The sequence below is a fragment of the Ovis canadensis genome, chromosome 8 (assembly GCF_042477335.2).
Source record: "Ovis canadensis isolate MfBH-ARS-UI-01 breed Bighorn chromosome 8, ARS-UI_OviCan_v2, whole genome shotgun sequence".
NCBI lineage: Eukaryota > Metazoa > Chordata > Mammalia > Artiodactyla > Bovidae > Ovis > Ovis canadensis.
This window is the reverse complement of record NC_091252.1, coordinates 32191651-32316220: the sequence shown is the minus strand read 5'-3', so window position 1 is coordinate 32316220 and position 124570 is coordinate 32191651. Positions and strand designations below refer to the sequence as shown.

Here is a 124570-nt window from a genome sequence, read left to right as displayed (position 1 = left end):
AGATGTTGAAAAATACCATTGGATCACATCAGTTCAGTTCAGTCGCTCATTCGTATCCAACTCTTTGCAACCCCATGAACTGTGGCACACCAGGCCTCCCTGTCCATCACCAACTCCTGGAGTTCACTCAAACTCACGTCCATCAAGTCGGTAATGCCATCCAGCCATCTCATCCTCTGCCGTCCCCTTCTCCTCCTGCCCCCAATCCCTCCCAGCATCAGAGTCTTTTCCAATGAGTCAACTCTTTGTATGAGGTGGCCAAAGTACTGTAGTTTCAGCTTCAGCATCATTCCTTCCAAAGAACACCCAGGGCTGGTCTCCTTTAGAATGGATCGCATACTTAGCTTTAATATCAGTAAACTGTTAATTATTCCTCATCTAAAAGATGCGATACATGAAAAGCAGACAAGAATTTCATTGCTTCATACAGTTAATCTCACCAGCAGAAGAAAAAGCCTGAATAGCCTGGCTATTGGAATTCAGTATTTATAATACTTGGGCAGCAGAAATGTGAAATGAACATTGCAATCTGAAAGCAACTTCACTAGTTCAACCAGTATTGAAATCAAGTATCACTTCCCCAAACTGCATATCCGACAAATGTGTTTAGAAATAAACATATTAGTGAACTGATATAAATGAAACAGATCTTCACAATATTTTATATAATTATTAAACCAGGAGAAGCATGACAAACAAACTTATATTTTAAATCTAATGCTTCATTTGATTCAACTGCCCATTACCCCTGTAGAACAGTGGTTCTCAAGCTTTCTCTACACTGGAGTCATAGGGCCTTAAACACTGAGTTATTATGCTTTGATTGGTACAGGCTACAGTCTGGGCATCACAACTTCTAAAAGCGCTCCCCACCAGGTAGTTCTAAAGTACAGCCGAGGTGGGGAACCATTGTTGCAGAGTATTGGTTCTAACTTTGGCAGCATACTGGAACCATCTGGCATCTTAGAAAGAATATGGGATGCCTGGACTTCATCCTAGAAAGAATTAAATCAGAATTCTGAGAGTAAGTCTGAGCATTGGTGTGTTTTAGGTCCTCCTCTAAAACAACTAGTAGGTGATGTTAATATTCAGCCTTAGGGTGAGTTACTACTACAGAACACTGCCTGAGTATTCCTCATGGCCTCCCAAATATGTGAGCATGAAGTCCCATAAGGTTTGTCTTCCACATTAGTGGAAACCTGGCATAAACTCAACTACTTTCAGCAGGGCTGTGAGGGGGTGGGTGCATGAAGAAAGAAGTAAGGCTATTTCTTGAACCAACAGACCGTAACAATACACGGACATTGGGCAATCAAATTCCTGGGCCATGAACCTGTCCTCAGAACTTTCTTAACTAATTGTACTTCTCTAGAAAAAGCCAGAGTTTGGTAAAAAGAGGAGAATTAAGTACCACCTGAGCACCTGAATCGCCCAAATTAAAACGTCTCAGTAAATATTTATTTTCTAATCTTCTCAGTGATACCCACATTGCTTTACATTCTCAAAAGCCATGTTCAACAGCATGCTAATGCAGAGTCAGCAGTGGCAGGCATCTGAGAATGAGAACTTGAATGTTGACATGGCATACAGACTAAATCTGCAGAACGCAGGAAGGTGGGAGGTAGAATTATTCAATTACCTCGATGATACCTAACATGTCAAGCTAAAGGGGCCTAACTTAACATGTGATTCTATTAAATTTTCTTGTGCAAAGTGCTGAAAAAACTATAATGGGAATAGGCTGGGAAGAAGTGCTTTGGAGAAGACATGAAAAATCTTCTGCTTCAGAGTTTTAGTAGGTTACAGCATAGGAGTCAATAGGGTGACATTGCTCCCATAATAGTTCCTAGGATTTACTTGGGAAAATATGGTAATTAGAACAAAGCCATTAAACATTTGTGTTATTTGAATGAAACCTTGAATTTCATTTTTGGGGGCCAGATTTTGAAATGAGCAATGGCAAAGTAAACCACCTTCCAAGGGCTTTCAGAAAAGAGGAGGAAAAGCTGATGGAGCTGGTAGATATCCAAGCAAACTGAAGCACTCTCCCATGGAATTAAGGCTACAAGCATCCTGGAAGACTCCAGAGGGCAGGATTACAGATCTTTTGAGTCCTACTATATTGGGGGGGGGAGGGGTTTGCAAGAGGTAGATGTTACTCAGAAGCAGATTTCCAGGTCAATTTACAGCCAAACTGTAAATTTACAGCCCCCAGTTTGGGGAGCAAAGGGGAATAAATGACAGTGGGTACTGTCTCCTTTGAAGATTTCTTAATCCTGGTTGCACATTCTGATCACTAGGGAAGAGATTTTAAAATGCTGATACTTACATAGTTAGCCTTAGAGATTCTGACTTATTGGTCTGGTGTGGGGTCCCCATTAAAAACTATTTTATCACATCTCCCCCGCTGATTTAACGTTTTGGGTTGGAGAATCACTGAGTTAGATGACTACTTATGGGGAGGTTAAATAAATCAAACCACATGCTTTTTCTAAGGTCTCTTCCAAATTTGGGAAGGTAAGTAGAAACAACACTTATGGGTTACATACTACAGCTAGACACTTTCACAATTAATCTTTTCTAATAGCTGAATCAATACATGTAATTCGCTTAGCACAGCATCTGGCAAGTAGCAACTCTCAAATATTTGATATTCTTCAATGGAAGTATTATGCCTCTATGTTACAGTTAAGAAAACCAAGGCTCCGGGGTTAGCTTTCCAAGGACCCTTGTAGTAAATTGCAAATGAGGATTATCATTATTATTTATTTTTTGCTTCGCTGAGTCTTTGCTGCTGCACCTGGGCTTTCTCTAGTTGCTGTGAACAGGAGGCTACTCTTCTTTGCAGTGTGCAGGCTTCTCACTGGGTTGGTTTCTCTTGTTGCGCAGCATGGGCTTTAGAGCACCGGCTCAATAGTCAGTTGCACTCGGTAGTTGTGGAGTTTAGTTGCCATGGGGCATCAAGGATCTTCCTGGACCAGGGATCGAACCTGTGTCCCCTGCATTGGCAGGCATACTCTTAACGACTAGACCACCAGGGAAGCCGCTCAAATGAGGATTTAAACCAGATTAAACTAGTTTTAAGTTCTAGAGCCCCTTATCTCCTCCACCATCCGCCCCTAAAACATCTGGAAGTTTATGCAAATCAGTGGTGTACTTGAGTGAACATTTAATATATTTACCAAAACCACTCCCTCTTGACCATTTTGTAAGGAATCTCTCTTCAAATGCAATTTCTGGGAAAAAAACAGCAGAAAAGTCGACATCCACATTTTTCTTTCTTTTTTTTCTAATGTGGCCTGAGGAAAACTGTAGGTCTTGAGAGCCTCTAAGGACCGGGAAAATGGATAGAAGCGGTCCTTTAGAAGTCATAACAGCGGAGAGGCAAGGGAGTAAAGCACTCCTCTCAGGTAAAACCTCTCTAGGGCTAACGAATGGATGAAGACCTGTCACTTCTGTACCTTGTAGCTTCGGTAGTTTAATTACAGAGGGTAAAGCGTCTGCCTCCAATGCCGGAGACCCGGGTTCGATCCCTGGGTCGGGAAGATCCCCTGGAGAAGGAAATGGTAACCCACTCCAGTAATCTTGCCTGGAGGATCCCATGGACGGAGAAGCCTGGTAGGCTACAGTCCATGGGATCGCACAGAGTCGGACACGACTGAGCGGCTTCACTTCACTTCACTCAATACTGAGGGAGGCGAAGTTATTAGTCCTGGGGTGATGGCTCTGGTCTTATCTGACACCTTTCTGAGGTCAGGTTGAACCAGACTGTGTGCAATGGCTGCTTCAAGAAAATGCAGGAAACTTCTCTAAAGACTGTGACTACTAAGGTTGCAGATCGTCCACCTGAAAAACTCGGATGACAGTCTCTCTCTCTCTCTTTCTCGTCCACCCAGGCTAGGAGATAGGGTAAATTAAATTTCTTCCTGTCAGCTGTATATTTCGAATGTTCTGTTCCTGACCCTTGACCTTTGATTACAATCTGCTTCGTTTGTAGAGTCCAGTGCTTTTGATTTACTGTATTTTGTTCGAACGGTTAAAGCGAGAACTGCTTCTAAATAGATGATTTCCTCCCTTCTCTCTGAAGAGAGTAAAAACCGAATCGGGGAGAAACGGAGGAGTAACAATTTTGGAAAAGGCGCGGGGAGGGGGGAAGGGTCTCCGGTGGTAAAGTTCTCTCCACGTTTTCCTCTCCCGGAGCTGTTTAGAAGCATCCATCAGCTCCTCCCCTCAGGCCTCCTAAAGTACCCTGCGGTTGGGGCGATTCTGGAGTCGAACCCAAAGCGTGTGGGGTCATTAGAAACTAGAGCAAGTTGAAGCCAAAGAGGCCTGGCAGGGTAGGGGTGCGTGGATTCGGGCCCGAGTGGAGGCGAAGGCCGACAGCCGCGAGTCCTCGGAGAGGAGGAGGGCGAGAAAGCTGGGCGGGCTGGAGGTCGGGGTCCCGCAGCGGGAAGGGGTCCCCGTTCCCCCCTCCCATCCTCGCCGCCCGGGGCTCTGGTGACGTTGCGGTTTCCTCCTCCCTCCAGCGAGCCTCAGCGCCCGCCGCGTCCCGCCCTCCTCCCCTTTCGCCCACACCCACCCGCCCGCGCCGGCCCGGCTAGCAGTAGCGCCGCCCGAGGCTGCAGCGGCGCATCCTGTGGCGCGGCGCCCACCCGCACCCATGGCGCGGCTGGCGCGCTGAGGGTTCGGCTCCGAGGGCGCCGGGGGCCCGGGCGCCTTGCAGAGAAGGGGGCCGGGAAGGGGTTCCGGAGCCTGGGCCCAAGCTGGAGAGGCGACGCCCGAGAGGACGAAACCGCGGCGGGGAGCGGTAAGCGGAGGGGCGCGCGAGTGGTGGGCAGCGGCGCGCGGCGGACGTCGCTCTGGACCCCGCGCCGCACGTCGCTCTGGACCCCGCGCCGCGCAGCTTTCTTCCGGAGTCTCGGGCGGGTCGTTGGCCGGGAGCCGGCGGGAGGCAAGCGGACAGCCACGTCCCCCGCCGGGCGCCGAGCGCCGCGACCTGCGCGCCCGAGCCCAGCTCTGCTGGGGGGCGCGCGAGGCGTGAAGCTGGAGCCATGAGTTTCCCCGGCGGCGGGGCAGCTTTGAGTCCCTTTCCAACCCTTGGGCACCCAGCGCAGAGCTGGGCGCACGGTAAGAACTCGGAGATCACTTTTCGGTGCGTCGGGTTCGGCCGGCCCAGCTGCGATTTCCCGGACTGCCGGAGGCTCCGGCTTCCCTCTGCCTGGTAGGTTGGCACAGTTTCGCGCCCTCCTTTCCCTCCGTCTCCCTGTTAATTGGGGGGGTGGTGGTCGGGTGTGCCGGTCCTGGTGCTGGCAGCCCGCCTCTGCGACTGTGGGAGCCAGGCAAGCACGTCCCGAGCCTCCCTAGACGCCGGATTCCGAAGCCGCCCGGCTCCACCGACACTTGGGGAAATTGTTGGTAAACCTCACTCCCAGGCAGTCCCTGGTGGTGGGGAGGGGGGTGGGGCGTGCTTGACTCACAGGCTGGGAAGCTCTGTGAGCAACGCCACATGGGCTCTGGATCTGTCGCGGATGGAATCTAAGCTAAGTTTGTGACCTCAGAATTTTCTCATTTTCATCGCTTGTCTGAGGCATCAACCTCTGCTCAGGCTGGCGGGCACTGAAGGCTGAAACCGAATCCATTGCTTAGAAGTAGGAGGTGAACCTCACTTACTTGGAATTCCTTAGATCAGGAAATGACACTTTTAGTTTCTAGGGATCTCCATGTTATAAGGTTCTTTTAAACATTTTTTCATTAGTCATGCTTTAGAGAGTCATGGTTTAGTTGACATTAAATTTGAGAACGGACGTTCTCACTGAGAAATAGTTTCAAAACAGTTTTCCCCCCAGTATTTTATTTTTCACATAATAGACCTTAACCTTTCAGGAATTTCCTTTTCTTCAGGTTTTTTTTTTTTTTAATTTTGCAATAAATGATAATCTGTATGAAATGAAATAGGATATGCAATATTTTATCAAATTTTCTGACTACTTCTAAAATGAGATCCCCAAATTGTTTGCAGGATTCATGGAAGAAATAAAATATAGGATTATCTGAGTATTTGTGTATCATGTACTACAAGGTTACCATACAGATATGTGTCCTTTTGTAAAGTGTTCAGGTAAGATGTGTTCTATAAAAATAGAGAAAAGAAAATGTGGACAGAAGGGAAATTTGCAACAGAAAACAGTATAGACCCCTTGTCACTGAAGGAATTATCAGCACCTTCCTGGGCCTGCTGGGTGGAATGATTTTAAAGTTCCTCTCTCTGAGGTTTGGGGCCTGGTTATGGGAAAGACTGTGTAAGAAGTTAGCTAGGTTTGCCACATGAAGTCAGGACCATCATAATACCTAACATTTGTGTGTCTGTCTACTTTAGGATTTATAAAGTTAGTCCACAAATTAGCTAATAACATGTTTTCAGTGAGCTTTGTTGATCTGTCCAATATCCCACAGTGCTCCCTTGAGGGGATCTGATGGTCATCCAGAAGGAAAGGTTCTTCACTGAGGTTGTACTGCCCTTCCCAAGACCTCATTATAAAGGTTTCTTTTAATCTCTGAAAAAGTATTTTAAGATCATAGATGAAAATACATTCTGCAATTAAGCAGTAAGATATTTGTTTATACATTTCTTAACATTTGTAGTTGAATATTTTGATATTTATTTCTACTTGCCTTGGATGACACTCTGTCCCATGAAAGAAATTACATGATTTCCACTCAATATTACAGTTTCAACAAATGATTGGAAAGGAATAAAGGAAGATACAGCATTTAGATTGGGGTTTTACTGTATCAATAATGTTTGTTTCCCGAAGGGGTAAAGAAACTAGTAAAAGATTAGCATTTTGTAGTTGCAGTGTGTATTAAATATTACTTGCATGCATGCTAAATCGCTTCAGTCATACCCAACTCTTTGCAACCACATGGACTGTATTCCTCCAGGCTCCTCTGTCCATGGAGTTCTCTAGGCAAGAATCCTGGAGTAGATGGCCATGCCCTCCTCCAGGGATCTTCCCCACCCAGGGACTGAACCCGTGTCTCTCATGATTTCTGCATTGGTGGGGGTTCTTTACCATTAGCGCCATGTGAAAAGGCCCAATATCATTAGCATGTTTGAGTCCTAAATATAGTACATGTTCTTATCCTTTTTTCACCTTCTTCCCCCATAAATTAAAAAAAAAGAAATAACTTTTTTTTATGCTAGAATATGTTTGTGGTAGGCCTTTGAGGAGATCAAGACCCTCTTGTAGAGGGAAGGTCATCATTGTAGTGGATACTTTTATTCCGTTTGCTGAGAAGCGCTGGATCTTTACTATTATGAAGGAGTGGGTAAGGTGGAGATGCCATGTCCAGCAATCCTTCTGAAAGAATGGCTCCAAGTAGAGGACAGGACAGTTCTTTTGACTATATTATAAAACGCCTTAGGATTTTCTCATCTTGGAATTACATTATCTTCACGCATGGTAATCAGGTGGCCCTAGTGGTAAAGAACCTGCCTGCCATTGCAGGAGACGTGAGAGACACGCGTTCAGTCCCTAGGTAGGGAAGATTCCCTGGAAGAGGGCCTGTCAGTCTACTCCAGTGTTCTTGCCTGGAGAATCCCATGGACAGAGGAGCCTGGTGGGCTACAGTCCATGGGATCACAGAGTCAGATGTGACTGAAGTGACTTAGCACGTATGCTTGTTGATTTGTAGAAAAAAAACTTGTTGGGGGTCACCAAATTAGCAGTGGATATTTGGATGACACAGTGTAATCTAAACCAAGAGTCAGTGCCTGACATGGGAATTAGGCAAGTGTATAAGTTCAGAGTACCAAAATGAAATTACTTCCCAGTGAAATTCATCTGATGAATTAAGGGCAGATTGGAAGTAGAGTTTAAAGTCCTAGATTTCAGTGGCACTGATCCATGCTTCTATTTGATGATGGCAGTAATTAGAAATGGATGAATTTCAAAAAGTCTGACTGATCCTAATGCCCAACTCTCGCAGGAAATTATATATTTTAAAAGTGAAACCTTGCATTAAGTGGATAATATTTTTAATTGAAGTAATTTTTCTTTAAAGAAAATCTTTCTATATATTTTAGTAAATCAATGTAGTCCCAGGTTCTTACCCGTCTAACTTTAGTGTTTCACAGCTCCTACTTGGACGTAGAAGAGTGGTTTGATTAGGGGGTGGTGGAGAGATATTACAGGTAAGAATCATACTAGAAAAAAAGGTAGTGTTGTGGACAGGATAAAAAGGAGACATTAGGGTTAATAAATTCTTGCTTATGAATTCCTGTGCATTAGACAATGGAAGGAAAACAAGAGTCCCTGGTAGATCATACAGCTATGTGAATGCTTCTATTTAAAACTGCCTAGGGCTTCCCCATGGCTCAGCAGTAAAAAACCTTCCTGCAATGCAAGAGACACAGGAAGGGTGGGTTTGATCCCTGGGTGGGGAAGATCCCTTGGAGGGAGAAATGGCTACCCATCCAGTATTCTTGCCTGGAGAATCCCATGGACAGAGGAGCCTGGTAGGCTACAGTCCATGGCGGGGCAGAGTCAGAAGTGACTGAGCGTGAGCATGAGAAAGTAATTCAATATTTTTTCAAATAATTCTAATATTTTCATTTTTTAGCCTTGTGGAAATGAAGAGTGAGATAGAGTAGATGTCTTATCCTTAGTTTAGGGCTGTAGAAATGGAAATACCATGAAAAGAAGAGACTTGTCTGTCATTTACAAGTAATTAGTGGCCTATTTTACATATGAGATTAACCTAAATGGCGTATTTTATTCTACTTTTCTCCTTTATGATTCCATATCCATGTTATTAAAGACTCTTACATTTCATTTTCTTACAGATCTAATTTATTATCCCATTTACTACTCATTACTGTCCATGAAATGTCAGCTCCCTGGAATGCTCGCTTATGTGTTTTCCAGGCTTCTGTAAACTGGCTGTTTTGGGGCCCTCTTCCCACAGCACCCTCCTCACTCTGCTTATCTCTTACCATCCTCATCAGGGTTCCATCCTGGGGCCTCTTCTGATTCCCACAGAGCCCTGTGCTCATTGCTCAGCTCTCATTTGCTGGCTTCAAGTTTTTGGGTGTTTTACCAGTTGTGTTGCTGCCGTCTGCATGTCTCAGCAAGCTCCAGCCTATCAAGGGTATGGATTTCAGATCCTCTGTCAGATGCCCAGAAGAGTATAAACCTGCAGGAGGCAGAGTGTTTAGAGAGTCTGTTAAATACCACAGAAAAGAAAAGGGAATGATTTTACTTTGGGAAAAGAAGAAATGATGGTTGAGACCATCTGTGTTGTTTGTTTTTTTTTTAATTTTTTAAAATTAATTTGTTTGGAGTACAATTGCTTTTTTTAAAAGTAATTTTTATTGGAGAATGATTGCTTTCCCACCCCTACCCCACCCCACCCCACCCCGTCATGCTACACTGCATGTGGGATCTTAGTTCCCAGACCAGGGATGGAACCTGCACCCCTTGGCTTTGGAAGCGTGGTGTCGTAACCACTGGACCACCAGGCAAGTTCCATCTGTTTATTTCTTGAATGGAGTTCTGTCCTTAATTCCAGATAACACTATGAATTTTAATGTGCTTTAACATTACCACTGGATTTCCTTCTATTTGTTCCAACTCCCTTGGGGTAGTCCATAAACATGATCTTGGTAAGTGTTGTCATCAAATGTTAGTAAACAATTTCTGAAAGAACAGAATTTGCCTCTTTAGTAATATGTAGAAGCTGTAAACGTCCTGGTAATAGCATGATTTGTTTGGGCACTTTATATTTGAGAATAGTTATAACCATTAGGTAAGTGTAGTCCTGTTTTTAAAAATATAACAAAACACATGTGTGTAGTTAACTCTCAGTTATGGGCATGTCATGTATCCATTGTAGACTGCACCCATCTGCTTTGCTCTAGACAGAGAGAATTTGCAACTCAGTGTATGTATGTGTCCACATGCGAAAGATATTTTTGGTATTATTTATGGAATTAACAGGGCCTCTCTACTTAATTAGTGGAAAATATTAGGATTATCATAGTAAAATTCCCTGTGTGTTTATTGTACATGATCATTCAGTAGAAATTGAGTAGGTCCACAGTCATTTAAAAAGCTGTCATTTAAATCTTTCCATTTGAAATATTCATTTCATATACAGATGCCATAGGGTTGTAAATTTGTTGATTAAATTAAGGTTTTTGCATTTTTTCTCATGTGTAACAAACTTAGCTACTAAGCAAAAGGGATTTAATGTGTGCAGATGTTATACCACAACAAAGCTGAGTCAGCATTTCATAACTCTTAAAAAGAATTTGTAAAGGAAATGGGCTCACCAAGCTGTGGGTCTATAATATTTTTATTGATAAAAGTACACAGGCAATGTACTGGCTTTACTGTTGGAGTCTAATGACTATTGTGAGAAAAATGGGGATATTTGTTAGCAATTCTTGAAGTGGGAGTTAACAGCATTAGTGTAAAATGTAGTGATCAGCAGATTGCGGTGTGAACCTAGTAGAGATTACTAATTTTAGAAAATAGACTGGGAGCACGGTTGGTGAACCAGGGGTTGCCAGTGATGTCCTCGATGAAGCGACAGTCCTCCCCAGCAGAAAGATCAAATGGAGCATGGTAATTGGCTGAGGGCCATGGGCCTCTTGAACAAGTCTGTTCTGTTCCGGAAACCAAAAGCGCCCTTCCTTATCTTTGCATACATTTTACTGTCAAATCCTCTTCTTCAGACTGTGACAGCACAGTCCCTCTACTTCTTAGGGATTGGAAATCCATGCTGAAGTCACTTTCATTAGAATTTGATCATCTGCATTTGTATGAAATGGATGTAGGGATCTTTGGCAGACTGGGCGGGGGGAATTGTCATCCCTCTAAAATACCCATTATGAAAAAAAAACAGGACAGTATGCAAAGGAAACAGAGGTAGCAGGAAAAAAGGAGCAGAGAAGCGCTGTGAATAATGCTCATTTATTTCGAATAAACATATTTTAAAAAGTGAAGAAAAAGAAATAAAAGGCTACAGATTGACACCTTCATTTAGAGTAGTTCTGTACCTTGGAGTATTGAAAGGGTTATTGCATTTCTAAAGTAAGCTTACATCCAGAAACTCGCGTCAGTGACAAAGGAACTCAAGAATTGCATGATAAAAATCACCAAGTAGTTTAAAAATGTTTCATGCCAGGGTGCACTCAACACCCTGACACCGGGTAGAGTGGTAGTGAAGACTGTCAGGCTGCGGGATAACACTGCTTACCTTCTTTACAGTTCTGACTGTCAGCTTTTCTTCTTGACACAGCGCTATTTTTGTTGTCTTGACTATATCTGAAGACAGACTCTAAGTAAAGGATTTCTGGAATTCCGCAAATTCTGGTAAAGAAGGCCTCTTCTTGGGGCCTTGGCAGTTGGATGACAGCATCCTAGGAGGCTCGCATGGGGCCGGGCTCACCAGCCCCTTGGATAATCAGGTAGGGGCCTGCTGGATTTAGGAATCACCTGCAGTGTTTACACTTCTCCCAAGGGGGAAATGGGCCTGGCAGGAAGGAAAAAGGGGCCTGAAAGGGAATGTTGAACAGCTGTTTTCCATCTTCCCTGAAGAAAAAGAAGAGGAAATCGACTTACAGCAGGCATCAAGAGGGATTTATGCTAAATACAGGGAAGTTTTTCTGAATGTTTTAACCTTTAGAATGGATTTATGAAGGAGGCCTTTGAGTTCTTCTCTGTTTAGAAAGGTTTAAGTGAGGTTGTCCAGGAGGGATGTTAGCATTTGTCTTCTGGGATTCTAATTTTAATCCTGCTGCTCATCTGGATTTGAAAATCTTGGAAATTAAAAGTGACTTAATTATGTGAATGTAAAAGATATGGTGAGTTTTAGTGTTTGAAATAAAGTTGTCTATAGTTTCTACTTAGCATTTTTATTTATTAGAGCAAAGTATTAATATTTGCTAACTGGTTAAATATTGATCATGCATAAGATTGCTTCAGCTTTTCATTCAGATACACATTACAGTGTCTGAAAGCCCTTCTCCCCTATGCTCAATCTATTTTCTCCTCAAACGGATCACTTTCCGCTGCATTTCTTTTTTATTTTAGAAAATCTTTTTTTAAAAAGGGCTTGGCAGCAGATTGTGGTGTTCCATTTGGACTTTCAGTAATATCTTTTACATTTTTCTACCCCATTTTTATAGTAGAACTAGACTGCAACAGTGGTCACATGAATGTATGGGGCATTCATTAGCCATGTGGTCAAAACATAGAGGTTGCCCATGTCAGAAAGAGCTTGGAAACTTCGCTTGTATTCCAGACTTCTTAACAGCAGTATTTTTGGTTAAAAAGAATGGGGTGTATAGAAACAGAACGTGAGCTTTGTTTCACTTTTGTTCAGGAAAATAGACTCTAGTAGAATTAATTTGTGGTTTCAGGCCAGTGGTCGTGTTTTTTCACAGTAATAAAATTAGGCAGGACTTCAGATGTAATCATCTTAAAAGCATGTTCATACTGATGCTGCTAAAGGTGTTAGAAAACAGACTCAGCCAATATTGGGTCAGTGGGTTTGGGGGGTGCCAAGAACAGGAGCCCAACAATGTCAATGTCTTAGGCAGCTGAAATGGAATGTTTCCACTTAGTTTTACAGCCCATAGTTTTAAAGCAATTTTGAAATGTTTTTCACAGTTACCTTTCTCAGAGGAAACTGATTTCTTGGAATCACTGAAAAGCCTGCAGAGTTAACCAGTTAAAGTGTCTTTGGCTGTCTCCCTTAGGTATGAGGTTGATTTCTTCTCTTTTCCTCTATTTTGAAGGTAAGTCTTTCACAAGTTAGAGCATGTTGGTTCTAATGAGAACCCAGGCGAAATAGAGAGCAGAATAATAATTGACCTATTACTTTTATCCAATAGTTCAGTTTATCATTTCTTAAACTTTAGTGCAAAAATTTAAGATCCACTTTTTTTCTCTTAAGGAAACCAGTATTGTTCAGATTGGATTCATCCTGTTAATCACGTGCTCTGTTAGGGTTCCAAGCTCTTCAGCATCAATAGTTTTTAGATTTACTGTGACTTGCATAGAGTTATTCTAAATAAAATTCAAATTAACAAATGGTATTTGAGTATCTGCTGTAGGAACTTGAAAAATTCAGTTTCACCTCAACTTGTTAAATGTAATCTGGCAAGTTTTAGGGTAAGTTGGGCCACTTTCAATATCTCTTTCTTGGGGAAGAAATGTGTTGGCAGTATTTATACTACTAAATTGCCATAAAATGATAAATCCTGTGCCTAAAGAAGTTGAATGGAGCTAACAGTATTCGGGTGGTTATGTAACAGACCCTTCTTTGTGTGCTTACACCGTTTTTTCTTGTTGGTGAAGCCACTGAAGTTTGGTTCAGTGATTGCAAGTTTTAGAAAAGATAAATCTGTGTTACCAGGAATGAATGCTTTGATATATAACTTTTTCCAGTGTACTTTTGAACCTGAGAGTCAGATGAAAGAACGTTCTACTTTAGCGATAGAAATACTGAAAGGATTTAGTCATTCAGCAAGTACTTGCCAGGTACTTCATGTTTGAGGGGACGTCTGGTTGGAGCCGAAGCGGGGCAGCGTGCAAAAAAAGAAAAAGACATGGATTCCAGCCTTCGGGAGCTATAAAGTCTGGTTGGAGAAGGATAACTGAGTATGAAACTTTATGAGAACAATTAAGTGTTAAACAGACAAATCCTTGCAACAGGATTGCAGGAAGAAAGATGTCTGTGAGGGTTACGTGGGCGAAGAACACTCAGCAAGGAGGGGAAAATGAACTGCACCTCAGAGGATTTTATGCCAAAAGGGGGAGGAGAGAAAGCCTTGCAAGCACAGCCACCAGCTAAGCAAAGGCGCAGGAAGAGGAGTGAGCTAAGGAGTGGGGTAGCCGCCAGGTCAAGGAGAACTTCTTAGAAAAATCGTGCAAATTCCCTTATCTTCTTTCATGACAGTCTCTCTCCTATCTTCTGTACCTTCTTCATGAATTCTTTCCTTGTTTTCCACAAATCTTTTTGAAGGCCTGTGTTGCACATAATCATTCGTGCATGACACCATAGGGAAGACAAAGAAGATCTAAGGGGATCTAAGATCCCCACCTCCCAGCAGCTTATACCTGAGCAGGTGAGATCTGTCTCAGAGCCCTTTTGGATTCAGAGAGGACCGAAACAATAAATGTGAGAAAAGGAGAAAACAAGTATCTTCAAGTAACTCAGTGTGCATATTATTAGTACTGAGTGTGTTAATTAGTGGAGATAAAGATAGTTATAGATAGCTAGCTATAGACATTCTTCCTGATCCCTTTTTAAGACCCAGTTCAGATGCCCCTCAGTGCAGCCATCCTTCTTCAACTCAGTTGGAAGTATTGATTTCTAAAAATTTCAATAGTACTTTGTAAGTCTCATACAGTTCTTTTTCTTTTGGCCTCAAGGATCTTAGCTCCCCAACCAGAGATCAGACCCATGCCCCTGCAATGGCAGCTCAGAGTCCTAACTACTGGGCTGTCAGGGAGTTTTCTTACTTCCTTTTTCTTTAGTGGTTTGTGTAGATATTTTCTTTGTTTTACCATTTTATAAAAGGGCAGGTGCACTTTCTTGGTTGGCATCTTCCCTGAATTCTCAGAGTATTGAGCAATGCGTGTATGGGGCCCTAGGGGAGGGTGCTTGTGGATAGAGTTGCTAGGGACTGCTTCATAGACAGCACTGTGCTCTTTGAGAAAGGTATGAGGTTGATGTGGAGCAGGCAGAGGGAACCCTCAGAGAGAGTAACAGTAGAAATCAAGGATAAAATACGAGTCGTGCTCAAGTAAGGATGAGCAGTTAAGCGTGAAGGGAGAGTTTGTGTGGGAAGGAAGTGAATGGTAATGTTGAAGAGACAGGCCAGAACTAGACTGTGGAAGCTCTTGGAGGAGAAAATTGTTATTTCTGCTGTGGGAAATAGAGGCTCTTGAGTAGGAAAGTGGTTATGATGATGGCGATTTATTTAATTTGGAAGGACCTTGATAGTTTACAAAGATAGTTATTTCATGGGTAATACTGTCGGACTGCATGGGTTTATATCTTGGCCCCTTCACTTCCTGTGTGACCTTGACTGGTAAAGAATCTGCCCGCAATGTGGTAGACCTGGGTTCAATCTTTGGGTTGAGAAGATCCCCTGGAGAAGGGAAAGGCTACCCACTCCAGTATTCTGGCCTGGAGAATTCCATGGACTATACAGTCCATGGGGTCGCAAAGAGTCCAACACTTCGAGCGACTTCCACTTTCACTTTTCTCTTCCTTACTATTCTGCTGTGCCTCGGTTTCCTCAGCTATGAAAAGGGGACAATATTAGTATCTGTGTTACGGCATTGTGGTGAAGATTAAATGAGTTAACCCATGTGGACTACCTAGCATAGTTCCTAGTATTTGGTAAGCACTATATATGTTTATTGTTTATAGCAGCCTTTGGTGTAGATATAATAAAAATTACGATCCCTACTTTAGGAATGGAATGAGGCCTGGAGTGCTGCAGTCCATGGGGTTGCAAAGAGTTGGACATGACTTAGCGAACAACAACAATTTTAGGAATGAGAACATTGTAAGACTAGGACTGTGTATAGTTTATTAGGGCTGCTGTAACAAAGTACCTCCGCTTGAGTGGCTCACACAACAGAAATCTACTGTCTCACAGTTCTGTGAGGCTAGAAGTCCAAAATGCAAGCATCAGCAGGATTGGCTCCTTCCACGGCCGAGAGAGCCAGCCCCATTCCTTTCTCCCAGCTTCTGGTGGTTTCTGTCCGTCTTCAGTGTCCTTGGCTTGTGGACACTTCACCCTGATCTCGTGCTGCGTCTCATCCTGGCATTCTCCGTGGTTATGCATTTCTGTCATCAGACTGCCCCTTTTTATAAAGATAACCATTGTATTGGATTAGGAGCCCATCCTACTCCAGTAAGCTCATCTTAACTTAATTATAATTGTTATATCTTAATTATATCTGTGGTTTATTTGGACCCTGTTTCCAAATAAGGTCATATTTTGAGGCCTTGGGTATTAAAACTCCAACACAGGAATTTTTGTAGGACCCAATTCCACCCATTACTGATTTCAAGTTAGACCTTTTGAGTCTACTACACTATGCCATGACATGCCTAAAGGACTGTAGAAAAGAGGAGGCCTCTGTGGTTTTATGGTTTTATGGGAAATAAGTAATGAGCTATCCATGGCTCTTCTGCCTCCTCTTTGTCTGGACTTGCACTGTTTCCTGAACATCAGTGGACACATTGTGCATGGTTGGCCTTGGATATTTGTGTGCTCCCTAAGTCCTGAAAAGATCTTTTTGCCTTTCTTCTATCTTTGCAGGATGGCACTCTCCATGACTTCTTTCCATTTAGAATTAGAGATAAATATATTAAGGTAAGTTTGAAAGTGAAGTCACTCAGTCGTGTCTGACTCTTTGCAACCCGGTAGACTGCAGCCCACCAGGCTCCTGTGTCCATGGGATTCTCCAGGCAAGAATACTGGAGTGGGTTGCCATTTCCTTCTCCAGGGGATCTTCCTGACCCAGGAATCGAACCCAGGTCTCCTACACTGCAGGCAGATGCAGGCAGACGCTTTAACCTCTGAGCCACCTGGATAATTTCAATTTTCTCTGTAAATTTGGATGATATGTTACTGTCCCCAAGTATAGGTGATAAAGGAAGAATTGAATACTTTTGAAAAGAGGCAAAAATCTAATGTTGCAGAATAAGGATTTTGCTGAGGAGTTAATTGAAAATGAGTAAGTGAGTAGATATGCAGCTGTGAGGTAAGGTAGAAATTGATGCCTCTGGGCTTCCCAGGTGGTGCTAATGGTAAAGAATCTGCCTGCCAATGCAGGAGATGTAAGAGATGTGGGTTTGATCCCTGGGTTGGGACGATCCCTTGGAGAAGGGAATGGCAACCCACTCCAGTATTCTTGCCTGGACAGTCCCATGGACAGAGGAGCCTGGGGGACTACAGTCCATTGGGTTGCAAAGAGCCGGACACGACTTCTCATGTGTGCACACAGGTTTTTAGTGCTGAGTTTCCCAAATCACTGAGAGGTTGAGAAATATTCCAAAACAATAGAAATGACCCAGGAAGAGTAAAAAGAGTACAGAGACAAATAATGATTGCAAGAGATGAACGTGCCAGGAGAGTCACCCCTGACGAGTCACTGAGAAAACTAAGGTGGCCCCAGGAACGGAAGAGGCTGGTTCCCATCTTGCTTGTGGGTTGGGGGGAATGGCTTTTCAGCCTCCATGGAGAGCACAATAAAGGATGTATCGCTGAAAGAGTCAAAATTACTTCACATAATCTTTCATTTGGAGCATCTTAAGTGTCATCTCTGCCCATTTAACTCAGGAATTGACTTGGCAAATGGTCATCTAGTCTCCACATTCATGTAGGACAGAACATAAGAAGAAGGTCTAAGAAATAAAATCAGTACAAGAGGAGTTTTCTCCAGCATGGATGAAGAGAATTCCTTCAGGTTTGACCAAAAGAAATAGCTAGGTAGAATCTGGCCATGAGCAGAGATGGGGTGAAATGAGTAGGGTGGATATGAGAGGTGTTATTCCTAGTTTTAGATACAAAGAATGGGGCTACCACTACCAGAATAGAATGCCAAAGTCAGAAAAAAATGCAGCAAATTCACTGATATGAGGATATAGACACCAAGTTAAATGTTCATGACCTAGAACATACAGACACAAACATTAAATATCTGGCAGTTTCAGGCTCTGAGTTGGGCTATTTCTGGCAGGAAAATGTGTTTTGGCCTGTGAATCTGTCACCATCAATTCAGAAATTATTGTCTTATTCTTCATAGCATGCATGGTCTCCACTGTCTAGTAACATATCTCCTCAAAAATTGTTTCTTGACTAGTAATGTTTTATAGACCGAACTATAAAAACTGTCACAAGGAGTTTTTAGCACAAAATAATAGGAATAATGTAGGTGTGAAAGGAAGAATAATTAATTAGAAAGCACCCTTATTCTTTTGACATCTCTGCATAAAAGAAATGTTGGCAGTACAGAGGACTTTTTTTTTTTAAATTTCCAGGAGCATCAACATATATGCACTATCACGTGTGAAATAGATAGCCAGTGGGAAGCTGCTGTATGGCACAGGGAGCTGAACCTGGTGCTCTATGATGGCCTAGAGGGGTGGGGTGGAAGGGAGACTCAAGAGGAAAAGAATATATACTTAATGTTCATTCACATTGTTGTAGGGCAGAAACCAACATACATTACAGAGCAATTATCCTCCAATTTAAAATAAAATATCCAAATAATGGCAATAATAAAACCTTTATAACAAACCATTACATTATGATGATAATCTTTGGGAATGTGGTTAAAACAAGGGACATGAAGGAAATTTAAATTTGAAACTTAAATTTCAGAACAGAAGATCGTCAGTGAAAGTCTCAGCATATGCAGTCATCCTGCATGAAGGAGGCCTGGCTGGTCTGAGCTTGGAGAAAGGGGAGGAGCAGAATGTCTAATCCCATGCAAAAGGGGCTGAAAATTTTGAGGTGACATTTAGGAGAAAACTGTCAGGAAACCCATGAAAACCACTCGTAGAATGTTGGGAAACAGCAGGGAATCCTCAGGGAGTGGACTGTGGTCAGAAGCAGGCCAGGCATGTTGACCAGGACATGGTGGGCTTGGGGGTACAGGAGCCAACCACAGTCAAGGGTATACCTGGGGCTTTGCCTGAGTGAGGGTTGGAAGGGTGCTGGGCAGAGGGCAGCTCTCAGTCAACTCTGTCATTAATAATCACACTCAGCAGTCTAATTTTAAAGTTCAGGCATTGTAATACATTTTACCTCCAAAAGTTATACTCAAAAGATCTTTATTTTTTCTTTTTATGTAGTTGTATTTATATAGTTATCTAACCATATGTTTAGTTATCTCCGAGTATTTAAAGCTTTGCATCTTAAACACGTTCATTAAATTCATCAATTCCATAAATATTCTCTGTTTCTTAAGTGCTGGGCATGCTTAGGTGGTGGGGATATAGCAAAAAGCAAAGTGCCCTCATGGAGCTTACATTCTAGAGGGGGAAGCCAGGCACACAAAAAATAAGTAGGTTGTACAGTAATTAGAGAGTTATAAGTGCCATGAAGGAAAATAAAACCCAGAAGGGAGTTTAGGGAGTGATGGTGGTTAAACGTGGTAAGGATGTAGCTTAGATGAGATGGTCACATCTGGCCTCACTGAGAAAGTGACATTTGAGCAAATACTTGAAGTGAGGGAGCAAGCCGTGCAGATGTCTGGGGGAGGAACAAGCTCATAGGCACTGGGAAGGGAGTGCCCACATGTGTATAAGGATAGAGAGATTGTGTGACTGGGAGGGAAAAGAGTGGGAGAGTTGTAGGATATGGAGACTCCACAACCGGTCCACATAATGACTTGAGAGCTATTGGTGGTACTTTGGGACTTCCCAGGTGAGGCAGTGGTAGGGAATCCTCCTGCCACTGGAGGAGACCCAGGAGATGCAAGTTCAATCCCTGGGTCAGGCAGATCCCCTGTAGGAGGAAATGACAGCCCACTCCAGTATTCTTGCCTGGCAAATCCCACAGCCACAGGAGCCTGGCAGACTACAATCCACGGGTTCTTGAAGAGTCAGACATGACCTGCGCGACTGAGCAAGCACACATGTTGGTACATGAGATGGGAAACCTTTGGAGGGTTTTAACCAGAGTGGTGACATAATCTGAGTTATGGTTGAACAGGTCAGCTCTGGCTCCTGTGTTGAGAATGACCACTGGAGGTGAGGGCGAAGACAGGGAGACTAGTTTGGAAGCTATTGCAGTAATTTGGGCAAGACATGATGTGGCTTAGGCTGTTACGGTGGTGGCGAAAGTGGCTGGATTCTGGATGTATTTTGAGAATGGAACCAACAGAATTTGCTGATGGTTTGAATATGGAGACAAAGCGGGGAAGGGAAGGAAGGGAGTTTGGGCCTGAATTTCTGGCAGGATTGATTGCCAGTAATTGAGACTGAGATGGGGAAGTCTGAGACGGCAGTGCCTGCGTCTTTGGGTTAATTACATCTCTGTATCTTTGTTCTGCAAACCAAGTCTGTGGTATTCTGAGTTTTGATTATGATTCATAGGAGGACATTTGGAAAGTACTCAGGGATTTTAATGCCAAGGAACTATGATCCGTGAGACAAAAAGGAGGATGAGAACAAAACTACACATAAAAAAGTTTGAGAATGTGAAGACAAAAAAAAAAAAAGAAGATTAAAAAATGGAAGAATGCTTAAATATAAGTAAGAGATGAAAAAGAACTGTGTATAGTGTTAAAAGCATCACTCCATACGTACCATCCAATAAGTGACATTTTAATTTTAAACAAATGAACTGGAATGGTATGTTTAGTGCCAGCAAATTACTTCCTAGTGAAAGTCTTCTAAGCTTTTCCAGCTAACATTATGTATTTCATTTTTAGACAATATCTAAAGCTTGTAAGCCGTTTAATACTAAGTCCAGTATTCTGCTGTGTCCTTTGCTTCAACAGCAACATCCTTGGACACAATCATTTTGGGGGGTTTAAAATGGAACAATATCAGAAGTTGAGTAAGGAGAAAGAGTTGGTGAAAAGTATCATGACACTTTCTTATGTAATGGGACAAAGTGCTATAGCAAGACTTTCAGAATTCTAACAGAAATTTAGATCATTGAACTAAAAAGGAGGTCAGGGAGTTCCCCAAGACCACGGTTGGGCTCAGTGATTCACTAGAAGGACTCAAAAAGCTGTTAGAATTGTGGTTATAGTTTAACAGCCGAAGGATAGAGACTGAAATCAGTGAAGAGAAAAGGTGCGCGGGGTGAAGTCTGGGAGGAACCGGGCACAGGCTTCCGTCGTCCTCTGCTAATGAAGTTCCACTCCTGGCAAGAATATGTGACAACACTCACAAAGAGTTGCCAGCCAGGGGAGCTCACTTGAGCCTTGGCATTCAGGGATTTTATTGGGGTTCAGTCGTGGAAGCTTGTAATGCCTGCATGACTGACTTTAGCTATTCAGATTCTGGTCCCCCAGAGCAAAGACAGTTCATTGTGAATCCCATTGTTAGTATAAACTGTCTGATATTAAAAGTACCATATGGCCCAAGGCCTCAGGCACCCAAAAATCCTCTTATCACATAGAATATAATGAGAGCTCAGAACTTGTCTCCCATGAACCAGACATGGACCAGTCCTTTCTTAGAAATGTGTAGGATTTGAGTTAACCCTTTCCTGCATAGCTAGGTAGGGCTTTGAACATGGTATTAGTGCTTCCTAGAATCATTATCATTAGAGGGTAAATTTATAGGACCTAATGCTGAGGGAGATGATATAAGCACATATTCTAAATATGCATAGTTTTAGGTAAATAGGTAAATGAATGAACCAGAGTAGATTATGTATGAGAAGTTAAATGTATTTTGTGGTACTTTGCCTGAAAAATATATAATTGTTGTCATGACTTATCCCACAGAAGTTTGCAGATACTGGGCTAGAAAAATACAGGCACTGACCTCCAAGTATGTGGTATTGACTGGAGTCAGGAAAGAGGTAGAAAGGAGGGAGGGTAGCCTGGAAGTTGATGTTGAGGCAGAAGAATTGACTCATACAACTCATGCAGCTATGGAAGCGATTGTCTGTAAGCTAGAACCCAGGAAAGGTTGACGGTATAAGTTCCAGTCTAAGGGCGGGAGGAGATGATGTCTACGCTCATCAGTAAGGCAGAGAGAAAGGGAGGGAAGAGGGGATTTCTCCCTTCCTCTGCCTTTTTGTTCTATTCAGATCCTTAGTGAATTGAACAAGACTCACCTACATTTGAAACAGCAATCTGCTTTATTCAGTCTGCCACTTCTAATGCTAATCTCTTCAGGAAACCTTTCACAGACACAGCCAGAAATAACGTTTCATCAAATATCTGAGCACTGTATGGCTGCAGTCAGATTGACACATTAAAGTAACCATCACAGGTGCCAAGAAAAGAAGTCATATGTCTCAAAAATCAAAGGAGGAGATTTGGTTACAGAATTAGAGATACTTATGTCCACAAATTCAAAGAATTACATTCTTAACTGAAAATTAATATATAATACCATTTATGACTTCCCTGGTGGCTCAGATAGTAAAAGCATCTGCCTTCAATGTGGGAGACCTGGGTTCAATCCCTGGGTTGGGAAGATCTCCTGGAGAAGGAAACGGCAACTCACTCCAGTACTATTGCTGGAAAATCCCATGGACGGAGGAGCCTGGTAGGCTACAGTCCATGGGGTCGCAAAGAGTCGGACACGACTGAGCGACTTCACTTTCTTTCATTTTCATGCGAAGTAGAAAATGTATTTCAATCAAACGTAAGATTTAAAAATTTTAAGTTCAGAAGTAAGTTTTTCATCTTTAAACTTCAAGACTGTTGTTTCTATGTTTAGGGTATTTCTCTGACTGGGTGAGTACATATACAATCAGAATGGTTTATCAGTAACCTTCATCTCTCTGTATAAAATTTGGTTGCCAAAGAAATAGTATTAAATGTAGAAACTTATTTTCTCCTCACATGTGTTCAGTTACTTGGAATGTGTAGCCTCAAAGTTATAAATGAGCCATTGAGCAGGAAGAAAGACCAACTTCTTGGCATCAGATACTTTATATTTGTCAAAATATTTGGTATTTGTAGGCTTTTGAAGACTCTACAAGGTTATGAATACATGGTGCATTGTACCTATTTTAAAAATAACCCTCTGTGAGTGATGGTTTGTGAGCACTTCCTCCTGGTGTCATGGCGCGCTTTCTCTCCTGTGGACTAACCTTGGTGTTCTTATTGACAAGATGATGACAACTGCTAGCATTTGTTGAACACTTTCTAAATCCCAGTGGCCCCTTTAATGCTTGAAGCTAATTTAAGATCACAGAAATCCTGTGAGGAATGTATCATTTTATCCATTTTACAGAGGAGGAAACAGGAACATCGCAAAGGATGTGGTGGTGCAGGGATTCAAACTCTTAAGTCTGGCTCCTGCTTGTGCCCTCAATCACTGATCGGGTTCTGAGGCGAATGATGAGAACTAGCATTTTGGGGGAACCCTTACCAGAAAGTGTTAATTACTTCCTAGGTGTTATGTCATTTAATCTCCCAACCAGCCTGTGAGACAAATACCATTGTCCTCTTCATTTTAAGTAAGGGAATTGGTTTAGCTTGCCCACAGTCACACAGTGGTGAAAAAAGCCACTCTGACCCCTGGGCCAGCCTTCTTAACTGCCTCACCAGTCTGCCCTTATGAATCTGTGGCAGGAAGAAAATTTTTCCTTTAGTTTTCATGGACATCTCCTGGTTTAAGTTAACTGTTATTTGAAACTGTATGAGGTTATATTTAGCTCTTGGCTTCATTATCTTTATTCATCTTCTTTACATGCTTTATGCTTTTAGTCAGTTATGCCAGAAAATGGTGTTTTCTTGTTTAAAGCTATTGCTGAGAAAGTCAAAGCTAGTTTTTGAGACTCTTCTAGAAAAATCTTTGATTCCAAAAAATTTTGAACACAAAAAGGATTGCTGATTTTCTTTGGGGCCAGGTACAATAAGTTAAATAAATTGCTTTGGACTAAGGGAGAAATTTTACCTTGTAGCCTCATGCCTAATATAGTTTCTAGGTTTATGGCTGCTCAATACATAGCTGAATTAATGAATAAATACAAGAAAGTCAGTATAGGTAGGGAATTGGTATTCCAATTCTGGAAAATAATACAGTGGAAAACTTAAAATACATAAGCTACCACTTTTTAAAAGATTCAGAATGCCGAAAAAGAAATACACTTAATTATACTAAGATCTGCTGAAGAAGGGATAGGCCACCCACTTCGGTATTCTTGGGCTTCCCTGGTGACTCATCTGGTAAAGAATCCACCTGCAATGCAGGAGACCTGGGTTTGATTCCTGAGTTGGGAAGATCCCCTGGAGAAGGGAAAGGCTACCCACTCCAGTATTCTGGCCTGGAGAATTCCATGGACTATATAGTCCATGGTGTCACAAAGAGTTGGACATGACTGAGCGACTTTCATACTCAGCATTAGATTACTCTGAAAATAATGTAAGAATAAAAAATTCTGAAAATAGGATATTGTCGTCCCATGTCATCATTAAGAAAATCCATGAAAACTGTATCAAGTACTGATCAGAAGATATCCAACTGTTACACTGCTAGATAAACTAGAATTTACTTATAGCTTGTCTTAGAGAGTCTAAAACCATTTCATTTTCTCTTTGAGCATTTTTGCAGGTAAAATTCAGTACTCTAGTAGTCTCTTCAGTGGCTTTGTAGATACTTCTCTCCCCCTACTCTCCATCCTGTTCTCTCTTTGCCTCCATGAAAATTTTACTTCCTCTCTGCTTTCTGTAGGACAGCCACTCTCTCAAAAACAGAATCTTAATGGTTTTTAGTTTTGTAGGAATGCGAAGCAGGCAAAACTCTCTGCCTGAATATACCTTCAGTTTGATAGCCACTAAATTACTCAAACAAAAGTCTGCGGTGCATGTGAGATGGAGATTTCAGATTTGACGCCAGAAAATATGTATGACCATTTAAAAATATAATCCAGCTTAATTCTCCTTCTTATATAAAGAAGTTATACAGTTACTGTTGTTGATGTTGCAAAGACGTGAACTTCAGAGAAAATGTAGAATGAGAAAATGTGGAATCTTCTAAACAACTTTCCTAGAGACACGTGGAAATTTTCTTTTACTGTGCAGGGCGGCACTTAACTTACAGACCTAACCTAAAGTTTCTCCAGCATTGAGTATGAAGGGGGTGAACACCATTATTCTACAGAGTGTGGTTTTGCTCTGTGGGTTCAGGGTTATGATTACTCCCTCAGTAGTTTGTGTAAATTCTTGGGGTTCCGTATGTTATAATTTCATATTGTGGACTTTTGTTTGGAAATGACTTTTTGGGGAGATATATTTCATTTCACCCTTAAATAAGGAAACAGTAAGCCGTCAGTAAAAAAAGAACTTTCATTTTGATTAAGAGTGCTTGGTTTTTAAATTTTTCTTTTTTGGCTGAGTCCATAGGCTTTACACATCAGGGAGTATAATTTTAGGGAATGATTGTATGGTACCAAAACCATATGTTTTCTTAGCATTTGATATATTTAAGAATAATGTTAGATTTATTTCACTACAAAAGTCTACGAAGGACCTATAAGGTTTTATTTTTATACTGAGGAAAAATAATTTTTAAAATTATCCTAATGATGCATTTAATAAAATTGAAATAGAAAAGCGAGGAGGACTTTAAATATATATGTATATTCTACTTAAAACATATGGAAATGGTGCAGCAGTATGTGTGAGACCACCGCAAGATGTTTCTCAAATACTTGGAAATAGGTTTCTTTGAGAGTCAAATCCTAAAATAGATCAGAGAAGGAAATATATAGCTCTGCTGGGAGATATTAGTGCTCTCAGACCATTGGTTTGCCTAAAACCTGACTGGAGGCCTAAGCAGGAAGGGAACTTGGGTTCAGTGGAAGCATGAAGAAGGAGCTGAAGCTGCAAACTTCTGCAAAGTCTACGCGTTTACCAGGGCATAGGGTACAATGTCAGGGGCATTCAGTTGTCTGTTTACTAGACTGTTTTAGCCCTTCATCAATAAGGGCACCTCCAGTTCTAGTGTGGGAGGGTCAGCTGTCCTAGACATAGATTTGGTAAGCCAAAAAGTTTGTTCGGCTTATAGGACAACCCAAACAAACTTTTTGGCCAACACAGTATTAACTATTGGGCCTGTCCATTGGGTTGGGCAAATTAGAATGGTTACTGTTGAGCTGAGCTTAGTGGAGGTGGTGCAGGAGCTCTGGGGAGGGGTTGGTGGTGCACGTTTTACTGTTCTTTCCTAAGTAGCATTCAGTTCAGTTCAGTCGCTCAGTCGTGTCCGACTCTTTGCAACCCCATGAACCGTGGCATGCCAGGCCTCCCTGTCCATCACCAACTCCCAGAGTTCACTCAGACTCACGTCCATCGAGTCCGTGATGCCATCCAGCCATCTCTTCCTCTGTCGTCCCCTTCTCCTCCTGCCCCCAATCCCTCCCAGTATCAGGGTTTTTTTCCAATGAGTCAACTCTTCGCATGAGGTGGCCAAAGTACTGGAGTTTCAGCTTTAGCATCATTCCTTCCAAAGAACACCCAGGACTGATCTCCTTTAAAATGGACTGGTTGGATCTCCTTGCAGTCCAAGGGACTCTCAAGAGTCTTCTCCAACACCACAATTCAAAAGCATCAATTCTTTAGTGCTCAGCTTTCTTCACAGTCCAACTCTCACATCCATACATGACCACAGGAAAAACCATAGCCTTGACTAGATGGATCTTTGTTGGCAAAGTAATGTCTCTGCTTTTTAATATGTTATCTAGTGTTCTTGCCTGGAGAATCCCAGGGACAGGGGAGCCTGGTGGGCTGCCGTCTATGGGGTCACAAAGAGTCAGACACGACTGGAGTGACTTAGCAGCAGCAGCAGCAGGTTGGTCATAACTTTCCTTCCAAGGAGTAAGTGTCTTTTAATTTCATGGCTGCAATCACCCTATTACAATTCATTTTTTAGCATTTATTTTTAGTGGTATCCCAGGGGCATTTGTGACAGGGGCTGACAATGCAGACTCCATTCAAGTACAACATGGTGGTATTCTTGACCGTTTGAATTGCTCCAAGCCCAGGGCCCTTCCCACTGCCTTTGTTCTGATTCCTTATACACCAGGCAATTATCTAATACTTCTGCTTCCTGTGTATTTTTCTAATGAAGCCAGAAAATATTTCCCAGTCTTCTTGATCGTTGTATTTCTGAAAAATGAATGCACTGACATTCTGGCTTTATATATGCTGAGGGGGGAGGGATTTAGTTTTATTATCATAACATCAGCTTCCATCTCCAAGGATGATCAGCTGAGATGATAGTCTGAGCTAAGACCAGACCCTGGACTGAGGTGAAATCATCATCTCTGGCAATGGCAGTAGATATCCTCCAAGTACTCTTGTACTCTTTCCATGATATAAACCTGTTACTGGAAATAGCTCCCCAGCCAGAGATTGTTTTTCCCAGCACTTACTGTATTGTTGTGCCTTTCTTTCCAGAGAATACAGTAATAAGTAGTCACTTTTTGTACACTGAGAATAATTAATTGGCCTTGGAAAGCAATCAAAGTCGGTTAATAGTTCCTTTAATGTTTATACTTTTCTTTGGGGGCAAAACCCCCAACAAATTTTTGAAGAATGTCGAGGATCATATGCTTTCCTTTCCAATGAGCGTTGAGCTCACTACGAATGCTGCCTGAAAGAATCGGGAGCCTTGAGTTCTAGTTTCAGCTAAATCTCTTAATGTGTGGCGTGACCTTGCCCTAGTCAATTGGTATCTCTAGTTCTCCTTCTTTTACTTATGATACTAATTTTTTTCAAATAAAATATTTTATGGGTAGGTTAATATTATCCTGCATGTCTGAAATGTCTTCCTTTTTGTTAAAAATAACAAATATTTATGGAGCTCTTATTTCATGTCAGGTTCTATGCTAAGTGCATTATATAATATTTATTTGCCTCAGGAAGTTGGGACCATTTTATGAATGAGAGAATGGAGGTTCTGAGAGCCGAAGTTAGTTGATCAAAACTAGTAGACAACTTATACACATGTCTGCCCAACTCCATGCCCATAATGTTAATTAGTGCTGTGTTCCTTAGACTTGGCACATATTTTAAGGGGTTTTTAAATCCATCTTAATTTGGGACATGGTTTACTTTCTATAGGGTGATTTCTTACTTCCATCTTTATACTTTCTATATTTCTGAAACCAGAGGAACTGAAAGAACTTTTGTACTACTGGGTGTTTCATTTATAAATCACCTCAGACTGTTTGGAAGCCCACTTCATTTTTGAAAACCAATGTGCTGGTATAGTTTTCAATTCTTTTCCTTCTCGGCATACGCTTTCTGTGCTTTCTTTGTGTAAGGACGACAAAAATGGAAACTTTTAATGTTATTGAATGTTAAACATTTGGCTAAAGGAGAGAACTTTGGTTTACGCCTTAGGAGATTCAGGTTTATTTCTGTCTCTAGATATTTATACTGAGATTTGTGAGAGTAACTCTTAGTACTGTTTTGCCATGTTAAGTTATTAAATATGTGAAGAGCATTTCACACAAAATCGCTGTGTGTCAGCAGTCATAGTATCTGCAATGGATTGTTGGAACCAGAATTAAAGCAAAATAACTTTAGGCTTATTGTTGCTCTGTGTGGACCTACTTAAGATAATTGGAATTCGGGCAGTTCGTTAAATCCTTTTTACGTTATTTGACTTGGCCTTAGCATAATGCCGGTTGAACTGCTGCAGATGTATGTGGTGCATACAAGCAGAGAAATGATTATATTTCTGTCTGAATGATCTCAACTGTACTGTATTCATTGATTAGGTCTAAAGTTAGGAATGTTTTGCTCTCTGAGCTGTTCGAGTGAGATAAAAGAATGGGAAGGAAAACTGAATTAGGAAAGAGAACTGGTGGAAGAGAAGAGGAAAGAAAGGCTGTTGGAGGAAATGAGGCTAAAAAGGGTCGTTCAGAACCATTCTGAGAACTGAATTATGAGTACACTGTGCACTACTCATAGGCAGCTTCTGAGCGGAGCTCACGATTTTGCCATTTTGAGGGTGCCTTGCTCCTGAACTGGGCCAAGGGCAGCTTAAAGATTTAAGGAAACTGGTTGTGTTTTGTGTTAGAGAGGGGGGAGGGTCACGGTTGGTCATTTTGGTAAACTCTTTAGCCTTCAGCATCTTCCAAATTTTGGTCATTCAGGCACCACCTTCAACAGCTTTTGCCTTAAACTTACTTTTAAACTTAAATGTATTTTAAACAGGAACTTTATGTATCTGTTGAAATCTGGTTTGATATCATAGTTATAGCTTTTCCTAATATGCACTGAAATAAGTACATGAAGTTAGCATAAAGCCTAGCCACCAGTGTCCACCTAAAATTGCCTTGAGAAATGCTCCTTTCATCTAATTCTAGCTCTTCCCTTGGCAGAGAGGGTACATAGAATGCTGAAGGTAGATGGTTAAAGGGAAACCCCAAACCTGGATATAGGGGCTTTTCAATAAAAACCTAGACAGATTTAAGATGGTAGATGAGAACTAGGTCTCCCTTTGGGTTACCAGCCTAAAGACCTTAGTTAAGTTTCATTTATTTTCTTCTTTCTTTTTTTTGGTAAACTACTGAATGGTTTTTAGGCTACAGTAGTGACTAGGCCCCATGAGTATTTTTCTCTATTTGTTTCCTCGCAGAAACTGTATCTCAAAAATTCTGAACTTGCTTTAGCTTCAAGTAAGGAGTAAGAGTTCTCCTTGCTCATTTTAGTGATAAGATCCCCTCTGTCACTTCCTAAACCCAGAAGTTCAGTGTCTGTGAACTGCCTTGTACATGCCAGGCACATACTGCTAACCCCTGCGATGCAAAAAGGAAGGTGTGGTCCCCTCTTTAGAGAGGTCTGGCATAAACAGCTGAAACAGTCCCATGTAATGCAGCCATCAGCCAGATACAGGAGATGTTAACTCTTTGGGTAGATCAGCAAAGGCCTTCATAGCTGCTTGCATGTATGCCGTAAGGAGAGCAGCACAATTTGTGCCCCTGTGAGTGTCACAGTCTCTTCTCCGTCTTCGTAGATGATCGTTTAGCAGAATTTCTGTGGGTTGTACCCTGGCCCACATGTATTCCAACAGGAATGTTTTCAATGTGTGGTAACTCAAGCCTTGCTGCCCTGACACCTCCACATGAATTTGAAGCAATAACTAGGGAACCTTCAGTAACAGTTGGCATATTGAGATGGCATCATTCCCAAAACAACATCTTAATGAGGTCTGTGCTTCAGGAGCAACGCTTCTAGTTTAAATAGACTCGGGCATGTCCTATGTAACTGGAAGCCATGTGGCAGAAGTGGCTGCGATCACAGCGTGGTTCAGTCCTGCATTGGGAGGGTCTTACTGGAGCAGCTTCTCTAAGCTCAGCGACTCCAGACCTGGGTAGGAGGGTGCTGTACATAAAGCAGGAAAAAGAGAATATAACAAAGCAGGGACTTCTCAGTGATTAAGACTCTGCCTTCCAATGCAGAAGTGTGGGTTTGATCCCTGATTGGGGAACTAAGATCCCACATGCTGCAGGGTGCAGCCAAAAATTTAAAAATAAAACTTTTTTTTTTCCTTAGAAAAAGAGAAAGTAAGAGAATAAAACATATCAGCCTTAGCCCCTTTTAGGGAATGTATGTATAGAAGAACCCTCCTGCAAGTGCAGGAGACATGAGAGACCAGGTCAATCCCTGGATCGAGAATATCCCCTGGAGGAGGGCACAGCAACCCGCTTCAATATTCTTGCCTGTAGAGTCCCATGGACAGAGGAGCCTGGTGGGCTACAGTCCATGGGGTCGCAAAGAGTCAGACATGACTGAAGCAACTTAGCATGTACAAAATCTGAGATACAGATTCTAGTCTTCACATAGCTTCCAACCCATCCCTCCATACCCCACGCCACCTGCTTACCCACCTAGAACCTGAGCCGCACATTTAAAAACCAGTAGCTCAGAGAAGATTCTCAGTTCTATCTATGTAGAGGTCGGTTAAAGGAGAAACCTCCAAGCCATCCTCACCCTGGATGCCTAAGACCCTCACAGTGCTAATTGCATTGATGGCCCCATCCAGTGGGGATTTAATATATGCAGGCTTTTTTTTTTTTTTTTAATTAGCACACTTGTTCTCTTAAGAGCAGAAAATAAACGCCAGGGTGAGGGTGGTGGGGAGGGAGCTTTCAGAGCGAGCCACGTCTCTTGTGTTACCAGAGACCACAGCCCTCCTCAGTCATAACCACCGAAGACTGTTTCTGTTGGCTAGCTCTCTGACCTTGAAGGGTCCAGCCAGCCGCCTTGAAGATTTGGGTGCTAGACATAATACGGGTAGAGTCCAAGAGTTATTTCTATTTTATATATTTTATGTAGCTTGGCTATATTCACTTTTTATTCCTTAAAAGTTCTGTTCTTGAAGTAAGTCTAAAATACTTAACACACACACTGCCACTGACTTTTTAATATATAGGCTAACGCACATTCAGAAGTATAAAGAATACTAGAGTTTATGGCAGCATCCACAAATGATGCTGTGTTGCATCACTTGGACACAGACCAAGTTAAGAGTATGGGTTGTTCTCCAATGTGTGTTAAACCCTTGGTTTTCTTTCTTCTGAATGTGATGAGGCAGATTTTCCTTGGAAAAATGGTTTGCGTTCAGCTGGGGAGATTGATTTTTTCTCCATCAGTTTCTCCCTCTAATAATTGAAAACTACTGTTCATTATTTACATAAAACTGTCTTTTTCTGGTCTGCTTTCCATAACCTTTCCCCTCTGAAGAATTTTAAGAATTCCCTGACTTGCCTCTGGGGGATTTTATGCCTGCTTTATCCCAGATGTGGGACATAGACCAGGCTGAGGGGTTTCTTTTTTTAATGTTCCTACTTTGAAAGACATTCTTTAACTAGTGAGCAAAGCTGCCACTGAAGAAAAGGATTTTCAAGAAAGTTAAGCAGTTTAAGAAAATATGTGAGCTTGGTTTAAATGTCTGACTTAACTGAATGACACCAAAATCCCGAGTGCGAAATGAAAAAAGCAGACAGTAGTTTCAAATAATAATGGGAAAATGCACACGTGTTCTTTCAGCCTTTTAAGTCTGGCATTTTATTTTCTGAATGAAGGCATGTCAGTCTCCAGTCCCAGCAGCCCCATGTCTGATCTTGCCTTGCATGCCTGCTGATGTCATCCCAGGGAACGCATGGGCTTAGCAGATGTTTACCCTACTTCTGTTAGTCCTTGTCCCCACCTTCTGCTGACACAAAGAGGATATTCAGCCTTACTCATAATATTTTGTCTGCTCACATTCATATAGATGTATTGATCCTAATCCCTCATTCAGAATGGAGAATGTTAGAAGGAGGGGAAAACTTAAGAGTGCAGGAGGCTGTATTAAGACAGGATTTTCTGATTTTTTTCCTAACGTCCATTCGGATTCCCAGACATTTCACCACCAGCTTTTGGTTATTGTAGCCTTCATAATAATGTCCAAAAATACCGTAAAATTGAAACACTTTTGTGCAATAAAATGTGAGAAGAATGTCAGCTAGGGTTTTTCTTCTCTACTCGAGCAAATATTACACCATTTTCCCAAGTCCAAAGTTCTGTTTTCCACAATGAAGATATCTGATGTATCATGTGTAATTAATTAAATTATTAGGTTTTAGTTTCTTCCTAGTTCAAATGTTTGTTGCATTTTTGAAATATCTGAAAATTCTTAAGCTTAATTTTCATAGTATGCAAGGTGGCTGCCTACCATATATTTCCTGCTTCAGTGGTCCTCTGGCTGACATAACCTCCTCTCCTTTTTATTCTCCTGTAGGATCTTTCGAAGATGGTTTGGCTGCCTTGGAGATTTGGAGATCTGATGCCACGATGAGGACTCACACACGGGGGGCTCCCAGTGTGTTTTTCATATGTTTGTTTTGCTTTGTGTCAGCCTGCGTCACAGACGAGAATCCAGAAGTCATGATCCCCTTCACCAATGCCAACTACGACAGCCACCCAATGCTGTACTTCTCCAGGGCGGAGGTGGCTGAGCTCCAGCTGAGGGCCGCCAGCTCCCACGAGCACATTGCCGCCCGGCTCACTGAGGCTGTGAACACCATGCTGTCCAGCCCCTTGGAGTACCTCCCTCCTTGGGATCCCAAAGAGTACAGCGCCCGCTGGAATGAGATTTATGGCAACAACTTGGGGGCCTTAGCAATGTTCTGTGTGCTGTATCCTGAGAACATGGAAGCCCGAGATATGGCCAAAGACTACATGGAGAGGATGGCAGCTCAGCCTAGTTGGTAGATTTTTGTCTTTTTCTTCTTACTGTATTAACTCTGTGATTTAAGTAATGAATTCATAGGGAGGTGAAATCTCAGAGGCCAGATTTTCATATACTCTGTGTGTGTGTGTGTGTGATTGAAGGAGAAAGATTGCTTGTTATTTGTGTTGTCAGTGGCTTATGAATGGTCTCTAGTTGCAAAGATCTAGTAACTTCCATGTTTAAAGTTAGAAGAAAAATATTTATAGATACAGTCTAACCAAAGAAAAAATAATTTGCTGCCTTGAGTAAATAGTATCATCTTGATTGTTGAGATTTCTTTCCCCCTTGTTTAACACACTTGTATTACTATCATCAGGTCTTAGGTTCTGACTGACCCCCAAGTAGTTAAAACCTTTTGCCAGCAAGAGATTTCCTCCAATTAAGATTTCTTTCCATTTTAGGACAATTAGGAGCTTGAAGAGCTAAAAGTAAATGTGATAGGATTAACTGGCAATTTATAAACAAGATCTTATCCAATAACCAGCAAATTGCCCAAACCTGTATGAAAACCAAAGTTGTAGTATAATTATGTGAGGAATTCTAATTATGTAATAATTTACTTTTAGAAGTTCAAAATTTGAGTACAAACTTCCTGTCACTTCTTGATTAGCTTAAATTTATTTGTTTATAATTAATGTGCCTCCCTGATTCCAGAAGGTATGGGATGAATTAATTAGAGATTCTGTGTGTATTCTTATTTAAACTGTGTTTTAATACATAGTCATGGACCAATTATATTAAAACAATTGCAAACTATATGAAATATCCTTTTAAAATTATATAGGCTGTTAATTGTCCTAAGGTTAGAAAGAGCTCATTTTTAAATGATTAGAAAAATCAGTGAATGCATTTAATGTTGTGGTGAGTTACATCTCACATATCATAGGGGTGAAGAATGGTAGCTTGCAAGCTTCCTGAATTCCGCCAATACAATAAATAAATGTAATTCTTCCTAAATTTCTGCAATATTATAAAGAATGTTGTTTGCTTATAGAGTTTGAAGGATTTCCTGAAATTTCTTATTGAAAAAGTTATAGAAGCATTGGTATTACATTCATATCAGAGCTTATTTTTAAGGCTTATTGTTAGGTATGTATAATCATTTTGAAGCTTACAATATTTTAGATTAAAAAGAAACTTTTTATGTGGATTGTTTCAAAGCTGAGCCATATATGCCATAGTTTCTGTTCTTGATTAACTCATTCTATTCCTGACTCCAAGAAAGAACATAAAAGATGTATGACTTCAGTTTTTATTTGCCAACCATACAGTAAAGCTTGGAAAAAATTTTTAAATAATAAAAAAATGATGTATGCAAATTGGATATTTGACCTATAAAGTTCTGTTAGCAGATATCACAGTTACTTGACATTGTACAGTTAGTTAAAAATGGCAGCCATATTTATAGTATTTGAGGGAAAAAATCTTTGTTGTCTATAAAGGTAAAGTCCTTTTTGTTTTAGATAGATAAGTGAAATCTGACAGATTAAGATACTGATAAAAATGTTCCAAAGAGCCATTCTGGAACATTAATTTCACCTCATGAAAGAGTAGGTAACTGGGAAGTACCAGTTTAAAATGGAGACTTTATCAGGATAAATACAATCACATTAAGAGGCTTGCACAAGACCTGTGCAATTTTATTATAATAAAAACCATTCAGGCATATAAACACCACCTTAAATGCTGTCATTAGAAAGGATTAAAAGGAGGAAAATAAAACTTAAAAATGATCATTTTCATAGTTTCTGCAGGTTCAGAATTACTGGTTGATGGAGATGTGTAGAAATATAGTAGAGGACTGGTACTTTTTTTGAGGCAGTATTGATATAAAACAGGTATAACTCTATGCCATTATCCAGTAACCCAAAAGCCAGCCTGTGATTTAATAGAGCTGAACAGTTGAGTTGTTTCTCTTGACCTCCTGGTAGATGAAGGTCAGAAATTGAGAATTTACCTTTATATCTGCTGTGTATTTCCTAAGTTATCCTAGCATAAAAAGTCAAGCTACTAGAATATTTTTATCTTGGGAAGAACTGTTACTAGGTGGTTACTTTTAAATGATTTTATGGCAATTACTAGTTTTAAGAGCAATCGCACCCAATCCCTAGACTCTTAAATTTTTAATAAATTGTAGTTGAATATAATCAGTCCCTTTTTGAAACTTAAAATACTGCTGAATGTTTTCGTAGTTCAACTATCCATATTTAAATCAACTAAATTGTACGCTCCTATTATGCCCAGAGAAAGTATTGTAGGTATTGTCACTGTCTTAGGATATAGTTCACCTATATTTGGTTTCAGGGGAAAATAAAAGACTTTTATGTATAAAAGAGATCAATATTTAAACTATTTAATTTTTAAAAATCTTCCTACAATGGCTTCGTTGAGCTTAATACATTTGCCATATTCCATGAAGATCCTTCCTACTCTATAAAAACCAATGAGTAAATTGTGTCCATTCACTTGTTCAATTAATAAACATTAACAAACATTTATTGAGCATCTGTTGCATGTCATGTACCATATAGATGCTGGGGATTCAATGATGAAAAAAAATAGCTCTGTACATTTAAAATTTGCACCGAGCATAAGGGCTGCAAACACTGGGTATCTGAAACCTAAGCTAGGACTATATTCTCTGCTCAGAATTAAGTGTAACGATCACTTAATGGGGTGGGGGGGGCAGTGGTCACTAGTTTTTATTCATGAATTACTTAAAGATTTGAGGAATAAAGTGATAATGTAAAATACTTATTAGCACAGTTCCTATCACATAGTAAGCCTTCTATAAATAAGAATGACAATGATAATTATTGTTACTGGTATTTACTTAGTATTTAGATCTTGTTTAGTTTATAATTTGGTGTATGTAGGCTGTAAGGAAATAGTATTTGTTTGGGATTTATTTGGAGACTTTGCTTATCTTTGTTCAAATTGCTCTCAAAACTAGAACATCTGTTTAACGTATAATATGTTCCTTTTGGCATTATTCCATTAAAACTTTCAGTGTTGCTCCCTTGGGCCCTTTTTGTTAGCAGATAAGAATCTGATGGTAGCACCAATTGTGACGGCTTAGGGGAAAGGAACAATGATGTGTCTTTTGTCTGGTATTAAAAAGAAGTACATCTGCATATATATGCATACAGATTTATTAATGTAGTTCATTTAATTTGAATATTTTTTAAGTAAAGTCACAGGTGTAGATTTACTTATTTAACAGTCTAAGGCCATTGGAAAAGTTAAATGGAAAATATTATCTAACTATATACTGATCTTATTATGTGTTCATCTGATAAAAGTAGGAAAGGGATCTCATAGATTGATAATGATGTTGGTGATTAAAAAATAACCACATGCAGTACTGTCATCTTTTAACATAATTTTGTGTGTCAGTGAGTACGCAAAGATGAGACGTGTCTATGTCCTGTATCTGCTTTTGTGGAGATGTCCATATTCTCTTTCAGAAGCTCTCTCTGCTTTGTTCTTCTCCCTTTTGTTAAGGTCATGCATTCTTCATAACATTCTCCGTAACAGTAAAAGTAACAAGGTAATTGAATTGTTCTTAACGTGGTTGTAAAAATCAAATTTTTAAAGATGTTACTTTAACCTATATATAAAATGGCACATCATTTTCAGCATCACCAATAATGTCTTTGACCTTTAAATTAAGCCTTTTTTCCTCTATAGATCTCCTCTTCCAAATGAGAGCTAGGATTTGGGTTACAGAGTGATTAGAACTTCATTATACAACTACTTTAAGAATAATGTGCTGAGATCATAAATCTAGACCTGGTAACAATAGAAAATGTGTTCTATTACAGTTAAAGTCATTTCTTTTTTTTAATATCATCTAATCACCAGAGCAAGTTCTATATATGTCAGATGGCATATGGGGAAATTCTCTTTTATAAATGGTTGATTTCTGCATTCAATCCTCACCTAATTAAAAAAAGAACACTGTTGGATGGCAAAAAGTGAAGAATTTTCCATCAGTTTTTTTTCCTCAAGAACTTAAGGGTGAGAAAATAATAAAAACAGGTCTTGTCAAGATTTAAGGTATTTCTAAAGAGTCAGTTTTTGAAGTTTTGGAATAAGCACATATTGCTCAGTTTTCCTAAAATTTTCATGTGTATGTATATTTTTATTTACTTATCTTTACTTTTTTTTTACTGTACCTTTCTTCCCAAAGATTAAGGAAACAAAATATAATACTCAAATAAGAGCTAGCTGAGAAACAAAAGAGGAAGGGAAAAGATTAAGAGTATCAGCTGGACTAGCAAGGAAGCAGTTGCTGAAATGCATCTTATGTCCGATGGGTGAATGGGCCACAGGTGGGCCCTAAATTCTTTAAAAAGTAAAGAAAGTAGGTTCAGTTAGTTTTGAAGTATAGTGTCCATGGGATTAAAAACAGATCAGGTACTCCAACTACTACTCTTGACTCAAGGATCAGAAAGAAATTTCTCCTGAAATTTTCATGAAAAACTCTCATGGTAGTTTCATGAACATCCTTCCAGTGCATGTGTGATGAATTGCACAGTGTTGTCTTTTCTATACTATACTAGACTAGACTGAGGTCAGGACTGGATCTGTTTTGCTCATACATACCTCTGTCATCTCCTAACAGAGTATCAGGTCTGTTTTTGCCCAATGAATGAATGCTCTAGTATCCTTGGATGAAGGTTTTTCAAAGTGAAATTGACTAAAACTAGAGTGGAGGTAGAGGGGAATGGACGTATGGTTTAGTCCCAGGCTACTCAACTTTTCTTTCCTAGTCTAGCTTAGTCCTTTAGTAGAATTTTGCTCCTGCAGAAAAGTGAGATGATGTATACATGTCAGGTGGCCTCTCTATACATTGTGTGTCTCAGCTGAGCTTATGATAGATGCGTTCTCTGAGCTTGGTATTTCACTACTCTGCCTGTTCTTACACTAATCTTCTATACCTAAAAACAAACAAAAAACTCACTTAAATGATCATCGGAAATCACGCCACACCTGAGTCACTTAAGAAAGATATAGATAAGTTGACCATATCGCACCTACTGTGAAGAAATGAATGCATTGAATAGAGATTTAAAATAGAATTGTAACAAAAGATTTGTTGTTCAAGCTCTACTGACAGCATATAGTATCCCATGTGCATTTCTGAGCAACGGGCTTTTCAAGGCTTTTGTATAAACATTGTAAAGCCTGGGGAAGGGGTCAAGCATAGCAGTCCTCGGATGCAGAGCTGCACTTGTGTCTTGACTCTATTTTATTAGCCTTTAGCAGGTTTGTGTTTTTTTTTAACGTCTATAAAACCCCAGTGTCTTTGTCTTTAAAATGTGGATTGATTCTTCCCATGCAAGCAATGTTGTTCCAAGGGTTAAATGAGATAATGCATGTAAAGCTCTTAGCATTATGTGCCTGATACATATTTTACTAAAAAGTTTATTTTTACTGTATAGAAATAGATATGATCATGTAGCTTTATTCTTGATACACAGGACTTCATTTTACCTGCTCACTCTGGAGTTGTGTTTTTGAGAAGTACTCATTTGGCATCATTTTCTTCCCTTTTTTATAGTATTTTTGCTTACTTATCATCAGAAAATAAATCACAGAGGAAAGAAATTACTTCATTCTTGCACGGGTGCCAGTTAGCTACAAGAATTCAGAACTGGTGAGGGAAACAAAGGAAGTTGAACTTTTGGACAGAGGAGTAATTATCATTTTATTTGCAACAGACAGTGTATTAAATTCCTTGCTTGTGCAATGCAAACTTCTGGAGAATGACATCTGAGGGCCCGTTTGCAAAATAAAATACAAAAAAATAATAAAGTAAAAAAATGCCCTTGGCATATCATAGTGAACCAATCAGTTTTATTCCTGTATGTTCCACAATGAAGGGTGAGCACGTCAATCAGCATGGTGTGCTGGGCTTCAAATGCAGTTCCCTACAGCTGTCTCTCAGGCTTTTTACTTCTCTAAGTTGCACAGTAAAGCTGGGGCTCAAAGTAGGGGAGGATGTAGAGCCACAGCACCCTAAGTAAAAAGATCGGGTTTTCCTCTCATGACCTTACAGTGGTGAAGACCTGGAGGTGTAGCCCATAGTGCACCTGGAATCCATTCAAGGAAACAAATCCAGTGGACTCAACTGCAGGGTCTCTATTAACCCAGCCCCCAAGTCCCCTCAGAGAAGGCAGTGGCAACCCACTCTGGTATCCTTGCCTGGAAAATCCCATGGATGGAGGAGCCTGGTGGGCTGCAGTCCATGGGGTCACTAGGAGTCGGACACGACTGAGCGACTTCACTTTCACTTTCATGCATTGGAGAAGGAAATGGCAACCCACTCCAGTGTTCTTGCCTGGAGAATCCCAGGGACGGGGGAGCCTGGTGGGCTGCCGTCTCGGGTTGCACAGAGTCGGACACAACTAAAGCAACTTAGCAGCAGCAGCAGCAACCAGGTCCCCTGGCTTTTTCTCCTTCATGCTTTCCCTCCCTTCTGCCCTTCCTCCTCTTTCCCCTTCTGCCTCTCTTTTTCTCTCTGTTCCATTCATTCAGTGATCTAAAGAAAGACACTGCTTTTACCCTGCTATAAATCCTTGCAAACAGAAGTCTAAAACTGATGACAACAAGGCTTTTTATGATGATCAGATTCTTTAATATTTACAGAAACACGTTTTAGGAACCTGGCCATTGGGAATTCCCTTCTGGTATACCATTTAGTAAACAGGTTTTTGCCAGCATCATTCCAGGTGAGGGCAGTGGGCAAGGACTGGCGTTTTGAGACCGGTGGCAGGAGGAAGCAGGTGAGGAATTGCTCAGGGAGAGGCCAAATCAGGTGTTAAGGTTAGCTGAGCATCTCTGCTGGTTTTCATACGCAACAAGGAGACTCTTCTCCATTCAGATGAAGTGAGGTTAAAATAGTTTAATAATGCTTCTTTCTAACAGCAAGTGTGAGACATTTTATATCATCTCTGTTGTTGTTGTTCAACTGCTAAGTCGTGTCTGACTCTTGGGCCCCATGAATGGCAGCATGCCAGGCTTCCCTGTCCTTCACTATCTCCTGGAGTTTGCTCAGACTCATGTCGACTGAGTCGATGATGCCATTCAACCATCTTATCCTTTGTGTCTCTCTTCTCCTCTTGCCCTCAATCTTTCCCAGCATCAGGGTCTTTTCCAGTGAGCCAGCTCTTAGCATCAGGCAGCCAAAGTATTGGAGCTTCAGCTTCAGTATCAGTCCTTCCAATGAATATTCAGGATTGATTTCCTTTAGGATTGACTGGTTTGATCTCCTTGCTGTTGAAGGGACTCTCAAGAGTCTTCTCCAAGCACCACAGTTTGAAAGCATCAATTCTTTGGCACTCAGCCTTCTTATGGTCCAGCTCTCACATCTGTACATGACTACTGAAAAAACCATATTTTTGACTATATGGACCTTTGTCAGTAAAGTGATGTCTCTGCTTTTTAATATGCTGTCTAGGTTGGTCATAGCTTTTCTTGCAAGGAGCAAGCATCTTTTAATTTCATGGCTGCAGTCATAGTCTACAGTGATCTTGGAGCCTGAGAAAAGAAAATCTGTCACTGTTTCCACTTTTTCCCCATCTATTTTCCATGAGGTGATGGGATCAGATGCCATGATCTTAGTTTTTTGAATGTTGAGTTTTAAGCCAGCTTTTTTACTCTCTTCTTTTCATCTTCATTAAGAGGCTCTTTAGTTCCTCTTTGCTTTCTGCTGTTAAGAGTGGTATCATCTGCATATCTGAGGTTGTTATTTCTCCTGGCAATCTTGATTTCAGCTTGTGATTCATGCAGCCCGGCATTTCACATGATGTGCTCTGCATGTAATTTAAATAAGCAGGGTGACAATATACAGCCTTGACGTACGTCTTTCCCAATCTTGAACCAGTCCGTTGTTCCATGTCCCGTTCTAACTTTTGCTTCCTGTCCTGCATGCGTGCGTGCTAAGTCGCTTTAGTTGTGTCCAAATCTTTGCAACCCCATGGGCTGCAGCCTACTCAGCTCCTCTGTCCATGGGATATTCCAGGCAAGAATACTGAAGTGGGTTGCCATGCCCTGCTCCACAGGATCTTCCTGACCCAGGGATCAAACCCAGGTGTCCTGCATTGCAGGCAGATTCTTTACCACTGAGCCACTGGGGGGGTGCCCTTTGTGTCTCGCATACACCTCTACACATAGCCAGTTGGAAAGAAATCCTGAGTTAGTTTTCCTGTGGGATCTGTTTGTTGTTTGAGTGTAACCTTCAGTATTGGTGCAACCCTCAACTGTCTCCATGATGAGTCATGCTCTCTCCTACCTCCTGCTCTTTTAGTGTCACTTGTTGCTTTTTTAATAAAAAAAATTCACCGTGGGCTTTTAGAGTTGTCCTAGGGAGCTGTGCTTAAGGCCAGAGGAATCCTCATCCTTCTTCTGAAGGGGTTCTAAAGCTGTGCTGCTCACCCCATATATACAACAAAGATGCAAATGTGGTAATTTTACATCTTTACAATCTGGCTCTCACATTTATCTAATATTAAAACTTGCCAAGTATGTTGCTTAAATTTTATGCATTCCTTGCCCTGTATCTTGAGAGATTTGAGTTAGCAAGTGCTACATATATACATATATATGTATATGTATATTTATTCTATTTCAGTATAGCTTTATAATCTTTTTATAAAGTTGCCTTTATTAACTGAAATAGTTAGTACTAGTACCACTTAAGATGTAGGGCCTTGCTGACATTAAGCTCTCACTAATAGTGTGTGAAGAGATATTTATAACTACTGGAGAATAGCAGTAACATGTGTATGTCTGTGCAGTCTTTCATAAAGCTGGCTGGTTCTTTTACCATAGTTATCTTCAGAATGGCTCTTTCCTTCTTCATCTTCTGCTGTATCTGTCAAGAGAGCATATTTTAGCTGTGTTTAACACAATCGCTTTCCGCCATCCTTCCTTTTTCATTGCAATATCAACATGCTGGTTTTGGATAGCAGGAGAAACCATAATCAGGAGACAGATCATTACGCTTCTCACGTAAGCCTGCAGTTTAGAAGCTTTGTGTGTGGATGGCTTTGAGGAGAGGAATCAGGCGGAAGGGAACTAGATGGAAGCTTAGGGAGGAAGTGAAGATCACAGCTGAGCCAGAGAGAATAGGAACAAGAAGGAATGAATTTAAGGGACATTTAAGACAGAGAATCTACAAAGAGATTGATTGGATATGGGACACTGTTTCTCAAACTATGGTTCCTTCATCAGAATCATACAGGTGTTCTTAAAAACAGAGCTTCCCGGAACTGGCCCAGACTCAGGGAAACACGATTATTTGGAGTAGGCCAAAAAACTTTTCCTTTTAACAAGTTGCCCCTGTGGTACTAAGGCACCTAAAAATTAAATAGTGAAGGGAAGGGAGGTAGAAAGCTTGGGACTTGGTTTTTGTCTTGGGCAAATGGGTGCACAGTGATGCAGACAGGAGATGGAATGTAGAGTGGGTGTGTGGGAGAGAAAAGATAGTTTGCTTTTAAAAATATATATTTATTAATTTTTTGGCTGCACCGGGTCCTCATTGCCACGTGCATGCTTTTCTCTGGTTGTGGCGAGTGGGGGCTGCTCTCCAGATGCGGTGCTGGGCTGCTCACTGCACTGGCTTCTCTTGTGAAGCACAGGTCCTAAGGGGCGCCGGACTCAGTAGTTGTGGTGCATGGGCTTAGTAGCTGTGGTGCTTAGACTCAGTTGCTCCTTGGCACATGGGATCTTCCCAGACCAAGGATCAAACCCGTGTCCCCTGCATTGGCAGCCAGATTCCCAACCACTGAACTACCAGGGAAGTCCCTAGTTCACTTTTTTGCATGACTTTTCTCTCCACTTTAATGGTCTCACTTTGTTGGTATCACCAACTATGTGGAGAGATGAATTTCAAAGCCCTCTGTCCCTGGAATCATTACAAGTGCTCATAGATTGTCTTGGCAAATACTTTGGTATCTATTTATTAGTATAATTTTAAGGACTTCCTGGCCATATCCGTTCATTTTTACACATTCATCACCTACCACTTTCTCTGTTCTGTGGCTGCCACACTCCTTACCTCTAGCTGTTTTCCTCCTTCCTCCCCTTTATTCAGTGCTTCACTCTCACTGCTCTGAATACATCTTGCTATTGGTGGTGTTGGTGTCACTGTTGGATATGGGTGAGCTCTTCAGGAAGAATTATCTTTAGGCGGTTAAAAAAGATCAGCCTGTCATCATTCCTGTAAAACATGCCCCCATCCAGAGCTTTCGGATTCTTGAAATCGTTTTATTTCCTAGACGGCTGTGATTTTAGTGTTTTAAGCTTTTCACCGGCAGGCATTGATGTGCATCCTCAGGGATTCACTAGGCCATGTGTACTGACAGTTTCAACTCTGCCTCAGTCTGGGTGGTAACAAGTTTACAGACCAGCCCTGAGCTGAGCTTTCTGCCTGCAGGGATCCAGACTCATCCACCCCTTTCCTTCCTCGTTTACCCCAACTCGATGTAGACGTCAGGATCCTATTTAACTTCTCCTTCTTCCGTAACATTTTCTCTAGCCCCTTATCCATCTCAATTCTCATAGGTATTATTTTTCATGTGACTTGTTGGTTTTACAGTAGTAACAGGGTTTCTAACCTCGTTCTCTGATGAGGAGTGTGTGTCTTCAAGATGCAGCTTAAAGAAACTTCTTCATAAAAACCTTTTAAACTCCAGTTTCTACCCTGCCCTGGCCAGTGTGATTCAGGTGTGCGAAGGAACCCCTGCAGAACTCTTACAGGCTGTTTCGCCTACACTGTCATTGTATGGATTCTACCGTTTGTTTGCCTCTGGCACGTAAGCTTATTGAGAGGAGCACCATCATCGTGTTTTACTTCTGTCCCGAGAGTTGAACATGCTGTAGGGGCCACAGGCACACTAATAATAAATGGAATGAATGAATGATCATATTTTGGTGAGTAGTCTGTGCTTGCCATGAGCAGGAGTCCAAGATCTGTTTTCAGTTTCAAATCTGATTTGGTGCCTTGTGTACTGTGGATGGTCATACTTACTTGGCCTCACTCTCACTCTGAGGACCTGCCTGCTGTTCATCTGTAATCAGAGGTGTTGCACCTTTGGCCCACTCAGAGGCTGGTAGTGGGTATGTCAGGATTTGACATCTCTGTGTCTAGTTCCCCAGGGAGTCTCAGATTCCCTGCTCTTTGAAGCACTTCTCCTGCACCTGGTATTCTCTCTTGCCTAATCTCTTGAACTTTGGTGTCCATCATCTTAACTTCCACATAATATTCATGGGTACTCCTGGTCAGGTAACCCCAATAGAATTTTGTTTTTATTTTAAAGCCACCTGCTTCAGTATTTGGAATGAATGGTAGTGATGTTAGGTGGTGGGAGTGATACTTTATTAGAATTAAGATCAAGGACTGTGGAGTCAGACTTCCATGTTCTAATCCCATTTGTGAACCATATGACATGGAACATGTTACTTGATTTCTTAATGACTCAGTTTCCTCATCTATAAATTGGTGATAAACGATAAACATTATATAATACTTACCTCGTAGTGTTTAGAGTGTTAAATGAATTAATGAAACAATAACTGGCATAAGGTGTTAGCTATTATTTTTATCTTTATTGCTTTGCTTTTATTTTGTGTTCTTATACTTTGATGTCAGTAAAGGTAGTTTTCATTTATAAACAAATAGATGCATATAATTCATTTTATGGAAGGTTATTGTGAACTTAACTCTGTTCTAGATGTTGTACCTAAGTATTGGGATATAAAAATTTGACACAAGTTATACATCTTGCCTAGAGTTGTTGATCTAAGGAAAATATGAACTAATACACAATATTAAAGCAGATGATAAGGCTGTGATTGAGAAAGTGCAGTGTGCAGTGGAAGACAGAGAGGTAATTAATACTTCAGCATGCCCAGCATTGGAGCGTTGGGAGGGCTTTCCTCCAGGAGCCTGAAGGACAAATAGGAATCAGCCAGCCACCCTTATGGCAGAAACTGAAGGGGAACTAAAGAGCCTCTTAATGAAAGTGAAAGAGGAGAGTGAAAAAGTTGGCTTAAAGCTCAACATTCAGAAAACAAAGATCATGGCATCTGGTACCATCACTTCATGGGAAATAGATGGGGAAACAGTGAAAACAGTGTCAGACTTTATTTTTTGGGGCTCCAAAATCACTGCAGATGGTGATTGCAGCCATGAAATGAAAAGATAGTTATTCCTTGGAAGGAAAGTTATGACCAACCTAGACAGCATATTCAAAAGCAGAGACATTGCCAAGAAAGGTCCATCTAGTCAAGGCTATGGTTTTTCCTGTGGTCATATATGGATGTGAGAGTTGGACTATAAAGAAAGCTGAGCGCCGAAGAATTGATGCTTTTGAACTGTGGTGTTGGAGAAGACTCTTGAGAGTCCCTTGGACTGCAAGGAGATCCAACCAGTCCATTCTGAAGATCAGTCCTGAATATTCATTGGAACGACTGATGCTGAAACTGAAACTCCAGTACTGTGGCCACCTCATGCGAAGAGTTGACTCATTGGAAAAGACTCTGATGCTGGGAGGGATTGGGGGCAGGAGGAGAAAGGGACAACAGAGGAGGCTGGATAGCATCACCGACTCAATGGACGTGGGTTTGAGTGAACTCTGGGAGTTGGTGATGGACAGGGGGGCCTGGCGTGCTGCGATTCATGGGGTCGCAAAGAGTCGGACCTGACTGAGCGACTCAACTGAACTGAACTGAACTGAAGTGAAAGGGAAAGAGCATGTTTCAAAGTTCTAAGCAGAAGTAACTGATGTTCAGAGACCATGACATAAGGAAGCAGAGTGCTTTTGAGGAACTGAAAATTTAACGTAGGGTGGAGATAAACAAGCATTGAGGCTTAAGTGGACAGCCAGATGCTGCAACACCTTGTCCACCCTGTGAAGAAGTTTGGACTTTTTCTTATAAGAACTGTGAGGCCACTGAAGTGTTTTGACAGGGTAACTACGTGGTCAGATCTGTGTGTGTGTGTGTGTGTGTGGGTGTGTGTGACTTTTTCATTGTAAAATAAAAGTAGAACAGCATAGGAACAAATGTGTGGCTTAGTAAAGTATTTTAAAGCCTACGCCCTGGTAACCACAGCCCAGCTCCAGAAATAGAACTTTGCCAGCCACCCTTGGAAGCCCCTGGTTGGCCCCCTAGTCACAGCTCCCTCTGCCTCCTACAGAGACGCCCGCGACTTCCAGGGTCATCAATCACGTCCTATGTTTCTTTATAGTTCATTCAAGTGTGCATCCCTAGGCATAAGTTTAGTCTTGCTCATTTTAAAAAATGTTTTTTAAGTCTTTATCTGCAGTTTCCCCTCCATCCCTTTATTTTTGTTACAATTTATCTGTGGAAGAACTTGGACCCTTTGACCTGTTCAGCGTCCTGCAGTCTGGATGTTGATTGCAGCCTCAAGGTGCAGTGTAGTGAGTTCCTCCACCCTTGGTGTTTCCTAGAAACTGACAGCTATCACTTTAACGCAAGTGTAGGTGGTGGCTGTTCTCTCATCAGGAGACACAAACAGGCTGCCAGTTTCTCCATGTAAAGGACGTATGTGGTAGGAAGAATCTCTGATCACATGGGAAGAGTAGATTGCAGAGGTCAAACCAGGAAGACCGGTTAGGCCTTTAGTGTTGATCCAGATGACAGCCTGGATTAGGGGTTCTGAGAAGGGAAAGAAATGATGGGTTCCAGAAAGGTCTAAGGCTTCGCATGTATGTGCTGTGTGTGCTAAGTTGCTTCAGTCATGTCTGACTCTTTGTGACCCTATGGATGGTAGCACACCAGGCTCCTCTGTCCAGGGTATTCTCCAGGCAAGAATACTGGAGTGGGTTGCTGTGCCCTCCTCCAGGGGATCTTCCCGACCCAGGGATCAAACCTGTATCTCTTGCGTCTCCTGCATTGGCAGGCAGGTTCTTTACCACTAGTGCCACCTGGGAAGCCCCTTATCATGTATGAGACTTGACAATTATATTTGAGGACAAGAAGGACAAGAAATGTTGTTTGTGGGATGCTGAGAGGATGGTGGGACCTTTCAGTGAGATAGTAACACTTGGAACTCTTGGAGAATACTAATAGAGGGTTTGGTTTGGGATTAGCAAAGTTTGAAGAGCCTATGGGCCCAAGGGGAGATGTTGAGTTCATGTCTCTCCAGCATTATTTTTAGCTGCCTCCTGTTTGCTGGAAGTATACTGTGACTTTAAAAAATGTCATTAGAGAAAGAAAAATGATTTTATCCAATAAAAAATTTGTTTCTAAATACAATGGACTTAGTTTCTGTTGATGATAGGAAAGTTCAGAGCAGGTCAGATTTAATTAAAGTAGGCTTACCACAATAAATAAATGAATAACAACAAGAAGAATGAGAAGTCAAGATAACGTGCTAAAAGAACATTACAGCCACTTGGGTGTCCTCAAATCACTTTCTGGATGTGAAGCCGAGATGAGACATCATGCAGGCGGCGCTCCAGGAGGAAAGTGTCCACTTGAGTGAATCATGCTATTTTTCTGACATTGAGGGGAAAAAAAGAAAAAAAGATTCTTGATGAGGTATGGATGGCAATTTGGGCTTCTAACAATTTAATGTGCAGCTTTTAGTTTGCTTCAGGGAATTCACTCTTCTTAGAAAAAAATCTAGGGAAAGGGAGAGATGAGAATAAATCCACACATATTGCTTAAATTTTATATCAACTTTAATATCTTCCCACCCTAGACTTTGAGCCATTATTTTGAAAAACCATATGAAGTTTACTATTTTACTTTCTTTGGAGAACCTGTTGACATGGGAAAGATTTGACACTATTATTAAAGCCAGTTTGAATCTTCCACTCTTTGCTTTTCTGTCATAGCCTATTGCTTGGTTAAAGCAGATGTGGTTACATTCAGCCTTTGGGGAGGCTAATGGGTTAATGTGCCCAGTTGTTTCTGACCGTGTGGCCCCATGGACTGGAGCTCACCAGGCCACTCGGTCTATGGGATTTTACAAGCAAGAATACTGGAGTGGGTTGCCATTTCACTTTTATTTTCAGTATAACAGATAACTCTGGATAACCCTGGATCTAAACTTGGGGATGTGTTTAGTGCCCATGGCATGTTGAAATGGCTTACAAGTTTGGCTCATTTATTTAATCTAAATTTACTTTACCCATTAATTCTGTTTTATGGCAAATAGCACATCTTCCAAATTTTTTATGATTCACAAAGAAAAATCCTAAACTGGCTTTTTCCACTTTGTTGCCAGATGACTTTTTAAGAAGGACTGTTTAAAATTGTGTCCCCGGGACAAGAATAAGATAAACATTATTCGACAGGGTGCTGTTCATAAGTATTATTTCATTATCTCTCTTAAAAATAAATGACTTCAAATCCAAACAGATTGTTTGAGGGGATGAGAAATGTTTTTTGTTGTTGTTGTTTTTCTACGTGGTCACAAATTATTTTTCGTTCTTGAATTGACTGTGTGGACCCATTTGCTGTTTTACACCTGCCTCCATTGTACCATCTTCGGCCCTCTTTGAACATTCTGAGCTTCTCTGGCGGTCTGGGTTCCTTCCCAGTGAACTCTCAGTGGGCTTTCCCATTTGGCTAGCTCCAGATCCTCTGCTGGAAAGTGCTCGGGGCAACCTGCCCTTGGCAACCTGCCCTGGACCTGGATCCGAGCACAGAAGCCAGCCCTGAACCTGGGTCCTCTCTGCCTACAGGATGCATCTGACGTGGCACATTTATCCTCTAAGACAGTGACTTTCAAACCTTTTTTGACTCTGACCTGCAGTAAGAAGGAAAATTGACATCATAACCCAGTATACACATAACTCTTCATATGTAAATGTGTAAGTAGAACCAGGCTTTGCATTTAAGTTATGCTCTACACTCTATTTTCTATTCCATGCCATTAAATTCCACTAAAAATATGCTGGTCACAGCCCCTTATATTCATTCCACAGTCTATTAATAGCTTGTGATTTATATTTTGAACTCTCCTTCTAACATTCTGATAGACACATTCCCTTTCAGAGAATCCCTTCTTAGTATCCCTCTTCTTGAAGATCTCCAGTGAGGGCACTGCTTCACTCTTTGAGGTGGCTTCTTTATTCCATAATTCTAGTGTTCAGAATATTTGTTCCTAAGATATATTATTAAGCATCTTTTTTTCATTAGGAAACAGTGCAAGTCTGTGATTAATGATTACATTTCAGGTTTCCAGGGCTGAGTGGAATAAATTCTGCAGCACATTACTTCCAATTGGCACCTAGCATAAAATCAACCACAGTTCATTCACTGTTTTAAAAAGGCAACTTCAGCAAAACCTTGAAAAAGCGTATTGTAAAAGAGGAAAATTCTGATAAAGCACAAAAAAGTAGTAATCTTGGGTAAATATTAACCTTATTGAGGAAACCATAATAGAAAGTAAAATATTGTTTCACGTATCCTAGCACCTTAGGGTCGGCCTCATTTTGAGTTTGATATTTTGCTGCCATCGGGGTGGCGAGACTTAGCAATTTGAGTACCATTTTTGCCATTGTTAAAGTGTCCCTCACTTCTTCTAATGTGTTTTTTTAATTAATTTTTATTGGAGTGTAATTGCTTTGCAGTGTTGTGTTAGTTTCTGATGTATAGCAAAGTGAATCGGCTATATGTATACATATATCCCCTCTTTTTTGGATTTCTTTCCCATTTACGTCCCCACAGAGCTTTGAACAGAGTTCCCTGTGCTAAACAGTAGGTTATCATTAGTTACCTATTTTACACATAATATCAATAGTGTATAAATGCCAATCCCAATCTCTCAATTCATCCCACCCTCCCTTTCCCCCTTAAAGTATCTCTCTCAGTTTTTAAACTCAATGTCACAGGTAACTATTTGCCCTTTTGCATGCAGTGATGTCAGAATATAAGAGGATTGCTTTAAAATAAGTAGGAGTCACCACGTGTTCAGACAGCAGTGGGAAGGTGGAAGATGGTGCATGCAGATGGCAGTGATGACAAGTCAGATTCTGTAAGGTCGGTGCCTTATTCTTAGGGTAGCTGCAACAAAGTACCACAGGCTAGGTGGCTGAAAACAAACAGAAGTTGATTTTCTCACGGTTCTGTATACTAGACATCTGCAGTCAAGGTGTCAGCAGGTTGGTTCCTTCGGGAGGCGCTGAGGAAGAACTGTCTTTTTTTTTTTTTACTTTACAATATTGTATTGGTTTTGTCATACATCAACATGAATCTGCCACGGATGTACACGTGTTCCTCATCCTGAACCCCCCTCCCACCTCCCTCCCCGTACCATCCCTCTGGGTCATCCCAGCACACCAGCCCCGAGCATCCTGTATCCTGCATCGAACCTGGACTGGCGATTTGTTTCACATGTGATATTATACATGTTTCAGTGCCAGGAAGAACTGTCTTACGCCACTGTCCTAGCTTCAGGGGGTTGTAGGCAAGCCTTGGCATCCTTTGGCTTGTAGCTGAGTCACTCATCATGTCTCGCACATACCATCTCCCATACACACATACACACTTCTTGTCCCTCCAGCTTTCCAATGTAGATGTGTTGTGATTTTATTAGAATGAATATTGTGTTTGCATATTTTAATGAAGCAAAAGCTATTGACAGCTGAGCCATATCTTATACTGTGATTACTTTCAATTTGTGTACAACTTTTTGTTTTCTCTAGGATTACTTATAGCCTTTTTGCTTTATTTGCTTAGTTTCCTATGCATTTATCACCAGTTGCCAACCAGACTCTCACGCGGTTATGTAAATCTCTTAACCCATTCCAACAAGATATTTTTACTAAGGCGTTCTTAACAGTTCGTCTTCTTGAAGAGGAAACTGCCACAGTGTTTAACTGGTTATAATCTAGATCTGCTGTGTAGCAGTTGACTTACTCTTCTTTCCTCTTGTGTGGTGAATCCCCTGTGCCAAGAATCTTGTGTTGTCTTCTCCTTGGTATATATCCTAATTTGGGTGGAGAAATTAAATTCTCCACTGGTTTCCAGAGGAAGTATTCATGAGAGGTAAATTTTGAAACCTTGGTTGTCTTTTTACATTGTGTAGCTATTTTAAATTATTATTAAAAAATATTTACTCTATGACTGTACCAGGTCTTAGTTGCCGCACACGGAATCCCTTAGTTGCAGGTTACAAACTCTTAGCTGTGGCATGTGGGATCTAGTTCCCTGACCGGGGATAAACCCGGCCCCCTGCATTGGGAGTGCAGAGTCTTAGCCACTAGACCACCAGGGAAGTCCCTAATAATTATTATTATATAGTTACTTTTTTAATGCAGTCTCCTTTTAACTTTTATACTAGAGTTATAAGTGATTTACCCACCACTGTTACACTATTACTCTGCATTTAAGTGTATATTTACTTTTACCATTGAATTTTATACTTTCATGTGTTTTCATGTTACTAATTGGTGTCCTTTGATTTCAGTTGGAAGAACTCCCTTTAACATTTCTTGTAAGGCCAGTTAGTAGTGATAAACTTCTTCAGCATATGTTTATCTGGAAAACTTTTTATCTTTCCTTCAATTCTGAGAGACAGTTTTACTTGGTTATTTTTGATCCACAGTTGTTTTTTTTTTCTTTCAACACTGTGAATATATCATCTCACTTTGTTTCCCTTGTATATAATAAGTTGCTCTTGTCTTTCTGTTTTTTAAATTTAATTATGTGTCTTGCTGTGGGCCCCTTTAGAGGCATCTTTTTTGATACTCTGGGCTACCTCTATCTGAGTGTCTGTTTCTTTCCCCTCAGGCTAGGGAAGTTTTCAATCATTATATCTTTGCATAAACTTCTCTTTCTTCTTCCCTCTTCTTCTTACCCCTATAATATGTATAGTGGTCTTAATGGTGTCCCAAAAGTCCCTTCCCTTGGACTGCAAAGAGATCCAACCAGTCCATCCTAAAGGAAATCAGTCCTGAATATTCATTGGAAGGACTGATGCTGAAGCTGAAACTCCAGTACTTTGGCCACCTGATGCAAAGAGCTGACTCATTTGAAAAGACCCTGATGCTGGGAAAGATTGAAGGCGGGAGGAGAATGGGACGACAGAGGATGAGATGGTTGGATGGCATCACCAACTCGGTGGACATGAGTTTGAGTAAACTCTGGGATTTGGTGATGGACAGGGAGGCCTGGCGTGCTGCAGTCCATGGGGTCTCAAAGAGTCGGACACAACTGAACTGAACTGATAAGTCTCTTATGCTATCTTCCCGGGGGTTTTTTGTTGTTCTTTTCCCTTTTTTCTCCTCTGACTGGATAAATTCCACTGACCTCTCTTTAAGTTCACGGATCCTTTTTTTTCCCAGTTAATGTAGTCTGCAGTTGAATCCTTTTGAATTTAGTTCAGTGCTATGACACTACAATGCTTGGTGCTTTTTAATATTTTCTCTCTCTGTTGAAGCGCTCTCTTTGTTCATGCATTGCTCTCCTAACTTTGAGCACTTTTATGACTGTTGTTTTGACTCTATCAGATAATCACTCATCTCCATTTTGTTAAGATTGATTTTTAGAGATTTATCTTATTCATTTGTTTGGAACATATTTGATTTCTAGAGATTTATCTTGTTGTTTTGTTTGGAACATATTCTCATATTTGTTCTTTTTATATTGAATCAAATCCCAAGTGTATCATTTCATTTCAGTGTTTATTTCTGACTTATGTTTAATTTTAAACATCTGAAATATTTACATGGTTCACAATTTACCATGTTAGGATCATATTACAAATAATGCCATGATAAATAACTTTATGCATATATGGTTTTCTGTTTTTGATATTACTGGGTCAAGATACAAAATCCATATAAAGTTTGTTGCCAAACTCTACCCCATAGGATTTATACTATTCTGCATCCCTGACAGCATTTTTAAGAGTGTTTCTATTTCTCCACAGCTTTTACTGGAGTGTTTATCATACTTGATTTTTTTTCACTGATTAGATTAGTTGTTGCAGATTTAATTTAAATTTCTTTTATAATAAGTGGAGATGAAAATTTTGAATGAGAGATGTTTGCCTTTTTGTTGTTGTTGTTACCTGTCTTGTTTGTCATTTGCTCATTTTTCCAATGAGATTTTTTTTTCTTGCTTTTAGGAGCCTTTTGGTATATAGGATAAGTCTAACTGTATTTAAGATACATGATTAAAATATTTTCCCCAGTTTATTCGTGTTTATTTGTGGTCTTTTTTTTTTTTCTATGCAAAAGTTTTTTGGGTTATTTTTGATTCATTTCATTTATATATGGCCAAAATTTTCACTCTTTTTCTTCTATTGCTCCTTGTTTTTGAATCTTAGTTGGAAAGGCTTTCCCTTCAGGTCACAAGGGAATTCATCTATGTTTTGCTTTAAGATTTATATTTCTAAAAAAAAAAAAAGATTTATATTTCTTACTTTACATTTAGATGCCTGATTGATTTAGAATTTATTTTCTTATGTTCTGTGAGGTTTGAATTCGGTTTTCTTTTTTCTTCAAATGACTATCTAATTGTTCCAATGTAACCTGTTAAAAGGTACTTCATTTCACTGTTGATTTTTGATCACATACCTTTATCATATACCAAGTTTCCATATGTTTTTGCATCTATTTCTGAATTTCCTGTTTGGTTCCATTGGTATGTATGTCTGTTCATATGTTAGTACCACTCTGTTCTGATGAGGGAAGTTTTGAAGTGTGTTTTCTTCTCTGGCAGAGCTAGTCACCCTCCATCACTATTATTCTCGATGACTTCCCAGGCTCTTCTTGCATGTTTAATTTTTTCTTAAAATGAAATTGTCTACTTCTAGGCATTTTTTCTCACATAATCACTGGATGCTTGCATAGTCATTGACTAAAGTGATGACATCTATGAATTGTTGAACTGAAACGTTTAGAAATGTTTTACATATATAAATATAAAGCATGCTAAAGATATAAAATACCAAGCTACTTTTTAAATGGCCAAAAGTCATTTTATTAAGCTTTTCTGAACAGTACAGGAAAATCTGTGTTATTCTCTCCTACACCTTTTCAAGTTTCAGAAATTTCTCTGTTATAACTGATTCTTTCATAATTCATTATTAGAATTTGATAGGTAAGCCTGTTTTAAACTGTAGTCCTTTGAGCTCTGCCATTCTTACAGAACAGAGGTCTTGTTATCAAATTTGAATCATCTTACAGTGTTTCTCCTACTTACCTTTTTAGGCTAGGCAATAGCCCAAAGCACACTTGGCCAGCAAAAATGGATTACAATTATGAGTGCTGTTTGGTTCCATTTATGTAGATTATACTTGGATAGCATAAATTGAGTATTTGGGTAAAAAGACTTTGTGTCAGTAAATTAAACATTGGAATAATGACATGGCAGTGCCATTTCCCTTTAACAACACTCTTCTATGTTTTATTTATATTAACTTGGTATGTTTTGACATTCAAACTAATTCATTTTCTCTGTAAACCATATAGAATACTTTTTAAGTAAAAAAGTATATTCTTTTTAGTTTCTGCTTTTGCATAATTGACTCCTCAATATTCTTGAGTAGGGCCAGACTGACCTAAACTATTATATTTTAGAATGTAATATTTGCAATATTAAATGTGGAGCTTTAAAATGAAGTTAAGAGGTAGTGCTCTATATTGAATCCAGTGATTTCATGAATATAGAAATGAAGACTGTGGAAGAAAATGGTCTTTTTTAGTTCTGAGTTGATACATCATTTTCCCCAAAGATGTCTTTGAAGTGAAGTGAAGTCGCTCAGTCGTGTCCAGCTCTTTCGACCCCATGGACTGTAGCCTACCAGGCTCCTCCATCCATGGGATTTTCCAGGCAAGAGTACTGGAGTGCGTTGCCATTTCCTTCTCCAGAGGATCTTCCCGACCCAAGGATCGAACCCAGGTCTCCCACATTGTAGGCAGACGCTTTACCGTCTAAGCCACAAGGGAAGTTCATAAAGATGTCTTTATATACAGTCAATTCTAGTTCTGTCCTTCTGCTATCCTAGCGGCTGTTTTCAAGTGGGCTTCCCAGGTGGGTCAGCAGATAAAGAATCCGCCTGCCAATGCAGGAGACACAGGAGACACAGTTTCAATCCCTGGGTCAGGAAGATCCCCTGGAGAAGGAAATGGAAACCTTCGCCAGTATTCTTGCCTGGGAAATCCCATGGACAGAGGAGCCTGGCAGGTGGCAGTACATAGAGTTACAGAGTTGGACATGACTGAAAGACTAAGTACGCACACAGGGTGCAAAGTAGAAGTTCAAAAAGGAAAACTCATTGTCTATTTCTGTGTCTCTAGTCTTGGCTAGCTTAAGGAGTTGAAGATTCTCAGCATGCAGGTTTAAGCCCAACAGCCCCTGGACCAGCCATCCCTGGAACAGTACATTAGGAGCCTCAGACTCACCAGAGGTCTGCAGGGAGAAGAATTGTTTCAGGAATGTTTTGTGGTTGGAATCAAATGTTCCTTGGGTGGACCCTGAAGAACCGCATGATCACACTGTCATTTCTCATGTCTGCCCCTTTCCCCACATCTTGTACCTTACTTCTCTCCTGAACATGGTGGGACTTTGGAACCCTGTGTTGTATTTCAGTGTAAGTGCCCTTCTGCCTAGTTAGCTCTTGATAGGTTTGCTGACTAGCTCTTTCTTCTGGCTGGGTTCTTATACAAAATTGGTGACTTTCTTTAAAAGCACAGTACTTCCCTCCAAGAAGAAGTAAAAATTCTAGATTCAGATAGTCCTGGATTCCGTTCATAACTCATCATTTAACTTAACTATGTGATCTTCAATGAATAATTTTCCTGTCCAAATACCAATTTTACAGTCCATGAAATGGGGATATTACATTTAATGTGAGTTTTGAAGATTAAGTGAAATAAGTGTAAAGGGTATGGCACACACTATGTGCTTAATTAACATGAAGCATAAATTTCTCTTTCCTCCCAACTATACTTAATTTTGCTTCAAGATGCAAATACCGCTCCTTAGCCTCCTGATCAAACACTTGGAATATGGACTACACGCCAGGCCAGAGTTGAGTTGAACATGCCCCTTAGGTAGCTCGCTGCCTGCTCAGAGGCACCCAGATCAAGTTTGTCTGTATTCCAGGCTTACTTGGCTCTTGTTGGCAGTTCACAATTCACAATTCTTAGGGTCTCACTGTGCTTCACAGACACGGCCAGGTTAGAAATCCACTTCCTTTGGCTAAATGTTGTAGGAATTACTTACAAAATGTAACATATTACTGACATTTAACATTTATGGCTAGTTTTTATGTTTAACTTAGCGGAAAAAAAGATGAATCACAACTGCCATTAGTCATATTTTTAAAAGCGTTGGTAACACGGAACTCTCCTAACTTACAGGAGTTTGTTTCCAAGCATACAGAGGCATTTGGTTGAAAAATGGAATGACTGTCTATCTGGTGACTGTCTTTAGGACACTTTTGGAATGAATGAATTGATTTACATTTAAAAATAGAACTGGCCTTATATTAGCGTGTTTTGTTGGTGTGACCAAGTACATGCTGTAGGCAAAGGTGTGGCTTATATGCAATAGACATAGCTTTAGTGAAGCTGGCAAATGTGAAGTTGGTGCTGCTCTGCTCTGTAAAGTTCTATTTGGGAATTTCTGAAGAGTTCATTGCTATGTTCTACATTCAAATTCTTAATTCCTTTAAAGCTTACTTCATTTTCTCTTAAATTTATATTCACATAAACATCTACTGTCTAAAATAAACCAGATTTTCAAATATGAGTCTTCTACTTTGTGAATTTACTATATAAATATTTTATAGATTATAAAACTATGTGTTATCTCAAAATGAAAAAAAAAGAAGGATGAGTTCCGCTTTTTGGAAAGGTTTAATAAACAGTGGAACCTCATTCAGACGTACCTGTGAAAACACATAAACTTACTATATCATGAATCAATCAAATCATGACCTTCAAAATGTAGTTATATATGAAAAACCTGGTATAAAATTGTCAAGCTGTAAAAAGTGCCCAAAAATAGAACTAATAATCAAAATATTATAAAGGGAGTTACATTATCTCATTGTTTCTAGTATTTTTAAAAATAAATTATTGATGCATTTAAATAAATATCAGTGATTTCTTGACAGCTCTTAGATTTTTAAATATAGAACCTCTATTACTCCAAATATTCACTTTAACAGTATTTGTCAATGAAATAGTATAAAATTTTAAATGATATTATACAGAGTATTCTGCAAACATTATAGTGCCTAAGGTTAATCTTAGATATGTAAGTATTAATCTTTTCACAGATAATAATTTTCTACAGACTATGTTTCTACTAAGACTATATGAAAAAGTTTTTAATATAATTATTTGATCACTTAAAACTCAAATCTATGCAAATGAAAGTAGATGCCAACATTGTTACTATGTTGACTATTTTATTATTTCATCAAGTAGGCCGTCAAGCTTTTAAGTAATAGGCTCCTTAGAGTGCCTATTTTTGTACTCTTTACATAGTAGTTCAAAAGCATTTTTGATAATAGAAGCAATCTGTCTTCATAAAATTATCATAAAAATTCTGATTAATGAAGCTACTAATTTTGGAAAGGTTACTATGACTCTTCCTTTTACAGTCATAACTTGATTTATGGCAACAGCACATCGTGATAAATCCTATGCCTTTCCCTATCAGTACTGTGCGTTCCAACCTGGGCAGTTCATAGTTTCTATGTTCACATCATTCTTTTTCATATAAATTCACTTAAATTCACCTTTGGAAATATTCTAGGCAGCAGATTTTAAAAATGTTGGACTCAGAATTCTTTTACACTGTTAAAAATTAATGACACTGAACATCAAAGAGCTTTGTTTATATGGGCTATGCCTATTAAAAGTTACTGTACTAGAAACTAAATCTAAGAAATTTTAAAAAATATTTATTCATTCATTTGAAAAAAAGATGTCCATTTCATAAAAACATAGGTAACATATTTTTAGGAAAAAATAGCTAGATTTTTGGAAACAAAATATTCAGTGTGAAAGAAGTCATTGTTTTACACTGTTGCAAATCATATCTGCTTATGTATTCAGTTGGTTGCAATGTAGTATTTAAGTTGAAATACATGAAGAAAATCTAGCTTCATACAGACATGTGACTAAAAACGGAGGGGTATTTGAGGAGTCTTTTCAGATAATTATGGATAGCTGCTTTGATACCATACTAGAACTTGACATATGATAGTTTTGTATAAGTTAGTTTTATGTGGAATCTGGATTTTAAAAGTTAGTTTCAATGTGGATTCTGAAATTATGTTAGTTAATAAGCTCCTTATATATTTTAACTGGTAAAAAGTCCATTGCTATGTTTTGCACTTAAAATGAATCTTTTATCTTTGCATGGTTTTGTAATCTCATGCTTGTTTATTTGAATGTTTATTCTCTGAGTTATTCCCATCTCTGAAATGCTGACACATTTGTATATGCATGCTAAGCCGCTTCAGTCGTGTCCGACTCTGCAAACCTGTGGACCATATCCTGCCAGGCTCCTCTGTCCATGGGGTTCTCCAGGCAAGAATACTGGAGTGGATTGCCATTTCTTTCTCCAGCAGATCTTCCCAACCCAGGGATTGAACCTGCATCTTTTATATCTCCTGCACATTTGTTATCACTGACCTCATCAAGAAAAGTCTTATTAAAATATTGTTAAACTTTTAAGTTCATGGTAACAAGTTTTCCAAAATTCTTTTTTTTTTTTTTGATTGAAATCTCAAATTTTGTCACTGTCAACAAAAACCTTTTCCTTGAACTGGAAGGCTTCCTTCTTTCAAGAGAACTTCCACTTAAATACCCAAGTCTAAAAAACTGAAATTTGTCAGTTAGTCATTCTCTCATGTAAAAATGGTATTTCATAAAAAAACAAAGAGCTGGTTCCTCTCTCAACTCAATACACAATTTCTTCTCCTCATGACAGTTATTTACTTTGCTACCCACAGTGCTTTATACATAACTTTCCATTTCATCACTCAGGATATTAGAAAGATATGTACTAAAAAGATAGATATTTTATAAAGTCAATCATTTTTACCACTTTATTAAGGATATTCTTAAATGAAACTGGGTTTATTAACGATATTATTAAGTGCAATTGTTTTTCTTTAGAACTTAGAGTGCACGGCAGTGTGCAGAATCTTACAAGGATTACTAGAGCAGTTCAGTGCACCCACCTGGATTCTTGCTGAGATGCCAACATTTTTAACCCACTAGTGCTTCCGCACCATCAGTGTGAATATCAATATATAACATCTTTATACTATTATGTGAGTAATTTTTATTCATGAATCTCCTGAAAGAGTCTCAAGGGACCCCAGGGGTTCATGGGCTACTGTTACTTCAAGAACAGCTCTCTAAACAGGTCAAAGTACAGCTTACAAAAAGAGGAATAGAGTAAAAATTTTCCTAACTAACCTCTTAACTTCTTTAATTTTCTTAACTAACCACCTCTTAACTGAATTGCCAATGAAATTAACCTCCATCCCTTGTGTAACAGGCAGCAGCCCTCAGAGATTGCTGAATGTCAAGGCTGCTGGGCCACCTTCTATTGTGTCTGTTCATTTCTGTTGCCACCAGTAGGATTATGTGCTTAGCAAGTATCAGTTGTATTTGTTCTCAAATCCATTTATGCCACTTTCACTAATACATCGTTGTTGTTCAGTCATTCAGTCATTTCTGACTCTTTGCGACCCCAGGACTGCAGCACGCCAGGCTACCCTGTCCTTCACCATCTCCACGAGCTTGCTCAAACTCATGTCCATTGGTGATGCCATCCAACCATCTCATCCTCTGTTGCCCCCTTCTCCTCCTGCCTTCAGTCTTTCCCAGCATCAGGTTATTTTCTAATGAGTCAGTTCTTGCCATCAGGTGGCCAAAGTATTAGAACTTCAGCTTCAGCATCAGTGCTTCCAATGAATATTCAGGACTGATTTCCTTTAGAATGGACTGGCTTGATCTTGTAGTCCAAGGGACTTTCAAGAGTCTTCTTCAGCATCACAGTTTAAAGCATCAGTTCTTTGACACTCAGCTTTCTTTATGGTCCAACTCTCATGTCCATACATGACTACTGGAAAAACCATAGCTTTGACTAGACAGACCTTTGTTGGCAAAGTAATGTCTCTGCTTTTTAATATGCTGTCTAGGTTGGTCATAGCTTTTCTTCCAAGGAGCAAGTGTCTTTTAATTTCATGGCTGTAGTTACCATCTGCAGTGATTTTGGAGCCCGAGAAAATAAAGCCTCTCACTGTTTCCATTGTTTCCCCATCTATTTGTCATGAAGTTATGGGACCAGATGCCAAGATCTTAGTTTTTTGAATGTTGAATTTTAAGCCAACTTTTTCACTCTCCTCTTTCACCTTCACCAAGAAGCTCTTTAATTCCTCTTCACTCTTTGCCATACTTGGCTGTCCAGTGGCTCAGACAGTAAAGCATCTGCCTACAGTGAGGGAGACCTAGTTTGATCCCTGGGTTGGGAAGATCCCCTGGAGAAGGAAATTGCAACCCACTCCAGTACTCTTGCCTAGAAAATCCCATGGACGGAGGATCTCGGTAGGCTACAGTCCATGGGGTCACAAAGAGACACGACTGAGCAACTTCGCTTTCCTTTTTCCTTTCTCTGCCATAAGGGTGGTGTCATCTGCATATGGCTTATTGATATTTCTCACAGCAATCTTGATTTCGGCTTGTGCTTCCTCCAGCCTGACATTTCACATGATGTACTCTGCATATAACTTAAATAAGCAGGGTGACAATATACAGCATTGATGTACTCCTTTCCGAATTTGGAACCAGTCCGTTGTTCATGTCCGGTTCTAACTGTTGCTTCTTGACCTGCATTCAGGTTTCACAGGAGGCAGTTAAGGTGGTCTGGTATAAGAATTTTCCACCGTTTGTTGTGATCCACACAGTCAAAGGCTTTAGTGTAGTCAGTGAAGCAGAAGTAGATGTTTTTCTGGAATTCTCTTGCTTTTTCTATGATCCAGTGGGATGTTGGCAGTTTGATCTCTGGTTCCTTTGCCTTTTCTGAACTCAGCTTGAACATCTGGAAGTTCTTGGTTCACATACTGTTGAAGCCTAGCTTGAAGAATTTTGAGAATTACTTTGCAAGTATGTGAAATGAGCGAATTGTGTGGTAGTGTAAACATTCTTCGGCTTTACCTTTCTTTGGGATTGGAATGAAAACTGACCCTTCCAGTCCTGTGGCCACAGCTGAGTTTTCCAAATTTGCTGGCATATTGAGTGCAGCACTTTTAACAGCATCATCTTCTAGGATTTGAAATATCTCAAGTGGAATTCTGTCCCCTTCACTAGTTTTGTTTGTAGTGATGCTTCCTAAGGCCCACTTGACTTCAAATTCTAGGATGTCTGGCTCTAGGTGAGTGATCACACCATCGTGGTTATCTGGGTCATGAAGATCTTTTTGCATAGTTCTTCTGTGTATTCTTGCCGCCTCTTATTAATATCTTCTGCTTCAGTTAGGTCCATACCGCTCTGTCCTTTATTCTGCCCATGAAATGTTGCATGAAATGTTCCATTGGTATCACTAATATTCTTGAAAAGATCTCAAGACTTTCCCATTCTATTGTTTTCCTCTACTTCTTTGCACTGATCACTGAGAAAGGCTTCCTTTTCTCTCTTTGCTATTCTTTGGAAATCTGCATTCAGATGGGTATATCTTTCCTAATATATATAATCACAAATACATTTAATTGCACAGTTTTAATAATATACAAATAGAATAAGTGTAAGTTTAAAAAAAGAATGTTTCTAAATGCTTAAATGCTTTGGAATGACTTACTATAACAAACTTCCATCATAATTTAATATGGATGAGATTAGAAAAAGTTTAGGGAAAAACTCAAAATTCTGGAAGGATTCTATATTCCTTCACAAATGTCTTTAATTTCTTCCTATATTAGAGAAACCAAGGCTGAAAATTGTGTTGTTATGTGTTCTTTGCAGGGAAAAATAATGACACTGATCCATAGACCCACAGTCAAAGAGAAGGCTTTTGGCTCCCCTTCAAAAGATTGGAGGATATGTATATATAGATATTTTAAAGTGAGATAAAATTCATAAATTAATATCTATCTTTTTTTATGATTCACCTCTTAACGTGATTCTTTAGTATAAACCTACTAACTGATGGTCAGAATGACATTGAGGAAGATATATCCTTTACTGCCATTCATGAGCTGGAAGCAAATTTCCTTTGGTTTCCATGACAGTAAAATATACTCTCATCCATAATTACTCTCTGTATCTCCATAAGAATTAGTGAAGAATTTAAGTAATCTCTTAGAAATGTAGCTATCACAGGTCAGATTTTATAATGATATAGTGATGCATCTGATGGTACCAGGAACTTTTTTTTAAGATTTTTAAATTACATAATTTAAAGGTTTTTTTTTTTTTGTTTTTAATGAAGCATTGACTTACAATGAGGAACTTTAAAAAGTCAGTGTACTAGTGTTTGGTTAAATTGGAAACTGCTTAGAATAAGCAACTGTATGTGGGAGCTTGGAAATTGTTTTTTATCTACAAAAGTAAGTTCACTGGTAAGTTCATTGGTGTATCAGACATGTCAGCCTGCAGGAGGTGGTCGCAGCTCATTGATGTCAGCTTTATCACAGCTGTGTGCGTGTGCTGTCATTGATAGATGACATGGTTGCAGAGACACAGGGCTGGGGGAAAAATGCCGTGGATTCTCTGTCTGGCTCCACGGTCACCTTGAATCAGTGAAGACTGTGTTTCTAACTCCCTGGCAGTGAGCTTGCAGTGTGAGTTGTTTTCTTTCCTAGAAATAGGGAATTAATTCACCCTCTTCACAGTCTGTTTACAACCAGTACACACACTGGCAAGCTGACTGGCAGGCTGGCTTTGTCCGTGGCCAACTGGTTAAGAAGCTCATCAACTTCAGTCATTTTAGCACCAGGCTGTATCATTAGCACAGCTAACCAAACACTGAGATTATTGTTAAATACCAAGCGATTCTTCCAAACTGCTGATTTCTTAATCATCACATATTCACTGTCAACAGTGTGGCCTACAGGCTTGTTCCTTCTTTTTTTTTCTTTCTTCCCCAAAAGATTTATTGAAAGTCTGCTGTGTGCCAGTCACTGTTATGGGATTGGGAATCCAGCAGTGAAAACAGCAGAGGAGAAAAGATAACCTTGCCTTTTAGAACTTCAGTTGTGGTAGAGGATATGTACACAGAAACCTGGGCTTCCTTGCTGGCTCAGACAATAAAGAATCTGCTTGCAACGTAGGAGACCTGGGTTCAATCCCTGGGTTGGGAAGATCCCCTGAAGAAGAAAGTGGTAACCCACTCCAGTATTCTTCCTGAAGAATTCCATGGACAGAGGAGCCTGGCGGGCTACAGTCCATGAAGGTCACAAAGAGCTGGACACGACTGAGCACACACGTGTCTATTGTGTGTTACCTGCTCAGTCATGTCCAGCTCTTTGTGATCCTATGGACTTACCCACCAGGCTCCTCTGTCTATAGAATTGTCCAGGCAAGAGTACTGGAGTGGGTTGCCGTCTCCTTCTGCAAGGCATCTTCCAAACCCAGGGATCAAACCTACGTCTCTGGCTTCTCCTGCATTGACAGGTGCGTTCTTTACCACTGCGCCACCTGAGACGCCCACACATAGACAGACGTACTTAAATGCCAGGAGGACAAAGAAACGAAGAAGATGAATGAAATGCCGTGGGTTGAGGAGTAACACTGAAATTCTGACAGAATGGGCAGAGAAGGCCTCACTAAGATGATCAGGTCTTTAGTATTGGGTTCGCCGAAAGGCTCGTTTGGGGTTTTCCATTATGGAAATGGAAATGATCCTATTGGCCAACCTGATATAAACTCCTAGAGGAGAAGCACAGTCTGGAAGAAGTAGTCTCTCAGAACTTGAGTTTTCTTCATCTGTGTCTGTGGGGTTTGTATGAGAGAAGTATTACATCTGAATTTTCACTGTGCCTGAAATTTTATCATCTCTTCTAAGTCGTGTATCTGGATAACCAACTATAGCAATCTGAGAACCTGTGTCTCTGTCACAGATATTTTCCTATCATGCAGTTACTGTCTACATCTCAAGATATTACGTATATTCATCACTACTTACAAATTACCATAGTTACTATCCTAGCCATTAAATCTTGAATTTTAATATCTTAATGAAGAAGCACATATATCACAGTTTTAAAAAAAATATCTGTACTGATCATTATATTTCAAAATAATATATTTCCTGGTACCCCTCTGTATTATATGTTAGGAGTTTTAAAACATATTGAGAAAGAGGCTGAGGCTTTACTAGTTTGCCAAAAAGAGGCTCTGGCATAGAAATGTTAAGCTTTCGTTTAATCCCTAATTGAGAGCTGTCTTCCACCTCCCACAAGTACAGTATACCCTTCATTTGTTTCCCTCTTTGAGAGATTACTCAAATACATCCTGAACAGATAGGAAGGGTTTCCTGGATCATTCCATAGAACTGTGATTGTGAAAGATCCTTTTTAGCTTCCTGTTTCCTGTAGCCACATACTATTAACGTATTGGGTTGGCCACAAAAGTTTATTCAGGTGTTTTTTTGCCAACCCAGTATTGCAGAATTACATAGCAAGTCAAGCAGACATGTAGCTTCCTAGAAAAGGACAGTTTTAATACTTCACGGATTAGCTTTTAGAATTCCCTAAAAAAGTACTTGAAGATTCTTGAAATAGTGCAGTTCACTCTGAGAAAAAATGAGATGCAGAAATGTAAGTTGGAATCGGCTCACTTTACTCACTTACACCAGCTTTTTAGCTACTCTCCTCATCATGATGTTGACCAAGTGCATCTGCCTAGATTGAGAGGACCTAGACTATATACCATGGTACCTTCACCTGGATCAGCCTATGGGAAATAAGATGGGATATATAAACGCTTTTAACTGTTTTAGCATGACCGTCGTAGAACAGAGCCAAGAAAGAACTCTACTGCAGGTAGAAGGGGAGGGTGAGCACTAGTTAATGGGTTAGTCCAGAGAATTTTGCTCTGTTACTACATATTATGTACTTTCAATCCCTCAAGAATATAAATATACTCTTCTATCTCTCATCAAGAGCTAAAAACCTAAAAATTAACATTTTAATGTTGCCAGAAACTGGAAAGAGAAAATGTTAAGTCTGTAATTTTCACATTAGACAGTCTTTTATGCTTGTGTCTTATGTGGAGGGAAATCTGGTTTTTACGTCATTCAACCTTCTGGACTGTACCTTCACTTGTGTCCTTTGTTGTTCTGGGAAGTAGATACTTGAAAAGTGTGATGAGACCTCTGAGCCATGTAGCACTCATTTGCATGGTCTCTTTTCCTTTATAGGTTGGTGAAAGATGCTCCTTGGGATGAAGTCCCACTCGCTCACTCCCTGGTTGGTTTTGCCACTGCCTATGACTTCTTGTACAACTACCTGAGCAAGACACAACAGGAGAAGTTTCTTGAAGTGATTGCCAATGCCTCGGGGTATATGTATGAGACTTCATACAGGAGAGGATGGGGATTTCAATACCTGCACAATCATCAACCCACCAACTGCATGGCCTTGCTCACAGGAAGCCTGGTTCTGATGAATCAAGGTGTGTATAGCCGAGAAATGCCTTGAGCTGACGTCGGTCACAGTTACCACACTGTGAACCAAACATTTCTATAACTAGTCTAAGTACGTGTTCACACTTGGCTCCTAACTAAGCCCAGACGATGATAATACCTTAGGCACTGCTTGGAGAGTTGAGAGACCTCTCTTTCCTCATTTCTGCTTGTTACGTTAGCCTGCTTATTATTTTAGTATGCTGTCTTATTGTCCCAAGTCATATCCGTACACACAGGATCAGTGGTGAATACTCCTTTTTCCAATTTTTGACAGTGAAGGCAACCAGCCTGGATAGAGTTTATAAAAGCTAAACAGGTGGTTTATTATTTGAACTGAATATTCCTCACACACAGATTGTGTGTCAATATATTGCTTCTTTTTTCCCCCTCTAAAGACTTTAAAAGAATCTATCTAAGGACTTCCCTGGTGGTCCAGTGGTTCAGACTTTGCCTTCCTTCCAATGCAGGGCATCCTTGTTCGATCCCTAGTTGAGGAGGTAAGATCCCACACACCTTGGGGCCACAAAACCAAATATAAAACAGAAGCAGTATTGTAACAGATTCAATAAAGACTTTAAAAATGGTCCACATCAAAAAAAATCTTTAAAAATAAATAAAATCAGTTAATCTAGATCATTCAGGTCAAATTTACAGTTGCCTTTTATGGACCATATAGCTGCTTTGCCTTATTGTATTATATAATTGCTAATATCACATTTTCTTTTTATAATTAAATTTATTTTTAATTGAAGAATAATTGCTTTATAATAATTGTGTTGGTTTCTGCCATCACATTTTCTTTGTTCTTGTAATTCTGACTTAATCACAACTCCTGTTGAGAGACATCTGTAAATAACTAAGGTCATGTTTAAGAAAAATGACCCTTGGTTCACAGTGAATTATTAGAATATTAAATACATACTAATAACTGGAAAATCTAAAAGAGTTTAACTCAAAAAAATTTTTTTAATTAAAAAAATTAAGAGTTTAATTCTTGATTATTTTCCCCATAAGACCTAAGCATTTTATAGATTATCCAGCATCAGATTTTACCCAAGCCTAAGTTTCTCCCTTGTCATATCAACCATCATTTTAAATTAGGTCTTAGAGGAAAGGAAACTAAAATTAATGGAGCATATGGCATGTGCTAATCCTTGCCCATATTTTATTGAATTCTCACGTCAACTGTATAAGGTAGCTGGGCTTTGGACCCAATTCTAGCCAAATTCAAACTTCATTGTCTTTCCACTACATTTTGTTGCCTTTCTGAAAATAAAAATTCAATTCATAGTAACTTAAGGAAAGCTTAACTAAGAGTGTAAATTTTTGCCCCCCACTCTCACGAATACAAACCAAATTTTAAAAGTCAGAAAGCCAGCCACGTGAACCTACCATCAGACCATTTATAAATCCTCAGGCCTGTGGAAAGACAGCATCATGAATTGGTGGAAAGAACCCTAGAGTGAGCTGGATGGTAGCCCAGGGCCTTGGATTTTAGTCTAGTACAGTTTAATTCCCTTAGATAAAGTTTTAGTTCTTTACCAGCAGGAATAGAGCTTATTTCTTCATTTTCCACAGTAGATAAGATTGTTCCAGATGATAAACAGGCACCTAAAATACTGGCTCACATTGGATCACAATTTGTATTTGGCCTTGGCAGGAGGTTTCGCATGCATTTGTTTTCTGAATAAAGTCATGGTTTGCTCTGGGACGCAGTCTTCCAGGGCTTCTCCACAAGCAGCGCCCACACGGACAAGAAGAGGGAACAGAGAAAGGAGGGGAACCCCTGGTCCTTCGCATCTCTGTTAGTTATCAGGCTTACAGCCCTTGCTTTCTCAGCTGCCTCGCTCTCCTCTAGGAGCTACGTTGGCCACACTGCACTGATGATTCCATGTGCTCAGAGCAGCCTTGTAGATCCTGACTGTGGTAGCTTCGACAGGTGTGGCTCCCACTGAATTCACATGACATCTCAGCAGTGGGAGAATTAGGATTTGGTGGCTCAGTTGGTAAGGAATCCACCTACAGTGCAGGAGGCCTGGATCCAATCCCTGGGTGGAGATCTCCTGGAGAAGGGAGTGCTACCCACTCCAGTATTCTTGTCTGGGGAATTCCACAGATAGAAGAGTCTGGCGGGCTACAGTCCATTTGGTGACAGAGTCGGACACGACTTAAATGAACTAACACTTTCACTTTCTGTTCTGCTAACCCAGTCTGAGGCTTGGCACAGAGGGCCCACAGGATCACATGTATTCAGTTTACAAATCAACTGGAAAGAAGACAGAAATGAAATGCTTAAATGATTACACCATACTTGTAATAAGACCAGGGAATGAGACAAAGAGTATCACGAAGTTATGATTAAATATCAAATGAGTGTATTAAGTTTGCATTCAGCAGAACAAGTTTAGATGATGGTTCATAGAACTTTGAAGGATACATAGGATATGGATAAGTGAAAATAAGGAGAAATCCAGGCAAGATATATGGGTGATGGAAAAAATACAGGGCAGAACATTAGTAACAATATCGGTACCTCGTATGGATAGATTTGGAATTTACAAAGGTAGGCATTACCTCATCTCTCCTGGATAAAGTGTTTTAGAAGGAAAAAATAAAGAAAATCAGGTAATGAGGAGCAGTGAAATAGCAGTCCTGATTTTAAACATCAGTCACATTGGTGTCTGGCTGGAGATGGAGGATACAGATGAGGAAAAGATGAAGATGATTGGGATTTAAACCCTAATAATTGGAAAATGGAAATTAAAACCTATCCAGAAAGCTGGTATGTCAGGTGTGGAGCTGGATGGGAGAAGGGGCCAGTGCACAGCAGAGCCTGAGAATGGTGTTCCCCCCATGAGATGAGATCTGGGACTCACTTAGGCTGGGACTTTGGCTTTAGGCTTGGACACATCTGGTGGTACCTGGGCCTCTGGAAGCCTGCATCCCCTTGGCACATCTAGTAGGCCAAGGTAGAAGGTTCAGCATGGAAACTATGCACATGTCTATGGGAAAGAAATAACAAGTCTACTCACATTAGGAGGCTGGGAGCTTAATTTGATCCTTTGGGGTTGTGTATTTTAAATACAAGCAAACAAAACAAACTTTAAATCTAAAGACCTAGGTTCAGATCAAAGCTCTGTTCACTTTTAGTCGTATGCCAGAGAACAAGTCAACCTCTCTGTAATTTCAGAGAAATAGTGCATAATTGAGTTGTTAAAAGGATTAAGTAAGGTTATGTTTGGTACTATGTAACTTGTAAATGCTACAGAATGTGAGGAATTGTTATTGTTGCCTAAATGCTGGTTTCACAAAAATGATAGAAAAATAGCATTTCTGAGTGAAAAGGATTTTATAAAATATTTTAGACCTTTAATTCTCAGTTGGGGAAAATGAAAACGGTGGCAGGTGAAGTACTTGAACAAAATCATGTAGCTCATTTTTGGCAGACTCGGGACTCCCAGTTGATTTTTGTCACCTTTAGACTACTCCAAGGGTCTCTCCACCCCACTGTGCTGCCTTGTCTGATGCTGTGACATCTAAAAGCACATAAAGGACGAGATACTGTCTGCTAAGAACAGGATAAGTTGGAGACTGTTCATTTAGCATTTCTAGAATTTGCAGCTTATTACAGATTCTGGAAAATAATGGCAACAGTTGTGAAGTGGAAAACTTCAAAAATATTTTCGGTTGGTGATTTTTAGAGAAATTGAATAAAAGTCTCAATATACAAGATCTTTTCTTGCAGGCATGAAGTATGTCAATCTGTAACCTCAGATGTGGTGTGATTTCAATTTATTAACGATTATTAAATTACTGATACTTATTGAAAGGTTTGCCTTTAATTAATAAATGACCTGTATCAAGAACTTCTTAACTTAAATCATGGACTCATCATAAACCTGGATTAGCAAGATGCTGTTTATAACATTGAAAAGTGAGAGTTTTACAAAGCACAATTTGCATAAAGTAGTCAGATAACCCAGAGGGTTCAATTTGGCCACATTTGTGTTTCTGCTTAGTCATTGTTTCCATGTGTTTTCATCCCTTAGGGTACCTTCAGGAAGCTTACTTATGGACCAAACAAGTTCTGACCATCATGGAGAAGGCTCTGGTCTTGCTCCGAGAGGTGACAGACGGCTCCCTCTATGAAGGGGTTGCATATGGCAGCTACACCACCAGATCACTGTTCCAGTACATGTTTCTTGTTCAAAGGCACTTTGACATCAACCACTTTGGCCACCCATGGCTTAAACAACACTTTGCGTTTATGTATAGAACCATTCTGCCAGGTACAGTAAAGACTTAGAAGTGAAAAAACCTTTAAACTATTATAATTTTTTCTGATTATGAAGATGGGCTAGATTAAGAAATGTGGGATTTGAGCCATATTGAGGTTAAAGGGATTTTTTTTTTAATCAAAGAATTTAAGAGTTGTATATAGCCAAGAATATTCTGGATGTTAATGTGAGGATTTCTGATTTAAATATTATAAAATGTGGAATATAACAGGTCAAATATAATTTGTAGTCCCATGGTACTTTTATTTTTGTGTGTATACAAACTTGGGTACATATACAAACTCTTTTTCATGAATCTAAAAATATAAATATTTATGATTTTATGTTATTTTCCTTTATGTATAAACCCTAATTAATCCTTTTTTTTTTTTTAGTTTTAAATTTTTTCTTCTAAACTATACAGACATAATTCAAAATAGAGATTACACTTGCAGGTTTAGTATTCTCTTTAAATATTTTTGGGTTTGATCCCTGGGTCGGGAAGATCCCCTAGAGAAGAGAATGGCTATCCACGCCAATATTCTTGCCTGGGGAATTCCATGGACAGAGGAGCCTGGTGGGCAATAGTCCATATTGAAATAAATGGTATAAAATATAGAAAGCTAACCAAAAAATGAATATCTATGAAACCTCTAATTTCTTGTTGTTATGTGGTAAGCTTTTAAGTAAGCATTTTAAGAGAGAAGCCTTTTATTCTCACTAAATTCATTTCTAGGACAGACTATAACTCTGCTTACTTCTGAACAGGAGTAAATTTTCATCAGGCTGGATTCTTCCCCAGTGAAATGCAGTTTTTAGTTGAGTGATTCTAGACCTACAGCAAACAATCCAGGTTTTAAATCTTTTTGCTCTGGCTATATACTCATGGATTGGATAGAACCTCCATTATTGCATTGTTATCAAAAAAATACTACAGAGCCCCCAGAAGAACCATGTTATGATTTGGTTTAGACTCACATTCAGAACCCTATTGTTTTATTGCTTATCCTTGCACATTCAGGAGCGGCCTCTTGTTTCTTTATCTTGGTAAACACAGGCCATCTAAAGCAAGGGGGGCCTTTAAGGAGCCTCAAAGCTTTGTAATTTGATCTGAGATCTAATAATCTGCCACACTGGGGCTTTGACTTGCTGTGAACTGTGTATATGGCTACTTCCTAAGGTGGAAAAGACAATATAATCACCTTTAAGTGGAGAACTCATGTGTTTGTTTCAGTTAGTGAAACAACCTTTATTGAACATGGATGTGCCAGGCACTGTCATAGGCAAGGGATTCAAAGAGTAATAAGACATACAACTGCTTTTAAAATACTCACAGATTAGCAAAAGATTCAGAAAGTCACAATTTATAATAAGATTTACTTGGACATGCATTTACTAAACTGGCAGGAGCAAAAACATTAGCTATAAATTATGTAACTACGATCATGCAGGCATTTTTAGAAGGGATTCTGTGTTAAGTCAATCTGTTCTCAACAACATTTTTTTTCCTCTACACTATCTGTTCTAGTAACAATTATCCCTGTCTGAACCAGAGTTTTCTCCCATTATTCTTTTTCAAGGATGCCTGGAGTATATCTGTTCTTACTTGCTTCTGTTTTTCTGACCTATTCCAGTATGATCTTTACATTTTTTTCTCTTTTCTTCAACTTCTGACAGTACATGTGGGCAGGATCTTCTCTGGGAATGGTTTTGTTTTCTTCCTCCAGATACTCAGTTTCTCCCCTAAACCTTCTAATTTCCACTGTTGTTGCTGTTCATTCGCTAAGTCATGGACTCTTTGTAACTCCATGGACTGCAGCAAGCCAGGATTCCCTGTCCTTCATTATCTCCTGGAGTTTGCTCAGGTTCATGTCCTTTGAGTCGGTGATGCCATCCAACCATGTCATCCTCTGCCACTGTCTTCTCCTTTTGCCCTCAATCTTTCCGAGCATCGTGGTCTTTTCCAATGAGTTGGCTCATGGCATCAGGTGGCCAAAGTATTGGAGCTTCAACTTCAACAGCAGTCCTTCCAGTGAATATTCAGGGTTGATTTCCTTTAGGATTATCAACTGGTTTGATCTACTTGCAGTCCAAGAGACTCCCAAGAGTCTTCTCCACTTCTGCTGTATTGAATGCCAAATTGAAACACTTTATGTTATTATCTTGGCCTGGGATGTGGGATGTGTTGGTGGAAAAGCTAGTGCTCATTCCAGGTGCAGGGACTCACCATGCACAAGAGGATAGATAGCCCATGTATCCATGCAAGTATAATTGCATATAGCATGGACACTGGAAAATGAGGAAGCTGAGCAACATACGTAAGCATTCCATTACCAATGACAAGTTGCCACATAACAAGCTGATACACAAGGTTTGTGGAAGACCTTTGGAAGGATTCTGATTAATTGGGGTAGAGCAAAGGGATCATGGTTCTGTTTCTTATTTTTATGCTAGAAGACAGTTGATTCCAATTTGCAACAAGGATTCAGAATCATTGTTTGGGGCGTTATGGAAGTATGTAGTTTTAAATTTATCTTAATTCTGTTAAACGTCTTTCCTCAGGATTTCAAAGAACTGTGGCTATTGCAGACTCAAATTACAACTGGTTTTATGGTCCGGAAAGCCAATTAGTGTTCCTGGATAAATTTGTCATGCGTAACGGCAGTGGCAACTGGTTGGCTGACCAGATCAGAAGGAACCGTGTGGTGGAAGGTCCAGGGACGCCGTCCAAAGGGCAACGCTGGTGTACTCTTCACACGGAATTTCTCTGGTATGCTACATTGTACTGGCTTGAAAGAGAAATTGTACCCAGGGGCACTGTGTGTTAAATTTTTTTGCATTAAAAAAGAAAAACTCATCTCTTCATGCCACTGACGCACTCACAGCTTCTGTTCAGTTCATATTGCAGTTTGGAGACTCTGTTAGAAATATTTCCTTCCATTTAAGATGTAATTACTCTTTGCTATTTTTGCTTTTCTTGTATTAGAGATATCCTTGGCTCACACTGTTTCATAGATATGCATGTTTTGATTTACATCATTTTTGAAATCATCTAAAGAGAAAACCCGCAAAATTTAGACCTAGTTTTTCTGATAATCACACCGAAGGAAAAAAAAAGGTAGTAAAATGTTTTGTTTTGGTAAATGGAGCATTATAATCTTCTAATAGCAAAGCTGTTACTAAATTTTCAAAACTATTTAAAAGTATTTGACAGTATTTGACAGTTTTACTTTGATAATAAAAGAACCATGTAATTTTTTTTGCCTTAATCTTTTAAGCCTAGAAAGAGCAGCCAGGGTCTCCTTTTTTAAAGTACTGCCAAATACATTGTTGGCATCCAATAAATTAAAGTTAAAATAAAAGTTACAGAGAATTGGTTAATCGTTAATCCCTGATGTCTTTTCAAGCTATTGGAATTTGCATTCAACTACAAAGTAAGTCAAAAGTAAGTAAGCAAGCTTGCAAGGTTTGATTGCTTCTTTTCATTAAAAAAAAAAACCCAAGAGGAAGAAAAATGTTAGTAGAGTGATAACTGTCATAGTTTAACCATCATTTTTAAAAACAATCTTCACAGATGAACTACATATATTAATAAGTAGCCATTCCTGACTCCATTTAGGGGTATGAAGTAATTACTTAATAGTATCTTCACTTACTCATAAATAAACAACCAAGAGAATTCTATAAAGCTGCTTCTAGGAGTCAGATTAATGGTAAGTCTAACTTGGTTCAGAATGTGCCTTTATGGGAATATGAAAACTGACTCAGGGATTTCCCTGGTGGTGTTAGTGGTTGAGGAAGTAAGATCCCGAATGCCGTGTGGCCAAAAAAAAAAAAAAAAAAAAAGAGAGAGAGAGGGAGAGAAATAAATGGTAAATACCTGAAAAAATGACCAAAACCTGAGAGAAGGATGGCCAGTTTGTTTATATCTGGATTTGTTAAATCGAGATAATTAAGCCAACCCTCTACTCAAAGTAGAGATTTTTGATGTCCTGAAACAAACTCCAAAACAGCCCAAATCGAGTACCAATAAGCTGAACCCTACCACAGCTGACCGATTCACTTTAGAGACCTATCTAAGAGCCAGCACATGTCTGCCTTCCCTCCCTTGAGCAGCAGATCACATGAACCTGCCAAGGCTGTTGTCTGAAGTCACCAAAAGCAAAAAGTCATCTTCATTATTATTTTTACAGCCTTTCTGAATCAAGACCTGTGTTTTTAACCTGTGTTAATTAAGTAATGTTAATTATTGTCTTACTTTGATAATAAACCTGTATCATAAATTAAGATAAGAAATGTATTATTGAAAAAGCGTGCAGATTAAAACAAAACAAAACCTTTGGATTTTTGTCTGGACTGAACAATGGGAGGAACAATCATAAATCCCCCCCCCCCACTATGAGATTGTTTCCTGAATTTCATGCATTTATATTCTTAGATATTGCATTGGCAGTAAATTTTATCTAATATATGGAATTTGACTGTATTTAAATTTGTTTTTTTAGAGGGGAGGAAAGTACCAAATTTGAATTTCAGTTTTTTGCAGAATAGTACTTGCTTATCACTAAGTGATTGTGCTGTGCTGTGCTTAGTCACTCAGCTGTGTTCGACGCTGTGACTCCCTGGACTCCAGGCTCCTCTGTCCATGGGGATTCTCCAGGCAGCAGTGCTGGAGTGGGTTGCCATGCCCTCCTCCAGCAGGTCTTCCCGACACAGGGATTGAACCCAGGTCTCCCACATTGCAGGCAGATTCTTTACCAACTGAGCCACCACGGAAGCCCAAGAACACCGGAGTGGGTAGCCTGTTCCTTCTCTGGGGGATCGTCCCAACCCAGGAATCGAACCAGGGTCTCCTGCATTGCAGGCGAACTCTTTTACCAGCTGAGCTACCAGAGTAGGCCACTCAAGGATTGCTAGAGTCTAAATATTTTTTTAAAGATTTTTTTTTGATGTGGCCCATTTTTAAAGTTTGTTTAAAATTAAAAGTTTGTTTTAAAAATTTAACAAATTTTATTGAATGTGTTACAGTGTGGCTTCTGTTTTATGTTTTGCTTTCTTGTCCACGAGGCAAATGGGACCTTTGCTCTCCAACCAGGGACTGAACCTGAACTCCCTGCATAGGAAGGTGAGGTCTTAACCACTGGACCACCAGGGAGGTCCCTAGAGTCTAAATCTTAGTGTGTGGTTTCCTAGAATAGGAGCCCCTCAACTAGAGGTTTGGGTGAGCTGCTTAATTCTATGAGCCCCAGTCTCATTTGGGTGGCAGTTCTGAAATCATTAAGTGAGGAAGGTCCATGTAGAGATGATCAGCAGCGGTCATTTCAGGCTCACACCCTTCACAGATGTAAAGGTACACTTGTCTCCCATTCGCCAAGGATATTCCTCTACACGCTGATTGCGCATGGGTGTTTTCAGAAAAGTCCATAATGCAATCTACACGCCAGCGCTCTGGGTAGCATCTGTGTGTTGTTTCCTCTAGCCACGTTGCCATGTGGCATCACTGTTCTGATATGTCCTTTCACTTCTATCAGAAAATCATGTAATTTTTTTAAAATTAATTCTTTCAGGTACGATGCCAGCTTGAAATCTGTCCCCCCTCCCGATTTCGGCACCCCAACATTGCATTATTTTGAAGATTGGGGCGTTGTGACTTACGGAAGTGCACTGCCTGCAGAAATCAATAGATCTTTCCTTTCCTTCAAGTCAGGAAAACTAGGGGGACGTGCAATATATGACATTGTCCACAGAAACAAATACAAAGACTGGATCAAAGGCTGGAGGAATTTTAACGCGGGGCATGAACATCCTGATCAAAACTCGTTTACCTTCGCTCCCAACGGTGTGCCTTTCATTACTGAGGCTCTCTACGGACCGAAGTACACCTTCTTCAACAATGTTTTGATGTTTTCCCCAGCTGCCTCCAAGAGTTGCTTTTCTCCCTGGGAGGGCCAGGTCACAGAAGACTGTTCATCAAAATGGTCTAAATATAAGCACGACCCAGCAGCTAGCTGTCAGGGGAGAGTGGTTGCCGCAGTGGAGAAAAATGGAGTGGTTTTCATCCGAGGAGAGGGTGTGGGTGCTTATAACCCCCAGCTTCACCTGAGGAACGTTCAGAGAAATCTGATCCTCCTGCATCCGCAGCTTCTCCTCCTTGTGGATCAGATACACCTGGGAGAGGACAGCCCCTTGGAGAGGGCAGCAAGCTTCTTTCACAATGTGGATTTTCCTTTCGAGGAGACGGTGGTAGATGGGGTCCACGGAGCTCTCATTAGGCAGCGAGATGGCCTCTATAAAATGTACTGGATGGATGATACTGGCTACAGTGAGAAAGGAACCTTTGCCTCAGTGACATACCCTCGCGGCTATCCCTACAACGGGACAAACTACGTGAATGTCACCACGCACCTCCGAAGTCCCGTCACCAGGGCAGCTTACCTCTTCATAGGGCCATCCGTCGATGTTCAGAGCTTCAGCATCCACGGAGACGCTCAGCAACTGGATGTGTTCGTGGCCACCAGCGAGCATGCCTACGCCACTTACCTGTGGACAGGAGAGACCGCAGGGCAGTCGGCCTTTGCGCAGGTCATTGCTGACCGGCAGAAAATTCTGTTTGACCGGAGTTCAGCCATCAGGAGCAGCATTGTCCCAGAGGTGAAGGACTACGCGGCTCTGGTGGAACAGAACCTGCAGCATTTTAAGCCCGTGTTCCAGCTGCTGGAGAAGCAGATCCTGTCCCGCGTCCGGAACACAGCCAGCTTTAGGAAGACTGCTGAGCGCCTGCTGAGATTTTCAGATAAGAGACAGACCGAGGAGGCCATTGACAGGATTTTTGCCATATCACAGCAGCAGCAGCAGCAGCAGAGCAAGTCCAAGAAGAACCGAAGGGGAGGCAAGCGCTATAAATTCGTGGATGCTGTCCCTGATATTTTTGCACAGATTGAAGTCAATGAAAGAAAGGTTCGTCAGAAAGCTCAGATCTTAGCACAGAAAGAGCTGCCCATAGATGAAGATGAAGAAATGAAAGACCTTTTAGATTTCGCAGACATAACGTACGAGAAACACAGAAACGGTGATGTGATGAGTGGCCGGTTTGGCCAGGCTCGGATGGTGACGACGACTCACAGCAGAGCCCCAGCGCCGTCCGCCTCATACACCCGGCTGTTTCTGATTCTCAACATTGCTGTTTTCTTTGTCATGTTGGCAATGCAACTGACTTATTTCCAGAGGGCTCAGAGTCTTCATGGCCAAAGATGTCTCTATGCAGTCCTTCTAATAGATAGCTGTATTTTATTATGGTTGTATTCTTCTTGTTCCCAATCACAGTGTTAGTATTGAAACTATAAGTGGCTTGATTGTTTTGTGGTCACAAGTCTATGCAAAAAGAAAAGAAAAATTCATTGCCCTAGTTTATTACTGGATTTTTTTTTTCAGATTCTTTTAACAAATTAAGGGGAAAGTACTTCCACACAAGGAATCAGGGACATGGAGAACTCAGTATGCATAGAGGCAAAGAATTAGAAATAAGGGTAGCTTGATTGCCACATGGTGTTTCTGGAAATGTTTGGCTTGGCTGAATTAGGAATCCATATAATACTACTCTTAAAAGAACAAAAAGTCTGGTTTTAAGTACTGTTTCTTCTTAAGAGAAAGAGACTTAGATAGAATTGGATTTTATTAATATTAATTTAATGCTATTAGCACTCTCCAGATACTATTTTATGGAAAGACTGAGGCACAGAATTCTGAAAAATACAGAAAGTTTTTTAATGTTGTAATCATGTTAAAAATAAATGTTGGTAAGTCCTGGTTATGATGGTGTCAACTTCCTTGGAGAAAAATTCATGTGAATAACAGTGTCTGCATATTGGGTTACTGTTTAGATAACATGGTAAAATGATGGCAAAAGGTTGTTAAAAACTTGAGATATATCTCTAGGAGAAAACATGTATTAGTGAATGAACATTTCCTTGATGATGTTGATTTATGCATACACATAATTGACTGCTTTTACACATCCATTGTTTGTTCAATAAGTAAAACAATTACAGGTAACTTAGTTTCCTATTTTCCTTCTATGGAAAACTGTTACAGACCCAATGACTAACTACAAAATAAAATATTTTATATTTGACTGTTGATTTCAATACCAAAGAAGATGGGGAAGCTAAAATTTGAATATAATTCTCATGTTTTTTTAATAGAAAACTTTCTCTAAGTTTATTTTGCTAAATAAACATCATAATTGTGACTTTTCTGCAGTGTCTTTCTTTTTTCCATTCCATTCCATTTCCATTCCATTCAACATGTATTCAAGAGTTTTGAAATCTTTGAAGAAAACTGTTTATTTGAACTTGCGTTAATTAAGCATAAGTTGGAATAAGCAAAATAAGTTGCTTATTTTTTTGTTGTTGTTTAAACATATTTTAAACAGCTAAACAAAAGCCAAATTCTGATATTTAGGTAATATCAAACTTTAAAAAACTATTTTAAAAATTTTGTTTGATTAAATAAGAGCAAGGGCTGCTCTCTGGTTGCAGTGTGCGGGTTTCTCATCGTGGTGGCTTCTCCTGTTGCAGAGCAGAGGCTCTAGGGCCCTCAGGCTTCTGTCGTTGTGGTGCACGGGCTTAGTTGCCCCGAAGCATATGGAATCTTCCCAGACCTGGGATCGAACCAATGTCCCCTGCACTCCAAGACGTATTCTTAACCAGTGGACCACCAGGGAATCCCAGTACCAAACTTTTAAAACATAAAATTTTCGAATTGTGATTAAGTCCTCAGGAGGTAATAGCAGTACTGACTACCGGATATGTATACCACAGATTGTTATTTCAGCATAAGAAAATGATATACTTAAAAGGAACTTGAGTGGATTGTCTTACATTTAGCATATTTGAGTCTTCTATATTTCTCCCTCAAAAACAGAGAGTATGTTTGGCTCAAGTTTATAAGAATACATTTGCTGATACAAATCTAAGGTAATAATGACCACCTTTTCCTTGTACATGTCCTTTTGGTTCGTGGAAATACTAATAAGTAACAGAAAACAAGAACGTGGAGAAACTTATGAGCCCCTTTTCTCAGTTTTAATTTTGAATCTTCTTACACTAAAAAAACCCACAAGTCTGACTTTTCACTGTGCTTCACTCATACTGGAAATCTAGAAAATGACTTCTGAGGAAGTATTTTTTTTTTCTTTCATGGAAGAAATCTCTGGGGAGGATGTCATTACACACTGTTTGAAAGAATAATGTTTTCAAAAGAATAATGCTTCCGTTCGTCCTGCATGGATGCTGTTACAGGGTTTTAAACTTGCTTTATGTGACAGATTCTCCGTTTACTTAACCTCACTCGACATTCCTCTCTTCTCCTCTTTCTCATTCAGAAAGGATGAATTGTCTGAAATGATCAAAAGCAAATTTTGAAAAAGAGGGTAAATTGCTCTTTGAGGCTACCAAGCAAACCTGATCTCAGACCCGAAAACTCAGGCATACTTTCTCATAGAGATGAAAAGTGCTTTCTTTTTGTTTTCACTAGTTTAGGGCAGGCAGTGAATTTGTCCCCATAGCATGATCCAGTGTAATACATTAGCTCACTTGTAAAGTAACTTTTAAAAATGCAGTAATTCCATATCTGGAAAACAAAATTACAGGATTTGTTTTCCTTCTAGTGGATCTTGTATTTGTTTTAATTGAAAAGAAATTTCCACAGTCAGTGACTTAAGTGGCAAAGCAAGAAAAAAAATGCTAAGACAAATCACAGCTCTTCATAACGAGACATGCTTTATATCAGGGATACTGCATATTTGAATAAAACTAAGGAACTCTGTGTATCTTCCAGAAAAACAAGCGATGTTAAATCTCTCTTGAAACTGAGTAATTCATTATGAAATCTGTTTCAGCACTGCTCACTGTGAAAGGAGTATTTCAGGTTTACTGGATCACATGGGAACTTTCTTCAGAGGATTGGCAGGACTTGGTGTCCTCACCCTAAAGAAAATTTGGGCATCTTGAGCCTGCAGAGCTTGTCTGTGTAGTGGAAGAAGCATGTTTCCTGGGTGGTAACTGATTAGGTTCTTAATAGCCATAATGATGGATGAGACCTATTTGCTGAGAAGTCTTTTGAGATCCTTGTTATAACTGTTAATAAAGTCAACTGGAAGACATTCTTAAACTGTTTTAATAGAATCTATTATGTTACCTAGAATATTGATTTAATTCTGCCACAAAGATTTTAGTCATAGTTTTTAAGAAGTACCAACTGTTCCCAGGTTACTAGAAAATAGTTTTAACATACACAGTTTAATTTTTTAAGAAGAAAAAATTATATTACAACTTAACCTGCTTTTAAAAAAAATTTGACAGTTCACAAACCACCACAAAAGAATTGGAAATTTCTCCAAATTTTTGAGAGCAAACAAGTTATGAAATGCTTGTATTTTTGTTACTCAATAAAAAGTAAATGCATGTTTTTCATTAGAGATATAAATCAAGATCAACTTGGCACTTCTGAGAGTTAAAAGAGAAGCAGACAAGATTCCAAGACTGTTCTAGGAAAATTAGGACATATGGTCATCTGTGTCTTAGAGTAATTCAGGAAATAAAAGGGGCAAGGAATGTATATGAAGACCTGAGTTCAGTGCTTTAAAAAGAAGCTTGAGATGATCTTGTTAACTACAAATTGGCACTTGCCACTGCCTTACCTACTTATCTGCCTCTACAAGGATTAAATCATGTGCTACTGCAGCTGCTGATTTTCAACAGCCCCTGAAAGGAGTTCAGGATGGAGAGAGAAAAGAGGCACTCCATACTTGGAAAAAATTGGCAAGACAAGTCTTCAGATAGTTAGATATTTTCAGGAGCTGATTTTAGGAACCCAATTCTTACATCTCCCCACATCTAGAAAAGCACTAAAATCCTTCGTGGTGATGACTGTTCCTCATGACTAGCTAAGCTTCATGAGAGTAGCAGAAATCTGGAAAAATATGTGCTTGATGGCAAGTATCCCCCTTCATCAAAATCACATATATACTGATCTTCCCCCCCTGCCTCTTGGGAGCAGTTTCTCAGAGTTCTCTGAGGTGCCGTCTCCCTGACTGTGGTCCTCACATTGCCCCCAATAAAACTTAACTCACAACTCTCACGTTTGACATTTTCTTAAAGTCACCAATCGGATTGAGCCTCCAGCTGCAGAAACAAACTCAAGCAAAGGGAGGTTTTATCTACTTATTCCTGTACTTAACATCACTTCTGTTGGCAAATCACTTGATTTTTCCTCTTTATGTTCGCGTTGAGAAGAATTCAGTTTCTGCAGCTTATTTAGCTTATTGGCGTAGATAACTTGTTTTTCCAGCAATGTTTCAGCTAGATATGTGCTTTACACTATATAACATTAGTGAAGTACTGAAGAGTTTTCAGTAAATGACAGAGAAATCATGCATTCCAATACATGGTCTAAATATTTAAATTTCGGTCATCAATTATTTTACAGGTTAAAACCCTATTAAGCAAGATGTAATTGCCATGCAAGATAAAAGTTGATGAAGTTACATTATGACTTTCCTGTTCTTGGCAGTGCAGTTTCTTCCGGGGGGGTTTCCTTTCTGTTTGTGTTTTCTGTAAGTTATAAGCACACATGATTGGAAAAGTAAAATAGCACTAGAAGGCTTGTATTTTTAAAAGCCTCCTGCCCTCTCTCTTTTCACTCTAGATTCCTGCTTCCTGGAAGTAACCAATTTCAGACCATTTAGCTGTTGGGTTCATTACATCCTTGTTTGTGTTAAAGTGTAAAATTTCCTACCAATGAAAAGAGGATTTAGCTTTTTCACTCATCTCCCCTTTCTTCACACTTGTTTCATGCACCACATTTCTTCTCACAGAGCTATCATAACTTTTGGTCCACTGTGTCAGGAATTTATTTTACTGACAGTATTTGCATATTCAGCTCAGTTCAGTCGCTCAGTTGTGTCTAACTCTTTGTGACCCCATGAATTGCAGCACGCCAGGCCTCCCTGTCCATCACCAACTCCTGGAGTTCACTCAGACTCATGTCCATCGAGTTGGTGATGCCATCCAGCCATTTCTTCCTCGGTCATCCCCTTCTCCTCCTGCCCCCAATCCCTCCCAGCATCAGAGTCTTTTCCAATGAGTCAACTCTTCGCATGAGATGGCCAAAGTACTGGAGTTTCAGCTTTAGCATCAGTCCTTCCAATGAACACCCAGGACTGATTTCCTTTAGGATGAACTGTTTGGACCTCCTTGCAGTCTAAGAGACTCTCAAGAGTCTTCTCCAACACCACAGCTCAAAAGCATCAATTCTTCGGCGCTCAGCTTTCCTCACAGTCCAACTCTCACATCCATACATGACTACTGGAAAAACCATAGCATGAGTAGATAGCAAAGTAATGTCTCTGCTTTTGAATATGCTATCTAGGTTGCTCATAACTTTCCTTCCAAAGAGTAAGTGTCTTTTAATTTCATGGCTAGAATCACCATCTGCAGTGATTTGGGAGCCCCCAGAAATAGTCTGACACTGTTTCCACTGTTTCCCCATCTATTTGCCAAGAAGTGATGGGATCAGATGCCATGATCTTAGTTTTCTGAATGTTGAGCTTTAAACCAAATTTTTCACTCGTTCACTTTCATCAAGAGGCTTTTTAGTTCCTCTTCACTTTCTGCCATAAGGGTGGTGTCATCTGCATATCTGAGGTTATTGATATTTCTGCCAGCAATCTTGATTCCAGCTTGTGCTTCTTCCAGCCCAGCGTTTCTCATGATGTACTCTGCATATACGTTAAATAAGCAGGGTGACAATATACAGCCTTGACATACTCCTTTTCCTATTTGGAACCAGTCTGTTGTTCCATGTCCAGTTCTAACTGTTGCTTCCTGACCTGCATACAGGTTTCTCAAGAGACAGGTCAGGTGATCTGGTATTCCCATCTCTTTCAGAATTTTCTACAGTTTATTGTGATCCACACAGTCAAAGGATTTGGCATAGTCAATAAAGCAGAAATAGATGTTTTTCTGAAACTCTCCTGCTTTTTCCATGATCCAGTGGATGTTGGCAATTTGATCTCTGGTTCCTCTGCCTTTTCTAAAACCAGCTTGAACATCTGCAAGTTCATGGTTCACGTATTGCTGAAGCCTGGCTTGGAGAATTTTGAGCATTACTTTACTAGCATGTGAGATGAGTGCAATTGTGCGGTAGTTTGAGCATTCTTTGGCATTGCCTTTCTTTGTGATTGGAATGAAAACTGACCTTTTCCAGTCTTGTGACCACTGCTGAGTTTTCCAAATTTGTTGGCATATTGAGTGCAGCACTTTCACAGCATCATCTTTCAGGATTTGAAATAGCTCCACTGGAATTCCATCACCTCCTCCAGCTTTGTTCGTAGTGATGCTTTCTAAGGCCCACTTGACTTCACATTCCAGGATGTCTGGCTCTAGGTAACTGATCACACCATTGTGATTATCTGGGTCGTGAAGATTTTTTTTGTACGGTTCTCCTGTGTATTCTTGCCATCTCTTCTTAATATCTACTGCTTTTGTTAGATCCATACCATATCTGTCCTTTATTGAGCCCATCTTTGCATGAAATGTTCCCTTGGTATCTCTAATTTTCTTGAAGAGATCTCTGGTCTTCCCCATTCTGTTGTTTTCCTCTATCTCTTTGCATTGATCACTGAGGAAGGCTTTCTTATCTCTCCTTGCTATTCTCAGGAACTCTGCATTCAGATGCTTATATCTTTCCTTTTCTCCTCTGCTTTTCACTTCTCTTCTTTTCGCAGCTATTTGTAAGGCCTCCTCAGACAGCCCTTTTGCTTTTTTGCATTTCTTTTCCATGGGGATGGTCTTGGTCCCTGTCTTCTGTACAATGTCACAAACCTCCGTCCATAGTCCATCAGGCACTGTGTCTATCAGATCTAGTCCCTTAAATCTATTTCTCACTTCCACTGTATAATCATAAGGGATTTGATTTAGGTCATACCTGAATGGTCTAGTGATTTTCCCTACTTTCTTCAATTTAAGTCTGAATTTGGCAATAAGGAGTTCATAATCTGAGCCACAGTCAGCTCCTGGTCTTGTTTTTGCTGACTGTATAGAGCTTCTCCATCTTTGACTGCAAATATAATCAATCTGATTTCGGTGTTGACCATCTGGTGATGTCCATGTGTAGAGTCATCTGTTATGTTGTTGGAAGAGGGTGTTTGCTATGACCAGTGTGTTCTCTTGGCAAAACTCTATTAGCCTTTGCCCTGCTTCATTCTGTAGTCAAAGGCCAAATTTGCCTGTTACTCCAGGTGTTTCTTGACTTCCTACTTTTGCATTCCAGTCCCCTATAATGAAAAGGACATATTTTTTGGGTGTTAGTTCTAAAAGGTCTTGTAGGTCTTCATAGAACCATTCAACTTCAGCTTCTTCAGTGTTGCTGGTTGGGGCATAGGCAAAACTATGTAAATATGACTTAAGGGCTGGCCATGTTCTTACTTCCTTTGATATACAACTTTGGTTTTCCCAGAGTTAATGATTATTTCTTTTTTTTTTTTCCCTTACATTTGCTTAGTCATCAAGCAATGTCATTTTATCTCCAGACTTTCCAGTGTAAACATGCATCTTATTCTGTTCAATCACATCTCAGTCATCTGGTAGTTCTTTTTGTTCCTGGGACCATCCTTGAATGATGGTTGTCGTCAAACATTTCTCCATGATTCTGAGGATTCTCTGCACCTCTTTTCTGTGTATATCTTTTGTTTCCTGGGCCCCGTGTTTCCTTTTTCTCTATTAATATCTTGCTGAGGTAGTAATATCTCAAAATATTATCTCAGGTAGGATAGATATCATATCTTACTTGAGATTCCTGAGAAAGGAGGTGTGAGGAATTAAGTTTTGTCTCCTTCCATTTCTGAACAATTATTTATTCTCTCCTTCACTTGATTAATCACTTTGCCAGCAATTTATTCTGGAAATAACTTAGAGTTGTGAAGGCATGGGTCCATGACTTTCCAGTTTCTGCTGTTGCCATTGCAAAGTCGGTTACTGAGTTTCCTTTTGGACATAAGTTTTAACTAGAGACAAAGTCTGTCACCTCCTTTCTGGTTAGTTCAGTGGAGAGATGTTGGAGGAGGGAGTCACTTAATAGGCCTAACTATTGTTTTCTCAAAGTCAAGCAGAGAAAGGGGCTAGAGTCTCAGTGTTCAGTAAGTAGACAAGTATTCTATAAGCACGTGCCTCCCCTCAGTTGTGCTGTGTCTTTAAACCACAATCCTCTTCTCAGTCCCTCTAGCAAGCGAAGCCTCATCTTCCGCTGGCGTCCAGGTGAACTCTGCCTGCTGTGGTTCCATTTTCCACTCCCTTGCATTCCCACACCCACAGGTACCAATTCCTGAGCATACTTGCTGTTTTGCTGAGTGAATTGGCTTGTTTCTGTCAATTCAAATCCCATTTTCTTGCTTGTGTGGATTTCAGCCTCCTGTTTAGTTACCATTCACCCATCTACCCTCAGCTCCCACTGTCTTGTTCTATTCCTCACTCATTCATTCTGAAAATATTTTTAAGTACCCACTAATTATGAGGCACTGTTCTAGTGCTTAGAATACTCCACCTGTGAGTAAAATAAAGAAACATCCCTGTCTTCTTGGTACTTACTTTCTAGGAATGGGTCTGACAAGTTTGCATAATTCATAAGTAACTTTTATAATCTATTAAGAGCTAATAGGTGCTGTGAGGGGAAGGGAAAGACAGGATAAGGAAATGGGAGAAGGGAAGGGTGTAATGGGTAGTCAGAATTGTCTTTATTGACGTCCTCATTCCTAGTCTCTTTTTCATTTTTAAATCCCTTAAGTGGATTGCATAGAGTTTCAGTAAGGATTATAAATTCTTTCATATCCAGTATGTGTAATTAGAAGCCCCACATCCCCTTTCAGGGGAGTTGACAAGAATGACAGTGACGTGTTTATTGGGTACCTGTGCCAAGCCAGGTACTGCTTGAGGAAGTGGAGGTTTGGTAGAGAACACCAACAAGATAAAACATGGTCCTCGTGTAGTTGATGATTTGAATGAGTGGGTGGGTGGGAGGAGCAAAGAGCAACAATCACGACAAAAATACATGCTGTCAAGTAGTGCTGAGTATTGTGGCGAACAGTCTAGATAGGAGATAATCAACTCCCTTGACTAAGTCTAGAGAGGGAATATTTAAGGCCCAGCTCATAGGCAAAACATCTGACCAAAGAAGTGTCTGTTCTGTGGGAGCATGTTGATAAAACACGATGAATCAAGGGGCCCTGAGGATATTTGTTGGACACGACTGAGCGACCGAACTGAACTGAACTGAACTGAGGATATTTGTCTCTGAGTCTCATTTACTGTAGAAGAGCAGGCTGCCTGCCTTGGCTCTGCCCCAATCACCTGACTGTCCCTTAATAAACAGAAAATTGTCCAAATTTTCCTGCCATTTCTATTTTCAGCCTGCTTGTCTAAGGAACTTCACCCAGACTGATGTGCCTGGAGTGCAGGGTGAGTAATAATAGAAGGTGATGGGAAACAAGACTGAGAAGGTAAAAGCAGGGTTATGGAGGAGATGCTCTTCTCTTTCCATTTAATTTTAAAAAATAACACCTGTTGGACTTCTGTGGTGGTCCAGTGGTTGACTCCACACTTTCAACGCAGGGGGTGAGGATTTGATCTTCGGCTGGATCCCACGTGCCCACTGCATGGCCTAAAAATATTTTTTTAATTAAAAAAATTAACACCAATTGTACGAACATTTTGAATAATCTAGGCAGTTGCAGTACCTTCTAAATGAGAAAAGCTGAAGTACTGCTTCTTCTATGTGTCTAATTGGGAAGCCTCTGTTACAGAAGAATCATACGATTTCAACGGTGAATCTCAAAGGAAACATCGATGATCAGGGATGGGCTTTTGAGGTTTTGGTTGAAGGCAGACTTCAAGGCACGAGCTTCCAAAAACACTTCAATCAGCCCATCACTTTCCACATCAAACAATGAAAAGTGATTTTAGTATATATTTATGAATTAGTTTCTGAGCAAGAGTTCACAGTAGTTTAGGTACCTTCTTTTCCTTTCAAAGAAGTGGTAATAGCAGGATACTGGAAATAACTTTCTGTCTGAGGGGAACATCTTGTAAATTTCCCCTACTTTCCATTTTTTTCCCATTTTTCAGCATTTATTATTTACCATTTTTACAATTTTGTCCAGGATAAGAGACAACAGGTGAAAGAAAAGAAATCCCCATGTATTGCCTTCCTGTGAGATATTCTTGATTTCTTAGCTCCCTCACCCTGCTCTTTGAGGAATTTATGTTACTGACAGAAGAACGGATCCATGATATTTGTTAGGGTTCTGAGGAGAAGTCTTAGAACCCTGTGTATATTTAAAGCTCTGTTCTTAATACAAAAAAAAATGTGAAGGGAGGAAAATATGATTATTTCGAAAGATGAATTCACAGAACTTTTTGTCAAAGTTGAAAACAAATTCCAGTAATAATTTAAAACATTGCTGTTACTGAATACTGCCCTTGAGTCACACTTAAGAGGCATAAAGAGATCATTAAAATTGCTACTCCATCTGTCTTCCTCGCTGGACTACACTCTCTTGCTTATTGTATATACATGGTTCTAACACAGTACCTGGCACATACATGGTACCTAGAAGATACTTAATGAATTGATTGACTGAATACATGAATGGAGCACAGAAGACTGCAGCCTCCCAAGACCTTAACATATAAAGCTCCAGCTGTTACCGTGAGCTGATATCATTAACCTCCCACACATTAGATCCTGGAGCTGTTTCAACACGGTCATCTCTGGGTTACGTGGTGGCCCTAAAAAGCAATCTTCAGGACAGGGTACATGAGAAAGACAGATGTGAACAAGATACACTTGCAGCTGCTGTATGGCCATTACATATATGGTGGTCCCACATGGGATTGGAAGCCCAGATGTCAAAGCACAACTTGAAATAACACACCATTAGTGTGGGATGTTGTAAACCACCAGTAATCAGCAGCCTCTTGCTAAGCTTCAGCTATTATCTATGAGAATGCCTTTTGAGTTCATGTCATTGTGCAATCTAGGGAGCGAGGCTATGCCAACACAGCTGACTTCCTAGAGAACATAGGACAATGTGGCGTGGGCACCAGGTATGTGGGCAGGCAGTGTGGCTGTGAGCGTGGGTTATTCATCTGGTTTTACAGCCACACCTACACCATGGAGAGTCGCACCTTGGCACCTCGGGGTACACCCGACTTCCTGAAAAGGACTCTGGCAAGGGGAGGATCTTGTATAAGTTTTTACATGTTTTCCTCTATTTCTAAATAGAGTTTCTGTGTTGCCTAGTGGATGTTTTAAGAACCTTATAGATGATGAGAGGACCTTTGTGAATTCACTGCTGAGGAGAGGTAATTTCTTATTTAAAAAAATAATTTAGATGCCAGAAGAAGAAATAGGGAATGAAAGAGTATTTGATAGTTCTGTAAAACAAATCTTGTGGGTTTTTTTTTTAATAGGATATGGCACCCCACTCCAGTACTCTTGCCTGGAACATCTCATGGACAGAGGAGCCTGGTGGGCTGCAGTCCATGGGGTTGCTAAGAGTCAGACACAACTGAACGACTTCACTTTCACTTTTCACTTTCACGCATTGGAGAAGGAAATGGCAGCCCACTCCAGTGTTCTTGCCTGGAGAATCCCAGGGACGGGGGAGCCTGGTGGGCTGCCGTCTATGGGGTCACACATAGTCGGACAGGACTGAAGCGACTTAGCAGCAAAGAGCCCACATGCTAGGCTTATTTTATAAAATGTGCTAAGATTCTTGAAAACATTGCCTAGTCCATGTTTAAACCGCTATTATATTAAAGCATATGGATGGCAATGATGATAATAGGCAAGAACTCTGCACACATCTGCACGCTGATTCTGTAAGGACGGAAGGAAGATGCTAGCTACAGCCCCATCTTATAAAGTAGGAAGCTAGGCCCAGAGAGCTTAAGGAATGTGACCAGAGCCATACAGCTTGCAATTTTCATGGGCTAGTGCATGAAGTTCAGTATAAAACAATGCTTTACTACTTGCCTTTAACTATTTGGAATGTTCAAAGTGCCATATTATAATTGTTTAAACTATTAATTATCAGTATAGTTATATCAAACATATTTTGATATAGATTTTTTACCTTTAATCTTATGAAACTGAAAAGAGTAAGCAAATTTTTTTTTGTCAAAGTAGATTTTTTAAAAATAAGACAGACTAAAGGACATCCCTATAATTTATTTAAAAAAATAAGTTGGTAATATTTCCACATCCAATGTCATTATGACTTCATCACTCTTCTCTCATTTTAGAAAAGAGAAAACTGGGACTCAAATCTTCAAATAATAATGAAGAACTTCCCCATAATTTAGAAATCACTACAACTCTGTCATAGTTCAGGATGGTTTACAGAGAGTATAAGCTATACAATCAGCTCAAAATCAGACTTTTATTTTTTATTTCTAGTCTCATCCTGCACTCGAATTGTGAGTTATTTTGATTCTTCCAAAGTAGAAGAGTTTCATAAACATAAAACAAATTATTTACCAATTTCTTCACTTCCATCTTTAATTCAGTATTGTTTGCTGGATTTTTACCTTAGTCATAGATGCTTGCGGTTTTTCAGGTGGTTGAAATCAATAAAGTCATTGTAAAACTAGTGCTTTTGGTTGGCTGGCCTCTACAATATAAACCACCTTTTCCTAAAGATGACAAAGATTTGGCTGAAATAACTATTGACAATAGCTATTGTCAATAGTGGAGATATAGAAGAAGCTAAAAAACCTCTCTTTCACAAACAATACATCTCTTAGACTTCCAATCCTTTGTCACACTGATTTTTTTTTAAACCCCAGCCTTATATAGAAGAAGAAAAATGGAACTTTTGTCTTCTGTTTTGACAGATTCTCAGAATTCTCTGTTTTTCACTGTTGATTGAATTTTGTCACTTCTTGATTGAATGCTTGTATTTTTGGAGACCATGACTGTTTCTTTAAAAGGCTAGAATTGTGTGTTATAGCATGTTAGAGCTAAAAGGGGCCCCAAAGATGGTCTAGTCCAGCCCTCCCATTTTGTTGTTGAGGAAACATCTTGCTTGGCATGTCTGCACTTCAGCGCAGGTGAAGGCACTAAGTCATCATTGCTTATTTTGATTTTTCTACTGCTAGTTGGACCATCCCCAGGTTAGGGATATAGGTTTATGATGCCATCAATATGACTGTTGGATTGTTCTTCCCCTAAATAGTCTCAAGTGAGTTATAGACTTACATTTTTTAATTATATTATCTCTTTGAATAAAGACGGCTGATAGCTTGCTTACTAAATATCTGATTCTTCCTTCGGTTCTTGTTTAGAAGAGTTAGTGAAAGTTGCTCAGTCGTGTCCGACACTTTGTGACCCCATAGACATCCATGGAATTCTCCAGGCCAGAATACTGGGGCGGGTAGCCTTTCCCTTGTCCAGGGGATCTTCCCAAGCCAGGGATCGAAACCAGGTCTCCTGCATTCTTTACCAGCTGAGTCACAAGGGAAGCCCTTAGATAAGTTAAAAATGAAGTCGCTCAGTCGTGTCCAACTCTTTGCGACCCCATGGACTGTAGCCTACCAGGCTCCTCTGTCCGTGGGATGTTCCAGGCAACAGGAGGGGATTGCCATTTCCTTCTCCACTTAGATGAGTTAAGTCAAGTGTAAATGCCCGTAGAGCACAATAAACCTATTATGTGGTGAATTAGCGCCCTCTAGCCCGAGTCTGAGTCACCACTGTTAAAAAGTCTTTTACAAAGCGTAATTTGTGAAACTAAAATGTTCTAAATGCTGTGCTGGGTTCTTTACACTATCCCATTTTATTTTTTAATACAAGCATTGTGTGACAAAGGTTGAGACAGCTCTGTAAGGAGATAAAGCACATATGCAACGCGGTGAGGGCTAGCTCAGGTGTGAGGGGAGAGTTGTAGACAGGGAATGATTTATTGAAGGATGCAGTGATGATTAGGGGAGGAATTCTAGGAGCTCTCAGGTTAGTAGCGGAGACAGAACTCTGGAAGGGACTGTTGTAATAACCACGTTAGTTAAGAATGATCGCAGAACTATCTTATATAGAGCGGGAGCAAAGAAACATTACCACTAAACTCTTGAGGTTCTGAAGGTAGTTTCAATGAAGAGATGACATCGGGCTGAGTATTAAAGAAGAGGAGTTTGTCAGGTGAAGAACTGGCAAATGCCGTTTAAGGCAGCAACTGAGAAGGCAGAGAATTAAAGAAGACCATGTCATGTAAGTATAGGAATGTTGGGGGGCCAGTGCTGTCGGAAACTGAGGTACATGGGGTGAAGTGGGGCAGAGATGACTGGAGCAAGACTTGGAAGAGCCTCTGTGCTAACATGGGGAGTATGCAACTTATCCTGACAACTGGGAGCACTGTGCATTTTCAACTGGAAAATAACGTAATTAGATTTCTTTCTTTCCCTGACTTACAAGTTGAGAAATATAATCTATGGTCAGAAGACTACTAAATCAAACATACCTTGTAAACATAATCATAAAGCAGAAATTTTTGTAACCTGTATCCTGGTACAGAAATATAACCTTGGAAACACCCTACCCCATCTCCCAACCCTAGCCATAATCCCTCTCAAGCCCTCAAGACAACAACCACCTTTCTTGTGATTCTTTTTTTTTTTTAAGACCTTACTTCCCTGATGGCTTTCAGGGAAGGGTTTCTGTTTTGTTTTCTTTTAAATGCAGTATCTTAAATTTTATTTATTACTTTATTTTTGGCTATGCTGGGTCTTCATTGCTGCATGGGGCTTTTCTCTGGTTGCTGTGAGCAGGGGCTACTCTCTAGCTGCGATGAGCAGTCTTCTCACTGCAGTAGCTTCTCTTACTGTGGAGCTTGCTCTAGAGTGTTCAGACTTCAGTAGTTGCAGTCTGTGGGCTCCATAGTTGTGGTTACCAGGCTCTAGAGCATAGGTTCACACACTACGGCACAAGGCCTTAGTTGCTTCAAGGCATGTGGGATCTTTCAGGACCAGGGATCGACCCCCTTGTCTTCTGCACTGGCAGGCAGATTCTTTACCACTGTGCCAGCAGGGAAGCTGTCCTTGTGATTCTTAATCACCTCTTTTTCTCTTTAGTCACTTGTATATACATCTTCAGAAAGTGAAGCTTCTGTTTCTGAACTTTTTATGAATGGAATCATACTGAATATATTCTTTGTGTTTGATTTCTGTTGTTCAACATTATGTTTTTAAGATTCATCCTTGTTGATTGTTGCTATAGGAGTATCTTTCTACAAAGCCTCTTGATGAAAGTGAAAGAGGAGAGCGAAAAAGTTGGCTTAAAGCTCAACATTCAGAAAATGAAGATCATGGCATCTGGTCCCATCACTTCATGGGAAATAGATGGGGAAACAGTAGAAACAGTGTCAGACTTTATTTTTTTGGGCTCCAAAATCACTGCAGATGGTGATTGCAGCCATGAAATTAAAAGACACTTACTCCTTGGAAGAAAAGTTATGACCAACCTAGATAGCATATTCAAAAGCAGAGACATTACTTTGCCGACTAAGGTCCGTCTAGTCAAGGCTAGGGTTTTTCCAGTAGTCATGTATGGATGTGAGAGTTGGACTGTGAAGAAGGCTGAGCACTGAAGAATTGATGCTTTTGAACTGCGGTGTTGGAGAAGACTCTTGAGAGTCCCTTGGACTGCAAGGAGATCCAACCAGTCCATTCTGAAGGAGATCAGTCCTGGGTGTTCTTTGGAAGGACTGATGCTAAAGCTGAAGCTCCAGTACTTTGGCCACCTCATGCGAAGAGTAGACTCATTGGAAAAGACTCTGATGCTGGGAGGGATTGGGGGCAGGAGGGGAAGGGGACAACCGAGGATGAGATGGTTGGATGGCATCACGGACTCGAGTGAACTCCAGGAGATAGTGATGGACAGGGAGGCCTGGCGTGCTGCGATTCATGCGGATGCAAAGAGTTGGACGGGACTGAGCGACTGAACTGAACTGAACTTCTACATTGCCATACAGTATTCTTGTTTGAATATTTCACAGTTTATCTCGTCTGCTGTTGTTTGATATTCGTTCTTTGATTTTTTAACCAGTTTTTGCATAATATGAACAGTAGTACTATGATTCTTTCTTAAACTCTATTCACAAGTGCATAACAGTTTCCAGATAATATTCAGATTCCTTTTTCAGGAAGTTAACTCAACCAGGACTGTGTGGCAGAAACTAGAACGGGATGAGGTATCCCTGTCCACTTTCAAGGATGATGAAGAGGTCCAGTTTGAGAAATGGTCCTCAGGAAGAATGGAGCTGCACAGGAGATGGAGTGGCACCCACAGCTGACCCTGAGTTTTCTAGCTTGAAAGACTGATAGCCTCAAAACTCTGGAGGAGAAATAAGTCTTAGGGAAAAGTGAGTTCTGTTTTGGATTGGAGTCGACTGCTGGATCTCTAAGTGAAAATATCCACTAGGCAATCAGAAATGCCTATCCAGAACTTAGGAAAAGAAGGGGCAGGGGATGAAGATTTTGGAAATGGTAAAACACAGTTGGGATTGTCACGGTCAAGTGAAAGGAGAGTAAGGATAATGGACAACACTTTTTGAGCATTTGCTAGGTGCCAGGCACTGTTCTGGGCTTCCCTGGTGGCTCAGAGGGTAAAGTGTCTGCCTGCAATGCGGGAGACCTGGGTTTGATCCCTGGGTTTGGAAGATCCCCTGGAGAAGGAAATGGCAACCCACTCCAGTACTCTTGCCTAGAGAATCCCTTGGACGGAGGAGCCTGGCAGGCTACAGTCCATGGGGTCTCAAAGAGTCGGACACGACTGAGCGACTTCACTTTCACTTTAGGCACTGTTCTAAGAATGTTAGTTGTAACGACCCACTTTATCTACCCAATAACCCACTCAGGCAGGTAATGTTATTATTTTCATTTTACAGATGAGAGATATGTAGTTAGTGGTGGCACCAAGAAGGGATTACACAGGCACTTTGTGTAGAAAGGAGTGAACTTCAGTGAGGACTAATATCCTGGTTGGGAGGTGGAGGAGCCTGGGAAGGAGACTCAGATGAAGTCATCGAGTTAGGAGGAGAGCCAGAAGAGTATAATAGTCAGACTTAACTTAATTAGGGAAGTACTGCTGGTGCCTGTCACTGCTGGGAGAGGTCAAGGTAGTGTGCCAAAGCAGAGTCAGAAACAGTCAAGCTCTGAGTCCAGGTGTCAAGGAAACCTACTCAGGTTTGGTTCATTGCTTCCAAGAAAGGATTCCTTTAAGGAATCTAACAATAGAATAGGGGGGAAAAAAGTTATTTGCTTTTGGTTGCTGTCTACAGCTAAATTACAAAGAAAAATCCCTCCTCTAAGTAATTCACTGATGCATGTGTATGGGAGGGGCTTCCCAGGTGGCACAGTGGTAAAGAACCCACTTACCAAAGCAGGAGATGCAGAGGACTCGGGTTCTATCCCTGGGTCAGGAAGTTCCCCTGGAGGAGGAAATGGCAACCCACACCAGTATTCTTGCCTGGAGAATTCCATGGACAGGGGAGACTGGCAGGCTACAGTCCACAGGCTTGCAAAGAGTCAGACACGACAGCTACTGAACATAAGCATGACCATAGGTATGAGACAATGGTGCAGAAATGGGGCAGATAATGGGAAAGTTAACCACTACATCCTAGAGAACTCTGCTGAGTAAACAAACTGAGCTGGGCAGGAAGGCGGGCAGCAGGAAGTCATGGGAAAGTCCCTGCTCTGCCAAGACCTGCAGCCCTGCCAGCCCTCACTGTGGTTTGGAGACTCTGAGGAAAGAGGGTGGGAGTGGGTGTTCAGGCAGCCCTACAGCTGTATCGGGACCTGCCCCGGTATGGCCTTGTCTTCTTCCTGGTGTTGCCTTGCTCCTATCTGGATAGACTTATGTACTGTCTGTCAGAAGGTTGGCAATTCATGGATCTTTATGTTATTCTGAGCTGAATGACATGCACAGAAGGAATCAAGTTCTGAACTGAATAAAGCAGGCGTGGTGCTGACTTTGCAGTGAGAACAGAGACATCAAAGTCTGCTTCTCATCCATTCACTCACTGATTCACCCATTAGTACCACAAATATTTAGTGAACACTGATAATGTTCTGGGTACTACACCAAGACCGTTGTAAAGAGATAGGGATTAAATCAAGCATGGTCCTTGCCCTCATGAAATGGATAATATAGTTGGGGATTTGAAAGACATCAGTTCAGTTCAGTTCAGTTCAGTCGCTCAGTCATGTTTGACTCTTTGCAAGCCCATGAATTGCAGCACGCCAGGCCTCTCTGTCCATAGCCAAAGACATAACAAATAGGAGGTTACAAAACTGTCATGTGTAACAAGGAAACGAATATGAGGCTAAAAATAGTCAAGGGATGGGTGAGGGAATTGAGAGTCTAGTCATAGAAGATCTGGTAGACGTGTCCCATGTTCAGTTCTTTTCGCCTCTAAGGCCTGGGAGAGGACAATACATATTCTTTCCCTTGCAGTTAGGTAAAGCTTTGTGTCTGGTTCTGATCAGATGTTGCTACCAGAACAGGGCATTTCCAGAATAAAAATCATCTTTTCTCATCCTCACTATTTGTCCCATTTCTCCACCTTCCTCTCGTATTCACACATAAGTGAATTACTTAAGGGAGGGATTCTCTTTGTAACTTAGCTGGGGGCAGCATCTAAAGGGAAAGAACTATTTTTCTTTATTCTATAATTAGATTCTTCAAAGAAGTTTCAGTAGTCATGTATGGATGTCAGAATAGGACTAAAAAGAAAGCCAAGCGCCAAGGAATTGATGCTTTTGAACTGTGGTGTTGGCGAAGACTCTTGAGAGTCCCTTGGACTGCAAGGAGATCCATCCTAAAGGAGATCAGCCCTGGGTGTTCATTGGAAGGACTGATGTTGAAGCTGAAACTCCAATACTTTGGCCACTTGATGCGAAGAGCTGACTCATTTGAAAAGACCCTGATGCTGGGAAAGATTGAGGGCAGGAGGAGAAGGGGACGACAGGATGAGATGGTTGGATGGAATCACTGACTCAATGGACATGAGTCTGGATAAACTCTGGGAGTTGGTGGTGGACAGGGAGGCCTGGTGTGCTGCGGTTCATGGGGTTGCAAAGAGTCAGACACGACTGAGCGACTGAACTGAACTGAAAGAAGTTTCAGTTCCTTTCCTAAAATACGTGGCAATAACATAGCAGTCTAGTGGTGGACAGACAGAATGGAAGCTGATAATGAAGGCTAGAGAGATGGCGATGCGTCTTATATGGCTGTTGATAAAAAGACTCCTGTATTAACTTGGAAAGAAGATTATGTAGCTTATAAAATGTGACTCTGGGGGAAATGACTGGAAAACAGTGCTTCTAGTGTGTTGGTTGCTACTGGATATGTTTTGGTAAGGCTTTATAACCTCAAAAAAAGAACCTGGCTGATTTGTAAGCAGAAATTAATAGGAACAGAGATATTTCACAAAACTGAACTTTGAAAAAGTGGAAAACCTGATTGGTAACAGTCTCCATGTACTAAGAGAAAAATTGAGGAAACCTCAAAAGACAAAGTCCATTAAAACAGATCTGGGGAAAGGCCAAATTGAACGGTCTCCACATCTATTGATAACACCTCTCAGTAAATTAGTCAACTCCAAGGCAAAGAAAAAACTAAGATATTCAACAGGATAAAGAGCCGGGACAAACATCAAAGTACAATTTTTCTCTAAAAAACATAGTCTCATGTTTATTCAAGGTACCTATAATGGCAAGAAAGAGACAGCGTGTCTCTATATCTATAGTCTGTACCTTTGTCTATATCTAGAGAGAGAATGGAAAAAGAAAGCAAAAAAAATATAGTAGATGTGAAAAACATGTTTTGAAAACAACTATGAGCATAGGTATTGACAAATATATACAGTTTACTGAATTAAAAAAAGAAGCTTATGAAAATTTGAAAGACATTTGAGCCAGAGGGACACAATCCCAACTGGACCTGTGGTCTTCCAACATTGTACTAGCAGCACATGAACTAAGAAAACTACTCAGCCATCAAGGGCAAATGCCCACTAAGTATTTAGCTGAAGACGATAACAGACAGCCTCTCAGAGAGTCGTCTTGAGAATGAAATAGCATTTTGCAGTTCCCAGGGTAGGGACCTTTATGGGGTTTGGTGGTGGTTTAGTCATCAAGTCGCCAGGTCGTGTCCGACTCTCACTTCCTCATGGACTGTAGCCTGCCAGGCTCCTTTGTCCATGGGATTCTCCAGGCAAGAACACTGGGGTGAGTTGCCACTTCCTTCTGCAGGGGATCTTCCTGACCCAGGGATCGAAGCCGAGTCTCCTGCATTCCAGGTGGATTCTTCACTGACTGGGCTACCCGGGAAGACCTAGTTCTTGCCCAGAGGTAATTAAGAATTAAAAAAAACAGGTCAGTTGGTGGGCTGCTGCTCACTTCCATTTTGCCCTTTCAGAATGGCGCGTTTCCTGCTGTTGTCCTGACCTTGTTCCTTCACTAGGCATTGACTATGGGAAACAGGTTAATCTATTTAGTTCACAGTCTGAGGACCAAAGGGGTCACATGAAGACCTGATGTAGAGATTGTCACACACTACCCAGAGATTCTGGATTGTGAGTTCCATGTCATGATTGGTTTGGACTTTCAGTTTTTTTGGGGGTGGGGGTGGGGGTGGGGAAGAAGGTTAGTGAGTTTCAGCCACCCACCCGCCTCCTTTCCTCTCCACCCACCTTTCCTGCCTGCCTTGTCTCTGTCCCAACAGTGGGCACAAAGAAGACTCTACAGAGCACAGCTGGAGCCTTGTCTGAATGAGGCAGATGGCTCTTTCCCTTCTGTATCCCCCAGGGCGGGACAGACGCCACCCAATCCCGTCTTCACCAGGTCTTTTCCTTTTATCCTCCTACTGATTTCTGACATTTTTCAATTCTCAAATACTCAGTTCTTCATCTTCCGTATTCTTGCATCACAGTCAGTTTCTCACTAGGATTTATTACTTTGGGCAATAAGAGGTGAGTTATTAGGATTCCAGGTTCAGGGATCAGCCCTTAATATGAGCCTTGTGTGCAAAGAGAAAAAGAGTGAAAAAGCCTCTTCCCAGACTTGTTCCTTAGACCTTCTCATTTCATTAAGACATTTTATATTAGTATTTTTTAATTGTTGAAATAACATATGCATGTTAAGAAATGTGATACTATATATATCTTTCATTTTTTTCTGTATTTTTACGCAAATGGATTGATTGCATGACAAGCAGTGTTTTGCTTGCCTTTTTCAATTACCATGCCTACTCTGTCTTTTCAAGCATATCAGCACATACAGATCCGTCTCAAGCATATGAATCTTCTCCGTATTCTATTATATAGATGCCCGTAATTTACATAAACAGTCTACAACTGAAGCTCACCTTGATTGTGAATGTTTTAAATATGCAGCGTATTTCACATGGTTTATCCTTTTAGGGAAGATCTTTCACAACAGTTTAAGTTCTCCAATGAGTTGTTAAATAATTTTTTGAGATTTTTGAGATTTTGCAATATGACATTTATACTTTGAAGAAGCACAAATTTCCCCCTATTAAGTTACTTTCATTTTCTTTATCCTAATCCTTTAATCTTATTTGTTACTCATTATTATTATCTTTGAAAATCCAAATCTTTGGTCATATTTCTTAAACTAGCAAGCCAAATTTGAGTTAGGGGAACTGAGCTTGTGGTAAAGCAAAGTATAAATGACCATTGGCAGTGAACTATATCCCAGGTTAAAATCACCTCTAAAATAGCTATCTGAGTCTATGAGGAAACACAGTTGAATGTATGTTTACCAGGATTCCTAATAGTTGAAGGTCTTAAGAACCCTGGAAGGAAAACCAGGACTTTAATAGCTTTTTATGGTATCAGATGATGATGATGGTGACAACAAAGACTGGCTACACCTAGGTCCTCAGAATTAAAATAATCAGCTACCATAAGAAAAAAAAATTGGAGGGATCACAGAATACTTAAACTTTTGTGATAGGTTTAGGAAATTCATGTTAAAAAAAGGGGAAACTATCCATTAAAAGGTATTTGAAATGTCATGGGATTACTACTTAACAAATGACAGTCCTGTACTAAGGAGGAGATCTGGTCTTTCCTTCTTTCTGCTTCATAACTTCCGGAGGAAGAACTTTAATAGACACTCAAAAATCATATAATAACACATCCCAAAGTTTCAAATACATTTCTTAACATAAAAAATATATTGCACATGCAGAAATGTATAGGCTAAGAATGTCAGACTTTCTAAATTTACTTGTTATTTTGGTTTGTAAAAGTAATTTCATTTATGTATGTATTTTCGGCTGTGTTGGGTCTTTTTTGCTGTGTGTGGGCTTTTCTCTAGTTGTGGTTCTCACTGCAGTGGTTTCTCTTGTTGCTGAGCACAGGCTCTAGGGTGTGCAGGCTTCAGTAGCTGTGGTTCCCAGGCTCTAGGGTGCAGGCTCAACAGTTGTGGTGCACGGGTTTAGCTGCTCCCTGGCAAGTGGGATCTTCCTGGAACAGGGATCAAACCCACGTCTCCTGCATTGGCAGGCGGATTCTTTACCACTGAGCCACCAGGGAAGCCCCTACTTGTCATTTTGGCATCTAAAGTTGTATCTTGCACATTGCAGACCTTAATTTGGTCTTACTCTTGCGGGTCTTGTGGCCAGGACTGACACTTTGCTAGAATCTAGCAGTTGTATTCCAAGCAGGACCATACAATTAGCTTAAGTTCTCATGAGTGCTACAGAGAATAATGTTTGAGATCCAGTTTACTTGAGGATGACTGAAAAGAACTTTCACATGCACAGTGTGAATATGCCTTTTCTTTCAAGAGTTTCTCTTGCTTTCTTTTCTGAGCAATGTTCTGTGGTCTCTGAAACCCATGTCTGACACTGGTAATGACAGTGCTGAGAAACAAAGTACTACAGTTAACAAAACAGAACAAAACTCATAGCCACTGGCTTTTCACTGTGTTTAACATGAGAATCTCTCACTCGTTTTCTTAAAAGTTAAATAAATTGGTGCTAAAGTACAGATTTTCAAAATTATAAAGGTCTTTCATGGCTTCCCAAGTGGCTCAGTGGTAAAGAAGCCACATGCCAATGTAGGAGACTCAGGAGATGTGGGTTTGATCCCTGGATTGGGAAGATCCCCTGGAGGAGGAAATGGCAACCCACTCCAATATTCTTGCCTGGGAAATCCCATGGACAGAGGAGCCTGTCAAGCTACAGTCTACAGGGTCACAAAGAGTCAGACATGACTGAGCACGCACACCACAACAACAAAGGTCTTTCAGATATTATTCAGGGTAGTCTTAGAGAAAATTCTTGCATCTTCTTGAATTACTATTTACTCTATGTGCTCTAAGGGCTGAACTAAGCAATGTCCTCTCAGAATAGAGCTGGGTATGAAGGGCTGGACAATCTTCAATAGACCCAGAACTAGAACTACCCACTGTTGCAGGGGTGGTGGGGTGCATGTCTGGGTACTAGACTCAAATGCAGGGGCTGGGAGGAAAGTCAGGCTGGCAGGCAGTAGCTGGACTCATAGTTATGGAAGTGCAAGTTGCTCAGTCGTGTCTGACTGTTTGCAACCCCATGGACTGTACAGTCAATGGAATTCTCTAGGCCAGAATACTGGGGTGGGTAGCCTTTCCCCTCTCCAGGGGATCTTCCCAACCCAGGGATCGAACCCAGGTCTCCCACATTGTAGGCAGATTCTTTACCAGCTGAGCCATAAGGGAAGCCCAAGAATACTGGAGTGGGTAGCCTATCCTTTCTCCAGCGGATCTTCCCGCCCTGAGAATCGAACCAGGGTCTCTTACATGGCAGGCAGATTCTTTAACAACTGAGCTAATAGTTATGGAAACTTGTAATAAGTACAGAATGATCATCTTACCTGGGAGATCTGTGATTGAGGGCGCGCGGTGGTGGCAACCCCAGGAGGTGGTGTCTGGAGACACAAGCTGACAGGATAATAGGTGAGGATGCAGGTCAGTCTGTACGTTTCAGGGCGGGATTGTAAACTGCATACTCTGGTCTACAAAGCCCCTAAATGGCCTTCCACCTGAAGCTCTGCCTTCCTTCTGCCCCTCCGTGCCCTCATCACTCTGACTGTCTTTCTAATCACAGAATACTAAGCTCCTCTACACACAGAGCCTTTGGCATTCCCATTTCTGCTTAAATGTCCTCCCCACATAGAGGCTTTCTTAGCACACTCTGCAGCACATGATTCCATTTTAACTACCTGCATCACTTGAGGACTTTCCCTCTAATTATCTATATCCTCTCCACTAGAACACAAGCTCAGCAAAAGCAGGGTATCTGTTCTTCTTGTTCCTTGTTGTGAACAATAATACCCGCTACTTTTACAGGTACTAGCATATACTGGATGCTTATTAAATATTTAAATGAGTGATTGCATCAGCAAATGAACTAATTAATACAATGGTTATCGAATTACTCAACTTGAAATAGGGGACTGCCAAGACAAAAGTTTGTGTAACCAAAAATATTTGAAACCAAATCCTTGACAGGAACTGGTAAAAAGAGGAAGGCTGTCTCCAGATGCAGAAGTCTTAGTAAATGAAGGGAATGAAGACAGACAGCAGGACTGAGGTGATGGAAGAGGTCATGCTAAATAGCTTGAGTCTTGATGGAGAATAAGACTTCTAATAAGAATATTAGACATGGTGGAAAAACCCAGGTTTCGATGCAGTAATGGGAGAATGCCAGCCCTCCCTCTTATTTTGAGAAATGTGGGGGAATAAATAAATCTCATTCAAGAGAATGGGAGGGTAAGTTTTAGTTTGGTTACTATTAAGAGGGATATGGATAAAGTCATCTACACAAAAGTGTTGACAGAGTGGTATTTGTTCATGACAGTATGTGAAAAATCGTGGAAGGGGAGACAACATCTCAGAGGAGTGTGCTGGCAGTGAAGGCACCACCAGTAAGAGGAGTGTTCAGTAACCCAAAGGATAAGGGAAGGAAGCTTTTCTGCAGATGCAGGATTACAGAGATGACTGTCAGAGCAGAAGTGATTTGCTGCAAACACGCAACTTAGATGCAAGTTTATACGGAACCTGGCAGTACCTGGTCGAACCTCAGAGAAGAGGCCCCATCTGCCCGGCATGACACAAAGGACCTTGATCTGGGGACAGCTTCTTAACACTCACACAGAGAGAAGTTTTTCATCACAATGCTGGGGAATGGTGGTTTTGTGCCAGGCACTGGTGGTGGGAGATAGCTAAAAAGGCAAGTTGGACTAAGAATAGGGTGTTTCCTGCCTTCTCTGCAACAATTCACTCGGCTCTCTAGGCTACTTATTCTTCCCGGAAAAAATAAGGCAAACCTAGTGGATGGGCTTGAGCAGCAACCAGTTCACTCTGACCTGCCCACCCAGACTCTATATCCATGCACCCTCCTTGAGGTGAAATGGACAACCGAGGGCACAGCGATTTTCTGAAGGTAGTCACTGAATACAATCCTTGGTCTAAAATGGAGCATTCATTTGGATTCTTAAATACTACACAGCTATTTGTCGTCTCTTCCTTAAGTTACAATGAGAAAGGTAATCTCTCACCCTGGACATCCATTAATAGGCACACCCTGCGTATCAAAGCACTTTATGGATGCTACTCACTTGTCTCAACAATCTCACACTGTCAGCACTATATTCTGTTTTTACAAATGAGCATGGTGAATCTTAGAGAAGGTAACGTATTAAATACCACGCACACACACAAAGTGCACCTGACTTCAAAACCCATGTTCTTTCGAATACACCTCACCTCACTCTAGAGCCACGTAGAGTAACACTCAGTTTCACGGAAGTGGTTTTAGCTTGTTAGAGGAATGCTGCTCCGAGAAAACTGCAAGTGGAGGAAGGACACATTAGATAGAGGTAGTTGCCGTTTGAAGTGTTTTTGGTTCAACTAGTGTTTTCTGAACAGCCAGTACCCCGCTCCTCTGCTGATCAATTTGGTGGCCCCTGAGTAAGGATTTGATACACTTCTATGTACTGCCAGTGTGAGGACGTACCTGAGTGGGGAGAAAAAGAGGCAGAAGTCAACAGTATATTCAGGTAAAGTCCTGTAGGAGATCAGGTAGAGGAGAGAAAAGTGGCAGTTCTGTTCAGAAGGGGGACAGGAAGGAGGCAGAATATCATGGATATACTGGAATTTGAGCAGGGCATTGTTGCAATTCAGTTTATGTAAGAGAAACTGGACATTTACCCTTGAATAATGTTTCCTGTAAATCATGAAGGTTTGCTTGTTGTTGCTGGTAATTGCTGGGTCTGATTGGGAGCTGGCTTAGTAGACAGGTTGGCTGCAATAGAGGAAGAGCTGGTGTTTTTCCCAGTTTACTCAAGTAAAAATTATTCTTTCCATCCGGGGACCCCGATCATTAAGGGATCATTAAGGGAAAGGAAAGTCCCTGGTTCCTTGTCAGTTTGGAGGAAACTAAAGCTACACTGGAACAGGCCCTATCTTCCCTCAGTCAGAGTTCCTCAATTGAGGGATAAAGGTCACCAACGCGCCTGCTTCTGGAAAGGGGTGGGCACTGGGGAAGTCGGCGGCCTGTGTGCTTGGATTTGCCAAAATTAGTCGGGTTGAAATAAGAAATTGAAAGCTCAGGACACCCTGAGAAACCCACTTGCCTTTTTTGGAAGGTGCTACTTAGCGGGGCTCAGGAAAACCCCAGATGCCCCAAATCATTTGAGGAGCTGGGAGCCGAAGAGGCAGAAGCAGCCGAGCCTTGTCCACGGCGCCCTGGGGTAGGAGACCCATGGAGAAGTTTCGGGAGGTGTTGAACTTGCACCTCAAACATCGCAACGCTCTGGGCTACTGCCTGGTGAGCCTGCTGACGGCGGGCGGGGAGCGCATCTTCTCCACCACGGTCTTCCAGTGCCCGTGCAGCGCCGCCTGGAACCTGCCCTACGGCCTGGTCTTCCTGCTGGTGCCAGCGCTGGTGCTCTTCCTCCTGGGCTACGTGCTGAGCGCGCGCACCTGGCGCCTGCTGACCGGCTGCTGCGCGCGGGGCTGCGGCGCGGGGCTGCGCGGGGCCAAGGTGTGCGCGCAGATCAGCGCCACGGCCGCGGTGGCGCCGCTCACCTGGGTGGCCGTGGCGCTGCTCGGGGGCACCTTCTACGAGTGCGCTGCCAGCGGGAGCGAGGTCCTGGCACGGTACCTGTGCGTGGGCCGCGACCCGCGCTGCGTCGCCCAGCTACCGCTGGTGCCCTGCCAGCAGGCCCAGGCGCCCGACGTGAAGCAGCTGCAGAAGGAGTTGCAGAGGGAGCTCACGGCGCAGTCGCAGGTCGGGCGCCCGCGCAGGAAGCGGTCTGGGGGTCGGAGAGGGACTGGCTTCTGCGGGGCGGACGGGGAGGTAGAAATGCGTGCCCTTGCTCCTGACACCGAAGGCAAGCTAACTAGAATGGCTGTTGGCTTCAAATGAGCCGACAGGCAAACCTATCTATCATCTATCTTCCCAGGGCTTCCCAGGTGGCGCTGGTGGTAAAGTGCCAGTGCAGGAGACCCAAGAGATGAGGGTTCCATCCTTGGAGAAGGAAATGGCAACCCTCTCTCGTATTCCTACCTGGAGAGTCCCATGGACAGAGGAACCTGGAGGGTTACAGTCCATAGGGGGCAAAGAGTCAGACACGACTGAAATGACTGACCAGAGCACATCATCTTTCTTTTTTCTTTTTCTTTCTCTCTCTCTCCCTACCCCTTCCCTCCCTCCTTCCCTGTCTTCCCCTCTGTTTCTTTCGTCTGGGTGCTATTTCTCTTTTTTTCCCCCTTAATTGGAGTATAGTTGACTTACAATATTGTATTAGTTTCAGTCTTACCTATGTGTGTGTGTTCAGAGTCTCTTCCCTTATGAAAGTGGAAGTGAAGTAGCTCAGTCGTGTCCGACTCTTAGGGACCTAATGGACTGTAGCCTACCAGGCTCCTCTGTCCATGGAATTTTCCAGGTAAGGGTACTGGAGTGGGTAGCCATTTCCTTCTCCAAGGAAGATCTTCCCAACCCAGGGATTGAACACCTGTCTCCCGCATTGTGGGCAGACACTTTACCATCTGAGCCCCCTGGGAAGCCCATTATAGGTTTTTATAAAAACTGAGTATTACTAATGAAAGGAGGAAGGCACTGGGGCACTCTGTTGTGTCAGGCATCTGCTCTGTGCCCCACACCAGATACCTTGCTGGGTCCTTTATCTCTATTGTTATTCTCTTTTGTCTTAACAGTGGGTACACTGAGTCCAGGTCTGGCTGACTTTAAAGCCATCACCCCACACTGCTTCTGGGCTTGTAAAGCTCAGAAGTTCTTGGAAATGAATACCTGTTTCACTGGATTTCCTGAAATTCCACATTTTGAGTTCCAGGGATTCCACATGTAAGCTCCTCCGTGGATCCTTGACATGACTTTGAAAATGACTGGCTTGTCAAGCAAGCAGTTCTACTGAGGTGGCGGGAGGGGTTACTGCCATTTCTTTCTCTTAAGGGAATAAGACCTAACTGTTGCTTGTTCACCATCTTAACTCTGAGTAGTCCGAATTTTACTGGTTGAATTAAAAAAAAATGTAAATTAAGTGACTAAATCGCTGTTTTGTTGTGTTTACCTAAGGTGTTAGGCTGGATCCTGATAGCAATTGTTATCATCGTCCCTCTGATTTTTACGTCAATCAATCGATGCCGGTCTCCAGTTAGTTACATGCAGCTGAAATTTTGGGAAATCTATTTGCAACAGGAGCAGCAGATTTTTAAAAGTCAAGCCACAGAACATGCAACGCAACTGGCAAAGGAAAATGTCAAATGTTTCTTTGAGTGCTCACAGCCACAGGAATGCAACACTCCAAGCATTAAAGACTGGCAGAAGATTTCATCACTATACGCTTTCAATCCAAAGGAGCAGTACTACAGCACTTTGCACAAATATGTGAACAAAAAACAGGAGAATCAAAGTAGCACATCTTCTGAAGAAGGCGCAACGGTTCCTGTTCTTGGCTTTGTAGATTCATCTGATATGAACAGCACTACAGACTTATGACCTTGTTAATGAATGGGAAAAGAAAGCTCTTCTGAATTATTGATGCCTTTAAAAAAATAAATGTGGGTATTGTTTATGACTCCTCTGGTCTTCCAATTATGGAAACATAGAATATTAAATAAAATAGAAATTTAGAACTTTATCTTTTTATTATTTTATTTAAAAAGTAAGCAAGGTTAAATGGTTCACTTAGTGTGACAGTTGAGTTCAGATCAGTCTCTCAGTCATGTCCAACTCTTTGCCACCCCATGAACCACAAAACACCAGGCCTCCCTGTCCATCACCAACTCCTGGAGTTTACCTAAACTCATGTCTATTGAGTTGGTGATGCCATCCAACCATCTCATCCTCTGTCGTCCCCTTCTCCTCTTGCCCTCAGTCTTTCCCAGCATCAGGGTCGTTTCAAATGAGTCAGCTCTTTGCATCAGCTGGCCAAAGTATTGGAGTTTCAGCTTCAACATCAGTCCTTCCAATGAACACCCAGGACTGATCTCCTTTAGAAAGGACTGGTTGGATCTTCTTGCAGTCCAAAGGACTCTCAAGAGGATTCTCCAACACAACAGTTCAAAAGCATCAATTCTTTGGTGCTCAGCTTTCTTTATAGTCCAGCTCACATCCATACCTGACCACTGGAAAAACTATAGCCTTGACTAGATGGACCTTTGTTGACAAAGTAATGTCTCTGCTTTTGAATATGCTGTCTAGGTTGGTCATAACTTTTCCTCCAAAGAGTAAACGTCTTTTAATTTCATGGCTGCAATCACCATCTGCAATGATTTTGGAGCCCCCCAAAATAAAGTCAGCCACTGTTTCCACTGTTTCCCCATCTATTTGCCATGAAGTGATGGGACTGGAGGCCATGACTTAGTTTTCTGAATGTTGAGCTTTAAGCCAACTATTTCACTCTCCTCTTTTACTTTTATCAAGAGACGCTGGAACTAAATCAGAATATTTATATCCCTAGCCTATATGCTATAATGCTGCTTTCAAATAAAACAACTTAGTAGCAAAAACAGCAAAGTAACAATTGAACATCATACCTTTCTTTAAGGTATCTGATATTAATTTCAAGTTCACTTTCGTGCAGACAACACATTGTTAGGGTCTTTAAAATACTGGCATTTAAAAAGCAAAAGTAATTGATCATGGCTCATATTTAGCCCTTCTTCCTCTTTTGGCAGAGCCTTTCTTCTGCTTCTATTTGCCTCTTATAGCATAGAGGCCATTATTTAGTACTGGTCAGCAGAACAGGATATTCTGTTGTTGCGAGTTACATATTGCAAGAAAGTTGGCAGCAGAAACTGCACAATCCATTTTTTTTCTATTCCCTACTAAGTAATTTTGAAAATCATATGTCTACTTTCATTTCTGCTTCATTTAAAAATTTCTTTAGTATATTCTTCTCTTCAATATTTTTCTGGCCTATCATTTATACACATGTATAATACTATATTCAGTTGTATCATATGATTTCCATTTTATTGACTTATGCTCCACTTTCTCTTGCATGGTCTTTAATATTATTATGAAAGTATATACGCTTAAGATAAAAATGATAATAATAGAGAACTGTGTGAAAGAAAAAGTGACATTACCTCATTCCTCTGCCATATGTTCTTCCCAGAAAAAGCTGTGCATTTTGTGTGTACATGAGCATTATCTCTTGCTATAAATGTGATTCTGCAGCTTTTTCACATAAAATATCATTGTTCCATACGTATATATACATAGCGATTTACCTCCTGAAAACTTACTGCGTAGGATTCTACTGAGTAGTAGGAAATGATTTCTTTTTTGTTAAAAAAGAATGTGCATACTCATGCACACGTTCACACAGTACACAGAGCTGAGCACAGGGCTTCCTTGGTGGCTGGGTGGTAGAGGCTCTGACTGCCAGTGCAGGAGACACGGGTTTGATCCCTGATCCAAGAAGGTTCCGTGTGCTGCAGAGCACCTAATCCTGTGCTCTACAACTACTGAGCCTGTGCTCTAGAGCCTGGGAGCCGTAACTCCTGAAGCCAGCGCACCCTGGAGCCCAAGCTCCACGACAGGAAAAGCCACCACAATGAGAAGCCCACACACCACAATTAGAGAACAGTCCCCGCTCACTGCAACGAGAGAAAAGTCAGTGCAGCGGCAAAGACCCAGCACAGCCAAAATAAATACCTATGTATATACTTAAAGAGAAGCACCAAATTGTCAAAATTAGTCAATTCTGAGGACTAATAATGGGTCAGAGGATTCTTTTAAACCTCATGCACTTTTGATCTTTGGATTTTTAATTATTAAATATTAACAGTATGATTAAAAAGATTAAAAAGAACCCTTATTACTGGTGCAGGACTTTATAGTCAATAAAGAAGTTTTGCATCTTTCACTTCATTTGATTTTCAAGAGTTTGTGGAATACCCATGAAACACATCACTCACCCTTGGTTGTTTAGTCGCTAGGTTGTGCCTGAATCTTTTGTGACCCCATGGACCATAGCCCACCAGGCTCGTCTGTCCGTGGGATTCTCCAGGCAAGAATGGAATGGGTTGCATTTTCCTGCTCTAGAGGATCTTCCTGACCAGGGGTCAAACCTGCATCTCCTGCATTAGCTGGTGCATTCTTTATCAGTGAGCCACCAGGGAAGCCCCTCACTCACACTTACAAGTAAGAAATTGAAGGTTAGAGAGGTCACATTACTAGTCCAAGGTCACATGGTAGAACTGAAGCTAGGGGCCTGATCCTCTCTGGATCATGTGTTTCAAAGTGGCTGCTTGGCTGTGTTTATTACTAGGTTAGATTCTCACCCTCACCCTAATTTTAAACCCATGAGTCCTGGTGGGCAGAAAAGATACAGATGTCCTTAGTGACCCCCAGGAGTTTTCATCTCATCCAGAAAGTTGGCGACTCTTGATACCTAAGGCCACTTTGTTTTGTTTTGTTTTTTTTTTTAGTTTTTTATTTTTTAAATTTGAAAATCTTTAATTCTTACATGCATTCCCAAACATGAACCCCCCTCCCACCTCCCTCCCCAGAACATCTTTCTGGGTCATCCCCATGCACCAGCCCCAAGCATGCTGCACCCTGCATCAGACATAGACTGGCGATTCAATTCACATGATAGTATACATGTTAGAATGTCATTCTCCCAAATCATCCCACCCTCTCCCTCTCCCTCTGAGTCCAAAAGTCCGTTATACACATCTGTGTCTCTTTCCCTGTCTTGCATACAGGGTCGTCATTGCCATCTTCCTAAATTCCATATATATGTGTTAGTATACTGTATTGGTGTTTTTCTTTCTGGCTTACTTCACTCTGTATAATGGGCTCCAGTTTCATCCATCTCATCAGAACTGATTCAAATGAATTCTTTTCAACAGGTGAGTAATACTCCATTGTGTATATGTACCACTGCTTTCTTATCCATTCATCTGCTGATGGACATCTAGGTTGTTTCCATGTCCTGGCTATTATAAACAGTGCTGCGATGAACATTGGGGTACATGTGTCTCTTTCAATTCTGGTTTCCTCGGTGTGTATGCCCAGCAGTGGGATTGCTGGGTCATAAGGTAGTTCTATTTGCAATTTTTTAAGGAATCTCCACACTGTTCTCCATAGTGGCTGTACTAGTTTGCATTCCCACCAACAGTGTAGGAGGGTTCCCTTTTCTCCACACCCTCTCCAGCATTTATTGCTTGCAGATTTTTGGATCGCAGCCATTCTGACTGGTGTGAAGTGGTACCTCATTGTGGTTTTGATTTGCATTTCTCTAATAATGAGTGATGTTGAGCATCTTTTCATGTGTTTGTTAGCCATCCGTATGTCTTCTTTGGAGAAATGTCTATTTAGTTCTTTGGCCCATTTTTTGATTGGGTCGTTTATTTTTCTGGAGTTGAGCTGCATAAGTTGCTTGTATATTTTTGAGATTAGTTGTTTGTCAGTTGCTTCATTTGCTATTATTTTCTCCCATTCCGAAGGCTATCTTTTCACCTTGCTTATATTTTCCTTTGTTGTGCAGAAGCTTTTAATTTTAATTAGATCCCATTTGTTTATTTTTGCTTTTATTTCCAGAATTCTGGGAGGTGGATCATAGAGGATCCTGCTGTGATTTATGTCTGAGAGTGTTTTGCCTATGTTCTCCTCTAGGAGTTTTATAGTTTCTGATCTTACATTTAGATCTTTAATCCACTTTGAGTTTATTTTTGTGTGCGGTGTTAGAAAGTGATTGAGTTTCATTCTTTTGCAAGTGGTTGACCAGTTTTCCCAGCACCACTTGTTAAAGAGATTGTCTTTACTCCATTGTATATTCTTGCCTCCTTTGTCAAAGATAAGGTGTCCATATGTGTGTGGATTTATCTCTGGGCTTTCTATTTTGTTCCATTGGTCTATATGTCTGTCTTTGTGCCAGTACCATACTGTCTTGATGACTGTGGCTTTGTAGTAGAGCCTGAAGTCAGGCAAGTTGATTCCTCCAGTTCCATTCTTCTTTCTCAAGATTGCTTTGGCTATTCGAGGTTTTTTTGTATTTCCATACAAATCTTGAAATTATTTGTTCTAGTTCTGTGAAAAATGTGGCTGGTAGCTTGATAGGGATTGCATTGAATTTGTAAATTGCTTTGGGTAGTATACTCATTTTCACTATATTGATTCTTCCGATCCATGAACATGGTATATTTCTCCATCTATTAGTGTCCTCTTTGATTTCTTTCATCAGTGTTTTATAGTTTTCTATATATAGGTCTTTAGTTTCTTTAGGTAGATATATTCCTAAGTATTTTATTCTTTTCGTTGCAATGGTGAATGGAACTGTTTCCTTAATTTCTTTTTCTACTTTCTCATTATTCGTGTATAGGAATGCAAGGGATTTCTGTGTTGATTTTATATCCTGCAACTTTACTATATTCATTGATTAGCTCTAGTAATTTTCTGGTGGAGTCTTTAGGGTTTTCCATGTAGAGGATCATGTCATCTGCAAACAGTGAGAGTTTTACTTCTTCTTTTCCAATTTGGATTCCTTTTATTTCTTATTCTGCTCTGATTGCTGTGGCCAAAACTTCCAGAACTATGTTGAATAGTAGCGGTGAAAGTGGACACCCTTGTCTTGTTCCTGACTTTAGGGGAAATGCTTTCAATTTTTCACCATTGAGGATAATGTTTGCTGTGGGTTTGTCATAGATAGTTTATTATGTTGAGGTATGTTCCTTCTATTCCTGCTTTCTGGAGAGTTTTTATCATAAATGGATGTTGAATTTTGTCAAAGGCCTTCTCTGCATCTATTGAGATAATCATATGGTTTTTATTTTTCAATTTGTTAATGTGGTGAATTACATTGACTGATTTGCGGATATTGAAGAATCCTTGCATCCCTGGGATAAAGCCCACTTGGTCATGGTGTATGATCTTTTTAATGTGTTGTTGGATTCTGATTGCTAGAATTTTGTTGAGGATTTTTGCATCTATGTTCATCAGAGATATTGGCCTGTAGTTTTCTTTTTTTGTGACATCTTTGTCAGGTTTTGGTATTAGGGTGATGGTGGCCTCATAGAATGAGTTTGGAAGTTTACCTTCCTCTGCAATTTTCTGGAAGAGTTTGAGTAGGATAGGTGTTAGCTCTTCTCGAAATTTTTGGTAGAATTCAGCTGTGAAGCCATCTGGACCTGGGCTTTTGTTTGCTGGAAGATTTCTGATTACAGTATCAATTTCCGTGCTTGTGATGGGTCTGTTAAGATTTTCTATTTCTTCCTGGTTCAGTTTTGGAAAATTGTACTTTTCTAAGAATTTGTCCATTTCTTCCATGTTGTCCATTTTATTGGCATACAACTGCTGATAGTAGTCTCTTATGATCCTTTGTATTTCTGTGTTGTCTGTTGTGATCTCTCCATTTTCATTTCTAATTTTATTGATTTGATTTTTCTCTCTTTCCTTCTTGATGAGTCTGGCTAATGGTTTGTCAATTTTATTTATCCTTTCAAAGAACCAGCTTTTGGCTTTGTTGATTTTTGCTATGGTCTCTTTTTTTTTTTTTTGCATTTATTTCTGCCCTAATTTTTAAGATTTCTTTCCTTCTGCTAACTCTGGGGTTCTCCAACTCTTCCTTTTCTAGTTGCTTTAGTTGTAGAGTTAGGTTATTTTATTTGACTTTTTTCTTGTTTCTTGAGGTATGCCTGTATTGCTATGAACTTTCCTCTTAGCACTGCTTTTATAGTGTCCCACAGGTTTTGGGTTGTTGTGTTTTCATTTTCATTAGTTTCTATGCATATTTTGGTTTCTTTTTTGATTTCTTGTGTGATTTGTTGGTTATTCAGAAGTGTGTTGTTCAACCTCCATATGTTGGAATTTTTAATAGTTTTTCTCCTGTAATTGAGATCTAATCTTAATGCATTATGGTCAGAAAAGATGCTTGGAATGATTTCGATTTTTTTGAATTTATCAAGTTTAGATTTATGGCCCAGGATGTGATCTATCCTGGAGAAGGTTCCATGAGCACTTGAAAAAAAGGTGAAATTCGTTGTTTTGGGGTGAAATGTCCTATAGATATCAATTAGGTCTAACTGATCTAATGTATCATTTAAAGTTTGCGTTTCTTTGTTAATTTTCTGTTTAGTTGATCTGTCCATAGGTGTGAGTGGGGTATTAAAGTCTCCCACTATTATTGTGTTATTGTTGATTTCCCCTTTCATACTTGTTAGCATTTGTCTTACATATTGTGGTGCTCCTATATTGGGTGCATATATATTTATAATTGTTATATCTTCTTCTTGGATTGTTCCTTTGATCATTATGTAGTGGCCTTCTTTGTCTCTTTTTGCAGCCTTTGTTTTAAAGTCTATTTTATCGGATATGAGTATTGCCACTCCTGCTTTCTTTTGGTCTCTATTCGCGTGGTATATCTTTTTCCAGCCCTTCACTTTCAGTCTGTATGTGTCCCTTGTTTTGAGGTGGGTCTCTTGTAAGCAGCATATAGAGGGGTCTTGTTTTTGTATCCATTCTGCCAGTCTTTGTCTTTTGGTTGGGGCGTTCAACCCATTTACGTTTAAGGTAATTATTGATAAGTATGATCCAGTTGCCATTTACTTTATTGTTTTGGGTTCGGGTTTATACACCCTTTTCGTGTTTCCTGTCTAGAGGATATCCTTTAGAATTTGTTGGAGAGCTGGTTTGGTGGTGCTGAATTCTCTCAGCTTTTGCTTGTCTGTAAAGCTTTTGATTTCTCCTTCGTATTTGAATGAGATCCTTGCTGGGTACAGTAATCTGGGCTGTAGGTTATTGTCTTTCATCACTTTAAGTATGTCTTGCCATTCCCTCCTGGCCTGAAGAGTTTCTATTGACAGATCAGCTGTTATCCTTATGGGAATCCCCTTGTGTGTTATTTGTTGTTTTTCCCTTGCTGCTTTTAATATTTGTTCTTTGTGTTTGATCTTTGTTAATTTGATTAATATGTGTCTTGGGGTGTTTTGCCTTGGGTTTATCCTATTTGGGACTCTCTGTGTTTCTTGGACTTGGGTGATTATTTCCTTCCCCATTTTAGGGAAGTTTTCAACTATTATCTCCTCAAGGATTTTCTCATGATCTTTCTTTCTGTCTTCTTCTTCTGGGACTCCTATAATTCGAATGTTGGAGCGTTTCATATTGTCCTGGAGGTCTCTGAGATTGTCCTCATTTCTTTTAATTCGTTTTTCTTGTTTCCTCTCTGATTCATTTATTTCTACCATTCTATCTTCTATTTCACTAATCCTATCTTCTGCCTCCGTTATTCTACTATTTGTTGCCTCCAGAGTGTTTCTGATCTCATTTATTGTGTTATTCATTATATTTTGACTCTTTTTTTATTTCTTCTAGGTCCTTGTTAAACCTTTCTTGCATCTTCTCAATCCTTGTCTCTAGGCTATTTATCTGTGTTTCCATTTTGATTTCAAGATTTTGGATCATTTTCACTATCAATATTCGGAATTCCTTCTCCGGTAGATTCCCTACTTCTTCCTCTTTTGTTTGGTTTGGTGAGCAACTCTCCTGTTCCTTTACCTGCTGAGTATTCCTCTGTCTCTTCATCTTGGTTATATTGCTGCGTTTGGGGTGGCCTTTTTATATTCTGATAATTTGTGGAGTTCTCTTTATTATGGAGCTTCCTCACTTTGGGTGGGGTTCTATCAGTGGCTTGTCAAGGTTTCCTGGTTAGGGAGGCTTGTGTTGGAGTTTTGGTGGGTGGAGCTGGGTTTCTTCTCTCTGGAGTGCAGTGGAGTGACCCGTAATGGGTTATGAGACATCAAAGGTTTTGGGATAATTTTGAGCTGCCTGTATATTGAGGCTCAGGGGAGTGTTCCTGTGTTGCTGGAGAATTTGGGTGGTATGTCTTGTTTTGGAACTTGTTGGCCCTTGGGTGGAGCTTGGTTTCGGTGTAGGTATGAAGGCATTTGATGAGCTCCTATTGCTTAACGTTCCCTGAATTCAAGAGTTCTCTAATGTTTTCAGGCTTTGGGTTTAAGCTTCCTGCTTCTGGTTTTCAGTTTTATTTTTACAGTAGCCTCTAGACTTCTCCATCTATACAGCACCGATGATAAAACATCTAGGTTAAAGATGAAAAGTTTCTCCACATTGAGGGACACTCAGAGAGGTTCACTGAGTTACAAGGAGAAGAGAAGATGGAGGGGGTAGTTAGAGGTGACTGGAATGAGATGTGGTGAGATCAAAAGAGGAGAGAGCAGGCTAGCCAGTAGTCACTTCCTTATGTGTGTTCCATAGTCTGGACCGCTCAGAGGTATTTACGGAGTTATACAGGGAAGAGGAGAGGGAGGAAGTAGACAGAGGTGGCCAGGAGGATAAGAGAGAGGAATGAGAAGGAGAGAGACAAATCCTGCCAGTAACCAGTTCCTTAGGTGTTCTCCACCGTCTGGAACACACAGAGATTCACAGAGTTGGATAGAGAAGAGATGGGGGAGAAAAGAGACAGAGGCCACCTGGTGGAGAAAAAGGAGAGGCCAGAGGAGGAGAGAGTGGTCAAGCCAGTAATCTCGCTCTCAGGTAAACTTGGGTAGTGAAGTTTGGGTTTTTAAATGTACAAAATTGACAACAAAAACCTAAGAGCAAAGATTAAAAATCTGGAGTAGAGGTTGGATTTTCAAAGATACAATATTAAAGAAAAGCAGAAGGAAAAAGGAAGAAAGAAAAAAAAGAATTATTAAAAAACAAACAAGCAAACAAACAAAAACAAAACAAAACACCAACAACCATCCAAAGAGTATATATGGTGTTTGCCTTAAAAAAAAAAAAGTCTTTTTTTTTAAAAAATAGTAATACTAGGTTATAGAAATAAAAATTAGAGGAGAAATAGAAGACTTAACAATTAAAAAAAAGCTCGGAAAAAAAAGAAAAAAAAAAGCAAAAAGCAAAAAAAAAAAAAAGAATGATTTTAAAAATATTAAAAAATTAAAAATATATCTGGCTCTTCTCTGATGTTATGGGCCGTGTGGGCTCACTTCCAAGGTGGTTCCCTCTGTTTAACTTCTTCTGTTTGCTGGTTTTTAGGCTCACTAGTTCAGTCGCGCTGTGGGGAGGGGGGATGCTGCAAACAAATAGCACTGTCGTGTGCACACAGTATCTCTGCCCCGCTTGACCTGTCCTTTCTCGCGGCGCACAAACCGCTCCGGCTCTATGATGCTCAGCCGGGAACCGTCTGGGGCCGGCCCTAGGCTGCGTGCACCTCCCCGGTCCAAGCCGCTCAGGTTCGGCCCTCAGGCAGCCCTCAGAGGCACAAATGCGGCTGGGACTGCGCTTTGTGCCCTTCCCAGGTCCGAGTAGCTCAGGAGTTTGGCGAGCGCGATCGCCGCGGCTTGTCACCTTTTCCGCCGCTGCCGCTCAGCTCTCTGGGTGGACCGCTGGTGCACCCCGTGAGGCAGATGGTGACTGTCCAGCACCCCCAGAAGTCTTAGCAAAGGAGCCTGCTTGCAGTTAGGTAAGTAAAGTCTCTCCGGGTCTGCAATTGCCCCTTTCCAGTCCTTACGGCTCTGGCTGCCTGTCCCCGGCGGGGAATGGTCTGCAGCCGGCTTTTTCCGCTCCGTCCTTTGTTCTGTGCTCGGTCCTGGCGGTGTCTTATGTTCGAGCTTTTCGCGTGGTAGCTATCCCACAGTCTGGTTTGCTAGCCCAAGTTAGGTCGTTCTGGTTGCGCGTGGGGCGTTCCTGCCCGATTCTTACAAAGCACTGCAGCCCGCGCCTCCCGCGCGTCCCTGCCCTGCCCCCACTTCCCAATGGCGGATGCAGGCGTCTGTGCTGCTTTTCCGCTGGGGGAGTTACTGGTGGGCTTGTAATCTCTTGGTTTTAATTATTTATCTATTTTTCCTTCCTGTTATGTTGCCCTCTGTGTTTCCAAGGCTCGCCACAGACTCGGCAGGGAGAGTGTTTCCTGGTGTTTGGAAACCTCTCTTCTTAAAATTCCCTTCCCGGGACGGGCTTCCCTTCCCGGGACGGAGCTCCCTCCCCACCTCCTTTGTCTCCTTTTTCGTCTTTTATATTTTTTCCTACCTGTTTTTGAAGACAATGGTCTGCTTTTCTGGTTGCCTGATGTCCTCTGCCAGCCTACAGAAGTTGTTTTGTGGAGTTTGCTCGGCGTTGAAATGTTCTTTTGAGGAATTTGTGAGGGAGAACGTGATCTTCCCGTCCTATTCCTCCGCCATCTTTCCCTAAGGCCACTTTGTACAAACATCATGTGATCAGGACACAGCAGTTATTTCATGGTGGGAATACAGTCACCCTTATTTGCAATGGATACATCACTCCTCTGACCCTGACCCCAAACAGGCTGTGTCATGGACTCAAGAAGCATTTCTATACTCAATGTATACTTTTTTGCTGGCTCACCAGATGGTCCTTCATAATCATGATGGCTTTATGCTGCTCTAAAGCCTTAACCTCAGAAGAGATGCAGACACGGCTGCTATTAATATTTGCTGAAAAAACAACCATGTTGTTCTGAGAAATGATTTCACAATATATTGAGTACTGGTAAGACGATACAGCTTACAGAGCATAAGATGAGGCATGTTCTTTCTGTTCCAGCCAAAGCCATGGACAGTAACATCAATACTCAGTGAACTGTTTAAAGAGGCAAGTCTCCAGGAAAGCTTCTGAGAGTAGGATTAGCCTCGGAATTAGTCTCTGGTTGAAAACCATCTGGGAAGATCTAATTTTGAAGCCTCTTATCTACCAGATGACCTGTTATGAATAACGCCACCAGGATAGAAGATGGAGAAATGCTCCCATCTGAGTCAGCCCAGCAGCAGTCACCACGGCCAATTAACTCCCGCTGAGTGCCTATGTGTGTCCAGTGCTGGCCTGCCCTGAAATTTAAGCTTCAGATGTCTTGTTTCGTCCTTTTCATTACCTAATTATGAACTCTTATGAATTTCAGTGTAAGTACTGTGGAGTTGAGTATAGACGCTTATCTAAGGAAAGATACATATATTGCAAAAGGGATACGGGGACGTCCCTGGTGGTCCGGTGGTTGGGACTCTGTGCTAACACTGCAGGGGGCACAGGTTTGATCCTGGTCAGGGAACTCAGATCTTGCACAAAGCCCTATAAAATTAGACCATGAGGTCAGAGTGGTAGGAAGCAGGGGCAGATCATGGAAGACTTTGGGGCCCGTGTAAGGACTTAGGTGTTTACTCTGAGAGAACTGAGTAACTACCTTACACATTCCCTACAACAAATAAATCATCTGATGACTCTTTCAGACCATTGAATCCTTGGGGATAATCAACAGAAGGCAAGAGCATGCTGACTCTAAAAAAGAAGTGATGCTTTCTTTTTTACTATAGATGACCATAACCCTGGAACTAAGGAAATGATGAATAAGACCTAATGATAACTGTGGAATTAAAGTCAGATAGGAAGGATGTGAGTGTATGTGTGTGCGTATGTGAGTATGTGTGTATGTGAGTATGTATTCTCTTATCAAGTACATTTTTGATAGTTTGTTTAGCTAGGAGGATATTAACTTGAGAAAACTTGGTTTGGTAAAATAACTGATGCTGGTGAGAAATGGAGCTGTATATTCAGAAGTCACAGATTGCTTTTAAAACTCTGCAGCTCACATTTCAGTGATTCCCCTTGTCAAGTTTTGGGCTCCACACAACCAGTGCCTTCATGTTCATCATCAACATTTTAATAGGTTGGTTTTCATTCAAGAAATATCAAAACATATACTAAGAATGACTACTGTATGTGGGAGTCTTTATGATGCCATGATTAAGAGCTCAGTCACTGGAGGCGAAATACAGCAGACTGGGTGGTGTATAAATAATAAACCTTATTTGTCACAGCTCTGGAGTCTGGGGAGTCCAGGATTAAGATACCATCAATTCAGTGTCTGGAGAGAGCTCACTTCCAGGTTCACAGATGGCTTATTTCCTTGCTGTGTCCTTCACGGTAGAAGAGGCAACAGAGCTGGGGTCTCTTTCATAAGGGCACTTAATCCCATTCATGAGGGCTCTGCTGTCACCTCCCGAAGCCTCAGCCTCCAAACACCATCACATTGGGGGTTAGGTTTCAACATATGAATTTTAGAGGGACACAAACATTCAGTCTATGATACTGTGTTGATGTTCTAGCTCAGCCTCCGCTAAGGAAATGACCTTAAACATCTCTCCAAATCTCAGTTTCAGCATTTTTAAAAAATGCAGAATAATCATAAGTATTTACCTAAATGGTTTTTGTGAGGGTTAACTGAGATCATGCCTAGAAGATGTTCAATAAACATAACTTATTTTTATTATTATAAGGCAATTGGCTAACTGGCTTGGAGAAAAGGAGAGAAATAAGATAACATTTAGTCTCAAGGAATTGGTAAGCAAATAAGTAAACAGTTAACCATAATAGGCTTAGACAGTAAAGAATCCGCCTGCAATGCAGGAGACCCAGTTTGGATCCCTGGACCAGGAAGATCTCCTGGAAAAGGAAATGGCAACCCACTCCAGCATTCTTGCCTGGAGAATCCCATGGACAGAGCAGCCTGGTGGGTTACAGTTCATGGGTTTGCAAAGAGTTGGAGACAACTGAGCAACTAACATCCTCCTCCATCCTACCCATAACAGGAGTAGGAATAAGATATATGATAATAGAAACATAAGCAAAGTGTTTTGAGAAAAAAGAAAATGAATTCTGCCTAGAAATATTTAAAGAAATTGTCGTGAAAAACGATAGTTTAAGGTTTCATAGTGAGTTGGATTCCATTCATCGGGAAGGGACTGAGAAGTCAAGCCTACCAAAAGTGTAATAATCTCCCAGGTCACCTGGAGCCTCCCAGTGAAGCTTCCGTGCATTACATTCCTACTGAGGAGTGCCGCTTAAGAACATGGCAATCAGCATTGAGTCCTAAGGCATTCTCACCCTACCCTACCCCTACCCCTCGAAGTGATAGTTCACGGTTTCTCCATCACAGCTTGCTCCTCTGCAGCATTCTTTTCTTGAACTCAACCTCTTTTGAGGGGTGGTGATTGTGTTTTTCAATGTAATGTTTCATTCTGTGTGTGTAGAATTTTATTTATTTTTTAAACAGTGGCCGCTTAAGAAATATACCATGTTCATGGATCGGAAGAATCAATATAGTGAAAATGAGTATACTACCCAAAGCAATTTACAAATTCAATGCAATCCCTATCAAGCTACCAGCCACATTTTTCACAGAACTAGAACAAATAATTTCAAGATTTGTATGGAAATACAAAAAACCTCGAATAGCCAAAGCAATCTTGAGAAAGAAGAATGGAACTGGAGGAATCAACTTGCCTGACTTCAGGCTCTACTACAAAGCCACAGTCATCAAGACAGTATGGTACTGGCACAAAGACAGACATATAGACCAATGGAACAAAATAGAAAGCCCAGAGATAAATCCACACACATATGGACACCTTATCTTTGACAAAGGAGGCAAGAATATACAATGGAGTAAAGACAATCTCTTTAACAAGTGGTGCTGGGAAAACTGGTCAACCACTTGTAAAAGAATGAAACTCAATCACTTTCTAACACCGCACACAAAAATAAACTCAAAGTGGATTAAAGATCTAAATGTAAGATCAGAAACTATAAAACTCCTAGAGGAGAACATAGGCAAAACACTCTCAGACATAAATCACAGCAGGATCCTCTATGATCCACCTCCCAGAATTCTGGAAATAAAAGCAAAAATAAACAAATGGGATCTAATTAAAATTAAAAGCTTCTGCACAACAAAAGAAAATATAAGCAAGGTGAAAAGACAGCCTTCGGAATGGGAGAAAATAATAGCAAATGAAGCAACTGACAAACAACTAATCTCAAAAATATACAAGCAACTTATGCAGCTCAACTCCAGAAAAATAAACGACCCAATCAAAAAATGGGCCAAAGAACTAAATAGACATTTCTCCAAAGAAGACATACGGATGGCTAACAAACACATGAAAAGATGCTCAACATCACTCATTATTAGAGAAATGCAAATCAAAACCACACTGAGGTACCACATCACACCAGTCAGAATGGCTGCGATCCAAAAATCTGCAAGCAATAAATGCTGGAGAGGGTGTGGAGAAAAGGGAACCCTCCTACACTGTTGGTGGGAATGCAAACTAGTACAGCCACTATGGAGAACAGTGTGGAGATTCCTTAAAAAATTGCAAATAGAACTACCTTATGACCCAGCAATCCCACTGCTGGGCATACACACCGAGGAAACCAGAATTGAAAGAGACACATGTACCCCAATGTTCATCGCAGCACTGTTTATAATAGCCAGGACATGGAAACAACCTAGATGTCCATCAGCAGATGAATGGATAAGAAAGCAGTGGTACATATACACAATGGAGTATTACTCACCTGTTGAAAAGAATTCATTTGAATCAGTTCTGATGAGATGGATGAAACTGGAGCCCATTATACAGAGTGAAGTAAGCCAGAAAGAAAAACACCAATACAGTATACTAACACATATATATGGAATTTAGGAAGATGGCAATGACGACCCTGTATGCAAGACAGGAAAAAAGACACAGATGTGTATAATGGACTTTTGGACTCAGAGGGAGAGGGAGAGGGTGGGATGATTTGGGAGAATGGGAATTCTAACATGTATACTATCATGGAAGAATTGAATCGCCAGTCCATGTCTGACGCAGGGTGCAGCATGCTTGGGGCTGGTGCATGGGGATGAACCAGAGAGATGTTGTGGGGAGGGAGGTGGGAGGGGGGTTCATGTTTGGGAATGCATGTAAGAATTAATGATTTTAAAATTTAAAAAATTAAAAACTAAACCTGAAAAAAAAAAAAGAATCTATCTAATTTAAACCAATGCTGTTAGGGAGACTAGCTCAGAATTCTCCCCAGCGTGTTCACAGTGTCCGGTCCCCTTTTCTCATGTATTAAACAGGACTGTCACAAAGAACCCAATACTCATGCGTGCTGTCGTGTCTGACTCTGCGACCCCACGGACGTAACCCACCAGGCTCCTCTGTCCATGGAATTGTCCAGGCAAGAATACTAGAGTGGGTTGCCATTTCCTTCTCTAGGGGATCTTCCCAACCTAGGGATCAAACGTGCGTCTCTTGTGTCTCCTGCATTGGCAGGTGGATTCTTTACTGATGCGTCACAAATGTTTTATTTTGACATTCATTGTGGGTCAAGACACACCAGTTTATCACATGAATTTTGAAGGGTCGCAGATAGCAGTCCGTAGCATCATCATTCAAAGCATTTAAAATCTACCTGCCCTCCACTCCATCCCACCTGCCTACTGCTACTATATTCTCCAATATATAGTCTCAGATTTCATCAGTCTTCTGACATCGTACCACACACATTAAACAGTGCGAAAGTGAAAGACTCAGCCTTTCCCCTTCACTCAGCTGGTTCTCTTTTCAGTCATTGTCCCGATGTCTTGACTGGAATTTGATTCTATCCCACTTACAAGTTAATAGTTAACCTGTTACTGTGTCATAGACTATGTACTGTCTGTCAGAACATTGGCAATTCATGAATCTTTATGTTATTCTGAGCTGAATGACATGCACAGAAGGAATCAAGTTCTGAACTGAATAAAGCAGGCATGGTGCTGACTTTGCAGTGAGAGCAGAGACATCAAAGTCTGCTTCTCATTCAGTCACTCACTGATTCACCCATTAGCACCACAAATATTTAGTGAACACTGATAATGTTCTGGGTACTACGCTAAGACCCTTGTAAAGAGATAGGGATTAAATCAAGCATGGTCCTTGCCCTCATGAAATGGATAATCTAATGGGGGATTTGAAAGACATCAGTTCAGTTCAGTTCAGTTCAGTTCAGTCGCTCAGTCGTGTTTGACTCTTTGCAACCCCATGAATCGCAACACACCAGGCCTCCCTGTCCATAGCCAAAGACATAACAAATAGGAGGTTACAAAACTGTCATGCATAACAAGGAAACGAATATGAGGCTAAAAATAGTCAAGGGATGGGTGAGGGAATTGAGAGTCTAGTCATGGAAGATCTGGTAGACGTGTCCCATGTTCAGTTCTCTTCGCCTCTAAGGCCTGGGGGAAGACGATACATATTCTTTCCCTTGCAGTTAGGTAAAGCTTTGTGTCTGGTTCTGATCAGATGTTGCTACCAGAACAGGGCATTTCCAGAATAAAAATCATCTTTTCTCATCCTCACTATTTGTCCCATTTCTCCACCTTCCTCTCGTATTCACACATAAGTGAATTACTTAAGGGAGGGATTCTCTTTGTAGCTTAGCTGGGGGCAGCATCTAAAGGGAAAGAACTATTTTTCTGTATTTTATAATTAGATTCTTTAAAGAAGTTTCAGTAGACATGTATGGATGTGAGAGTTCTGTATAAAGAAAGCCAAGCGCCAAGGAATTGCTGCTTTTGAACTGTGGTGTTGGCGAAGACTCTTGAGAGTCCCTTGGACTGCAAGGAGATCCATCCTAAAGGAGATCAGCCCTGGGTGTTCATTGGAAGGACTGATGTTGAAGCTGAAACTCCAATACTTTGGCCACTTGATGCAAAGAGCTGACCCATTTGAAAAGACCCTGATGCTGGGAAAGATTGAGGGCAGGAGGAGAAGGGGACGACAGGATGAGATGGTTGGATGGCATCACTGACTCAATGGACATGAGTCTGGATAAACTCTGGGAGTTGGTGGTGGACAGGGAGGCCTGGTGTGCTGCGGTTCATGGCGTCGCAAGGAGTCGGACACGACTAAGCGACTGAACTGAACTGAAAGAAGTTTCAGTTCCTTTCCTAAAATACGTGGCAATAACAGCAGTCTAGTGGTGGACAGACAGAATGGAAACTGATAATGAAGGCTAGAGAGATGGCGATGCGTCTTATACGGCTGTTGATAAAACTGACTCCTGTATTAACTTGGAAAGAAGATTATGTAGCTTATAAAATGTGACTCTGGGGGGAAAGACTGGAAAACAATCTTTCTAGTGTGTTGGTTGCTACTGGATATGTTTTGGCAAGGCTTTATAACCTCAAAAAAGAACCTGGCTGATTTGTAAGCAGAAATTAATAGGAATAGAGATATTTCACAAAATTGAACTTTGAAAAATCGGAAAACCTGATTGGTAACAGTCTCTATGTACTAAGAGAAAAATTGAGGAAACCTCAAAAGACAAAGTCCATTAAAATAGATCTGGGGAAAGGCCAAACTGAATGGTCTCCACGTCTATTGATAACACCTCTCAGTAAATTAAGCAACTCCAAGGCAAAGATAAAACTAAGATATTCAACAGGATAAAGAGCCGGGACACACATCAAAGTACAATTTTTCTCTAAAAAACATGTTTATTCAGGGTACCTATAATGGCAAGAAAGAGACAGCTTGTCTCTATATCTATAGTCTATACCTTTGTCTATATCTAGAGAGAGAACGGAACAAGAAAGCAAAAAACTATAGTAGATGTGAAAAACATGTTTTGAAAACAACTATGAGCATAGGTATTGACAAATATAGTTTACTGAATTAAAAAAAAAAAAGAAGAAGCTTATGAAAATTTGAGAGACCTTTGAGCCAGAGGAACACAATCCCAACTGGACCTGTGGTCTTCCAACATTGTACAAGCAGCACATGAACTAAGAAAACTTCTCAGCCATCATGGGCAAATGCCCACTAAGTATTTAGCTGAAGACGGTAACAGACCACCTTTCAGAGAGTCAAGTCTTGAGAATGAAATAGCATTTTGCAGTTCCCAGGGTAGGGACCTTTATGGGGTTCGGTGATGGTTTAGTCATCAAGTCTCCAGATCGTGTCCGACTCTCACTTCCTCATGGACTGTAGCCTGCCAGGCTCCTTTGTCCATGGGATTCTCCAGGCAAGAACACTGGGGTGGGTTGCCATTTCCTTCTCCAGGGGATCTTCCTGACCCAGGGATCGAAGCCGAGTCTCCTGCATTCCAGGTGGATTCTTCACCGACTGGGCTACCCGGGAAGCCCTAGTTTTTGCCCAGAGGTAATTAAGAATTAAAAAAATAGGTCAGTTGGTGGCTGCTGCTCACTTCCATTTTGCCCTTTCAGAATGGCGCGTTTCCTG

General features: G+C 40.7%; 2 protein-coding genes and 1 long non-coding RNA gene across 7 annotated transcripts; 2 read left to right on the top strand and 1 right to left on the bottom strand.

Annotated features, from left to right (window-relative positions):
• Positions 1–4305: 4305 nt before the first annotated feature.
• On the top strand, positions 4306–78138 carry DSE (dermatan sulfate epimerase). 4 transcript variants are annotated; one of them, XM_069599158.1, is made up of 7 exons: positions 4402–4807; positions 32473–32941; positions 65347–65600; positions 69663–69902; positions 72453–72660; positions 74919–75015; positions 75458–78138. In XM_069599158.1, exons 2-7 carry the CDS (start codon positions 32526–32528, stop codon positions 75521–75523), a joined length of 1281 nt encoding a protein of 426 aa, XP_069455259.1. In that variant the 5' UTR covers positions 4402–4807; positions 32473–32525; the 3' UTR covers positions 75524–78138. The 4 variants fall into 4 exon arrangements, with proteins under 4 accessions (XP_069455255.1, XP_069455259.1, XP_069455258.1 ...); XM_069599154.1 differs by lacking the exon at positions 74919–75015 and having other exon boundaries at positions 4306–4807; XM_069599155.1 differs by lacking the exon at positions 74919–75015 and having other exon boundaries at positions 4559–5221.
• Positions 78139–96661: 18523 nt separating this feature from the next.
• LOC138445272 (uncharacterized) lies at positions 96662–104419 on the bottom strand. Its single transcript, XR_011258787.1, has 5 exons — positions 103642–104419; positions 103217–103310; positions 102773–102853; positions 100879–100945; positions 96662–97337 (listed from the first exon to the last, which is right to left on the bottom strand). It is a non-coding gene; the product is annotated as an uncharacterized lncRNA (long non-coding RNA).
• On the top strand, positions 103482–106170 carry LOC138445271 (calcium homeostasis modulator protein 6-like). 2 transcript variants are annotated; one of them, XM_069599152.1, is made up of 2 exons: positions 103482–104297; positions 105606–106170. In XM_069599152.1, exons 1-2 carry the CDS (start codon positions 103770–103772, stop codon positions 106026–106028), a joined length of 951 nt encoding a protein of 316 aa, XP_069455253.1. In that variant the 5' UTR covers positions 103482–103769; the 3' UTR covers positions 106029–106170. The 2 variants fall into 2 exon arrangements, with proteins under 2 accessions (XP_069455253.1, XP_069455254.1); XM_069599153.1 differs by having other exon boundaries at positions 103676–103835.
• The last annotated feature ends 18400 nt before the right edge of the window (positions 106171–124570 follow it).

Bases quoted from the DNA above. Each gene is read 5' to 3' on its own strand.
- DSE (XM_069599154.1), top strand. From the start codon at position 32,526: ATGAGGACTCACACACGGGGGGCTCCCAGTGTGTTTTTCATATGTTTG. The intron at 65,601-69,662 runs GTGTGTATAGCC...TTCATCCCTTAG, and splicing joins CCTGGTTCTGATGAATCAAG to GGTACCTTCAGGAAGCTTAC. The intron at 69,903-72,452 runs GTACAGTAAAGA...GTCTTTCCTCAG, and splicing joins GTATAGAACCATTCTGCCAG to GATTTCAAAGAACTGTGGCT.
- LOC138445271 (XM_069599152.1), top strand. From the start codon at position 103,770: ATGGAGAAGTTTCGGGAGGTGTTGAACTTGCACCTCAAACATCGCAAC. The intron at 104,298-105,605 runs GTCGGGCGCCCG...TGTTTACCTAAG, and splicing joins AGCTCACGGCGCAGTCGCAG to GTGTTAGGCTGGATCCTGAT.